The sequence below is a fragment of the Aulonocara sp. 'chitande type north' Nkhata Bay genome, linkage group LG6 (genome assembly GCF_057382095.1).
Source record: "Aulonocara sp. 'chitande type north' Nkhata Bay isolate Kocher_YH1m ecotype deep benthic linkage group LG6, A_spYH_male_GT1.1, whole genome shotgun sequence".
Lineage (NCBI taxonomy): Eukaryota > Metazoa > Chordata > Actinopteri > Cichliformes > Cichlidae > Aulonocara > Aulonocara sp. 'chitande type north' Nkhata Bay.
Window position 1 is genome coordinate 22,517,546 of NC_141349.1, and position 140,628 is coordinate 22,658,173.

The 140,628-nt window shown below is 39.5% G+C and overlaps 10 protein-coding genes, 5 long non-coding RNA genes and 2 other non-coding genes across 21 annotated transcripts; 11 read left to right on the plus strand and 6 right to left on the minus strand.

Annotated features, from left to right (window-relative positions):
* Window positions 1-1,645: 1,645 nt before the first annotated feature.
* Window positions 1,646-25,163, minus strand: acer2 (alkaline ceramidase 2). Its single transcript, XM_086295676.1, has 6 exons — window positions 24,790-25,163; window positions 24,254-24,368; window positions 20,674-20,815; window positions 19,474-19,611; window positions 5,028-5,165; window positions 1,646-3,852 (listed from the first exon to the last, which is right to left on the minus strand). The coding sequence occupies exons 1-6, from the start codon at window positions 24,901-24,903 to the stop codon at window positions 3,669-3,671; spliced, it is 831 nt and encodes a 276-aa protein (XP_086151802.1). The 5' UTR covers window positions 24,904-25,163; the 3' UTR covers window positions 1,646-3,668.
* A 2,136-nt stretch (window positions 25,164-27,299) lies between these two features.
* rps6 (ribosomal protein S6) lies at window positions 27,300-31,776 on the plus strand. Its single transcript, XM_086295677.1, has 6 exons — window positions 27,300-27,432; window positions 28,039-28,170; window positions 28,532-28,742; window positions 29,756-29,902; window positions 31,044-31,201; window positions 31,648-31,776. Exons 1-6 carry the CDS (start codon window positions 27,427-27,429, stop codon window positions 31,741-31,743), a joined length of 750 nt encoding a protein of 249 aa, XP_086151803.1. The 5' UTR covers window positions 27,300-27,426; the 3' UTR covers window positions 31,744-31,776.
* Window positions 31,777-36,310: 4,534 nt separating this feature from the next.
* On the minus strand, window positions 36,311-38,904 carry LOC147327777 (perilipin-2-like). The gene is made up of 6 exons (XM_086295684.1): window positions 38,744-38,904; window positions 38,372-38,576; window positions 37,505-37,587; window positions 37,184-37,397; window positions 36,964-37,097; window positions 36,311-36,688 (listed from the first exon to the last, which is right to left on the minus strand). The coding sequence occupies exons 1-6, from the start codon at window positions 38,762-38,764 to the stop codon at window positions 36,425-36,427; spliced, it is 921 nt and encodes a 306-aa protein (XP_086151810.1). The 5' UTR covers window positions 38,765-38,904; the 3' UTR covers window positions 36,311-36,424.
* Window positions 38,905-39,180: 276 nt separating this feature from the next.
* Window positions 39,181-39,262, minus strand: trnas-cga (transfer RNA serine (anticodon CGA)). The gene has a single exon. It is a non-coding gene; the product is annotated as a tRNA-Ser (tRNA).
* A 945-nt stretch (window positions 39,263-40,207) lies between these two features.
* Window positions 40,208-50,559, plus strand: LOC147327779 (WD40 repeat-containing protein SMU1-like). Its single transcript, XM_086295678.1, has 12 exons — window positions 40,208-40,301; window positions 41,374-41,584; window positions 41,663-41,815; window positions 41,896-42,012; window positions 43,073-43,195; window positions 44,487-44,606; window positions 44,733-44,849; window positions 44,990-45,117; window positions 46,367-46,493; window positions 46,639-46,800; window positions 47,588-47,737; window positions 49,461-50,559. Exons 1-12 carry the CDS (start codon window positions 40,276-40,278, stop codon window positions 49,557-49,559), a joined length of 1,533 nt encoding a protein of 510 aa, XP_086151804.1. The 5' UTR covers window positions 40,208-40,275; the 3' UTR covers window positions 49,560-50,559.
* Window positions 50,560-51,727: 1,168 nt separating this feature from the next.
* dnaja1 (DnaJ heat shock protein family (Hsp40) member A1) lies at window positions 51,728-59,594 on the minus strand. The gene is made up of 9 exons (XM_086295679.1): window positions 59,441-59,594; window positions 58,057-58,203; window positions 57,776-57,965; window positions 56,395-56,499; window positions 56,060-56,287; window positions 55,849-55,963; window positions 55,523-55,638; window positions 54,842-54,942; window positions 51,728-54,604 (listed from the first exon to the last, which is right to left on the minus strand). Exons 2-9 carry the CDS (start codon window positions 58,186-58,188, stop codon window positions 54,371-54,373), a joined length of 1,221 nt encoding a protein of 406 aa, XP_086151805.1. The 5' UTR covers window positions 58,189-58,203; window positions 59,441-59,594; the 3' UTR covers window positions 51,728-54,370.
* aptx (aprataxin) lies at window positions 59,532-63,851 on the plus strand. 3 transcript variants are annotated; one of them, XM_086295681.1, is made up of 7 exons: window positions 59,532-59,773; window positions 60,805-60,851; window positions 61,090-61,251; window positions 61,343-61,402; window positions 61,495-61,721; window positions 63,150-63,253; window positions 63,362-63,851. In XM_086295681.1, the coding sequence occupies exons 1-7, from the start codon at window positions 59,644-59,646 to the stop codon at window positions 63,508-63,510; spliced, it is 879 nt and encodes a 292-aa protein (XP_086151807.1). In that variant the 5' UTR covers window positions 59,532-59,643; the 3' UTR covers window positions 63,511-63,851. The 3 variants fall into 3 exon arrangements, with proteins under 3 accessions (XP_086151807.1, XP_086151809.1, XP_086151806.1); XM_086295680.1 differs by having other exon boundaries at window positions 59,533-59,773; window positions 60,973-61,251; XM_086295683.1 differs by lacking the exon at window positions 60,805-60,851.
* A 1,399-nt stretch (window positions 63,852-65,250) lies between these two features.
* Window positions 65,251-65,324, minus strand: trnai-aau (transfer RNA isoleucine (anticodon AAU)). The gene has a single exon. It is a non-coding gene; the product is annotated as a tRNA-Ile (tRNA).
* Window positions 65,325-74,969: 9,645 nt separating this feature from the next.
* On the minus strand, window positions 74,970-78,069 carry scpp1 (secretory calcium-binding phosphoprotein 1). The gene is made up of 9 exons (XM_086297583.1): window positions 77,817-78,069; window positions 77,501-77,555; window positions 77,071-77,118; window positions 76,446-76,499; window positions 76,304-76,330; window positions 76,096-76,194; window positions 75,865-75,897; window positions 75,721-75,780; window positions 74,970-75,621 (listed from the first exon to the last, which is right to left on the minus strand). Exons 2-9 carry the CDS (start codon window positions 77,552-77,554, stop codon window positions 75,187-75,189), a joined length of 810 nt encoding a protein of 269 aa, XP_086153709.1. The 5' UTR covers window position 77,555; window positions 77,817-78,069; the 3' UTR covers window positions 74,970-75,186.
* Window positions 78,070-81,200: 3,131 nt separating this feature from the next.
* On the plus strand, window positions 81,201-88,687 carry LOC147327784 (uncharacterized). The gene is made up of 11 exons (XM_086295685.1): window positions 81,201-81,347; window positions 82,411-82,466; window positions 82,580-82,645; window positions 82,748-83,785; window positions 84,474-84,582; window positions 85,287-85,408; window positions 85,890-86,010; window positions 86,113-86,249; window positions 86,337-86,485; window positions 87,711-87,859; window positions 88,119-88,687. The coding sequence occupies exons 1-11, from the start codon at window positions 81,227-81,229 to the stop codon at window positions 88,145-88,147; spliced, it is 2,097 nt and encodes a 698-aa protein (XP_086151811.1). The 5' UTR covers window positions 81,201-81,226; the 3' UTR covers window positions 88,148-88,687.
* Window positions 88,688-91,492: 2,805 nt separating this feature from the next.
* On the plus strand, window positions 91,493-92,898 carry scpp9 (secretory calcium-binding phosphoprotein 9). Of its 2 annotated transcripts, none has more exons than XM_086297584.1 (8): window positions 91,493-91,600; window positions 91,684-91,698; window positions 91,788-91,970; window positions 92,064-92,147; window positions 92,229-92,294; window positions 92,368-92,433; window positions 92,520-92,570; window positions 92,680-92,898. In XM_086297584.1, exons 1-8 carry the CDS (start codon window positions 91,556-91,558, stop codon window positions 92,737-92,739), a joined length of 570 nt encoding a protein of 189 aa, XP_086153710.1. In that variant the 5' UTR covers window positions 91,493-91,555; the 3' UTR covers window positions 92,740-92,898. The 2 variants fall into 2 exon arrangements, with proteins under 2 accessions (XP_086153710.1, XP_086153711.1); XM_086297585.1 differs by having other exon boundaries at window positions 91,791-91,970.
* Window positions 92,899-94,278: 1,380 nt separating this feature from the next.
* On the plus strand, window positions 94,279-97,139 carry odam (odontogenic, ameloblast associated). 2 transcript variants are annotated; one of them, XM_086297587.1, is made up of 10 exons: window positions 94,279-94,319; window positions 94,422-94,487; window positions 94,575-94,610; window positions 94,698-94,745; window positions 94,896-95,144; window positions 95,274-95,330; window positions 95,422-95,544; window positions 96,613-96,645; window positions 96,758-96,841; window positions 96,984-97,139. In XM_086297587.1, the coding sequence occupies exons 2-10, from the start codon at window positions 94,428-94,430 to the stop codon at window positions 97,017-97,019; spliced, it is 726 nt and encodes a 241-aa protein (XP_086153713.1). In that variant the 5' UTR covers window positions 94,279-94,319; window positions 94,422-94,427; the 3' UTR covers window positions 97,020-97,139. The 2 variants fall into 2 exon arrangements, with proteins under 2 accessions (XP_086153713.1, XP_086153714.1); XM_086297588.1 differs by lacking the exon at window positions 94,279-94,319 and having other exon boundaries at window positions 94,414-94,487; window positions 96,616-96,645.
* Window positions 97,140-101,716: 4,577 nt separating this feature from the next.
* LOC147327787 (uncharacterized) lies at window positions 101,717-103,059 on the plus strand. Its single transcript, XR_015130039.1, has 4 exons — window positions 101,717-102,301; window positions 102,426-102,499; window positions 102,620-102,679; window positions 102,858-103,059. It is a non-coding gene; the product is annotated as an uncharacterized LOC147327787 (long non-coding RNA).
* Window positions 103,060-111,639: 8,580 nt separating this feature from the next.
* Window positions 111,640-113,104, plus strand: LOC147327788 (uncharacterized). The gene is made up of 3 exons (XR_015130040.1): window positions 111,640-112,345; window positions 112,624-112,674; window positions 112,748-113,104. It is a non-coding gene; the product is annotated as an uncharacterized LOC147327788 (long non-coding RNA).
* An 11,738-nt stretch (window positions 113,105-124,842) lies between these two features.
* Window positions 124,843-125,609, plus strand: LOC147327789 (uncharacterized). Its single transcript, XR_015130041.1, has 4 exons — window positions 124,843-124,887; window positions 124,999-125,071; window positions 125,235-125,282; window positions 125,419-125,609. It is a non-coding gene; the product is annotated as an uncharacterized LOC147327789 (long non-coding RNA).
* A 4,079-nt stretch (window positions 125,610-129,688) lies between these two features.
* Window positions 129,689-130,456, plus strand: LOC147327790 (uncharacterized). The gene is made up of 4 exons (XR_015130042.1): window positions 129,689-129,733; window positions 129,845-129,917; window positions 130,081-130,128; window positions 130,265-130,456. It is a non-coding gene; the product is annotated as an uncharacterized LOC147327790 (long non-coding RNA).
* A 5,273-nt stretch (window positions 130,457-135,729) lies between these two features.
* LOC147327791 (uncharacterized) lies at window positions 135,730-136,492 on the plus strand. The gene is made up of 4 exons (XR_015130043.1): window positions 135,730-135,774; window positions 135,886-135,958; window positions 136,122-136,169; window positions 136,306-136,492. It is a non-coding gene; the product is annotated as an uncharacterized LOC147327791 (long non-coding RNA).
* Window positions 136,493-140,628: the final 4,136 nt, after the last annotated feature.

A 140,628-nucleotide genomic window follows, 5' to 3' on the forward strand; every position in this document is an offset into this window, starting at 1 on the left:
TTACTTGAATGTTTTTATTGAATATTTAAGATTTCATGTTTTTAACACATTACCTCACATTGTCTTTTCCAAAGACTTGTTTAGTCCCGATGAAGAAAGAATTCCAGAGAACACCGAAATAAAGCAGGCTGGATCTCATGTTTCACTCTTGTGTTTAAATGTCAGCAAAGAAAAACAAAATAAAGTTCCAGTTTAATGAGACACAAACTGCCTAGACGCGATGCTTCTTTATTGTTTATTTTCAAAACGCACTTAAATTTTCTACTTTCTTAGGCTTAATCTTTATAAGGTGGATGTGGTGTTTACGCCTTTTGGAGGGTGTAACTGTCCCTGCTTTATATTTTATTTACAGTGTTCTTTTGAACTTGTAATTTTGCTGTTTTAAACATCGGTACCTTCTTAGAAATTACATTTAACTTTACAGTAGATCAGTGTGGCATACTGTTAAAATACATTTGGCCTTTATTATAATGTACATGTGGATTAGGGCAAATATACATGTGAAAAAATAAGCATCCTCATGATTCAGTAGCTTGTACAACCACCTGCAGCAGCAATAAATGTGACTTCAGTCTCTCACAGCATTGTGGAGGAATTGTGTCCCACTCTTCTTTACAGCGTTGCTTCAGTTCATGGAAATTTGCAGGCATCGACTTGTGCAGCACTCACTTAAGGTCCCACCTCACTGTTACAGTCAGCCTGAGGTCTGAGCTTTGACTGGACCTTGATTCTTTTCCTTTTCAGCTATTCTGTTATAGATTTGCTGCTGCGCTCAGGATCATTGTGCTGTTGTGTGGCACAATTTGGACCAAGCTTTAACTAGCTAGCCTCCTCTATCCAAAGGAGAAGTCTTGCACTTTTCTTAGATGAAACTTGCAAACCTGCAAGTCTAATCTCTAGATGTATGCTCGATCATCCAGGTAAGGAAATCCCAGAAAGCTGTTCATCTGAACATTATGTTTTCAGCTGGAGAAATGTCTCATCACTCATCCAAGTGAATTCTTCAGTCTGAAGAAAACTTGAAGTCACCTGGATGAGTGACAAAATGTTTCTTTCACAGAGAAAGGGATAGAATGAACAGAATCGGCATTCTTGAATTTGCAAACCTAAACCATTCTACCGTATTATAGAGAAGAGGCAACCCTTTCAAACAATGCCAGACCCCCACCCCTTTTTACTATCATTTAACATGCTAAATGAGGCCTGCTTTTATAGAGGCGCTCGCAATTGTTAATTTATTTAATCAAGTGGATTTGATTAGCAGCACCTGGCTAATGTTGTTGAACAAGTAAGAATGCTGTTAGTTGTTCACATGACTTTATATTGCCATGCATATTATTGGATTTGTCATTTTAAAAAGAAAATCTGTTCACATGTACTACTTTTGGTATGAAATTGAAGAAATATTTGATTAATTCAATGACAATTTTATTATTTATTTTATTCACTTATATTGAAAAGTGACAGTTCTATAGATTTATTTAATTAGATGTGGGAAAATTTCGCCCCCTAGTGACTAAAATTGTGTTCTGCATCACTGTAAGTCAGCCTGCTGAAAACCTACAAGAGTGGCAAAAGTGTACAGTGAAACAAGCACTTCTGATGAAGTATTTATTCCAAGATAAACACGGAATAGACACAAACAGTCATTTGGGGGATTTATTGAGTTTTATTGCATAAAATAATATATTAATTATCTAATCTATTACACATATTCATTTACAAAAAAAGGATCATTAATGAAAATAAATATTTCTGTGCAGTTTATTTGCACTGTCAAAGCAGGCAGAGAAATGCTGAGATCTATATACATGTAGGTTAATAAAAACACATTAAGTCACAGCCAAGACAACCTTCATGATGCAGACAGAAAGAGGCTGCTGCTTTCAAAGTCCTTGATCTGATACTAATTCACTGACTTACTTCCCAAGTATCATCACTCAACAAACCCACCATCATCGTTTCCCTGTATAATTTGCAGCACAGTTTTATGTACTCATTGCATTGTTAACATTTTCCATTCCACCCAAAAGGCTTCTCATGAAGATACATTAAAAATGTTTATCAACAAAGTTAGTAATAATGCTATATCAAAATTATTCACCTTCACCTTTGGCTGCACTTCACGTAGAAAAATATAAACGGTTTATAATAAGAAAATACATCATGTTGTTACAAAACTATTGCTTCAGAATATCACCAAAATACTTGTTTTCTTTGTAAAACATGATTCATTTGACCTTTCATGATTGCACAAGTTATTTTGGTTGTTTGAGTTCCCAGAGTCCTCTGTGGGAGGACAGGGGTAAAATGATATTAGTTAAAAGGCTAGAGGCAGATTTCAGGAGCATGTCCAACAAAGTAAAAAAGAAAAAAATGCTTTGGAGAGCTTTGTGTTTCAGGGATTTGGTCTGCAGCATTCAAAATACATCCCTTTTGTATCCTGTATGCATTTTTTTTCCTTTTTTGCCAAATAAAAAGAAAATTAAAGTTTTAGCTTTTGGACGGAGAAATTAACAAATCATACCTCATACCTCATACTACAACTGCTAGCAGATACCGGATGGTTTGGCATCTTCTTTCCAAACATTTTCTAAAATTGCAAAGCACAATCACCTTCATTCTTCTTTGGAATCCATTATTTAGTGTTTAAGGCCAAACAAAGTTTGAAATAATAATAGCCCTGAAGGTCAGTTGAGAAGTCTGGGTTGAAAGCAAAAACATTCGGGATTAGAGGCTAAACACAAGCAAGCTAATTGTTTGATTAAATAAATGTAGATATTATATCTTAAAATGCTACGTTCACGTCACATTCAGATTTTTGGGTTTCTACATTGGGTGCCAATATTAAAAAGGTACCTGGTCATTCACTAATATATGAATGGTATTATTTTCTTGAGAGTATTATTGCCTATTTAATTAGGAAATATATACAGGTATATATTAAACACTTTCCTCATTTACTATTCTAAAAAAAAAGAAAAATTACAGTAGCATCCTTAAAGTAAAACTGAACAGATCTGTAGCAGAAATGACCCATGTGTTTCTGATGTTGTTCAGCAAAAAGCCTGAAAGCACGGGCGGGCAGACGTACAGCACAAAGGCTTTGCATAAATGACCTTTGTGTAACGCTTTAGTAACATTTTATGAACCAATAAAGCTTGCTGTTGATTTGCTGAGTGTATTAGCAACGTGACGCTTTAATGCGTGACGCATTAATCACAGTTAATAAATTCAGTGCTTTATTGTTTCTAAACATGGTTTCATGACTGCACTCATGAGGTGCTATGTTTTTCACTCTTGTAAAGGCAACATAACTCTTTACAGTGAGGTTTTCTCAGTTCCCAGAAAATGTAGAAAATCTTCTCTTTAAAGAAGTATGAAATGTAAAATACTAACACTTAAACTCTTAAGAGATTTTAAATACGTCTTATGCAAAGCCTGAGATACGTTTGTAACACTGTAAAGGTTTCTTGGCTTTGATATTTAAGAGTAGTTGTGTATCGTCTAAAACAACCTGTTGTTCTTTGACCGAGTTGCATAAACATGAGCCAAATACAAAATCCTTTCAAGACGTGCATCACGTATATCCTCAAGTCACAAGAGCACCAGTTGATGCAAGATGAGTCACAGATGCTGTGTCTCGGTGTGAACGCATCAGCGTTGCTTTAAGTCACCTTTATAGTAGACTTATGGACGCAGAGTAGGGAGACATATGGCACACCAATGAAGGCCCATTTCTCACTGGGCCAGAACATGATGACGGGACCTCGCTCCGGTGCCTCGGTAGCAACATCAAAGTAGGCGAAGCAAACGCAACCCAAATAGGAAGCCAGACAGATGAGGATGTGCCTGTAAGAGCAAAATGATCACGAATAAGCCTAACCTCTGAAATGATTTACAGGCACAGCTGTAAAAGTTTAACAGTGTCTTGTTTTCCCTGAAACAAATCTGGGGAAACCTGCAGTCAGCTCAGACTGAAGAAGTCACTTGAATGAGTGACAAAAGGTTTCTCCCACTGAAAACGCTACATCCAGATGAACAGAATCAACTTTTTGGGATTTTTCCAACTACTTCTGCAGCCATGTGAAAAAAGAACGTTTTCGCAGGACTCTATGCAGTTTGAAAAATAAAACATTAAAATAAGCAAACTTGTATGGCTTTCATAGGAATTCAGAGGGTAAGTAACAGTCAGGTTCTGGTAAACAATTGCACTTGATTAACTAATTACCAGTAAGTGTGAACACTTCTATAAAACCAGAAGTTTTGACAGTTTGCTGGTCTAAAACATTCAGGTATTGGTTCTCACAATGACAGCCAATTCACCTGAGACCATGCAGAGAAATTGCAAAATAACAACAGCTACATCTCAGAACCGCATTTAGCATATCACATGTTAAAGTTCAAGACATTATAATAATAATTATAATAATAATAATAACGTATACTTTATTGATCCCCGTGGGGAAATTCCTCTCTGCATTTAACCCATTCACTCTGTGAAGCAGAAAGTCCCGTATCTCAAAAAAGTCCATGACAGCATGCTGTGGCATGATCTTAAGAGAGCTGTGCATAAATACCCACAAACCTCAATTAAATAAAGGCACACTGTAAAGAACGCTAGGCCAAAGTTCCCCCACAATGATGTGAGAGGCTGATAAAGTCATACGGAAAACAAGTTATTCAAGTTAATGCTGAAAGGTGGTTTTTACAAATTTATATTTCACGTGACTTAATTTCTCAAATTCCTCTTTTCTGTTTGATTTACCTTCAGTCTATTGAAGCTACTGCCTAGTTCCCCTGCCTGTTCCTCCTCATATAAAACACATAAATCACCTGAAATGAAAACTGGTTGACATTTTTTATTCATTTGTTTTAAGAAAAAAAGTATACAGTGCAACTGTAACTGTCTTGTAACACTTATTTTGCCTTTTAGTCTCACAGGATAAAATACACATTGTGAATAAATGATACCATTAACACCTTATACAGCACTGAGTTTGACTTTGAGTCGACTTTGAGCTTACCAAGCACAGTGTAGGTAGGGAAAGTTGACAGATGACCACACTTCGCAGAATATCCTGTCACTGATCCAGCAAAGCAGAGCCAGCGCCCACCAGATCCCTGAGATCAGGCCCAGCTTGAACACACGTGGGTTTTCACACCTGCGATGACACAGTGAAGAACAATGTGAGCCGTGAAAATACAAATGCAGCCAACTTGATGATTTATTCAGCATATAAATAGAAACAGTTCAATTTTGTTAAAATAGCAATACATTTCCTAGAATTACAGATTATATTGATTTTCTCAAAACAATCTGAAATATTTACTAAATAAATGCAATTAATCATATATGTAAAGTACATTGCTGCTAAACCCACGTTGGCCACTTGTGGGCAGCATATATATTCATCATTTATTCCTCTTCCTCTTTCACATCCAGACTATACAGACAAACATTAACATTTATTTTACCACATTTATTTTGAGGCACACGTTTGCATTTTTGTCTTAAAATAACTCCATTATCTAATATCTAGCTCTTCAGCTGCCAACTCTCCCAATGACATTCACTTACATAATCATTTAATCCACTGTAATATAAAAATACTACAAAATCATAGTGGAAATTTTCTCAGTTTTAGCAAACTAACATTAAAATACTGATCCTCATGTTTACATTTCTTTTTATCAATAAAATACTTCTGAAAATCTTATTTCTTGCCTAAAGAATCTTAAACCTCTGGGCCTCCTCACGCGGTCGCTTCCAGGATGTACTGGCCTTTTTGCCCAATTTTGGTGCTCTAAAAGCAGGAGGATTTTAATGGCAATGATGATTGCTCCAGCTAGATTTATCTGCAAATATCCTCATGGATACCCCTCTGACCTAGAGAGATGTGCTAATCCAGAGTGCCACTGCCAAACTATTCTTAGTCTTGCCCTCCTTAGGCACACCAGTCAGAGCCAGGCCAAACAGAGTGCAGAGACAAAGAGGGGGACACAGAAGCCTGACTGTGACTAAACGGCAGTTTGTCACCTGCCCTTAGGTCAGTGCATTTAATGGATTGGATTTATATAGTGCTTTTCAAGGCACCCAAAGCGCTTTACAATGCCACTATTCATTCACTCTCACATTCACACACTGGTGGAGGCAGCTACAGTTGTAGCCACAGCTGCCCTGGGGCAGACTGACAGAAGCGAGGCTGCCATATCGCGCCATCGGCCCTTCTGGCCAACACCAGTAGGCAAGTAGGGTAAAGTGTCTTGCCCAAGGACACAACGACCAGGACAGAGAGCCCAGGGATCGAACCGGCGACCTTCTGGTTACAGATGCGATTCCCAACCCCCTGAGCCACGGTCGCCCATTTGATGAAGTCAAACCATTTAAGAAGCCTCTACCTTTGAGTCACCATTGTTTCAAGGTGACACGAATCCATGGATGACACAGAACCTTTCCAGCTCAGCAACATAACCGGATTGAGCTAAACGGCAAACATCACTCTCACGCAGAGGCTCAGGAATCTTTGTAAGCAGACTTTACACTGACAGTGAAAGCAGAGATTAGATTAATTAGCAGTCAGTTGCGATCACACTGACTGATAAAGGTGGTCTGGTCTCAGGGAATGTGGGAGTCATTCAAGCGAAAAAGCTCTGAAAGCTCTGACACCATGAATGTAACATTTGTCACTGACCTTCAGAGCCCCAAAACCATGTGGAGAACACTTATTTTTATTTAAACAAAAAGACACTTTTCCTATTTAATTAATTTACACTGTAATCATAAGCCTGTGGAAATGTGGAATTTGGCCAGTAAGGAATACTAAGGTTGCCAGCATTGGACAAAAGTACTAGACCACACCTCTTAACCTTTGAATTCAGGCATTTCATTCAGTCCCACTGTCATAGGTGTATAAAATCAAGCACCTGGCCATTCAATCTGCCTTTACACTTTGTAAAGATTGGTGAAAGAATGGGTTATTCTAAATAACTCACTGTATTTCAGCATGAAACTGTAATAGGATGCCACCACTGGATTAAGTCAACTCAGTTACGGAGCACGGCTGACGAGTGCTAGGGGGCATAGAGCACAAAAGTCGCAAACGCTCTGCTGACTCATTAAGTGCAGAGCTCCAGACTTTTTCTGGCATTAACATCAGCCCAAAAACTGTGTGCTGGGAGCTCCATGGCCGAGCAATTCCTGTAGATGTAACACGTCGGTGGACCCGTACATTTATCTGCATACTGTATGTTCAGAAGTGGATGACTCCCTGGAAGCAGTGAGAAATGGTGCTACATTTTTATTTTTCTACATCTTTTATTTAAAAATAATAACAGCTACAGAAATTGCAAAATTTACCCATCACACCAGAATTAAAGATTTCTTATTTTAAAGTAAGTGCGCTGGTGACCTGAACTGGTAAACAGCCTCTATTACATAACTTGCCCAGAAAGAGGCAGGAAAAAAGGGTGTCACAGCTATGAACCGCCAACAGGAAGTACAAAAATAGATGGCCAGTGATGCATCTTCCCACTGGGAAGTGGGTCATTAAATTGTCATCAATACTGTAAAAACTGATTGTTCCAGTTAATCACAGAACACAAAAAGAGTGGCTATACGTCTTTATATTACAATTTAAGTGTCAAAGTGCTTAAAAAATATTAACTAATCGATAACTGTGAAGATGTGACGACAAGATATGTGAAAGCAAGAAAAGAAAGCTTAATTTGGGGCTTATGCATTAAAAATGCACAGGCCTCAAAACAGTAAGTCAATGAAACAGACTAGAAAAACACCTGAGAGCACTGCTGGCAAAGGTAGAAAAAAACCTTCTGATTCATTAAATCAAAACTGGGGGAAAATGATTATTTCTCTTCAGCTGCATGAATTTGTTCATAAAATGACCATAGAACAGGGGTTTCTATTCGTATATCTGCACGATTCGGTTCCCTATGGAAAAGAATTACCAAAGGAATATAAGAAATTTTATTCTGAGACTTTGTAATGATGAAAAATGAGCTACAGGAAGATCAGTAACCGATTAAAACTTAGAAGAAGCACAGATGGGCTAGTAATCAGGAAGTACAGGGGGAGACACAACACTGCTATTAGAGCCACTGTGACGTCCTAATGGAAATTATGCTGCACATAGTGCTTCAGTTGAATAACAAGCCTCTGAAAGACAGACAGGCGTGCCCTTCAGACTTGGCAGATTAGAGATTATGACATGCAGTGCAAAAAAACCCAACAACAACCTCTGTGGATAGCATCATTTAAAAAGCAAACAAACAAACAAACTTACTTTCTGTCTAGCAAGATAAAAAACAAAAACACAAGAAGAAATTTACTGAACAATGGGGGAAAGTGCTTTCAAATGACATACATTATTAACACATTCCCTTGACAAATTAAATAACTGAAAATAAAATGTTTATTTCTAATACTTAGTTGAAAACCCTTTGCTGGCAATGACAGCCTGAAGTCTTGAAATCATGGACATCGCCAGATGTTGGTTCCCTCCGTTTTAATGCTCTGGCAGGCCTTTACTGCAGCAACTTGCTGCTTGTTGCTGTTTGTTTGTGGCCCTTTCTGTCCAAAATTTAATCTGCAACAAGTGAAATGCATGCTCGACTGTGTTAAGATCAGGTGACTGACTTGGATCTTCAAAAATATTCCACTTCTTTGCTTGAATAAACTCCTGGGTTTCTTTGGCTATATGTTTTAGGTCATGGTCCATCTGTATGGACCAACCAATTTGACTGGATTTAGCTGGATTTGAGCAGACAGCTTGTCTCTTAACACCCCAGAATTCATTTGGCTGCTTCTGTCCTGTGTCACATCATCAATAAACACTAGAGTCCCAGTGCAGCTGGCAGCCATGCACCCCAATGCCATCACACTGCCTCCGCTGTGTTTTACAGATGATGTGGTATGCTTTGGATCATGAGCTGTTCCACGCCTTCTCCATAATTTTTTCTTGTCATCATTCTCACCACTCTATTCTGATCTTGGTTTCATCTGTCCGAAGAATGTTTTTTCAGAACTGTGCTGGCTTTTTAGATGATTTTTAGCAATGTCCAATCTGGCCTTTCTGGGGGAGATGAGTGGCTTGCACCTTGCAGTGAACCCTCTGTATTTACTTTCACACAGTCCTCTTGGATATCAAAAGGCCAATCTCCCGAAGAGTATTGTACACCTGGTTGGCTGTTGTGAAGGAGTTTCTCTTCACCATGGGAATGATTCTGTGATCATTCACCAATGTTCTACTATTGTAGCAATTTCTGAGATGGGGTTTTTTTCTGTTTTCGCAGCGTAAGGATGGCTTGTTTCACCTCCATGGAGAGCTCCTTTGAAAACAAGGCCAAGTAGCTCTCCAGTTTCTACTGTCTGGTCACAGCAAAATCTTCTAAATACAAGAACTACACCTCAAATCAACTGCCCACACCTCCCAATGAAATTGAGTCAATTGTCCAATTACATTTGGCCCCTTTAAAAAAAAAAAAAAAAAAAAAAAAAGGGGTGGCACATGTTGAGGAGCTGAAACTCTTAAACCCTACATCCAATCTGAATGTGGATACCCTCAAATGAAAGCTGTGAGTCTACACATTATGTCCATGCCCATTATATAACTTTACTTAGAATATGCTTCAGTAAACAAGTAAAAAAAATGTGGCATTTTAATCATAAACATGGAGCAATAAAGCAGCAGCAAAGAGCAGCTATGAGAATCATCTCTAAGAAATCCCCAATAAACACTTTTTTAGTAGAAAAAAGAAAAGAAAGAGTAAATATTGAACTACTTACTTCATCATATGGACAGAACTATGCTCACTTCTGTTGTAAACCTTATACATCAAGTCAGTTGGCCTGAAATATTTTACATAAATTACTCTTATCGAGCAAACGCCCTTTCCTGCCAGCAAATATATGTTGACAAAAACGTCACTGTTACGTCCCTCTGCAGCTTTTAATCGTCTCAGTGTTTTCAGCTGGTGCTAATTGGCCACACCTAGTCAGGTGTGGATAAAAGCATACCTGAGGCAAGCTTTCCAGGAGTGCACTAGTCTTTGCCTTGGTGGCACCAGCCATTTTAGCCAACCTGGTTTTCCATTTTAGGATGAAACCTCTTCTCACCCACACTCTGTTATTCATCTCCTTTTTTTTATGTTGCGGCTTTTGAGCCGGGTCGTAACATAAGTGGGGGCTCGTCCGGGATCCCTCATAGGGGGTCTTTGTTCCTGGGAGTGGGGGTCAAAAAAAAAAAAAAAAAAAAGAGAAATTGAGTTGGCTAAAGATTAAGCACTATGTCAGCTGCGTTTTGTTTGCAGCACTTTATAGCTGCCCCGTCTCTGGGGATTATTAATAGCTGTCGCAAGAATGATTTGCTGCAAATTGTGGATCACTTTCAGCTGCAGGTTTCAAAAACTCTCCGTAAGAGTGAAATAAAAGCCTTAGTGGTGGACAAGTTGGTGGGAGCTGGTGTGCTTCAAGCGCCTGTTTTGCCTGTAGTCTCTGGTGTGCCAAGCCAAGCTGCCGTAGTTGAAGAGGGCCAAAATGGTTCCAGTGGGGATGGTGAGGGGGATGAGCGGGGAAAAACGCCGCGCACGCTTCCTCGCTATGATCCACTCTCTTCTGGGAGTTCCGAAGGGAGAGAAGGAGCTCGGCTGAAGGTGCGGCTGGCACGTCTCCAGATGGAGGCTGAGGAGAAGGCTCAGAACCGGCGGGTTCAGCTTGAAATAAGGAGGCTGGAAATAGAGGCGGACAAGGCCGTTAGGCTCCGACAGCTTGAGCTGGAGTCACAGTCTTAAGCCTCATCTGTCTCTGCTGTTCATTCCGGTCCCACCTCCACGTCCACTTCTGCTTTTAAAATTGATAAGTGCATTTCTTTAGTGCCCACTTTTAGAGAAACTGAGGTGGATACATACTTTGCAGCATTTGAACGAATCGCTGGCGCGCTGCAGTGGCCTAGTGAGATTTGGCCTCTTTTGCTACAGTGCAAACTGTCCGGCAAAGCTCAAGAGGTGGTGGCTGCTCTTTCTTTAAAGGACAGTTTAGATTACTCGTGTGTTAAAGCAGCTGTCTTGAAGGCCTATGAGCTAGTTCCAGAGGCCTATAGGCAGAGGTTTCGCCAGCAAAAGAGATTGCTGTCGCAGACTTATGTGGAGTTTGCAAGAGAAAAGGGGGTTCTCTTTGATAAGTGGTGGCACGTCCGGGATATTTGGACATTTTAGTGGAGACTGAATGTCAGTTTGTTTTGCTTTTAAGTGGGTGAGTGATGGTGGTCACTGTAATTGTGCAAACTCCCTTTAGTAAGTGTGTTTCAGCTGGGTGGCTGTGCTGCCCTTCCATCGAAGCACTTGTTTGTTGTTTTGCTTTATTGTTTTAGTTTATTGTGTTTGGTGGCTATCCTGGGTGGGGGTACGCTTCAGGGTTTGGTGGGAGACTGTACCCCGGTCTGCTGCCTATCCTTGAGTTTGCGTTTAAAGGTGCCTCGAGCCCGGTACACCACTGAAGACTAGACAGGTAAAGTTTTATTGTTTTTTAGCATTTTAGGATGGGAGTTGCACATAGTAAATCAGTGGCACCAAACTTGGTAGGAGGTTTGAGACCATTCTTGATTATGGTCTGTAGCTGAGGCAGGTAGGCTGTTTTTAAGTTGGCATTGTGTGCACACCCTGTGTGTGCATATGTCAGTGTGGATGGATGCTAATGAGATCCTTGTGAGGTGAGTGTTTTGTGCTGTGACCTTTAGTGTTGTGGGGAATATGGCTATTTTGTTGGATCACTTGTGAGTGTTGTTGGCCAGGTGATGGCAATAACACTGTGGGGTGCTGAGCCACCCTTGATGTGATCATTGTGTGGCCATAGCTCTCCATTTTGTGGTTGGTCACTAGTGTGCTTGATTTACTGAACTTTTTGGATTAAAGTAACTTGTTGTGGTATAGGGCCACTTGTATGTGACTGTTTGTGTGGTGGAGACAACAGATCACTTGGTTGTGATTATTTGTTGCTACTTTTGGTTTTGTGTTGTAGCAGATCAGGTAATCATTTTGGGTTTGTGACTGTTGTGCTCCTTTGTGTTGGTCACATGTTACTTTTTGTCTGTTCAGTGTGGCAACTTCAAATCCTCATGCCCATCCATGCTTAGAGATGCCAACTATAACGTGAACACTGCTTCTGTTAGCTTTAACTTTTATTCCAGGTTTGTGGGTCAAGGAACTGAAGGCTTCAGAGGGGCTTTTAATAAATTTAAGGGTCCTAGAGGAACCCTTTTAAGGGAGGAGGTGTTACGTCCCTCTGCAGCTTTTAATCGTCTCAGTGTTTTCAGCTGGTGCTAATTGGCCACACCTAGTCAGGTGTGGATAAAAGCATACCTGAGGCAAGCTTTCCAGGAGTGCACTAGTCTTTGCCTTGGTGGCACCAGCCATTTTAGCCAACCTGGTTTTCCATTTTAGGATGAAACCTCTTCTCACCCACACTCTGTTATTCATCTCCTTTTTTTTATGTTGCGGCTTTTGAGCCGGGTCGTAACAGTCACCACATAGCCGGATATCTGGAAAACTGCTCCCATCAGCCAGGAGATTATAGAAGGATGTGAGATAAGATACATGACATTAGATTAGTGCTTCTGCTTTGAGAGAAAGTGCTGGGGAATCTGAGGAGTATAATTGTGGGAGGCAAAGATAAGGGTGGAGCCCTGATGTGACTCTCCTCGCACTCGACTGTACAAAACAGAGGTCTGTAGCATACGTGACACAAAGCTGGACACTAATTAAATTTATCACTCAAGTTTCAGCGACTCCCATTCCTGTGGATCGTTTCAAAGCTGATGAACAACTTTTTTTTTTTTCCTAAATATGGACCAAAATTACTTGGCTGAACCTTGTTGACTCTTTGCCACAAATAAAATAGGTCTTTCTTGTTAATGAGACGTTCAGTCTCAATGGGACTAAAGGTTAAATAAATAAAGATAAAACCTCTCTAGTACAGGGCGGAACCTCTGCTTGAAAGAAAACGGTTAGTAGAAAGGTATACCTAATAAAGTGGTCATAAATAACACTGAAGCTTCAATATGTGGAGTCAAAACACCAGTGGGTGACTTCACGGTGCCTACATCCATCTTGTAACAGAAACAGGATGCTTTTATTTCCTCCCCCAAGCATGTTACTATTTAACCTTATTATCTGTGATATGTTCCATGAGCTGTTTCACATACATCAAATTCATAATAAGATCTTAAAACTTACTATAATACTAACAATGTTCTCCATCACGCTCAGTGTACATTGCATACGTAACTTTGCAGTCACTAAAAATTGTGTCCATGATGGAATTTTCTTCTACACCCCACTTTAAAAAAATGCTGCAGGCTAGTTATAATAGTATTAAAGTATCCAGTTTTGTAATTTTATATACTTCCTCTGCATGCTCACAGTTGACTCACAGAACATGTTGTTCTTGCTGGCCTGAAAGTTGACTTGGATTGAAACCAACAACTAAGTTTTCTGTCCTTTCTGAGGGCAAAAGTCCATCAGTCGGGGCAACAGGAACTCTCTCACACTTGGAACAACAAAAACAAGCAGTTTCAATGGATGACTGGCACTGGCAGTAATGTGAAGAATTACTAACAGGTTGAACAATAGATGAATTTTGGGGACTGATGGTGTTGAGTAAGGGTTATGGGAAACGGAAGCAACGGAACATACGTCCACGTTACTGTGACGGCTAGGAAGCATTAAGGACACAAACACGCAGAAAAACAGAGTGAAAGGCTTGTTGTGCTTTCAGGAACTTTCTTCCACATAATAAGTTTGGAACAGACACACCAGACAGTACAAAAAGGTGAAAGGTGGCATGTTAACAATGCACCGACTTCACTATTTGATTTCTGTTATTTAAACAGTTCAAGACTTAAAGAGGTGATAAAGCACATTGTTGATAAGTCAGGTTATCATACTTCCCATGCATCAACTCTGGAACATTTCCCTGCCTATAGGCATGACTGAAACAAAGCCAGAGACTTCATAGAGGACTGCTGGTTTACATTATTTGGGGCTGATAAAAATTAATTTTTTGTGATTTATGCTACATCCTTTGATGCTGCAGTCGCTTCTTATTTACCGCCAATGTTATTTCCAGTTGGGCACATACCAGGCGTTTCCGCCAAACAAACCTCTGCCAATAGCCTGATCTACAGCCATCCTGTGAGTCACTATCCGATTGTTCAGTGATGACGCGACGAATCCTACTTCCGGGCCTAAAGTAGTCTGCGTTTAATATGGCTTTTGTGTTGTTAACATGTTTAATGTTATGTATTTTCTTCTATTTGATCTCAAAAAGCTCCTAAAACAGTCAGTGATCACTGTTGACCTCCCTCGGCTTTTATTACCACTAATCATTTATTTAAGCTCAGTTTTTAAAACCGTAGGATGTAACTACAGCCCAGCCCATGCAGCAGTATATGAATGACTAACCTCGTATTGTGGATGGATTATCTCAGTTGTTCTCCTGGCTGAAGTTTGGTCCTTTTACAGCATCCTGCCATGCGATTACATTTGTTCCTGACCACCGAGAACACTCATGTTAACTTTTATCGAGTGGGAAAAAAGTTAGCTTGTTTATATTATGCTAACATAGCTGTGTTGCTAGCGGTCACGTAGCACATCATTATATACCAGCTAGCCCAACTTCAGTAACCCTACAAACGTCACTGCTGTTTAGCTCCTCCCCTTTGTGAGTGTGGACGCTTCATCTCTTTGCTCTTGAATGCTTTGCTTCTTATATTGATTTTTATGCTGATTTTTTCCCTTTTTTCCGTGTGAGCTTACCTGCGATAACTTCTGGACACTTGTAGATCATTAGCACTAGAGTGTTCTTAACAGAAACAGCAACATTTTATGGTTACCTTGTCCTCAGCGCTCCGTGTGTCTGTGGCCTAGACACAGCTGAAGCCTGATTACAGCGTCTGGGCACCGAGCAGCCTCAATAGCCTGGAAAGGTGCTAACCGCTAGGCTAACTAGCAACAAGATGCCTTCCCTCTCCACAGATGACTACCACAGCCTCCTGCAGAAGATTGCAGTACTGGAGACAAAAATTCATCGCTTAGAAGTAAACGTGGAGGTAAATGGACTGTGTGGAAATGAAAAACAGCCATAATGCTCGGGTCTTATTTTCTACAGTTGACAGGCTAACAAACCCTCCTGTGTCAGTGGCAGCTGAACTTCATTCGACCATGGCCTGCAATGACTTTGCCAAATTCTTCACTGAAAAAATCCAAAAAATTAGACAAGCAATTGGTACATCAACAGCAGATCCAGGATATGTACTGTGTCCACCAAAAAACTGTTTAAACACCATGAAACAGTTTCAACCTATTAACAGCAAAGACCTGGAGGACATCTTAGGTAAACTGAACTCCTCCTCCTGCTGTTTAGATGTCCTGCCAACAAGTTTTTTCAAAAAGGTCTCAAAGACTTTAGAGTCAGACCTGTTACAGATCGTCAACTTTTCTTTATTATCAGGTGTGTTTCCAGAATCACTAAAAACTGCTGTAATCAAACCTATACTGAAAAAGGACAATCTTGACAAGACACAAATGAACAACTACAGGCCGATCTCAAATCTCCCGTTTTTAAGTAAGATCATTGAAAAAGCAGTTTCCCAACAGCTCAGTTACTTCTTAAAACAGAATAATTGCTACGATGCCTTCCAGTCAGGTTTTAGACAGAACCACAGCACTGAAACCGCTCTGACCAAAGTGTTTAATGACATATGTCTGAATACAGACAGTGGAAAAATGTCAGTCCTAGTTTTACTGGATCTCAGTGCAGCATTTGATACAGTTGACCACAACATATTACTCAAACGACTGGAGAACTGGACAGGTCTTTCAGGAACTGTACTAAACTGTTTCAAAACATACGTAGAAAACAGGAAATACTTTGTATCAATAGGTAACTTCACATCTGAGCAGACAAGTATCACATGTGGAGTTCCCCAAGGTTCCATCTTGGGACCCCTTCTGTTTAACATCTACATGCTCCCACTGGCACAGATTATAAACAACAACAAAATAAACTATCACAGCTATGCAGATGACACACAAATATATATCACAATGTCACCAGGAGACCGAGGCCCTGTACAGGCTCTTGGTAAATGCATTGAGGAAATCAATGACTGGTTGTGCCACAATTTTCTCCAGCTAAACAAAAACAAAACTGAGGTAATAGTCTTTGGCGCCAAAGAAAAACGATTACAGGTCACCAGAGAACTTCAATCTATACATCTAAAAACCACAAACCAGGCGAGAAATTTGGGTGTAGTGATGGATGCAGACCTAAACTTAGAAAAACACATTAAGACAATAACAAAGTCAGCTTACTATCACCTCAAGAATATATCAAGGATAAAAGATCTGATGTCTCAACAGGACCTGGAAAAACTAGTCCATGCATTCATCTTTAGTAGGCTTGATTACTGTAACAGCATCTTTACAGGTCTACCTAAAAAAATCAGTCAGACAACTACAGCTCATTCAGAACTCTGCTGCTCGAGTCCTCACTAAGACCAAAAAAGTGGACCACATCAGTCCAGCTCTGAGGTCCTTACACTGGCTGCCTGTCCGTCAGAGGATAGACTTTAAAGTTCTGATGCTGGCCTATAAAGCTCTGAATGGTTTAGGACCAAAATACATCAATGACCTCCTGACCCAGTATGAACCATCCAGATCCCTCAGGTCATCTGGATCCGGTCTTTTATCAGTTCCCAGAGTCAGAACCAGACACGGAGAAGCTGCATTCAGCTTTTATGCTCCTTATATCTGGAACAAACTCCCAGAAAGCCTCAGATCAGCTGAAACACTCAGTTTATTTAAATCCAGGTTGAAGACTCACCTGTTCTCAGCTGCATTTGAATAAAGCACCAAATCCACACTTTAAGCTTAAATTTCAAAACTTACATTTAACTACTGATTTTATCTACTGTTCTGATTTTATCTGTTTTGATTTTATATACTGTTTTGTTTGTTTGTTTGTTAATTAGTTAGTTAGTTTATTTGCTTGTTTTAATCTGTTTTAAATCATGCTTTTTATTTGTTCTTGTTTCTAATGTCTCTGTAAAGCACTTTGAATCACCTTGTTGTTGAATTGTGCTATACAAATAAACTTGCCTTGCCTTAGTTTTCCGTCTTCATTTATGTTGGAAGTGATAGCAGAGCTGAACGTTTTAATTTGTTTCCAAAACTCCGCAGTCAGGACATGCTATATTGTATTTAGATAGAAGCTAGCGAGCTAACTCCCTGCTAACTTCTAACTCCGTTAAATGTCATAAATTCCGTTTTCATGGATGCCTGGATGCTAAACTCAATTGTTACACCTGGTAGAGCAGAACGCTGATCATTTTATTAAAGATGAAAGACTTTAGACAGTTTTTCAACTCTCAGTAATGCCACAGTGATCGTTTGATATATGGACCTGCAGCGGAGTTTAGGTCCAGACACTGCTAGTGACGTCAGACTGAACAACCGGATAGAAGACGACAACATTTAGGTGGGTGCTAAGTAACGTGATTGCATAAAACCAAAACATATAAAACAATCCAAAGTTTCAGCACTGCTGGACTTTCTCACTTTTAAGTGAGACTCAGTTATGTTGGGGAACGAGAACTAAATCATTGACTTCACATGGTTTGCGTTGACTTTCACGGAAAAAAAAGAGTCTTCATCACCACAGAAAGCTGCTTTAGAGCCGAGCCACTCATATTTTTGTTAGAATAAAACTGTAACTTTCACTAACAAAGCAGGCTGTCAGAGGGAGGGGGACAATAGCTGCCTAGTACAAGACGCATACAGCGCATGCCACAGGCAGTTACGTTTTCCAGCAACGCAGAGCAGGTTTCAGCTTTTAACACACATATTTTAGAAATCCCCATAAATTCCTAACAGAAAAGTTAGCCTGTATAGTGAAATTCTATCAACTTTCCTGCAGCTGAAGTAGTGTACACTCGAAACCACCCAAACAGAACAGTTATCAGAATACTTTAATAATTCTTAAGGAAATTATGTTGGTTACAAGAAGAATAAAAGAATAAAAACAATAAGAATAAACCAAAATACCTATTAAGCTGGAAGACAATCAGAGTGAGTATATTTCAGGAGGTTTTGAGATTCAGGCTACGTCCACACTAGCCCGGATAGAATTGAAAACGGCGTTTTCATCTGAAAACACTCCGCGTCCACACTAGCGTTTTCAGTCATTTTCACAGAGTTGCGTGCCTACATTGAAACGGCTGAAAACGCTTACGTTCCAGTACTGCGGATGCGTGAAGCGCAACAAGATTCGACCTGCCTCTGTCTGCTACTTATTTACTTTCCGGCTCTTTGAAACGTCGCGGCAAAATGTTGAGGAAAAGCACCGAGTTTTTTAAATGGACTAACAATGAGGTGGAGTTGTTGCTGCGAGTAACACAAAAGCATAAAGTTGCAACTGCGAGTGAGAGTTAAAAAATTTGAAGAATAGTTATCTGGAGCATGTACAGACTGATATTAATCTTTAATAGGGCTTGAGAGCAAACAAAACAACAATGCCCTACACTATCTTAGTTTAATTGGTCACACGACTGCATCACATGACTAACATGCTCATCATTTTAGAAAGTCTCCATTTTGGCTGTCCACACTGCGACGCGAAAGCACCGTTTTCAAATGTTTTCCCATGAGCCAAAACGCTGTCTCAGTGTGGACAGGAGGCCAAAACGGAGAGAAAACTAAACGCATTAGTGTGGACGTAGCCTGAGACAGGATTTCAAAGTGGAGAGAGAGAGAGCAAAGCTTTCCACTTCCAGGGGTTTGTTTTTGTGATACTATCCCCACTGAGCAAATGTGGCCCTTAGTGACATTTTAAGCCTTTTGGCAGTGATCTTTTGTGTGTGAGTGCATGTTTTTAAGTGTTTTTCAACTGGACATGACTAGTAAGGGTTAGATTTGATTGAGAATAAGACTATGACATTGCACACATAACTAGGCCCTTAGAGATACTCTGCTTTATCATGAGAGACACTCAGGAAGGCACCATAATTTGCTAAATAACCATCAAGCTGTGTTAAAGGAGACTTCAAACTAGTGGCTGAGACCACAAACCCATTAGGAACATGTGGTCATAAGTTGTGTGAGCAGTAAGATCATTTTCTCACAGACTTCTGCACAATCACACATCTTTTTATAAATCACCCAACAGATTCACCACCTGCTTCCTGTAAGGGGTTTATAAAAATAAACTTTTACTTTACTTACTTTAGGTTTAAAAATTTCTGCATCGTCTTCCCTCTTTTGATGCTCAGAGCATGTCCACATTTGATACATAGTCCATGTAGTTTACTCAGTGTGCCACTTCTGGCTCAGACCTACTCGGCTACTTACACTCATCTATGCTGTTTAAACAAACACACACACAGTCATACTCTTCCGTCTTACCTTTTCAGCTCAGTAATGAGCAGCACGGTACATGGGATTCCCAGAGTCATCAGTGACAGCGAGTTGACAACAGGTTTCACAAAGGCCAGCCCCGTGGTGATCCCTGATAAGATGCCGATGACCACTTTGAATCTCGACCTAGATGGATTAATGAACAAAACAGACAGATATTGCTGCAATACTCCATGAACATGATTGTAAGATACAGAGGGAGTGTTTGGATGACTCAGATGTGCTCCAGAAATTATTATGACCCACTTAAGGTGCACATAACAAACACGCTCAGCTCTAATCAAAAGGCTGGGCAAAACAAGTAGCAGCCTGAAGTGAGAGCAAGCAACTGTGACAGCTTGGTGACAATGCAAGGAGAAGTAAAGACATGTGATGCAGCTTTTACTGGTGTCAGCTATCTTAGAAAGGACTATTATTAAACAGGAGTGTCACAGCAGCTGAGATATCATGTGACAACAGTGAGCTAAATGTACTAAATGCATATGCTACATATTTGACCATGTGGGAAAAAAAATGTTTGCCCTGCCTTGCACGGGACAAACCTACACTGTATCTGCTTTAGTGTTTATTCTTAATTATTGCCACTACCATCAGATGCCACCAGCTGTGAGTAATTCCAGTCAGAGCTAAACACTTTTAGCTGCTTGAATGATAATTAAGAGTTAAGAGCATGAAGGATAGGCCTCAGGCCTGATTACTGGTAGAGCTTCTGAATTAAGAAATCACTTAAACAGAACCTGTCTGACAAAATGAAGTACTGGTAGGCTAAACAAGCTCAAAAGCAGCAGGACAATAATCTAAAACACACCAGCAAGTTCACCTCTGAATGTCTCAAACAACCCCAAAATGAAGGTTTTGGAGTGGCCTAGACAAGGGCTGCACCTTAAATCTGATTGAGTTGCTTTGACATGACCTTAAACCATGCTCGAAAATCCTCCAGTGTGACTGAATTAAAACAATTCTGCAAAGACGAGAGGGCCAAAATTCCTCCAAAGTGATGTAAAAGACTGTAACTTTGTTTGATGATGGGAAACATTTTATTGTGCCAAATATTGCAGAAAAAGAAAACCCAATTAGGAAAGGAGTAAATAGTTTTTCACAGGACTACATATCTACACATGCACATAGTTTAAGCTCTTTTTTTACAATAATAATAATAAATAATAATAATTGTTGTTATCAACATACCGATCCCTCCTGAATATCCTGGGTAAATACCTCTTTGGAAACCACATGGCTATGGCACACATGAGCACCCATAATATGGCTAGCTCGTCCAGCATTTGGCCAAGAAAGCTGAGGGTGGCATGAAAATAAGTCGATCCAATACCTTGGAGAAAGGAAGAGACACAGAAGGACAGTGATAGATGTTTAAGTTTTGTATTCAAAGGGCAGGATAAATGAGACAGTCTGTGTTTTGTTACGTGCTCCCTCTCTCTTTTATAACATCAGAACATAACTGAGAATAGCAAACGTAGAGTTAAAATATTCCCCCTCTAAAACGACGTGTTCAAAACAATAACCGAAAAACGGAGCACAGTTGGAACGCCACAATCATCACACATCGAACAGGACCGGCTGTTATCTACGATGGGAACTTTGAAAGCTGTTTTCAAGCTGCTAAACATGTGGGTTTCAAGTTATTGTGCAAATGTTTGCCAAATGTTTTATGAGGAAAGGCAGTCATTGTGTAACAGTGAATGTAAAGGCCTCTTTTGTTGGCCTTTAATTTGCAAAGTTATTTAGAAATGAAGCCTTGAAATGCTGCAGAGACATGCAGCAGTCACTTTCCCCTCCTTGTTTATCACGGTAGAACAGACTTTTTATTATCAGGTGCAACATTTCAGCAGACTTCTTATCAAATGTTGCTCCCACTCAGTTGTTACTAATCGTGAAAACCTGCCATGGTTCTCAACCTAGGCATGAGAATGAGCCATTCAACAAAAGACTTAAAGAAGCATTCATGTAAATGAATCAGCAGCTACTTCAATCAGTCAAGCAAAGAAAAAAATGGCTAACTGAGGAGTGTTAGTTGGATATAACAGATATTTGCATAAAGATGAAATGATTAAAAAAAGCAAAAATAGCTCTTTTTTTTTTAAGACTGGTCCTTTTTTCCATTAAAACTAAAAGTAGAATCCAGGTTCTTTGTGACTTGACAGGATATGAATATGTTGCCTTCAGCTCAGTGAGGGGTAGGGCTGTGCGATATGACCAAAATCTCATATCCCGATATAAGAATTCTATCGTCCGATAACGATATAAATCACAAAAATGTAACATTTTCTGTCAATTCTGTGAATCTCTGGCAGCTCGTCTTGCCGGAAGTGTTTCTAGCTGCGCGTCATGTAGCTGGAGTCGAGTGTTTTAACCGATGTATGAAACTATACATTTTTAGACACAAGTTATGAAGGCCGCCGTTTTCTTTGTGAGTATTTATTACACGGCGTGCTGCGGGGAAACGCCTGTTCTAACGTTTGAGTCTAAGGTCTATTTATTAGAACCTGGCGGCTCTTTTTTAATACTCATCTGTAAATAATCTGCTCTTTCACGTGATTCAGTTTATTTTGAAAAGTCTCAACAGGATCTTGAGCTTTATTGTGAAAGGTTTATGTGGAACATAAACAAGCGGACACACGATGGTGTTACCGTCGTTGTTGCTAACCACAACGCATAAAAACAGGCGCTTGTCCGTCAGTAGTGTGGTTATATAAAATATAAGAGAAAGAGAGAACTTTAAGAAATTAATATAGCCACTACAGTGACCATCAGAACAATGAAAAAATATTGCCGTAAACAGTTTATTTTGCAACACCACGAAACAAACGATAGCGTAAAATGAATCGAACAGCCCTAGTGAGGAGTGTAATTTCTTAATTCAAAGCCTTAATTTACACGTTCTTATTTTTGATCTGCTGACAGGTCAAAATATGGATGCAAAGTAGCCAAACTATATTTGCACACACTGCTGAGGCTAAGGTGAAATAAAAAGGAGCTGGATGTTGTTTTTGAACTAGAAACTATAGGCTTGCTTTTCTATTCGAGTCAAAGTTCATCATAACTGCTGAAACAGAGGAAACGGCATGAAACCATGTGACCCGTTGCTGGCACTGGCTTTGTTTTAAAAAGCCTCCAGAATCAAAGAAAAGAAAATGGATGCAGTCCAAGATACACAGATAAGGATTTATGGTATGGCAACATGTATGGACCAAGAATGTTCAACTGTCTAAGAGGCTCCAACAAAGCCAGGAGACTGCGTTTATTTCCCTTTACATTGGACCACACATGGGCCACAGAGGAAAACACCCAGCTCGAGTTCTTTAAATCTGACAGTTATGCAAATCTTTTTCAACTACTTTTTTTTTCCGGACACCCACCAAGGTCACCTCCTTGGAACAGAGGTGGGGTTGCTCTCGGGTTATCTTTGCTGACAGGGCAATCTGAGCGTTTGCAAAACAGCATCGATGGGGAAAGGCTCTCTATTGAACTGTGTAGATGAAGAAGCACCATTAAAGGCCTAAATATTGAATGGGACATAATGAATTCAAAATCAATCTAAAGATGGTGATAGAGGCCACAGCTGAGAAACTGTGCACCCCAACAGTGCCACTGCAGTACAAGTGTATACAGATCACTCCTTTGGTCTAAAACCTGGAAACTAGTTCAAATTAAATGTCCATCGTAACTGCCTAGAGACCAAGTCGACATACTTTAACCTTCTGGTTTGTACTAGTTAACAGTGCAAACCCCTCAGATACTTTGCTTACTCTCATAAAAAATAAAGGAAAAAAATAATATTTTTTTGCTGTGAATAAAGTCCTACAGGAATACACAATTCTTTTTGAAATTGGTTTGTGTAAGGACTATTTACTCAGTCCCTTTACTTACACATTCATTTGACCCGTTTTGACAGCAGTAAAAATACCTCAAATGGCCTTATTTACCTTCAAATTTGATAACTTTTGGCATCTGCACAATGATAGTAACGATGATCAACTCAGTTCAAATATATTTAGATGAATATGGCTGTTACATTTTTGTGTCTTGGGTAAAACTTGACATGAGTGTGAGATATTGGATATTTTTTTCCATAAACAAATGTTGTAAAACCTAAACAAAAATTAATAAACAAAAATAACAAAACACTGTCTGCTCTCTAATACACAAAGTAAGGATCAGGCATACATTTATAAATGCCAAATACTATATGTATACTATGAAGAAGGTGAATATGAAGAGTATGTTAGGGTTAACAACTTAGCACTTAATCTAATGCAATCTGATGTAGCAGCCCAGCTATAAAGGCCTCCTTTATGAATCCTATAATGATCCTTTTCTTTTTACAGTCATAGCAGTGTTAGTGGCACTTATGTACTCAACTGAATTATGCTGATGTGCTTTTCTAGTGAGTCTCCTTATGTATGCAAAAAGTGCAGTGCACTACCTCTATCAACAAACCCACATATAAAGCCAAAAAATGGCAACGATCAAACAAGGAGCCCTGCAACAGATGGTCAGGCCCCCACGCAGATCCTTGATCTCAACATCTCAGAGTTTGAGATTAAGGAAGAGACAGACTAAACAACAGAAAACTGGCAAATCTTCCCAAGATGCCTGACAACTGGTGATCTGTATGACATCCACTATTTTATTTATTTATTTGAAGCCTCCCTATCTGACGCTTGCTTTATGTACCACGTGTATAGATGAGAAATGAAAAATAAATAAATAAAAATGAAGGGTTAAGAGAGGTCAGCAGCCAACTTACCGACCACAACTAGCAGTATCCATATGAGGTAAATCCCACTGTTGAAATGTTTTGCATATTGGCGGAACAGGCACATTAGTATCGGCGGCAAAACAAAAAACAAAATGTTGCTGATCTGAAATGATAAACAACAGAAAAGTCTTTGTCACTGATCCCGCAGCAAAGAGCCAGCAATGCCCGTCAAAAGTTGATCAGTGTGCGGGCCTCGGTGGCTGTGCAGAAACTGGCATGCAAAACCTGTAAATTGCTACTAACAATACATATCATGATGCTGAAGCTGAAAAGCAGCCAGAATGCTCAGCTAAGCAGTCGTTAACCTGGGAAGTAAATGGTAAATGGCCTGTATTTGTATACCGCAAAGAAGCCATTAAACTACAAAAGAAAGAAAGGAAAGGGGAGTAAAACAAAACAAGCAGTGCAACGGAGACAACAGCAAGAAGAGGAAATGCAGAAAGGCTTTGACTGTAAACAAAACTGTAATGTGCAAAATAGCGAGAAAAACAACAACAACAACAAGCCCCATTCTCAGAACCGACCGTGTTGTAAAACTCAGCGATGCTGGGGTAAATAAGGTAATTGCCTTCACACCAGTCCACCTCGGAGCTACCAGCCTGCAACTGGTCCCAAAACATCACATTAACGTTACTCATGTCTGAACTAGTTCTGTCGGATGGACAGCGCCGAGCAGACAGCACATAAAACAACCGAGGGGGGGAAAGTCGCTATCCGTCGGCTCGCTGGCTGCACGCTAGATCCTAACGTCCGAGTCGTGGCACGTATCGGCCACTCGAGCCTGTGACACACTGGGGAAATCGTTATGGAGCTGCATTTTGAGAACGTCCTTCGTCCACAAAGCCTCCTGCTCGTCGTGACGCTCTGCTTCGTCCACTGACAGCTGCTCAGTCCGCGACTCAAAGAGTGCTCAGGCTGCAAGAGAAGTCACTCCTGCCTGCTTCCTTCTTCGGTCAAACGTAGGTCAGGAAGGAAGAGTTTACTTATTTTTGTCACGGTAATTTAAAAAAAAAGAGTAGTGGGGGGAGATACTTAAAGTTTGTATGTTCAAGTCAGCAGTAGTCAAAGAATACTTTTTCCTTTCTTTCTTTCTTTCTTTCTTTCTTTCTTTCTTTCTTTCTTTCTTTCTTTCTTTCTTTCTTTTGTTTTTGCTGTCTCTAAAACAGAATTACAGTTAAGATCTCCAAATTTCGATTTTCTCGAGAATACTGAATGACAATAATACATTTCTACCCTTTTCCCTTCCATAAACAAATCGAGCTTTCCTTTTTTTCCTATTTTTTTTAATTTTGACTTATTTCTATCTGTTTTGTTTTTTATTAGCAACAAGCTTCCATACCAAACTGAACCAAATCCACAGCTTTATTGTTCTTTAAAAATAGACCAAAGTAAGAAAAACAAAATAAAAAATACAATAAAATAACTAGTGTTTTCATGATATGCTATATTTTCTATATCTGTATGTTTTTTGTGTAAATTTTATGTAATGTGCCTGGAAATTAGACGTTTTGCTAAAATGTAATGTTTACATGTTGTATTTTCATCTACTAGTGTCCATTCATATGCGCTGTCCCTGTTAAATAAATAAAAATAACAGAATACTAACAAAAATGACATAAATATTACTTTATACATTTGGTGTGAAAGGTGGGTGATGTCTTTGTAAGACTTTAAAACTGATCTAAATACAGTTACAAATCCAAAATGTACACACATAATTTACTCAGTCAAGCTATCAAAAGCTATGACTGAGTAAATTAGCAGGCCCTGTCCAACCTCTGTGCAATATGTTTGACACTCCTGGTCTATTCTGTCTGCTCAATTTTGTGTGGGACAGCCCTATTATTGTGCACACTCATTAATAAATAGCTGGAAAAGAAACATGTGTAGTTGTAGCAGTAACCAGTGTGTTAAGTGGATGCGTTGTACAGGGAGATAGCCACAGGCAGGAAAGATTTCCTATGTCGTTCAGTGGTGCTTTTCGGTAATCTCAGTCTCTCACTGAACGAGCTCCTGTGACTGACCAGCATGTCATGGAGTGGGTGGGAGGTGTTATCCAACATTGTCTTTATCTTGGACAGCATCCGCTTCTCCGACACCACCTTGAGGGAGTCCAGCTCCATCCCCACAACAGTACTGGCCTTACGAATTAGTTTATTGAGTCTGTTGGCATCTGCTACCCTCAGCCTGCTCCCCCAGCATGCAACAGCATAGAGGATCGCACTGGCCACAACAGACTCATAGAAAATCCTCAGCATTTTCTGGCAGATGTTGAAGGACCTCAGTCGCCTCAAAAAATAGAGACGACTCTGGCCCTTCCTGTAAAGTGCTGTGGTGTTTTTAGCCCAGTCCAGTTTATTGTCAATGTGTACTCCAAGGTATTTATAGTCCTCCACAATGTCAACACTGACCCCCTGGATTGAGTGTTGACATTGTGGAGGACTATCTTGACTTGCCTTTAGATTGCACTTCTTTTAAAAAAAAAAAAAAAAAAAACACCTTTGCTGTATTAATTGATAATATCAAGTTTTCAGTAAAGGGTAATAAAGGCCTGTCATCGCACAATAAAAATGAGTAACTTTGTTCAGAAGCTGCATGAACAGCTAACATAGCTTAATGCCTATTTTTATCAGTATTTTTCTAAGGGTGTTGTACAAGTGAGCAGTTAATTATGGTAGCCTTTATCAAACTGGCTACGTGTTTTTCAAAGAGATACAGTGTGTTTATTTTGAAGCTGATTAGGCCAGTATTCAAAGAATGTATCTCTCACCAGACTGGGATGGGAATGATCTTAATATCTCAGCTCCTTATGCACTCTCTAGCACCCTCTGGCCGACGCATGCTCCGTGGCTCAATAATAATCCCCAATGCAGATTGTTTTAAATCCACAACACCTCCACTGTAACTAGGATTAATACATATTCTATTCTTTGTCATTTATGTGTTATATATATATATATATATATATATATATATATATTATACTTTATAGTATAACATATAAATTCTTGTATAACATAAGTTAATAGTATGACATTTTAATAACCCTAAATTTTTCAGCGAACCAGTTATCGCGATAGCATTTCAGGTCTATGTGAGACCACGAGGCGGATATCCGGTCTCTTTTTCGTGGCGGACCGTCGGAGGGTCGGTTTGGCAAAATGAAGGTAACGTAATCCTTTAACTGTGTTTCTCGTCGTGTTGTTGCTTTCTGTTAAATATTACGATATGGTGAAAGCTGACCATGTAAACTTTAATGCGGGCTGATTTAAAGCAGGAATGGTGGCTCGGCCGCTCAGGATGAGCTTTGATTATGAAAATGGGAGCTAGCTGACGAGTTTGTCGGAGAACGCTGTGGAAACATGGCCGCACTCTGAGCGAAATGTGGGTGCAGTTTAAGTCTCGTTTTACTCAAATGAAACGTAGTTATACCTTTGAGTCCTCTCCCCTGCACTGTGATAATGTTACCAACTGAGCCGGCTGTGTCAAATAGTTAAAGCCGGAGTTTTCTGAGCTTTGAGCCGGCAGAGAAGCTAACAGGCCCCCGAGCCACCTTCTAACTACCCCCTGATTCAAACATTACCTCACGTCAGACAGGCTCACGATGTTGGTAACCGCTGCTTCTAGTCAGCAATGTTTTTGTTTGTTTTGTTTTTAGCGACATTAAAATAATTAAAAGCTTTAGCAGCTCAGTTCGCAACATGCAGATGCACCTTGACTCGCTGTTACCTGTGTGCACATCCAGTAACGTGGTAACTGCTCCTCTTTTTCAGCTGAACATCTCATTTCCCGCTACTGGCTGCCAGAAGCTGCTTGAAGTTGATGATGAGCGAAAGCTGCGTACCTTCTATGAGAAGCGAATGGCCACTGAGGTGTCTGCTGACCCTCTGGGAGATGAGTGGAAGGTGAGTTTTTGTGTGACGTTTGGTAAATACGTGGCGTGGCACACCAGCAGACCCTTTCTGACTGACCCGTAGTCGTTAAGGGGGGACGGCGTGTTGCCAGAGGAACAGTGGAGCTGCTTTCAGATGCAACCAGCCCATATAACCATGGCTGATTGAAACAGCTGTGCTCCCTCAATTTTTAATGAAGATAACTTGGATTATATGTGAGTGATTATGTGGAAAGAAAAGCAAGATATGACCCTGCCAAAAGTGTAGTTTGCTTGTGTAGTCAATGAGAATTTGACCTTAATCATCCTGGCAGATTTGCAATGAAATGAAATTCCTAGAAAGGATGTGAAGCAACATATCTATGCTTTTGCAGGGCTATGTAGTGCGCATCAGCGGAGGAAACGACAAGCAGGGTTTCCCCATGAAGCAAGGTGTGCTGACCACCGGCCGTGTGCGCCTGCTCCTCAGCAAGGGCCACTCCTGCTACCGTACCCGCAGGACTGGTGAACGCAAGCGCAAGTCTGTGCGTGGCTGCATTGTTGATGCCAACCTCAGCGTTCTCAACTTGGTCATCATCAAGAAAGGTAACATGCTTAGTGTGCGCGCATTATATGTCACATAATTTTGATTATCTCTTTGGAGTCACGTGTAAATGATGCATGATGGCACGCCAGCAGACCCTTTTGGATTTTCCTGTATTCATTAAGGGGGGACAGTGTGTGTTGCCAGAGTAACTGTGAAGCTGCTCACCAGATGCGACCAGTCCTAGTAACAGTGGATGGTTGAACTGCAATGCTCTCCCATTGTTTTAACTGCTGCCATAATAATATGGTAAAAATGAAACTTGTATTTTTAAAGCTTGGAAAGAAAGCGACTTGACTTAAAGAGGGTTCTTAAAATGCAGAATTACAAGTGTCTTGGATGAGGTGAAGCATAAAGAACTCCTGTCACTTCCTTTCCAAGCTTCTTAGACTACCATGACCTTGATGACTGAGAACATATACAGATATAGTATTTTAAGCTTTATCTATTTGAGTCTCTTTAACTGTCATAAGTTAACTTTTGGTTTGGTGTGATGCTCAGAAGACAAGACAAAACTAAACAAATGCATAAACTTCAAGTGATCATTTTAAAGTAATTCAATTTAAGTGGGTTGTTTTTTTTCACCAATGCTACATTAAGCTTCATTAAATTTGGCCAGGAGGGTTTTCCATAATCTGACTGACAAGGTTTGCTGTCTCTGTTCTTCTGTATTGGTGGACAAATCATTTGTCATTTATTTCGATAAAACCTCATATCTTCCTGTAACTGCTAAGACACCCAAATTCTGGTACATGGTAGGAAAATCTGACGTGTTTACTTTGAGCATTTTATGCCTCAACACTGCCCAAATTGTTGTGGCTTTTCTCTCGTTCTGTTAAAACTAAGCTTCACTGCTTTTCAAGTATTAGTTTGTTAAACGGTGAACTGGATAGTAAGTTCAGCCATTTGACACTCGTAGTATTTAGGACTGTTACAATCCTGTTCTGTTGGTGCTAGAAATACTTTTAAGAATTCTTCAGACTTGATTGACCATCCTCGTCTTTGTTACTCACAGGTGAGAAGGACATTCCCGGGCTGACCGACAGCACTGTCCCTCGCCGCCTTGGTCCCAAGAGGGCCAGCAAGATCCGCAAGCTCTTCAACTTGTCCAAGGAGGATGATGTTAGGCAGTATGTTGTGAGGAGACCCCTGACTAAAGAAGGTAAGACACTTTTTTCATTTTGAGAAATGTCTCCCTCCATGTGGAAAGAAAATTATGATGTAAAGCGCTGTCAGAAGCATGCCAGAGCAGCAGGTGGCACTATAATGCTGACTGTGTATGTAAATATTGACCAGTCTAATGATAATGATAGTATGGAGCACATCTTGAATGTTAAAGGTTTTCCAGAAAATTGCAACGGCACGTCTATTTTGGCGATTACTGTAGCATTCAGAATAAACTAAAAGTGGGCTTAAGGTCCCACATAAATGTCTTTTGACTAAAATTTATGGAGGTGGGGTTTAACTAGGGTGGTCAGTACAATGTCTTGTTTTCTTGTAGAGTTGGTTTAACTCTGGACAAACTCGACAGTTGTGCAGTAGGAGGTCCTTTTTAATTCCTTCCTTTTTTTGAAGTTTAAGAGCGGGAATAGTTATAAAAACAGATCTTTGATGCTCATCTGCCAGTGAGGGCATCTGTAGACTTTTTTTAGGACTCCATTATGTAAACACAACCTTGGTGAGATGAAGAAGATAGACATGTTGTATGTAATAAGCGTGAGGCAGATTAAAACTGAGTTGTGGAAGTTTCTGTATGGATTCTGACCGGTGTATGTAAAGAAGTAATAAACATTAATTTCCTTGTGTAAGCATTTGTTTGTTCTGGAGTTTGTGTGATGTCTGTGCTTGTAAGATTGTGTTTGTGGTAAAGCCATTTCAACTCATCACTAAAAAGAGAGTGCCGTTAAATATAGTCTTCTTGATGAGCACATGGTTATTCAAATTTAGGGTGAAAGAGCTGAGATCAGGAACAAGATGAAAAATGAATTTTATGATAATAAACTTGATTCAGCAGAAGTGGAGACTGCAGGTAAGTCCCAGGTGTGCTGTTTGTGTGAATTGTGTTCTGCCTAGTAATGAATCATCAGCAAGGCTTTGATTAATGCAGGGTGCCAGCATGCAGACAGATCAAAGTTACTGTTTTTTGTACAGTTGGAAAGTAAGGAATGTGCTTCCTTTGAGGTAGTACAGTACGAGTTGTGTGTACAGACATAGAAATTAGGTACATTAAGCTTCTTTCTCATTACCACACTTGACCTTGAACTGTGTCAGCACTGACTCTTTCAATCCTCTCGCTTTGGTAGGTAAGAAGCCCAGAACTAAGGCTCCCAAGATCCAGAGACTGGTGACTCCTCGTGTGCTGCAGCACAAGCGCCGCCGCATTGCACTGAAGAGACAGCGCACCCAGAAGAACAAGGAGGAGGCCTCAGAGTACGCAAAGCTGCTGGCCAAGAGGATGAAGGTATGCGTTAATCTAGGCCTTTATTATCCTTAACCAGCATCAAAGATCACACTACTCTGCTTTTGTCGTGTAGCTGAACACAAAATAATGTTCTAGTGGTTTAGATCAATGAATATAATGTGACAAATAATTTCTGGCAGGTGTGATATTTCCACTAGTGTTGGAGTGGCTGTATTACATCAGCTACATTGTGCCTTAACAACATATTGTAATAAATTTCCTTAAATACACTTTAAGTTATGATTGAATCTTTATTCACTTGAAATTTAAAGTATAGGATTGTGTTTTTTATCGTTATCATTTTGAGTTGCCTTACATGATATAGCTGTAATGGCATTCAGCAGATTATGGTTTGCCTCTGAAAAACATTCGAGCATGTGATGGTGAAATGTTAAAAAGACATAAAGTAGGACATGTGGAAATTGACACACATTTGTTGTAAACAGGAGGCCAAGGAGAAGCGCCAGGAACAGATTGCCAAGAGGCGCCGTCTTTCCTCTCTGAGGGCATCCACATCCAAGTCAGAGTCCAGCCAGAAGTAAAATGGAATCAAATAAAGTCATGTTTTGCTGAAACGGTGTTGTGCAGTTGTCACTTATTTTCTCTTCCAGATATCTGCCTATGAAGTGACGCATTAGACTATTTTTGTCAGTCCCTTGCGTACCTACATGCATGCAGATGCAACAAGAAATTTAAGTTAGTGGTGGATAATCTGGCCTGAAGAGTTTTAACTCTTGAGTTAGACTATATGGAAGTCAAATGTATAAATACCTGTTTTGTTTTTTAGTCAAGGAAACTACACAGAAGTACTAACAAAAGTATATGAAAGTACGAAACAATTTAAATGGAACAATTTAGAAAAGTAGACACTGGAGCTCAAACACTGTGGTTATTTGTGTTACTGCCCTCACTGGAGATCAAACAACTATCAAGGCCTTGATTTAGCAGTGTGACAACTATGGGGAGAAGAGTTTACCATGCTTAAAGTTTGATGAATGAACTGTGTGGAAATTAGAAATTGGTCAACACTGAGTCTACAGTCGTGCATGATACAGCCTCAGTTTAGTGGTTGCTATTATACTGTACTGCAAAAGTATTATTTGGTGTGAGTGAATTGTCCACACCCCAAGCCAGTTGGTAGTAATGCACCATCATTGCTTGACAACTCCCGAAACAAAAAAGGAGGTAATCAATGAGAGGAAATTGCTCTCAACTTCAAGAGGAAGAGCTTGAGAAATTTAAGTCCTAGGATCTGGTGTGGAAACCCACTCCCTAACAACACGAGGCCTGACGAGACTAACAGTTCTGAATGTGGTGGCTTTGGGCCTTGGATTGCAGGACAGAAATGTCTTCTGCCTCTAGTCTGCTTTGGAGGTAAACCAAATCTTGTGTACCCTATTTTCAGTGTGAGTGTGGTGGTTTTCTGCTAGTCACTATTAGAACTTAATACTTCATCGCACAGAGGCCATTTCGTGACCCACTTTAAGTTGAAGTTAAGCAGGTACCTAAGTGACCTGATTTTGGTCATTAGGTGTTTTAAAAAGTATTACTACCATTTGTCTTTTTCTGGTAGTAAATTTACTCCTGACCCCACTGGTCTTGAACATGCCCTCCCAGAGTTTGAGCATACTCTCCAAAAAGTGTTACCAAGGCCACTTTTGCGTCTCCAAAACTCAGTGATGGAAATTTCAGGCTGTCTTCTTCCGTTCCATCAGAGATGATATAGTCCAGAGCATCCTGACAGAAATCAGAGGGAAATATCCTCAAGAAATTCTACTTAACAACATTGCAAACTTTGCACCAGTGCTGCTCAAGACAGTTTCCGATGTAGCAAAGAACCACATATATAAGATCTTCAAGTCTGCCAATGTCAGATGTTCTTCCAAATGAAGAACCTTCATCATTGTTTGATCCTCGCAATGAAGAACCTACTTCTGAATGTCTGCAAATCTCTAATATTTTTCTCAGATATTCAAGATACTGAACATCTTGAAAAGTTACATAAGAAAAACTGTCTAATAATAAAAACAATTAGAACTAGAACACATCTGAATGAATATTGAAAGCTCATATTCTGTAAATCAGGGGAAGAATTGTGTATCTTAAATATTTAAACTTAAGAATCTCAAATGAATAAACAATATTTTCAGAATATCTGCAGTGTGTGTGTCAGTGCTGAACCCTCATTGACTGTGGGTAAAGTTTACACTGATGCAGGCTCACTGTGGTGGAGGGCTTCATACTAGTGATGGTGAGATGAAGCCTCATGATGAACTGAAGCTTTCCATCCAATTGGTCGACTCATGGTTCGAAGCATTGTGATGATTCATTTGCTCTACTGCGCCATCAAGTGGACAATTCAAGTGAAGCGGGCTCTTTGATTATAATGATGTGTAAACCTTATGTACATCTGGATAATGACACAAACTAGTGTTTGGTGCTTCACTTTTTAATAAACTAAAAGACAGAAATCAGATTATAGGATGTGTAGTGTTGTTTATTTATATTTTGGTGTTTATCATTTGTGATATTTATTACTGTGTGCATACTTTATTAGGAGAGACAAAATTTAAAAAAAAAACAAAACAAAAAAAAAACATCTCTTCCTTGCTGGTTCCATCGAAGAAGAAATGCACAAGTAACTATGTAGCACGTACGTAATCCAATTCCACAACACGGTGTGATGGGGAATCAGCTGTTTTCCTGCCCATGTTATTTCGAATCTGGCGCGAACCGGTGAACCAGTCCCTGAATCAGTCACGTGGTACGGACTGCCCGCGAGGCCTCGAACGTCACTGCCTACGTAATCAAAGCAAGCCTCGATACGCGCTTCAGAAAAACGCCCCCGCGATTACCCGACGCACGATTCGAAGCTTCGACACACAGGACACATCACTACTTCATACCCTACCCCCACTAGAGACTGCCTGCAAACAGGGTAAAGGTGTGTAGGGGCTGGATTGAAATTAGGCTGTCTGCAACGCTGTCTTGTGTTTTAACAAGCTGGATCAAAATAAGTAATGTTACTGCCGGTAATGTTTTGTTTCATGCTGGGTAGAAAAAGTTTAACCTCTTCAATAATTAAACTGGGTCATGTGCTAAATTGTCACTTACGACATGATGTAGACCAGGGGTGCCCAATCCCGGTCCTCGAGAGCTACCGTCCTGCAGCTTTTAGATGCATCCTTGTTCCCACACACCCGAATCAAATGAATGGCTTGTTATCAGGCCTTTGCCAAACATGATGGCATGCTGAAGAGGTAATCAAACCATTTGATTCAGCTGTGTTGGAGTAGGGATGCATCTAAAAGCTGCAGGATAGTAGCTCTCGAGGACTGGGATTGGGCAGCCCTGATGTAGACTTTATTAATCTCTCACTGGGGAAATTCCAGTTATGATTTTTTTTTCTCTGTGCACATAAAGTTCAGTGGGACTGATAATACATACATACAGTCTGGATGAAGGACAGTAATGCTGAAGGAGCTGCTCCCAGCCTCTATGGCAGGGGTGTGCAATTCCAGGCCTCGAGGGCCGGTGTCCTGCAGGTTTTAGATCTCACCTTGGGTCAACACACCTGAATCACATGATTAGTTCGTTACCAGGCCTCTGGAGAACTTCAGGACATGTTGAGGAGCTAATTTAGCCATTTAAATCAGCTGTGTTGGTTCAAGGACATCTAAAACCTGCAGGATACTGGCTCTTGAGGCCTGGAGTTGCCCACCCCTGCTCTACAGTTTCATGCAGTGGGTGAGCGGTACTGTCCATAATGGACATGTGCTTGGCTAACATCCCCCTCTCACTAAACTCTTCTATGGGTGTAGGGGGAGAGCTGGCCTTCTTCACCTTCTATTAAAACTGCTTTTTGTCTCTCTCTGTGTTACCACCTTTACAGTGGACACAAACAAAAGATTGCTCACGCCATCACTGTGACATGTAAGGTTCTCCACACCCCAAAGGACCTGAGCCTGGCACGACTCATCACAGGCTACTTCCTGCCTCTCCAGTCTCCATGGCGAGTAAAGAAGCAGCCATGTAGCCCTTCTCTTTTGACAGGAAAGCAGTATTATCAGACACGCAGACCAGATAAAAAGTAAATGTGTAGCAGAGAGGGACAGAAAAAAAAACAAAAAACAATCAGCCAAATGCTGAGAGGTGTCAGTAAACAACAACTGTATCATTATTGTTGCTCACAATCACTTTTAGTGTGTAGTTTATTTTACATCTCTTTAATGAGTATAGGCATAGACAACAGATTTAATGTCTATGCCTGGCTTAGTACATTTGCACATGCTGCGATGGTGTGTTCTGCACACAATTCATATTCCTTACCAACTGTCCCACATTTTCACTGGCTCTGCAGGAGACACTCTTTTCTGGAGTCTGGTTTTATTCAGTGTATGTGAAGGAAAGCTTTTCAATATAGTCAAATGAGGTTAGTATGTCTCCATCAGTAAAAGTTACACCCTGTCAAAACATTTCAGATTTTGGTGATCATCAAAACTACAAAGAAAATGAAACTTCAGTATGTTTTGAGAAAGGGGGGAGGGTCGCCAGCTATTTGTTTTTAAAAAAAAAAAAAAAAAAAAAAATTGCACAAGAGAAAATGAAGTGACACAGCAAGTGTCATAACTTGCTTTTTAAAAAAAGGAAAAAAAGAAGAAAAAAAAAAAAAAAAAGCTGGAATTGTCAGATATGGGCTAAATCAAGTGTGCCAGTCTATGGATGCATCCCTACTGAAACCCAAAGACTGCTACCAGACAGAACAGCAGCAGAAATAACAGACTACATGAGTATATAAGGACTATTGCGTGCAGCCATAATAACAAACTTCAGCTTCCTTTTACTATTATTGTCTTTACTCAGCAAGAAAGTTGGAAAGATTAGAAATATATCCGACTGCCTCCCAAATTGGTAGTCAGCTGGTTTGTATGAACAGGGCTTTGGGAGGATGTCCTCCAGTTAATTATGGTCTCAGTCTGTGCCAATTAAGGTGCCTTAGTTTATAAGCACATTAAATGCCAAGAACAGAGTCATTTATAAGCTTAGCTGGAGAAGCTGCCACAGTGATTGTTTGCAGAGCAGCTATCCAACTGAAAGGACAAGATCAAAGTCTATGAATCTTCAGATATTTATTTTAGACCAGTAAGATGACAAATTCAGCTCACATATATCAAAAAGTTACAGTAAATGACATCAATGACGCATGCATTACTTAATGTTACATTAGCTGTCAAATCCAGACCTCTTGGTAGCCCTCCCCTTCTGGGCTACACCCCTTTGAGGCATGGAGGTACGAAGATAACCTCTGCCTTGATTAGATTGCTTCTTCTGGGTTGGCAAGGAGTTTAAGTTGTACATCTGAATGACGAAGAAAAACCCAGAGAACGCCTGATTCTGCAGGTACTGAGGCAGCCGTTGGACACTCAGCCAGCTGGTCTGCAAGTTCTGAACCAGAGCTGAAGGCCCAGGTGAACTCCTCATTACCTCCTGAGTAAGAAACAAATTTCAACAAGTTCAATTAGATTTTATTTGTACAGAGCCACATCACAATAACAGTCGCCTCAAGGCACTTTATATTGTAAGGTAGAGGCCCTACAATAATAGAGAGAAAACCCTAACAATCAGACAACCCCCTACGAGCAAGCACTTTGGAGACATTGGGAAGTAAAAACATACATGCAGAGTGGGAGGTACAGATACTTGGGTTAATGTTTTATATGCATTTTCTGTGCTAAACACATCAAGAACAGCTCACAGCACACCTGAACAGCTTGAATCTTGGACCCAGCTTCATGGTAAAGCCTTCTACACATTTTAGCAGTGAGTGAGCACAGTCGCTCAGGGTAATGGCCCCTGAGCATGACCACTTCAAAACCTTGCATCAAGCGAGCTTCTTCTAGAGATACAAAGAAAAGAAAGGCATCTAAATTGAACCAAATGGCAAAAATCACATAGAAAGCTAATAAATGAATTTTAGGTTACCTTCTTGTGTTGGGGGAAGCATTTGGTCCACCAGAGCCTCTGACAAGCTCAGAGCTGTGTCCAGTCCCACAGTTGTCATACCAACGACCGTCTTCAGAGGTGATCGGTTAATGCCATCATTCATCCTCCTCATCACCCAGTCAATGGTTTGATTGGCTGCAATGCTCATCCCAGCCTGAATCTCATTCATTTTGGTTTTGGCAGGGATAACAATCTGAGCAAAGAACATTAAATCGCAACATAAAATATTTTATTTATTAATCCAGACTTTATAGACCTGTTGTGAGTTATAAGGACTTAAACGAGGAAAGGAAATGTTACCTGTTCTGTGGATGACACAATTACAGAGAATGAAGCCTCCAGCCAGTCGAGACTCTTGCAGGCAACATCATTTGCATAGGAAACTGAAACATACCCATGAACAGTGTTGGTGTTTATCCAGAAAGCAACTTTGACCTGATGGTCAATGAAAAATGTCATTTCAGTCTCATCTCTAATGTAATGCATTGTATCCTGATGCTGCAATCTGTCAGGTTAACTTGTTCAACTGCTTGTAAACAAATACCTAATTAATCAATCTTTATTGATTGATTTGTTTTGCTGCCCAACATGGCAGCAAAACAAATTCAAGCATGTAGGGATGTCAGTACGATCTGCTGAAGTTCAAACCCAGCACAAGAGATGATTGAAATTACTTTGAACATGGCATGATGGTAGTGCCTGGCGGGCTGGTCTGAGTATTTCAGAAACTGCTGAACTACTGGGATTTTTTCCCCACACAACAGTGAATAGAAAAAAGAAAACTCTGGATGAAAATGCCTTGTTAATGCCACAGGAAGAGGACAGTAACACAAATAACCGCTTGTTACAATCAAAATATGCAAACGATCATCTGAAATACACTACCTTGGACCTTGAAGCAGCTGGGCCACAGCAGTACTTAATAAAGTGGCAGTGAGTGCTGGTTAAAATTTCTCCAACTCCAATCCCGACTTTAGACAGCTCGTTGTGCGAGAAAATCCGAATAAAACTTTTAAAATGTTCACAAAAACCCTTTGCATTGCAGAAGGATCTGGGTGTTTACACCATTTTCTGTACAGATTAAGGTAGTTGAAAGATGGAGAAAACCAGATGCTCTAATGTCATTTCCTACATCTTTATGGAAGAGCCCTAACAGTAGCTACTTACTCTGGGGCTCCAGTTTAACAATGACAGGTGACGCTCTGTAACAGGCTGCTCTGCCGACAGCTGTCACGCTGCTCTCCAGCACTTCACACGCAGACTTCAGGCCGGGATGCCTGGATTTTGTGCCCGTGTACAAGACCGATAGTCTGGCACAAGCCGAACGAACGACGGGCAGATTCGCCAGCCTGGCAGCTGCACTGGGTGCTTTCTGCAAAAGAGACAGAAGAGCGTTGGAAAGCCAAGTTGGTGTGAAAGCCATGGTGAAAGAAGTGTTTTCATTTCTTTCGCGTTTAAATGCCAAATGAGCATAAAAAACACTTGGAGTTTCGGTAAAAGTATAGGACTAAGGGACTTAGGGTGTTTGATTGTACTCACCTGGTTGGTGTTTACAGTCATCCTTTGTACACTTTGAGAAAACACGAACAAAAACAATTTAAAATGTAAATCTTTTTCGGAAACTTCACATATTCAGTGTAAAGGCTAAAATGAAATAAAGCAACCAGAGCGAAAACCTCCGCTCAAATAGCTTGGGAGAGTCAATTAGTGGCCCACCTGTTCTTAACTCTCCTTGTAATCTCGCGTGATTTCATAGCAAGAATAAGGTCACAAACTAAACGTCTGCTCACGATAGCCATACTGGCGTAAGCTCCACAATTGTGAGAATCACCCGCAGGACTTTTAATTAATGTTGTTACAGAGAATACAGATAATAATAATACAGACGCTTTTTTTAAATGCCGCTTCTTTTTCATTGATCTCCGACATTAAAGGTTGACTTTGCAATACTTCACCTGTCCGGTGGAGGACCCGAACGCTGTGAGCAGGATTTGAACCTGCGCGGGGAAACCCCATTGGATTTCGAGTCCAACGCCTTAACCACTCGGCCATCACAGCTATGTGTCAGCAAAAACGTCAACCAATTAAACAGGAAGAAGAAGAATACCACATGGGGCAGACAACAGGAGTCAGCAGTAGCCGCATGTTCATACCTAACTCTAAATATTAGCCAACAATCATATTATGGGATTCATTTATTGCTTTAATCACCTCAGGCCTGCTGTCAAAATAAGAGAGTGAAATAAAGGCCTAAATACTTACAATATTACGTAAATGTGAGAAGAATTAGGTATTTTTCTTTACTTGTGAGCTGCCACAGATTGCTTGTTTGATAATCGAGCTCTGGGAGGTTATTAGTTTTCCCAATGCGCCGCTGAATTAATGAGGGTAAAAACACCCAATTATGGATTAACGAGGCTTTCCGACGAGTTTGTTTCGCAGATCTGTGCAATGTGTGCCTATATGCCGAAAAGCAGGCTGTAAAAAACTAAACGTTTAAACAAAGAAAATGTCGCGGTTGATTTACACCCACTGCCAGGGAAAAGCTTTATAACCGTAGCGCCTAATTATAGGGAAGGCAAGTTAATCATTGGTACTGGTACTGTAAAGATGCTCGTATGCGCACTCAGGTCTGTGCGCGCATACCGATGAGTTGAGGACAAAAAGGCGGTTTCCGTTAGAGGACGGCCAGAGTGATGAAGAGTGATGTTTTGGCCCCCACAGAGGAGCACGCTCTGAGCCACGAGGTTCTGTCTGTAGCGCTGCTGCTGCTGTGGCTGCGGCAGACGCGTCTCCTGCACGCGACGTGCTCCGAAACCGTTTTTTTTTCAGTCCCCCCCAACTCCTAGGGAGGGAGTGGGGGGGGGGGGGGGTATCACAGGGTTTGGGAATGGTGCCTACCCTAACGCAAAAATAAATAATAATAAAATAAAATACTGGGAGACACAGGAGAGGCACGTGGAGTGGGTGGTCCTCAGCACACAGCTTTCACGTGGCTTATAGGGGAGAGCTGAGCCGTCACAACAGTCAGTCCGGTGCTGCAGCAGCAGAGAGACAACATCAGCATCAGTATGGCTGTGGAGATGGAGCCCGCGGAGTAAGTGCGCTCTCTGTTTGCCTTTGTTTGTGTGCACAAAAAAGTGATCGGACTCTGCCACCTGTTTGACTTTAAGAGAAAATAATAAGGTTTATCTGCTGTCATGCGCTCCATCGCTTATTAGGTGACATATCTTTGCGTCGGTGTGTGGGATCGTTGCATATTCCCCTTTTAAAATAAGCCGCGTAAACGGAGCCTTTACAGTTTGTGTTCGAAACTGCGCTGTTTTTGCTGTCCTGTCTGCTGTGAAACCTCCTGTGTTATTGATACCCAGTTTAATGCGACCAGTATGGTTAATTTGACACGTGAGGCTGCTCAAATGGTTGTAGTCGTGCTGTGTGCGTGTGTGTGTGTGAGGCGTGTGTGTGTGTGAGGGGGGTTCGGACTGTTTTGCAGTCAGGGGCTCCTTCCTCCACATGTGCCTGTTGATCTAAGACGATCTCCGCCCCCCTGGTAAAGGCGTGGGTGTGCTTTTTGTTGTTGTTGTTGTTGTTGGTGGTGGTGGTTAGTCATTCCTGTGGGGAGTGCAGGAATAGACAACTGCAGGAATGTCACATTTTTGTGTTGCTTAAAGTGGAGTTAATTTAGTACGAAAGCACTGGCTCGTAGAATCAGTGGGTGAGGTTCGTTTAATCTGCAGGTGCCACTGGTGCACGTGAAACCATAAAAATGAACGTCCAGCAGAGAGGAAGATAAAAGGGGCACCTTGACTGTCAATTGTATAAATTTAAATTTGTAATATACTGGCATATTTATAATTAGAGTTATTTGTAGTTAGTATATTTGTTTTGTAGCTTTGTTGTATATTGTATTAATTAATTTAGTTTACTTAGTTACTGTTCTTACTGTCTTGGAGCAACTGTGACCACATAGTTTCCTCTGGGATTGATCAAATATCCTGATTCTGATTGTGGATAGGACAGCTTTATGCCCAGCAGGTGGCTCTAAAGTGGAACAAAAGTCCACATGAGACAGGCCTTTTGTGCTGCGACCTTTTCCTTTTAAGGCTGTGCCCACGTGTGGCACCATCCCAAATCAGATATTGTTGAACATTTCCCCTTTGTCTCCGTAGTGTGATCCGTCTGATAATGCAGTACCTCAAAGAGAACAACCTCTACCGGACGCTGACCACATTACAGGAGGAAACCACCGTCTCCCTCAACACAGTGGAAAGCATCGAAAGCTTTATTGCAGATATAAACAAGGGTCACTGGGACTCTGTCCTGCTGGCTATTGAATCTCTCAAGTTGCCTGACAACATACTTATTGACCTTTATGAGCAGGTAAGTCTTTGGATGTTCAGCTAATGCTTTCCTTGGCTTCATTTGGTTATTTGTAATTGATCACGTTCTCTTCAACAGGTTGTTATGGAGCTCATTGAAATGAGGGAGGTGGGCGCAGCTCGCTCACTCCTCAGGCAAACCGACCCGATGATCATGCTGAAGCAGACCCAGCCAGAAAGGTACAGCCACCTGGAGAACCTGCTAACCTGTTCCTACTTTGACCCTCGTGAGGTAAGAAAGCAAAGTGCTCGGACAGCTGCGTCAGAGAGCGCTTCATAGGTATAGCTAACATCCTTTCAATCCCACTGCAGGCGTACCCAAAAGGAAGCAGCAAGGAGAAGCGGCGCAGAGCCATAGCTGAGGCTCTGGTGAGGGAGGTCAGTGTGGTGCCCCCCTCCCGCCTCATAGGACTCCTGGAACAAGTTGGTGTAAGTGCACTGATCGATATCCTTCTGAAAAACCCGCTCTAATTACAGGGCAAGTAACACTTCTTAATCGATGGAGACAACACTGTGCGATAGTTTGTCAAAGATACCAAACAAATACCTCAGTTTTATGTATTTTTTTATACAACAGCACCACTTTAATTAGGGTTTCCTGAGGGCAACAAACACTTTTCTGCAGTCCTTCCAACTTTCTGAGTGTCTTACTTGGACACAGAATTTCACTTTAAACAGACAGTTTTGGTTAAATCCCAGTAAAACATAACAGTCACTGGGCTGTTTGCTTTCCAGGTGAAATAGATCTCACACACACTTTTGTGTCTTTTGATCAGGACCTTTAACAGAGTTCTTTCTGTGTGAAATACTGAAAAATGTATTAACGTTTTTATACCTCCAAATTCTGCACATTTAGTCAAAAAGTAATGTAAATTTGAAACCATTTTTTGAGAGATTTAAAGTTTAAAGGATGCAGGTAAGCTACAAAAACAACAACAAAAGAACAGTACACCAATCATAAAACAAGAGCAAGACCCTCATTTGTATTTATATTTAACATTTTTTTCTTTTACATTTTCTTTAGCAATTTCATCCCTGACATGTTAACAAGCTCAGTTATATTCTTTAATTTGAGTGATTGACGTGGCAACATAGTGAGTTTCTCAAGACTGAATTTCTACATTCTCAGAGACATACTGTACTGTACATCCTCCTGTGCAAGATGCTATTTTTGTTAGTGAGCTGTTACACAAGTGCTGCCAGCTACAGCAAAGTTCTGAATAGCCTTCATTCACTTTAAGTTATAACTTGTCTAATCCAGGAGGCTAATAACAGTCATGTTAAAAATAAGGGAAAAAACAAGAAAGAAACTGGACTTGGACAATATTTCAAAGTGGGAAACTTGTGTTCTTGCTGCCAGAAGTTGCATTACATTATTGTACACAGCATGAAAATAAAAAAAATAATTTGGTAGTTCTTAGTATTCTTGATTTTATTGAGATTTTCACTGTTTTATTTTTTCTGCTGACTCTTTTTCACTGTCTTGCAGTCTATGAAACTACAGCAGTATACAGATCACCTCTCCCCTGATATGACCATTGATACATCTGCCTGCAAAGAGAAATATGTGGAGAAAGAGACCTTTCCAAACCAGCTGTACCGCCACATCAAGGTCTGTAATGGCACTTGGAAAATGATTTTGTTTTCTAGCAGAGCACTCAAGTGACCAAATTTATTTTAACAACTAAATGATCCATTGGGGTGATTTATCACACTGTTACATTTTATACAGGAGAACTTTTTTATGGCTCTTTTTGTGTTTATCATCCTTTCTGTGCAGATACTCTAACATGTTATACTATAATTAGTGACAATTTTCAGTATTTTCTAGGCAAAAATCATGGAAGTTGATTAGGGCCACTGGAAAAAAAAAACGTGAGGTCATGGCTTTTTTTTAATTCTGGGGGGAGGGGGGAATCATAATTTGGACTTTTTTCTCAGAATTCTGAAACCCCCTCTGCACCCAAATTCTGACTTTTTTAAAATCAAAATACAGACTTTCTTCTGATAATTTCAAATTGTTCTCAAAAGCTGAATTCTTTTTTCAGAATACTGACTGATTTTGCCAGAAATGTGACTTTTTTCAGAATTCTAAAAGACACCAAAACTCATTACTCCTAATCATCCATTCCAAAGGAATTTTGGCATCACAGCTTCACCAGATCTTTATGCTTGGTTGGTTTAGAGGGGATGTACTGCATGAAAGTGCACCTGCCTCTGCACGCAGCTGTTTATCCACACAAAGATCACCTCCAGCAATATATTATCTGGGCAACAAGCCTACAGACATTGTCCAAATATCCCTGAAACCTACTTGTCTATTTGGCTGTTGTTAAACAACGTGTACTAACTGAATTGGATCTTTCACTGCAAAACATTACAATATACTGATTAAAAATGGAGAATTCAAATAAAATTAACACCTATAATAAAAAAAACAGCTTCACAACAAGTGGTTGGAGAAGTAGGCAGAAAAATGAATAACAGGACACATTTGTATGATTGTATGATTGAATATATCAAATTATTGTCCATCATTTGAAGGTTAAAGAAGAGGTTGTTATTTCCTTGGTTATTATCCCAATACATACACACAAAAACACTGCAAACTAATTACTTTGTGCACCTGAAGGCACTTCATCTAGTCTCTAGCTGTGCTCTCATCACTTCTATCCAGATGGAGCAGCCTGAGTTGCTCATCCATGCTTATTCTCTGCCCAAGGTCATTAAGTGAGAATAGTCAGCCCACACAACAGCAGGCTATTGAAAAACTTTACGTCTCCCTGGAGTCTCCTAATATTAATTAGTGCCTTATTTCCTTGTCTGAGTGTGAATCTCAGGCTGCAAATCAAACAGGAAAGCACGTGTGCTGCAAGCATTAATAAGCTTTTCTGTGTGTGCAGTTTGGGCGGCGGTCACACGTGGAATGTGCCCGTTTCTCACCCGATGGAAAGTATTTAATTACGGGGTCAGTAGATGGCTTTATTGAGGTCTGGAACTTCAACAGTGGAAAAATTAGCAAGGTGAATATATTTCAAATCAGGAAACTAAAAATACTAAGATTTATTTTTAAACACATCACCTCCTACATACTGTGTAATACCACATTTTCCTAATTTTGTGTTTTCATTGCTGAATGAATGAACCAGGATTTAAAATATCAGGCCCAAGACAGCTTCATGATGATGGATGATGCTGTGCTGTGCATGTGCTTCAGTCAGGATACAGATCTACTGGCTACTGGAGCTCAGAATGGCAAAATAAAGGTTGGATGGGTTCATATTTGTGTGTGTACTTTCCAGATAAAATAAACGATCAATAACTGTATCCATACGATTTATGAATATATTGCTGACGTAATCTATCTTTTGATTTTTCTTTTGAAATGTGTGTGTTGTTGGGGAAGGTGTGGAAGATCCAGAGCGGCTTGTGTATGCGTAGGTTTGAGCATGCTCACAACAAAGGCGTGGCCTGTCTGGGCTTTTCCAAAGACGGCAACCAGATCCTCAGTGCCTCCTTCGACCACACCATCAGGTGGGATTCGATGTTGTCATGGTTTCTGTGTAGTGAACACGCTGCAGACTGCAGCTATTCCTCTTGCACAACATAATGTAGAGAATTTGTGTGTGTGTGTGTTTATATTTTATTACATTATTAACATAACTTACATGTAACATTGTTAAAATTATAAGTTTAAATTTGCAGGGTTAACACTGACTGTATTCACATAAGTAATATATTCACATTTAAAAATATATTTGTGGTTGATGTAAAGCCCTCCACACAAATAGCTTAAAATTGTACTAATTTAAAAATGAAATGAAAAAGAAAATCTGCTCTCATTAACAAAAAAACATTTAGAGACATATCAAAAGCAAAGAGGAAACCATTTAAATTGAGAGCCTTGTGGCAAGAGTTGCCTCGTCTACTGTGGGAGGCAAGCGAGAGATCTGACTGCCCTCAGACATGATTCACAAAAGTTTTGAAGGTGCACACATGGGCGTCGCTTCAGCAGGAGGAAAGCAGCGGTCTATTTCTACATCCCACAGCTGATTAGCAAAAAACTGAAAAGTAGATTTGGCAGTTTAAATCCTTTAATGCTTTCTAAACTGTCTGCTAGAGCACATTTTGGAAATTGTGCCTACAGTGACTCTGCATTTTTCCACTTTAGCTGCAAAATCTGTGTTTGGAAATCATACTTTTCCACCCAAAAGCCATAAAAAACATGCTCAACTAAAAGTGCAAGATGCCAGTTGTTCACATACATTGTGCACCTGTAAATACGCAGTGCCTACAAAGCACAAAGATGTCTTCCTTTCGCTCCCACCCTCATGCACGCACTGAATCCTCATCACCGTTGTGGAGCTGAATGTTATTTCTGACTCCTGGGGGTGTGGGCTGAGCCTCTCCGCAGTGTTGGAAGCACATGTGCTGTGTGGGTGTAGCCGAGGAACCATGTGCTCAGGCACAAAGCTGCAACGTGTTCCTCTGCTTGAAATTCCACACGCAGGGTGGATTGTTTACAAATGATATATCGTCCTGCAGGACAGGAAGCGAATCAGTAGGCATTATGGGTTTTGTCACGGTTTAAGTAAATCTGCACCCAGCCACACAGAGGAGCTAAAAATAGCACATCAGCAGCTCAGTGGCACATTTCATCCGCTGTCGAGTAAAATCCCCTCTTTGAGGTGAAGAGGGGATTGTTAAAATGACTCAGCAATGCCCTTTTAATTCATTTCAGTGTCCTTTATCTCAATCAATTCCTCAACAATGTCATCTCCAGAGTCCATGAGCTGAAGTCAGGCAAGACGCTAAAGGAGTTAAATGGCCATTCATCATTTGTAAACGATGTGTTCTTCACTCAAGATGGATTTCACATCATCAGCGCCTCATCAGATGGCACTGTGAAGGTACAATTTGCATTAACAGCGTGGCGCCACATCAGAAGACTCTAGAAAGTCATTCAGATCTGTTCTGATTGGTGTCATTACACACGACAGCTGAGAAAGTGCTGAGCTACTCTAAAATCTGAGATTTTTCTCCTGTATTGTTCAGATTTGGAATACAAAATCCTGTGAGTGCATCCACACTTTTAAATGTCTGTCGAGGACACTGGATGTCCCCGTCAACAACGTGATCCCTCTCCCCCAGAATCCAGAGCACTTTGTGGTTTGTAACCACTCCAACGCTGTGGTCGTCATGAGCATGCGTGGCCAGGTGAGAGCAACTTACTCTTCTCATAGAACCTCATTTAAATCTAAAGAACGAGACTTTGCTATGCTATTATTAATGCAATTACAGCTGCATTACACAGTGTTATTATTACTGTTTCATCTACTAATTAATTTTCAATTAGTCATCAGAAAATTGTAAAAAAAAAATTGTATGACTAAAGGTGATGACTTATCAATAGTTGTTTGACTTACAGTACAAAAATGCTGCTCCTCTGTGGAGATGTCATAAACCTACATTTTCTCTAATGGCCAGTGTGGGGTGACTTATTCGGTCTCAGTAAACACTTTCCTAATCCGTTTATGATCTTCGTTAGCAGTTTTAAGTTTGCTTCAAATACATCTCATTTTGTAATTTGTGGTACTTTTAGCTGTAAAATATACTATAAAACAGCAGATGATGGCTTACACACTCAATTGAAGACTTCAGAAAAGTAGTTTGCAAAAAGTGAATAACATGGCTAGTGGACAAATCCACTAGTCTATGACAGGAAATGCAAGAAAAACTCTCTAGTCTTTGTCAAAATGTAACAAAACCTGCATATTAGCTCCTTAAAATGAATGAGCAAATCTGAATTGAAGGTAAAGTTGAAGGTGATTGTTTTGTTCCCCCAGAAACAATCACCCCCAAATGGTTCTTTGAACTGAAAAGACAATGCATTTTCAAAGTTACTTACAATGTATTGTTTATCTCAACCTTTTATTGGTGTTTTAGATTCACACTTGAATATATTTGTGGAAGCTTAACATCTCTCTCTCTCTCATCTCCTCAGACTGTGAAGACCTTCAGTTCAGACAGAAAAAGAGCAGACTTTGTGTGTTGCACCCTGTCACCCCGCGGGGAGTGGATTTACTGTGTGGGGGAGGACTTAGTGCTCTACTGCTTCAGCTATACAACAGGAAGGCTGGAGAAAACGCTGACTGTAAGTGCTGCTGCTAATATTCACTTATTATTAAAACTGTTTTGCATCTATTAAAATTTGGGCTGCTAGTGTTTTCGTCTACACTCTAATAAGCTTCCATGTTAGGTTACAAAAAAGTAGATTTGGCAGCTTGAAACTTTTATTTACTTACTGTCCAAAACATGCTGTGTAGAAAATAAGCTTTACTGCATACTGTCAGCTAGGGCTGGGCCATATCATACCTTTCACGGTAATACCGGTATATTGTTGGGCAACGATAAGAAAATGAAATATCGCCATAGAATATGGGTAAAACGCGCATGCGCAGTGCCTTTGTTTTCATACGCACATGGCGGAAAAAGCATGGCGGCGACGGAGAATGAGAAGGTCGAAATTGGAACATTGAATGAAAAGGATGAATCAGAATTGGTTTGTAAAAATGCTGCAACTTCAGTGGTGTGGAACTGGTTTAGTTTTCGGCCGTCAGATACACAACAAAGCACTATTTTTGGTAGAGCATGCTAGCGGGCCGTCGTTATTACCGTGTTTTTTGGAAAATACGGCACACTTAAAATCAATCCTTTGATTTTTCTGAAAATCGTCAGCGCCCCTTATGATCCCGTGTGCCTTATGTATGAATTCTGGTTGTGTTTACTGACCTCGAAACGATTTTATGTCATACACGACGCTCGAAAATCTGTCAAATGTTTCAGTACCACTTTGCTAAGCTACGAACCCGCACCGCTTGATGGATTGTCGGAGCATTACGGCTATCGTAGGCAGGAGCCTCGCGGGGTGATACGTACTGTGCTTCAACATAATATTACCGTATTGTGTGTGTATAACCTCTTTTTAAGTTTTGTGGATATTATACATGGTTATGCTGAGGACATGCCGGCCAATTTCCACTGGAAATGCCTTTTGGTTAAACTGTCAGCAAGGAATTTGCATTTGCACTGTTACGTTTTTATATAACTTTAATGCACATAAAAAACAGCTGCTTGTTTAAGTGAAAATACATTGATGGTGGCTCAGTTATATCGTTATCGCAAATTTTCAAATGTATATCGTGATAAATATTTTTGGTCATATCGCCCTGCTCTACTGTCAGCTGTTGGTCTCAACCAGTTATCACTGTTATTTCAGTGTTTCTACTGTGACCTCCTAAAACAGTTTATCACCGTAAATTATAGCTGCATATCTTTGCCAATGCATCTTGTTGCAAGTTGTTAACAAATATTTTTTGCCTTTCTTGAGGTGTTACAAGCATTCAGCTCTGTTGCATATTACTTACTCTTCTTACTGCACATTTAGAGAAATGGATTTTCACAACTAGTCTAAGGTGAATGCTGGCCAGATGTAATAAATCACCATGCTGGCTAAACTTTAAAGGTGTTCCTAGGCAATCCACTAGAGGAAAAAACCCATTACACATCCATATCAATCACAGTCTAAACACACAATCTTACCTTAATACACAAAATCTCTGTTAGTTTCCAACCAGGCCTGGCACACTGATGTCTAGAAATCACCTAGTAATGTGTAAAATTGCCCATCTGTAGCATCAAAGTGACATTATATTACTGTAAATGATTTCCACGATCTTCGCAGCATTTTTTTTTAAGTGTTGTTATTGTTTAGCTATGTCACTGCTGCTGAGTAACAATAACAGGGTAAGGGGTGGGTGGGAGCAACTGATGGGTGATGGAGAATGTGTACTGATCTGTCTTCCCTGCACTCACAGGTTCACGAGAAAGACGTAATTGGCATCACTCACCACCCACATGAGAATCTGATTGCCACGTACAGTGAAGACGGTCTGCTGAGGCTATGGAAGCCTTAAAGTGTCACCTGCATTATATTGTGGAGGACCTACACAGCTGTTGACATGGTGTATTAAAATCTATTTGTGCCATGAAAATGCTTTGAAAAAACAATCAATGAATATGAAAAACCACCTTTAAATTATAAATAAATTTACCAATCAAAGTTTTACCCCCCACTTTAAAGGATTCTGTATGTTGGTTTCTTTTTTTTTTTAAATTCCTTGTGGAAAATTTAAGGTAAGAATGCCAATATTTATGTTTTCTTTAAGTCAGCAAATTCTCAACAAAAAAATAATCTAAAGTAGCTGCACTTTAAACATGTTTTTTCCTTCCATATTTTGATTTTGAGTAATTTATTTGTAATTCATTAGCATTTGCAACGCTGTTTAGGTCCTCCATACCTTACACCTTCTTCCTCATGAATCCAACTTCACCAGTTTGAATCCCCATTTTCATCTCTTCTGTCTTTATTAGACATGAAAATGCATGATGGTGAACTGTTGTGAAAATAGTTATAATAGAGATCGCCTCTTGTTTGGGCATAAACAAACAATATCAGGTATATGATTGATTTGCTTTGGTTTATAATAATGTTTTTTTATTCTTAATTTTTAGATTTTATCCAAATAACGATTCTGATGTCATGATTTATTTGTTCTCTGCGTTCCCTGCATGCTACCTCAGTGCACTACAGTAATTTTTGTAGTCCTTTAAAATATGCATGATGACTGATAACCCTGTACAGAGCTCCAGTGACACATTCTGTATCCTGTGCGTAAACAACAAATGTATTTTACACATTTATTGTCCTGTGTCTGATGTTCCTGTGCATAGATAAGGTACATGTACCTGCAACAGACTTCCTCTAGCGGTAACTGTTCGTACTACCTGGTACTGTCGTCATTTATCACTGCGAGATATTGTTTAGCAACTGAATTATTTATTTTTGGTATATTCATTATGCTGTACATAACATCTCCAACCACATGACAAATGATAATAAAATTAAAAACCTGGTGTTTGTGTTATTTCATAATAATACGCTTTAGTGCTAGATTTGTTCCCAACGTGGCAATTTATCCAAGTACTGTATGTGCAACATTTTTTTTTTTTTAAAAGGACAGTCAATTTGAATCTTTTGCTGCTCGGCACTAACAAGTTTCCAGATGTGGAAGAATTAATAAAACTGGAAGTAACAGGATTGGTTATCGAACCCAACGGGTTTGTAAGTTGTATTACAAAGTATGAACTATTATATCTTCCTAAGCCACTTTTTGTTGCCATGTTCTTGTAGTCAAAAGTTTTGTGAAACGGATGAAAAAAATATTTTCAAAGTCCAAAAGAATATCATCCATTTTTTTCCCCCGTTTAATTATATATATATAGTAAAAAGAGAGTACATTCTCTTTCAGTTCTAATGTTTTGCATATCAAAACATAATAACAATCATTCTAACATTAACTACAAATGATGAACAACATAATGGTACAGGACCTTGCAGTCAATGAGTCAACCATAAACTCCTCTGTATATCTAGATTCAAATGTGAGGCAGCTCAAACTTGCCTCAGATTACTTCATGCAACAGGACAATGATCCTAAACACAGCAGCAAATCTACAACAGAAGGGATAAAAACCTGATTGAGACTGCTGTGCATAAACAAATGACTCAAAGCTGCAACATGTGGTTGTACAAACTACTGAATCATGGCGTATACCTCATCTTTCACACACCATTTTTGTGTTTTGTCTTAGTTTTTGTTAAATATTTTGGAATTTTAAGGTTGTATTTACCTAATTTCAGAACCCGTTAAGGACCAGGAGATTAAAAAAAAACAAACAAAAAACCCTCATATGTAAAATCTTCAAATGGGGAGAAAAAAAAAAAGGGCATGCTATCGCAACTGTACCCGATATGTGGTCACTGTAGATTAAAACACAGCAAATATTCAATTTTAGAAGAAACAAACAAACCTATTTTTATATTAATTCCCATCCAACTGAATAATGACTAGAGTGTGAGATGTACAGAGAAAGAGGGGAAAAAAATACTTTGAGCCAGTGGTTTAGATTGTAACAGGGTGTCTGAATTTTAATATCTGGGTATAAAAATCCAGTTTAATGAAAAACAGCAGAGACAGATTTTCTAAAAGATATCAAGCACTGTTACACAGAAACTTAGAAAGACCATTAAATCACATTTATTTAGAAAACATGAACACAAACAAGTAGACCACTGGTCCAAACATGCATCAAGTTAATTTAAAACCTTGGCAACATTTACTTGAATTACTCTTTGCATTGAAATCCCCTTACATTATGAGCGCTCAAATTCACATCTGCATTCAAGAACTACTTACATTATTTAAGGAGACCCTTGCTTCTGTGAGCATGACCGTTTTACAACATCCAAGGCAAACACCATTGAGATAAAAGAAAGAAAAATAAAACTGCATTATCAAGTAACTTCAAGTTAAGTTATGAAAAGGCTTTCAAACAGGCAGACACTTTAATGAGGTATAAAGTTTGCAGGTTTATCTATTTTAAAAGCCCACCCATAAACTCCCATTACTCATTTTGGCTTTTACAAGGTTCACAAGGAATATGGAAAAATATTAATATCTGGTTTCATTTGTCATTTAAACTCTAGATTTTGGAGTCTGATCTCATTGTCTTCCAATGATTTTAAACTCACAACAAAACTAAACAGGCAGACATTAGAAACCTTTTCGAGTACAATGTTGCCACAACCATGCCATTGTTTCCAAAGAAAAATCATACCTATTCAAAATAGCCCTGCTTATGCTTTGTTTTATAAAATGAAAACGGGTCCAGTGATAGGGAAAAAATGTCAGGGAACACACATGGGTAAGAAAGAGAAGGACAAAAAGGAAGTTATTCTCTTCTTTCCACAGAAAGAAATGTCTCTAAAATGTCTCAGCCATAGGCAAAGCACACAAAATGTTCTGTTACTGTCACAATGATTGAATGTAGGAGTCTTCATGCACTCCCAGCTCCTGAGAAACTTGAGACTTAATCCACAGACAGCTTTTTCTGACCAATCAGAGCAGGCTGGACCTTTCAGGATGAGCATTTCAGGAAGAGGATGAACTGTGGCATAGCGGCAATATGGAGCGGGGCACGGAAGAATACGTTGTGTTTAGTTTTTTTAATATTAGCATGTAAACCTATTCTAATTAAAAAAAAAAAAAAAAGAATTATGAAATGTAAATGAGTATAACAAGAATCATAAATAGCCTTTCAAAATATAAGGTGATTGCACATACCTTTGCACACTCTCACACTTACACTATACTAGACGTGCGCGGCATCGTCACAGACAACTGACTGCAGCTCAGGAAAAAACTAAACAAAACGCTAAACTCAAACATTAGTTGGAAATTAAGTGGCTTGAACTTCCCGTTTCCCTGTTTTAATCATGACTACACTGATTTCAAACCTGTCACATGTTTTTTCATAAAAAGTCTGAAAAAATAGCCCTTGAAAGGGTACAACAGCTTTAATGTTTTAAATCAAGTTTCCAAGCACCTCCACCACCATCTGGTCCTCGTGGGCCCCTTTCAGACAAACACGCCTGAGCTGTATAAATCAGCACTCTGATCGCTTTTTCATTAACTCTTTCCCCCATAAAGACGACATCTGATGACCTCACATGTTCCCTTAACGAGTTTTGACATCTCACTGTATATCAATTAAGATGTGGTTTTACAACCATTAAAATAGTTTCCTGTTTTTCTGAAGTGTCGCTGTGATTCTGTACTGTAACCAGAAATGTGACCACTCTTCACAAAAGAACTCCAAGGGTTACTCCTAGTAGGCTTTAAAGGGTAAAGAGTTAAAGTTACAACAGCAAATGCACTAGGTCAGAAAATATGTGTATTTGGCTGACTGCATGCAGTCACAACAGAGAGACACCCACACTATTACAAGCGTGCACGTCTCTGTTGTAGCTCTGTGGGCCGATCAGCTCACTATAGAACGCAAAACACCAGCTCAGTTTCTAAACTGCTCAGAGAGAAAAATTTCTTCTGTGATAAAGTTTTCTAGCCTCTGTGAAAAGGGTTGGGGATGATGTCCTTGCTCTTAATGACAATTGTCATTAGACTTTGCTAGAGTCAATACTGACAATGCACGTCCCGGTAAATACAAAGACTTTTACAAATAAAGCTGATATTGTGCACATACCGTGGATCTCTGTCACAGTCACAGGGATGTCTGAATGAAGGCATGAGGAACACTGACTGAAAGACAGAATGCTGTTACTTTAAGAGACTGACAGATTCAGCGCCGTTACAAGTTTCATGTCTGAAAGAGCTACAGACACCAAAAATGGATGAGACTACAAAAAGTGGTTTTCAACGCCTGATTTAGATTTCTCTCTCTCTCTCTATATATATAGGTTATTTACCTATTATTGTCATCAGTTTTAGTGTAACTGCACAAAAAGCAGGCCGTCATGCTTTTCCCTGAAGCCTGTTATACCAGCCCTCATCTTTAATCACAGTGTGAATGACAGAAGAAGAAGGAAAAAAAAAAAAAAAAAAGAAAAAAAAAAAGAAAAAAAAAAAGGGGGTCCTAGATGAAAAGGAATTCCACTGAACTGCATCTAAGTTCAAATCCTGCAATTTTAACATTCACAGGGCATTGGGAAACAGTTTTATGAACCAACTTCAAACAAACTAAAGAGACGAATTGATTTTTAAGGAAAATAAAGTTAAAAGTGCACAGGTAACCAAAAAAAAAAAAAGGTGCTTTGCATTGGAGATGAGGATCTAAGCTTCTGGAATAGACAAAGGCCAGCTGTTGCTTAAGACGTCTGGCACTGAACACCACCAGTGGTGGCGTAGTCGTCTTCGTCCATGTAGTAGCACTCATTTCTGTATCTTCTCCTGTTCTCAAAGTCACAGTCCTCCAGGTCAGCATAGATGTAGAGGTCATCGTCCATACTGTCTGGCTGCTCTGCATCCATCTTTTCTGGGAGATAGCGCTCCAGCTCCTTCAGCTTATGTTCGGGGAGGAAATTAGCTTTTGGGAACACCACCTAATGAAACATCCGTAAATAGATTCAGTTGCAGCTCCACAGTAGACCATACACGCATATTATAATGCAGAAAAATGCTAACACTTTATGTTATTTTAATGGTGTCAATGTTTGCAAATATGGGCCTCATCAGCTGCTTTGCTTACTTATGCGTAATTTAGTCATAAAAATATAAAAGACAAAGGCATTAAAAAAAACAAAACAAAAAACCCCAATAAATGCCAAAGAGATTCTTACCGAGAAGTGAATAATGAGACGCCCCTTCTCAAACGGCCTGCGATACGTGGGCATCCCTTCATTCAGGACACACTTAGTGTCGCCAGGCCTGATCAACTCCCCTGTAATTTAAAAAACAAATATATACAACATCAAAATAAATTAACTGAGTAAGAATGAGTTTGTAGTTTATTTTAACTACTGTACGGTAGAGGTCCAGTGGTCTTGACAAGGTGGCCTAGTTTCACTGTGAAGTACAAGCCACACCAAATGTGGCTTGCTTGGCTGACAATAACATTAGGCCCATTAAGTCAATCTAAACAAAAAAAAATAAAATCATCACTGTTTATTCATATTTTTCAAAAAAAATGATTTTAACTGTTCTGGAAAAGGAGGACATCACAATGACACAACACATCTAAAACACGGTTCACATCTCACAGAGAAATCTTTCAAACATCAATCACCTGGAATTATTTTAAAAAGCGCTATGACAGTTTCTAAATTCAATATGTGTTATTCATTGGATGCATTTTTCAATAATACATTCATATCCTCTAAAGCAGAACAATAAAAAAAACAAAAAACAAAAATGGACCTGAGCCTGCTGATGCTACCTCATTATACATAAGAATATTTTCATACACCAATCTGGTTGCCAATTAAAGTAACTCCGAAAAAGCATTTCCCACTTTGATTTACCTGGATGTGATGTGATGAGGAGAGTTCTGTTGTCCAGTGTCTGAATGGGGTTCTTGAAACCACATAAAGCCTCAACCAGCTGCAACTCCATGGACATGATGAGGTCCTCTCCTTTCCTAGTTAGACAAAAATGAAGACCAAAAAAAACAAACAAAAAGAAAAGCAAAAAGAAAGTCAAACGTCAGCCTACAGCATGGACATGGAAATTAATTTTATTTTTATTGCACAAAAGGATGAGAGGGTGATGGTAAAGCACCAACCTTGGTTTATCATCCTAGTTAACATTCAAAACAACAAAAAGACACTTAAGAGCAGCTTCTTTTTACCTGGTGAATTGTGCATGGTCTCGCTGATCTAAAACAATGATGATGTCGCCTGGCTCGAGTCCCGGCTCCTGGTCTCCCTCTCCATGTAAAACAATTTTCTGGCCATCTCTCATTCCTGTGTAAATGTCACCGGGTAACATATGTACAGGTTTACCGTTTTCCTTGTTTGCACACAAACAGACGCAAAAAAAAAGTTTTACATTTCTCTCACCTTTGTCAATGTGGACCTCCAAGATCTTCTTCTGTCGTAGGATCTTCCGGCCTCCGCATGCTTTGCAGCGGTCCTTTTGGCTGATTCTTTTTCCTTGTCCTTGGCAGCTGTGGCACACTGTGGACATCTGCTGTACCATACCTGGAAGTAACTGGTGTACGCGGACTTGCATCCCTGTGCCATGACAAGACATGCACACCTGTACCGCTCCTTTACGACCTCCACGACCTGCCAAATGAATAATGCAGGAGAAACAGTTTGGTTAGATAACTTGCACCAGACTGATGTGACGCACATCTCACTAACATCTAAGCAACTTTTTAAGAGAAACATACCTTCACATCTGTCACAAATGGTATTCTTTGGGACAGCAAGTTTTCTTGTTGCTCCATTATAAAGCTCTTCTAGCGTCACTGTAATCTGATGAACAATATTCTTCCCTGGGGGGCAACAATATTGCACAGTTAGTTATATCACAGATTTCAGCAGTAACACTTAAGCCTGAGAGGTCTCCCAGAGAAACCACTAAGACAAGCTTTCAATAATTCAATCATTTTGCTGTACATTTGAAATGCAGTAATAAGTAGAAAAAAAAAAACCCAAACTCAAACATTCAAACTCTCTACGTTCGAAGAGTGAGACATTTTTTCAGAAAGCATTTCTCACACTGTCTCTTTGTAATTCTAAAGCAAATTCTAAAGCCATCTAGCGCAAAACAGAGCATAAATCAGGCATGCTTTAGGGGCACGTGTACCCGTGAGTAACAAGTCTCTTACGGTATGAGCATGAACTTTCAAGCCTTTAAAGACTGTTCTACTTTATTTCAGCTAAAACTATGAGTACAGAGATAATCTTTGTTTGCTTGGCATTCTCTGGCTCTGCCAATTACACAAGTCTGCAAAAAAACAAAAAAGATTTTTCAGCTGCATGTGATATTTTTGGTAAATGTTATTGTTTTTAGAGTGCTGAATCCAAAAATGATCTCCATTTCCCTCCATCACGTACAGATTTTTTGCAAAACATGAGGAGTTTACATAAAAAAAGCACAACAGTGATAAAAAAAACAAACAATTAACAATGTTTTATTACAATTAACCAAACATATTTTTTTAAGATTCCCTACCTTTCGCCATGAAGAAAATAACCCTCCACTTACCTCACTCAATTCCTCGTATTTTCTATTTGTATTTCTCTTGAGTCTCACTCTTAGTAATATTAAATGAATGTAAGAAATCATTATTAGATACGCTTTTTTGACTCAAGTATAGGATACCAGATTTCAGTTTAAAAAGGGAAATTGTATGCTTAATTACACTAAAAAACACGAGTTTTGCAAGAAAACATGACGAGATTGAATTTTAAAAATATTTTCCCCGGTTTCAGTGAGTAAAAATCTATAAGAAACAGTCAAAGAATCCCGTGCAGTTTTTAGGTTGCAGACCTGTGTTATCTGTATCATGACTGACCTCTAGTGTAAAATAGTGTACTTGTAAAAAAAAAACAAAAAACTCTACATGACGATTAGGGGTGGGGGTGTATTAAAGATCATACAGCACCAAGCCACAGTATGATTTAACAGATTCAAACTCTTTGTGTCTGAGTCTTTAGAACCAGTTTTCTTTCATATCGCATTGCATCAGAGAACATATTTAACACAGGCAAACTAAATGGCTTTACATATTATTTCACAGCTATATCCTCTCAACATTTGCCTACCTTTTCGCTCTCTATGCATCCGGCTGCCTCCACCAAAAAACAAGTCAAAGATATCCATGGGTGATGCAAAGCCCCCACCACCTCCACCGCCAGTTCCTCCTTCTTTTATAGCCTTTTCACCTCCCCGGTCATAAATCTCTCTCTTCTTCGGATCTGACAAAATCTCATAGGCCTGTGAGATCTGCTTGAACTTGAAGAAAAGAAAAAAGAGAAGACAGACCGTGTCAGAAGACGTGTGCCTCACCTGTTGATGTTAATGACAGTAAGAAAATACTACACACCTTCTCTCCTTCTGTGGGATTTTTATCGGGGTGATATTTCAAAGCCAGTTTGCGATAGGCCTTTTTCAGCTCATCTGGAGTTGCGCTGGGTGGCACACCCAAAGTGTCGTAAAAACCTGTTTCTTTGACCATGTTTGCCTTGAGAAACTGAAATAAATAAATCAAATATTCATAAATAAAATAAAGTTCATAAATGTTCAGCTTCTTGTGAATCTGAGCTCAGATCTTGTGACCATAGAGGACATTGCATGTGATCTGCATGGACACTGTCACCCTAAACTATCAACCTGGAAATACTTTGTGATTAGATGGGAGGTGATGACTGAAACATAAAGTTTGTGGGCCACAATCAGCCCAGCAAAGACTTCAACCTAGCCCTCCGGAGAGCTAGTTAATTTTGGACTTCTAATTGTATTTTCATACGTTCATGGCCATTTATAGTACGTCAGAGTAGTAAGTAACAAACTAAATGACAAAAACGTTCCTGTTTTTTCACCATCTAATACAGTTTCTGTTAACAAAATAATTGCCAGACACTCAATGACTTACCTTTTCTGTTAATTTGACACATTTCTTTAAGCCTAAAGAGACCTGCTGACAGATTCATTTCACTACAGCAGCATTTTTATTATTTTACTTTCACCAATCTGGCCCACTCAAGCTCAAACTGGAGTTCACAATGTGAATCGAGTCTGGCATCCCTACTCTAAAGGGTGAAGTAGATCCAAACCAGCAACTTATTCCTCATTATCATAACAGAGTCGCTAAATCCCTTCACGGGGGGTGGGTGGGGATTCAAAGAATTAGCTACCAGTTACCAGCACCACACAAATACAGCCTCAATCCAGCCCTTTTAAAAACAGATAACTAGCAAGTCCTACACAAGACCTTTTCCGTTGTAAAAAGGAGCGAAGACCAGTAGTGCCTTCGCTTTCTGTCCGGCGTTGAGTAATTTGTTTACTCAACGCTGCCATATTTGTTTTAGAAGCGATAGTAAAACTTGGCGACTCAACTATTTGTAATCTTTTATTAGTGGGAATAAAAGATCACAGTATATTTGAACAAGATGTTTGTATCCAGTTGGTTTCAGAGGTGTTTATGAATCAATAAAAACAACTCAATACTGTTGTCGAACGCTCCTTTTGGTACTTTTCAGACATGTCCAGTTACTTAGGTTTTACATAATCCAGTGGTTAAATGTATGCTGTTACATGAGGGGCACAAACTGGGGCTGCTCGGGCCCTACGAGGCTATTTGAGCTACTTAGCCCGGCTAAGGAAAAAAAAGATTAGCTTTGTTGTTTTCTCAACTTAAACACCGACCAAAAAATACACATGACACTTGTGATAAACACCGTGTGAACAGATAATTACTGTTTTCCAACCTTATATGAAGACAATGATGTCGCCTCACAACCTCCGTTCACAGCAACTCTTCTAGAAGGTTCTTCTAACCCGCCTCTATCGTAAATGAAAGTCGCGTCCGGTGACGTTTATTTCCTGCGACGGAGCCCCCAGTCACCCAAACAAGCGTGAACTGTTGGAAACAGAAACCCTGGTTGCGAGGCCGAAGGCAAACGATGATAAAATGCCACTCTGTTGGCTTATTAGCGAGGAGGGGAATCATAAACCCATCCAGCTCCCTCATTTACAGACTGTTGTGTTGGGGCGAGGGCCAGAAACAACCATCAAAGACAAAAAATGCTCTCGGCAGCAAGGTAACAGCATCTCAGTCTGAAACACTAGCAGTGTTAACAATTAGATCAACTATTGAAGTATTTTTTTTTTATCAAAATAAAAAAGAAAGATTAAAAAAAGAGATGTATTGTATGACCGCTAAGGTTATGGCCACGTCAACACAGCCTGAGCTCTCTTAGGCAGGTGTTCTTGTAATCTGTTTAAGCGATCTTCAAGAAGCCTGGAGTTCTCCAGGCTTCTTGAATGACATTCAAATCGCTTCTTTAGATGTTGGCCGCCTTTTGTTTCGTTCTCAATCAAGGTGATCACAGACTGCTTTAACAAGGATGATAGCTGATGCTGAAAAATTTAGCTGTTGCCAATCAGGTGCTTTCCAGATGCAAGGTGAATCAAAATGTGATGGTACTTCTCTGCATTCATAATTCCATCAATTTTGATAAGATCTCAGCAACACTGGCTGAAACGCAGACCGAGCCTCCACTGTGTTTTACATATGCCTGTAGACATTTACTGTTGTGTTTCTCCTGACCTCCTTCTTACATATTAGTAACACATTGAACCAAAATGTTTAAATTTGGATTTGACACGCCATAATACCCGTCGCCCTTGATTTTTCATTCCAGTTCTCAACCTGAACTGAAACCCTTTCTCCCCATTTCCCTTCTTTCTTTCACGACTGTCACCTCTCCAGTGAGACCATTTCTGATGAGGCTTTGATTAATAGTTGATGGATCAACTGAAGGGCCGAATGCATTTCTGTAATATTGAGGTTAAGCACTTATTAAGCGTCTTACTGAGCACACAAAGCCAAAACCATACATTAAACTATACACTACAAACAGTGTATCTGCCTCACATCCATGGGTATATTAGAATCACCACTAACATGTATATCTTTGGACTGTGGGAGGAAGCTGGAGGACCCATAGGAAGCCCAAACCCATTTACAACATTTTTAATTGACTTTCTAAACTATTATAAATTTCCCAAAGATTTTATCATTAATATGTGGAAAGTGTGACTTTTGCAAATGTTATCCTTTTCCAACCAGTGGAGCTGAAAGCAGAATGCAACAAAGGTTATGTCAAAGTTAAACAGGTAAGATACTTACACATTCATAATTTGAATATCTATAAAGAGGTTAAACTTTTTCCCATCTTCCACTTTTTACTATATAATCTTACAATCTGTCTTTTATATCCCCATTTTTATTCCAAAGCTGGGCTTAAACCCCACCTCTGTAGACTCCGTGGTGGTTGGTAAAGACAGTGAGGTCAAAATAAAGCCTGGACAGCGCCTTCATATTGTCAATCAGCTTTACCCCTACACTGTACAGTTCAAAGAGGATCCCACTGGCAGCCAAAGTGGAACAAAAAGGCAGCGAGAGTCCACTTCAGAGGACCGAGAGAGCCAGAGGGACGCTCAGAGTATGAAAGCAGACAAACAAACAGAAAGGATCTCAGTGTCAGTCAGTCACGCTGATTCCCCAAAAACAAATGTAAGAAAAAAAATGTTTCGATTGTTTTCATGTTTTGAGTTTGAAGGAATACATTATCCAGAAGAAACATGTCCCCTAATATCGGTTGCAGGAAAATGCTGGACACTGGAGTCAAGGCCTTAAGACATCAATGCAAGACCCCAAGATGCAGGTAGCCGTTCTATAAAAGAGACTCACGATGTGATGTTGACTGGAGAACTGGATTTTGTCTCTAATATCCAATTTTTAACTTTTTTAAACTAGGTGTACAAGGATGATAAAGTGGTCGTTATTAAAGATAAATACCCCAAAGCTCGCCACCACTGGCTTGTGCTCCCGTGGCAGTCAATTCCCAGCCTGAAGGCTTTGCGCACTGAGCACTGTGATCTGGTGAAACACATGCAGAAAGTTGCTGACCAAATGATTCAACAGCGCCCAGATTGTAGTTCGGTGCAGTTCCGCACGGGATACCACGCCATCCCAAGCATGAGGTAAAAATTTAGACTATATGAAATGATTTTGTGAACTTGGGAGAGTAACTAAACTAAACTAAAAATATGGAGGTAATATGCTTAGACTTAGTCCTTTTACTACAATTTGACTGATGAGGCTTTAGTGGATGTGTTTATTGAGACTGCTATAACAAACAATTAAAAACAACAAAAAACAGTTTTAAATTAGAATAAGAATAGTGATAATAATGATAATAATTGTTGGTTTTATAGAGAATTTTTCAGAATCTACCTTAAAAAGTGCTTCAGAGATCAGCAAAATAAAACAAAGACTGAATGAAATAAAGAAGTACAGGGCAGAATAAACTAAAAATTAAGACCAATAAATTGTAGAGAGAAATTCAGGAAATGAAAGACAGTTCGAAGTCAATTAAAAATCAAAGTAAGCATTTTTGTTTGTTTGTTTACCAGGTAGACACTCCAGTTAATGTGGTACTCAAGGTTAAAGAAGCTCTGAAGTTAATGACTTTTAAGAGGTTAGGGTTAAGGATTTTCATTCTGACTCAAAAGCTTGTGAAATCAATCACGTGGTCGTTAAAAGCTAAAAAACAAAAGCGTCAACAGAATACATTTGGAAGCAATTTTGAAAGGGAATCCTAACTTTCTGGGAATAAATGTTAATTAAAAAAAAACTGTGCAGACTTCTCTATGCTTAAAATAAGTACATTTCATGTTTACGCTTAGTTTAAATGAACCTTAATTGCTCATCATTTCCGCATTGAACCTTTACTTTTATTTGTCTGTTTTTTATGTTTTCATTTACAAAGGCTCTGATTTTTCAAATTTGCGTTTTTAATGTTTCATCCTGTTCTTCTGATCTGGCTTTAATTTTTCATATGAACATGTAAAACATCTTTAAAACCATTAAAGAGAAATGTGATGCAGATGTATTATTGTATTTGAAAAATGAATCTAATAAATTGTGGTGTGGTCCCAACGTCTGACACATAAACAACAATCATTACCTTAAAATAACTACTACATACTGTGTGAGTGTCTAGATCAGGGGTCCCCAATCCCAGTCCACGAGGGCCGGTGTCCCTGCAGGTTTTAGATGTGTCCTTGATCCATCACAGCTGATTTAAATGGATAAATTACCTCCTCAACATGTCTTGAAGTTCTCCAGAGGCCTGGTAATGAGCTAATCATGTGATTCAGGTGTGTTGACCCAGGGTGAGACCTAAAACCTGCAGGGACACCGGCCCTCGTGGACTGAGATTGGGGACCCCAGGTCTAGATTCTTCCCACATTATTTTGGAATAAAAGTGCCACGAAACTTGAAGCTAGAAGCTGTTTTGGACATCTGCTGCCATCTTGTGGCTAAGATCTGAAATGTAAACGCTTAAGACTTTACTTTCTAATCTTAAACAGGTTTTTAATGTGGCTTTGAAATTTTCTCTCTTTCAGCCATGTTCACCTCCACGTGATCAGCCAAGACTTTGACTCACCTTGTTTAAAGAACAAAAAGCATTGGAACTCATTTACAACAGATTACTTCATTGAGTCTAAGGGTAAGAACAGTTCTAGTTTATTTTTAACACCTGCTTAGAAATAATTTGGCTTTAGAGCAAATCATTTATACTGTGGACTCAAAATACTTTGTGTTTTTCTTCCTGCAGATGTCATTCAGATGCTTGAAACTGATGGAAAAGTCACTGTGAAAGAAGGCACCAGTGAGTTGTTGAAGCTACCTCTCCGCTGCCACGTGTGTCGCAAAGAGCTTCCCACTATACCGGCACTGAAGGAACACCTGAAGTCTCATTTCTGAGATAACAATGTGACTGTAACTTATGCTCATGCTCTGGGTTTTCATTGATCACATATCTCATGTTAACTTTTTTTTATAGTATAGATTCATTCTTTTGTACAATGTTAAGTTCCTGTAGCTTCCATAATTATTGGCCTGATTACAAATTCCAAAGGTCTTCAATGTTTGTTGCTTTTTCAGCTTTTTAGGGTTTTCCAGTTTAATAGGAAATTGAGTGTCAAGCTACAAAACGTTCAAGGTAAATGCCATCAGTGTAATGCAAGGTCATGGATTTCATTTAGTGTTAATACCATTTCAAACATGTTAAAATATTTTGCAATAAATATTTTCTAAGAACTAAATACTGCCTATATCTTTTCAATTAAAGTTGCCTCTTTTAAGTCCTGCAGTGCATCAAGTTTAGACTGATTTTTAATGCAGATTTACAGAAAACAAAGGAAGCTGTCGATGTATTGTACTGGGAATGCATTAACTCGCTTTCAGAGCTGGCACAGCTGGCACAGAAATCAACATTTGTTTCAAAAAGTATAAAAGAAACCTTTCGAACTTACAGGTTTTTATATAAGGAAAAATAGCTTGCTGGAAAAAAACTGTACTGCTTTGATGTGTTGAAATAGTAGCAGACAGTCAAATAACACATTGGTACTTGGGAGAACTTTTTGTACTTTTTCTTTGCTGCTATTACAGTACTCCTTTAGCAAATAACAGTTAAAGCTTGCTCAGCCACCTACTGCTAATACCTACGTCTCAGTATTTTGATTCTCATTCTAATTATGTGATTGAGAAATCTGTTTAAACCATTACCAGAGCACAGCCTCTTTACACCCACACACTCGCAGTATCTCTAGTCACACCAATCATTTGCATATCCTCCTTCACTACATTCAAGAACCTCTTCTGTGGCCTTCCTTCGTGTTCTCCTGCCTTGAAGCTCCATATTCAACATGCTTTGTACAATACATCTCCCTCCTCTGCACATGTCCAAACCATCTGATCCTTGATTCTCTGGACTGTTCGACCTGAGCTGTCCCTCTGATGATCATTTCTAATCCCACCCATCCTGGTCCGATGATCTCAGCATCTTCAGCTCCACCTCTTGTCTTTTCCCCCCCAAACCACACATAATAGCAGGTCTCACTACCATCTTATAAAATTTGTAATTAAACTGTCTGCCAGAAAACCCAAAAGCGCTTTTTGCCTCACAGTTTGTCATAAATCTCAGTAAATTATGGAAAATCAGGTGTACTATGATATTGAATCAGACAGTTATGTTGACATGGTCATTAAACAGATTATTGGTGACCTTCTCGGTGGAGAGAACATATTTAGACCATAAATATGGGTGAATTGTCTCCTGGACATTGGCAGACATATTTTGCTGGTGGACAATGTGAATCAACTGGAAATTTCCTTTAGTCTCCACTATGCTTTGTGACTGATTCTGTGCAGTATATCAACTTTTATATTGTATTTGTTTTTCCTGGCGTTTTTCCAGATTGTTGTATACGGTTTCGCCCTTTTCCTCAAGAAAGATTATAAAAACGTAATTTGCATTAGTACACAATACAACATGAAGATTTGGTACCATCTAGTGGGGACTTTTCATATAAGCCGCGACAGTTTTCGAGATTTGTCTATTGACGAACTACTTCTCCACACGATATTCAGTATTTTTAGGGTAATATCGTCATCAACCAGTACAACAGAAATGTAAAAATAAATTAAACAAAAAGGCTCGACTGGCCCGTACGGGGATCGAACCCGCGACCTTGGCGTTATTAGCACCACGCTCTAACCAACTGAGCTAACCGGCCACGTCTGCGAATGAGAAAGTACCATTTATATAGAGAGTCATACATATCACACGTCGTAGTTTCACATTCGACTACAAGGCAGGTATTATGTGCTAGTATTTAATTTAAGAAGTATCAGTAATAAACAGCAATACTCTGCGACAATGCTGTCTTTGCTAGTGATCCGATACCAATAACAATAGCCTACTTTTAACCTATAAAGGGAGTTTATGTAGGGGAGAACAGTACCTCGTGATTTAGACTGTGAGATTAGCCTAACCAGCATCCATTAGCCAAATTTGGAACATATTTTAATGACCTCTAAATGGCTGTAACAATCCTGTGGTTTAAATGTGTTATAGACCATTAATTAAAGAGACGTGATAGTAAACACAAAAAGTTGTTTTCATACTATCAATATTTGGATCAATTCCCCCCCTCTAATATGCAGGACAGCATTTTGCTTAAAAATGTATTATTGTAGAGGTGCACTCAGCTTAAAATTTTTATTCTTTGTTTATTCAGCTGTCCTGCCACTATTTTTCAGTAGCTAATTGTAATTTTTAGAGATGGACCGATCTGATATTACCTATCGGTATCTGTCCGATACTGACTTAAATTACTGGATCGGATATCAGAGAGAAATCAAAAATGTAATCCCATCCGAAGTATCACAAAACGCGCTACTTGGCGTAACCCAGCTCGGCGCATCGGAGCAGTATGCCCTGTCAGCGTCAGTTGGAGCATTTGGAGCTGCTACATGCTTCCTAACAGCAGCATTTCATCTCTGCGAAAACTATCCCAGAGAAGTAAAGCAAGTATGTAAGTTCATCCCTGAATGTTTGCATAGTATTTCCACGTTAAGCTTAACAACTGATATATTGAGCCACAGCTGGACTGGTCATTTGAGTTCCAGTTTGAGGTGAAAAGGAAGCGATTTGTCCCTTACCTCAGCTAGAATTAAAAAATAGACACAAAGCTGGAGTTATTCTGTCTTTGCAGCGCAGTTGCATCTACTTCTCTCATTCACTCCCCCTTCCTCTCCTGTTATTACTTCAAACATGAAACTGATCAATGATCAGCTGATCGGCTTTTCTGCAGCAAGTCCCATCTTGTTTGTTTTTTATCGCCCACTTTGCGCTAGAAAGAGGAGACCAGCGGATAAACAACAACAGCACGTTGTTTATCCGCTGCCTGATAAGCTGTTGTTAGAATGTATTTAATATTACTTTCTAGTATCAGCTGAGGTTTGCTGGAGCCATGGCTGTAAAAGCTGCTGGTCATGATATCCGTTTGCGGTGAGAGGGAAACATGAAGATGAAACCACGAGATGTCCTTACTGAATCATCAGAGCTGAGCAGGTGATGGAGAAACAGGTTTACCTTTGAGGTTACATGAATGAGTTGAAGGGAAGTTATGAACTGTTTCTGAGAGACAAATAACACCAGGATCCTTTTTTTTTTTTTTTTTTTTCTTGTCTGTCCCGTTTGGCTCTTTTGCCATCAGAATTGTTGTCTAAAGGCAAAGAAAGATGCCCAACGGATTTACTTTACCAAATTGACCATCCCAGCCTTGCCATAATGGTCCATTTGATTCACCTTTTATTGTTTATTTTATTTTCACTTACTGAATATGGGACAGACTTGACTGGGGGAAAGAAGGGGAGAAAGAAAGAGGGAAAGAGAAACAGCTGAGAAGAGGGACGGGGGAGAAGGGCAAAAGACAAAAACCAACAGAACGGGCAGAAAAAGAAAAAAAAAGAAGAAAAAAAGAAAAAAAAAGCATCTATCGATCACCTGGGTCACCTGCTGAGAAAGAAAAAAGAAAACAAGCAGAAGAGAACAAGAGTAATAGAATAAGCAACATCACAATGATATATGGGAATATGACAGTAAATACTAAATATTAAACATTATTGTGCAGCACATAAGATCAACAGAACACAGTGTGCTTTGAGGTAGGAGCCAAAAAGGGTGTAGTTTGTCGGTGTGATCACCCGTGTGTACATCTGTGAGCATGGACGCGTTTGTTTTTTGTTTTTTAAAAGGTTCCTTCATGTAATGATCTGCTAGAGGGTGTGGGGGGGCCACAGCCCCGTCCTCCAGGGCATGAAGCAGGTATGGAGGAGATCAAAACTCCAGACATCCAGAGGCCCCCAGAACACAAGAGACCAAGGAAGACCAACAGAGGGGCAGCCGCGCCACTGTCCCAGAAAGAGCTGAGGAGAGTCCCAGATGAGGGCTCACTCAGCAGCCGCGGAGCAGAAGCCAGGGGGAGTTGCAGTGACGCGCCCGTGAGCTCCGCCGGCAGCCAGCCGTGCCTGAGTGACCGAGCCCCAGGCCGAGAGGCCGGGGGCACCCCACCTCCGAAGTGGCCTGAGCAAGCCCCAGGCTCCAGGCCCCGATAAGCGGCCGCCAAGGAGTGAGCCGGTGTGTACCTGGACGCCCATCCCCGGACACAAAGAACCTCCAACGCACCGATGTCTGAGGGAGTCCGACACTGGCAGGGGAAGTGGTGGTAGGGGGAGATAGGCCTCCATACCTTGGAGGGCCTAAGATGTCCCCAGAGAGGTGGCGCCTGACACCCAACCTGACATATAGACACAGACATACAGGCACACACATATACAAACATCCATTCCCACCCTCATGCTCTCATATACACTTACTCCACACTCAACCAACGTGGAGACAGACATAAAGAGACGCTGTACACACGATCACACTCCCCAAGCGTACTCTAAGCCCCGGGTCTAGGTACCCTTGCCCCTGGAGGGGGGGAACTGCCCCCAGACCCAGGTGGTGTTACCCTTTTCCCTGCGGTGGGGGGAGGCAGACCGCCCCGACTCCGCAGCAGCAGGGAGGCCCCACACTCCAGACCGCACTCCTCCTCCTAGCCCCCCCGCTCCAGCAGGTCGCAGAGAATGGGGGTGAGAGAAGACTCCAAACCTCCCTCCACCCGCTCATTGTAGTGTTGATGCATGTGTGTTCTAAGGTGCATTTAAAACCCAGGAGGGCATGGAGCTACCTGCCAGAGAGCAGCAGGTAAGCGCATGGTCCCTCCTGCTGGCCCTCAATGTCTACGTGTATTTAACATTGAGAGGTGGGCAACGACGCCAGGGGTGGGGTGTACACCCTGATGGTACTTTGGATTCCGTGTATCGTGCCCACCCCCAAGATCCTATATGTATGTGTAATGAGAGTGTGAGTAATGTGAATGTCTAAGTTGTGGGATAAAATTGAGGTAGAGGCAGCCAGAAGGGGACCGGGGGGGGGGGGGGGGGGGTGGCCTCCTCTGCACCCTGGTGACACACCCCTACTCCAAGGTCCTGCATGTGTGGGTGGTTGTGGTGGAGCGGGAAGAGGGAGGCAGCTGGAGATGGGGAGGGAAGGAAGGGAGGGGCAAGTGACCCCTCCCTGGGGCCAGCTCCCCCGCTGACCCCAGTAGGCACCCCCATACTCCGCGACCCACCAGGGAAAGGGGGCCCAGGCCCATCCAGACCGGGGCCCAGTGCAGCAGCGTCTCCCGGCCCCACAGAGCCCAGGACAGTCCACACAACCCCACCACAGAGAAAACTGCACCCACCCCACCATCCACTCATCTTCCAGACTACATAAGACAGTAAACGCCCAGGCTGAGATCTTCCTCCACCTCTCCTGTATCTCCCCCTCCTGTAGAGAGAGCCCCTGAGGAGAGGAAAGCTCCTGCAAGATGTGACAATCTTCCCCACCAGTTGAAGAGCCCCCCAGGTGGCTCGATGCACCGGCGGCACCCTGCTCCAGGGCTGGGCCCCCATGCACCCACCCGCCCACAACCCCGGCAACACACCAACCAGGACCCAAGCCCCCGAGGCCCGGCCCGGGCCCCAGCCCAGAGACGGAGCGCCCCCAGAACCTCACGCCCATCCCGGACCCACCCAGGGGCAGCCAGGCTACCAGGTCAGTAACCCACGTCCGTCAGCACAGACCCTCCCCTAGTCCCGCTGCACGCAGCCGCGAGGAAACAGTCACCTGAGAGCCAACAGAGCCCCTAACCGGACATGACCGCTACCCCGGGTTGAGCCCCCCAAGGAAAATGCCTCCGGGGAACCCCCCGACGCCCTAAGCCTGTCCCTACCCCCACACCAATCACAACAGTGAAGGCGGGACCAAACTATGACCCCCCACCCCCACTAGGTGATGGAGCTGATCAAAGGAGCCCAGAGCAATTGATCTGATGTGGTGGCAGAGGCTGTATCAAGACTAATGTAATCTAATAGATAATTTCTATATTGATTAGAATTAAGATTATTTTTATTTTTCCAGTTCATGAGGACTGTTGAAACATGTGAAAAGCCGCGGCAGGGAATTAAAGGGAACGGACTTCAGCGTGAACGACCAGTTCCCCAAAGAGATCTTGGAACGACGCAGGGTCCTCTTCCCAATCCGACGCAGCTTCATCCAGAAAGGCTCCCGCGCTGTCATCGCTGTGGACCGGCTGTACGTGGACGGACAGCTCCACCGCGACCCCAACATCACTCCGTGGCTGTATTAACCTCACACCAGATAAGAATCAGCCACACCATTTCCCTATCCACTCACACTAACTTGCATTAACATCTGTTTAACTTACCAGCATCAAATCGCATCTTAAAGTGTGATTTCATAGCAGAATTAACACCGTCACTCTCCGTCAGTGATTTAATTGGAATGTTTACGTTTTGTTTTGTTTTTTTTCTTCTCGTTTTTTTTCCCTCTCTTTCCCCCCCTCTTGGTTTTATGCTGCTCACCCCTGTCCTTGGTTTCTTTCTTTATTCCTTTCACTGCCTCGATCACCTGCTTCGACACTCATCCACAAACATCCTTTATTTCGACACATACGCACCATGCGCTCAACGGCAGCACATTTACATCAGTCAGACAGCGCACACAGTCGTTTAGGATACACACACTTAAGCCAAGCCTACTCATATTAGTAACTATGCATACACAAAGTCAGACTCAGGGAGCATCTCGCCACACATTTTTTCTCTCTCTCCTTCTCTTTATTTATGAACAAGTGACGTATTCTCTCCACCTGGCTAAGCGACGCACACAGCATACATCCCTAGTTATACACAAACATCTATGGGTACACTGAGGTTCATTACATGGAATATAAATGGAGCTGGCTCCAGAGTAAAGAGGTTAAAAATATTTAACCAACTCAAAAAACTACAGGCAGATGTTGTCCTTTTACAAGAGACCCACAGACCTCTTAGAGGTTTGAATGAACTTAAAACACCTGAGTTTCCTAATGTGTTCTCAGCTTGTTATAATTCTAGACAAAGGGGAGTAGCAATTTTAATACATAAAAATATTAATTTCACAGTACTCGATACAGTTATAGATCCAGAGGGCAGATTCTTAATCATTAAACTATCTATACTTGATAAAAAGCTATGTATTGCAAGTGTATATGGTCCAAATGTTGATGATCCCTCATTCTTTCACGGTTTTTTCAGTGCACTCTCTGAACACTTAGATGGCACACTTGTTCTTGGAGGCGACCTCAACCTTGGACTAAATGAAGACATGGATAGGCTCAATACAGCGGGAACTCAGCGTAATTGGCAGTCCACAAATATAATCAAACAGTATATGAGCGACTTTGGTCTTTGCGATGCATGGCGCTCCCTTCACCCCACCAGTAAGGAATATACTTTTTTCTCACATGTCCATCACTCCTACTCTCGTCTGGATTATTTTTTGGTCAGCAGCTCACTGCTGAACGACATTTCAGACACTGAGATTCACCCTATAGCTGTCAGCGATCATGGTCCTGTATCTTTAACACTAATGCACAAGAATAATACTATGCCAAGAAAAAACTGGAGATTTAATATATCACTACTTAAAGATGAAGACTTTATTAAATATTTTAAAAAAGAGTGGACTTCATATTTGGACTATAATGACACTCCCGAAACATCAGCTTCTGTTCTATGGGAAGCAGGGAAAGCTGTGATGAGAGGTAAAATAATTTCTTTCTCATCACATAAAAAGAAAAAAGAAAACAAAAATATTCAGGAATTAGAAAAAAACATCAAATCACTAGAAGAAGCCTACGCGTCCCACCAAGATCAGGAAACATTGAACAAAATACGCAAAACAAAACTAGAATTAAATGAGATAATTGATAAAAAAACTAAATTCTTAGTACAAAGACTACGCCTACAAAATTATGAACATGGTAATAAATCCGGTCAATTTCTAGCAAACCAGCTAAAAATAAATAAATAAAAAACAACTATATGTGCTGTTCAAGATTCATCTGGGAACACAATATATGAACCGATACAAATAAACAACATTTTCAGGGATTTCTATAAAACGTTGTATTCACCACAAATAAACCCATCTAAAAAAGAAATTGATCAGTTTTTGGACAACATAACTCTTCCAAAATTATTGGACACTCGAGCAATGGCACTGGATTCACCACTGACACCAGGTGAACTCCAGGAAGCCCTGATAAGTATGCACAATAATAAGGCTCCAGGTCCAGATGGCTTTCCTGCAGAATTCTACAAAGAATTCTGGTCGATTCTAGCACCAGTTTTCTACAGAACGTTGTTGGAAATTAAAGAAAAGGGCAGACTTCCATCAAATATGAATTCTGCAAACATTAATCTCCTGCTAAAACCAGGCAAAGACCCTGTATATCCCTCAAGCTATCGTCCAATATCCCTTATAAATGTAGACCTTAAAATAATCTGCAAAGCTCTCTCAAAGAGACTGGAGAAAATAACCCCCCTCTTAATTCATCCTGACCAAACTGGTTTCATAAAAGGTAGGCACTCATCAACAAATACACGTAGTTTACTTAATTTGATAGACTACTCATACAGTAAAAACCTAGAAACTACAATATTCTCTTTAGATGCAGAAAAAGCATTCGACAGAGTTAACTGGAAATTTCTATTTGCAACTTTACACAAATTTGGTTTTGGATCCTCTTTCATAAACTGGTTAAAAATATTATATAATTCCCCAACAGCTTGTGTTAGAACAAATGACTAGACATCCTCCAGCTTCTGTCTCTTGAGGGGCACCAGGCAGGGATGCCCACTCTCCCCTTCACTGTTTGCAATTTTTATTGAACCACTAGCAGCAGCAATTAGACAGAATTCAGTAATTAAGGGCATAAAATGCAAGAACGTGGAACATAAAATCAGCCTTTATGCGGATGATGTGTTACTCTTTCTCCAAAATTCACAAACCAATATCTCTGGGGTGATTGAATTGATAAACTCTTTTGCAAGAATATCAGATTACTCAATTAACTGGTCAAAATCTACAGTTCTACCAATTAATTGCTCCCTCCATAATTCCTCTTCTACACCACTGCAATCGGGAAATATAAAATATTTAGGTATTAATGTTTCTCCCAAGCTTGCAGATCTAACTAAATTAAACCATATCCCACTTTTAAAGAAGGTAGAAGATGATCTGGCTAGATGGAAATGTCTACCCATATCACTCATGGGAAGGGTTGCCGCTATAAAAATGATGGTCTTACCAAAAATAAATTATTTATTCTCAATGATCCCAACTAAACCGCCACAAGATTGGTTCAGATCTCTAGATTCATGTATGTCCAAATTCCTTTGGAAAAATAAACCCCCACGAATAAGCTTAAAAACACTACAAAAGACCAAGGATAAAGGAGGACTAGAACTGCCTAACTTTCAGCACTACTTCTTAGCCAACAGGCTTCAGTTTATCTCAGGATGGCTAAAACACACCCTCTTAGATGAACCTTGGCTAGATGTAGAACAAGCACTTTGCAATAATCTAGAGATCTCAGACCTACCATTTATCAGCTCAAACATCCAACGACATGAATGCTTTAAAAGCATCAACATCAGCTCTTCTCTGACAGCATGGTGGGAGTTTCTAAAATTGACAGCGTCTTCATTAATCCCATGCAAACGTACACCTATCTGGAACAACCCTGACATATTACAAAACAATAATATGATAAACTTTTCAGATTGGAGTGGTAAAGGAATCAAATATTTAGAACATATACTAGAAGGAACAGAATTTATTTCATTTGACAGACTAGTTACACAATATGGGATCAACAAGAAAAGATTTTTAGAATATCAACAAATTAAATCCATAGTAAAAAAGAAATTTAAACCGGGTCAAGTTGAACTACAAACACCACCAAGTGTGGTTCAATTTCTTACTCTTAAAACCCCCAAATTACTATCCAAAATATACAGAATGCTTTCTAAAACAGATGAATCAATATCACTTCCTATTGCAAAATGGGAAGCGGATTTATCAGTTAACTTAGACCTAAACTTCTGGTCTCAGATTTGCTTAAAAACCTTTCATCTAATTAGAAATCCCAGTCTTCAATTAATTCAATACAAAATATTACATAGAGTGCACTATACAGGTCATCGGATGTTCAAGATGGGCTTTACGTCTACCAACAACTGCTCACACTGCCAAACCAATTCACCGGACAATTATATCCACGCTCTTTGGTTCTGTCCACCAGTTCAGAAGTTTTGGCGTGAGATATGTGAAGACTTATCGAAGTGTCTGAAATGTAACATTCCAACTTCCCCCTTAGTGTGTTTGTTGGGCAGCTTAGATAATGTCACTTCAGAAAAGAATATCGCCCATATGGTTTTCACTGCCCTATGCATGACCAGGATCCTTTTCTAAGTAGCTGACAGCTGGTAACTGTGCAGGGGCGGATCTAGCAAAGTTTTGTCGGGGCCAGGTAGGGCATTAACAGGGAAAGGGGGGCACAAAGAAATATTTTTCTTTGTTATGTCATTTAAAAACTTTGAATAAATAATTATCTGAATCTTACAACAAAACTGGCCATCTGATTAAATGTATAGAAATCCATTATTGTATATAGTAACTAATAAGTCTAATATACACCCTAGTAAGCTATAGTATTTTTTCCTTTGGGAAGGTACCATCTGTGCAGTCTGCAATTCTGTTGAAGAAAGATGTTGAATCTATTTAATTATTGTAGAAAAATAATTGATTTCTGTGCATTTGTTTTACACTTGCATTAAATTAAAGTTGATTACATCGATTAAGGGCGGGGGGTGGGGGGTGGTTCCCTAATGTTTTTGCTGGGAGTTGGCAACCCTATTAGTTAGGTAGGTAAGTACTTTAAAATACCAGAATAGGGAGGATGGTGTAGGTTAAAATTTATTAGATTGATCTGTGTTGCTGAACTATAAAATGTTTTGGGTGGAGTGTATTCTTTGCATACAGGTATAACAGAATAGCTTCAGTCTCATTTTTTAAAACTTGAGTATGAACTTATACAAAATGCAGCAAGATATTTATAAAAAACAATTTTATTGATTACAAAATATGCTATATCGGATTCATATTGGTATCGGCAGATATCCAAATTTATGATATCGGAATCGGTATCGGACATTAAAAAGTGGTATCGTGCCATCTCTAGTAATTTTAAAAGCTACATAATGTGCATGCAAAATATGAATTTGCAAGGCAGTTATTATATGTATTTTACTATAATTTTCTAAATATTTTAAAAAGTAGAGAGTACAGTTTTATGTATTGGCCTGTTATAAAATTGCATGATGGATAAATCCTTGATTAAAATGGTATGCCAACACACCACAAGCCCCAAATCCATGATTATATTATTTATTTATTATTATAAAAACAAAGTAAACACTTGGGATAATATCACCTCGATAATTTTCACACAAAAATCAGCTGCATGTAGCATTATGTCATTATAAACATAAAGCAATCTATAAAACAAAATCTATCATCCTGAAGTGTTCAGGCTAGTCATAGTGCTAGAGTTCATAGAGGGAAATGAGAAGCTGCACAAGAGCATGTCATCATCTTCGCAGCATTAACTCCCTGTCATCCTCATCTGGCACCATCAGATTATCCACTGAGAAATGAGCATCATCTCCTACACTCTGGAAGAAACGCTCCTCACTTTCGCAGCTCTGAGTGCCATTCACACAGTCCCTGGCTTTCAGTTGTTTCAGCTCGGTGCTGTCGCTGGCATTGCTGTCCTCTGTACTCATGCTGGTGTCACTGCTGTCGCTGCTGTCTTTGGTCTCGTTGCTCTCGTTGCTCTCACTGCTCTCGCTGCTGGAGCTGTCTTTGCTTTCATTGCTGTCATTGGTGGCAGTTGTGGTTTCTATGCTGTCACTGGTGCTGTCACTGCTGTCTGTGGGGTTCACCAGCAGGTTTGTGTCGGGCAGCTCATTGCTGTCCTCTGCGCTAAGGGCTTTCACTGTATTTGTAAACACTCGCACCCAGCTCTAAAGCGGTGAATAAAGAGAGCACTGTGTTAACTAACTGTAACCTCTACTTAAGCAGGTTAAATGAAATAATTTGATAATGTAAAAGATTTATCGCACCTTTCTGACATTCTCTTCACTGCCCATACTATCATCTTTGGTGTCAAGCATGGAGTCCATCTGTGGAACAGAGGTGAAGAAACAGTGTAATTCTGTACTACACATAATACACTAAGTAAAAGAAGTTGTTTTACTTCATCTTACCTCATCCGACTGACTGTCACTCTCTTCTGAAGTCTGTTTGTGGAAATGAAACCCATTTAAGGATGCAAATATCAGATTTATTCCAGGTTTATTAATTTGTATCATCTGATATCCAAGGTTACACCCAGAAATCCTAACAATTTGCTAATGCTTTAAAGATTATGAAATGGAAATAGCAACCTTGTTGAAGGATAACAGTAAAATATTACACGGATTGCTAATAGGACCCACCGTGTCCTCTGATGTGTCCTCTGAAGTGTCCTCTGAAGTGTCCTCTGATGTGTCCTCCAATGTGTTGTCTGTGGATTCTAATGATTCTGACTCTGAGCTCTGTATAAAAAAAAAAAACAGAGACATTTTCAGTAAACAGAAAAATGATTTTGATCTGTGTGTTAGGATGAAGGTTTTCTGAAGACATTTCAGAACCAAAATAACTCACCTGATTTGAGGTGTTTTCCTCTGTGCTCTGCAACACAGACAGGAACAAAGAGTCATGTGGATGAAACTCAGCAATCAAATGTGATGGAAAGAGTCAGGAAAAATAACCATTTACTCATTACTGAAATAAATGTACACATTACCTGAAGCTCTGAGGTGTCATTTTCAGACGATTGTGAAACAGACACACTTTCAGTCTGGGTAAACAAAACAAAGTAAGCACAGAGAAAAATGTATTTTAATTATATGCTTTAACTGCCGCATCAACAATCATCATTCATTTAGATTTCATTCTTGTCAACCCTTGCTTGGGCAAGCTATTACTGCCGGAATGGAAGCAGACATAAAGTATAGTAAACAATAGTTTCTGAAATGGGAATCATCTTGAGGTCTAGAGAGACTTCCAGTACCCACGCCCATTGTTAGCTTTTCCTGCTGACTGTCTTCAAGGAATTCAGCTTTACTGCAGGCAGACTATATAGTTTAGTAGTTTATGTATAGTTCCTGAAATATACTCAAACGTACAGAAGCTCAAATATATGAAAAGAAAATCATTGCCAAATTTAAACTTGCTAATTTAAACATCTATAAATAAAAACAAAACTTGAAATTTTAAATTATTAAGTTAAACTTTGAATTATTATGGAATTATTTGCTTTCTTTTTTCTCTCTCTTTCCTAGTACCAGAAACAAGGTCTAATACAACTGTGATTTAGCATTTGGGAAAAAATATTAAAAAATGATTTGTGTTTTGAAAATGCTACTTACTGAGTTTGATGCAACCTCGCTTGATACTGAAACAACAGTGTGTAAAATCTGTCAGAATGAAAATGGAACAGATGGTTATTTAATGGACACTTTATTATTATTATTATTATTATTATTATTATTACTATTATTATTATTATTATTTCTAAAAATACATATGGTTATGACATGCTTTAGTTCCATGTCACCTGTTATTTTACTAATAGCAAGTAATATTATGCTTATTTGTACCTAGTATTTTTTTTTTTTTTGTTGTAACTGTGTCCTTGAACCCAGTAATACTTTCAAATAAACAAAAATACACAGCATGGAAGATGGGAGAATATTTCGTCTATCTGAAAGTTATGTAAAAAAAAAATTACGGTGAAAAAATCTTTCAAAATTGAGACCTTTTTAATAATTGATTTTTGTTTTCTGCTTTCATACTTACCGGGTTGGAAAAGACTGCTCCAATCAGGCAAAATGTAATGATGGGAACCTTCATTCTGTTAAAAAAAAAAAAAAAAAAGTATGTAATTATTATTCTCATTAAGTTCAGTTCAGTGTAAGAGTAACTACTATGGTGCATTAGCAAAAGAAACTCCCCCCAAAATAGGGTCACATCCATTTGCTCTTGGGTTTAAACTTCTAGATGTTAAGTTACTACAAACCAAACTGACAATTCAAAACTTTCAAAGTTGTGATCACTAAAGTAAGAGTTGTGATCAAAAGTAATAATAATAATACTACATAATCATTTACTCTACCTCAGTTTCAGAGATAATAAAAAAAGATGCAGCTGGTGCTCCTCGTTTAGTCTATAAGGCAGCAAACAGGAGAATCCAGAGTCTGTCCTGAACCTCGAATGGAAGCTTGCAGTTGAAGTAAAATCACGATGTGTGGATATGCTGGAGGGAACTCCCAGGACTACTGTATATAAGTATTCTCATTTAAGGTGATTGCATCACTTCCTTCCGGATGTGTCTTTTTTGTCGTCATGCGAAGGTGTATTTGTTCCGGAGAGGGAGTTCAGAAAACACACAGTGGCGTGATGATGATTGTACACACACACACACACATAGATACTGTGTGCTCTTTTATCCAGTCACAAAATTTCCTACACCCCCTCTCACGTCTTTAGTGAAATATAATTTAGCTCGCTAAACTATAGGGTTTGTGGCCTGTTGAAAAAATAAACTCACCCACTCAGAGAGGAAAAGAGGGCTAGACAGTTTCATGCTTGTTTCCGGTGAAACTTTTTTTTCTTTTCCTTTTCCCCTCCTTCCCTTTCTATTTGGAATTTTGTTTTTGTCAGATGATGGATTACATGGAACAGGTTACAAGTAGTACAAGTGCGAGGGCTATAAAGTTTTCAATATAAGGTTGGTTTAAATTGAGAAAATTAAACACTGCCTTTTATAAAAACTTCACATAAATGGATTAACTTCAGATACACACACACGCCCACACATATACACGCACACTGTGACAAAGTACAATATTAATTCAGTCTATTAAAACAAAAACAAACCATATTTTGCCTTCACTGCTAAACGATGTTATTGGAAATTGTGTTTTTGGAACATTAAGCATGTACAGTATGTACAAGTAAAGGCTTCTATATATATTTCCATCCTGTGGTATATAATCGCTTCCTGGATATACTTATATGGCCAGGCCCAAAATAAGCTTACAGAATTCCTTGTTTAACCTCACTTTGGATTTCAGCTAAGCAAAAGAAACCTGTAATTAGACTGAATGTTCACCAGTCCAGCGCTCTCCACCAAAACCACAGGGTAGGAGTGGAGGAGGAGATGATTGATGCTTGTTGTGATACGCAGACAGTCAACAGTGTCTGCACGTTCACCTTAACGTTACTTAAGGTTTAATAATGTAATTATCTTTGTCAGACAGGCGTTGGATGCATCTGTGGTATTAATATTCTTAATGAAACTAGGCATTTGTCAGACTGGTGCATCACCAGTGTGATCCTTGAGACTGCGTGCAGTGTAATCATTTTCTTCTATTTTTTTTTTGCCTAAATATGTTTGAATTAGTTGCTAATTAAGGGAAAACAATACAAGTTAGTGATGAATAGTGAAATATGATTTTACTAAAAACAACACCATGATTGATGCCACATCGTGTATTTTTTTTACTCTGCATTGTATAAAATAAGATAGCATATTTCCATCAATGCCTTGTGGAATTGACTGATTGATTTACAACATTGTGTAATATAAATCAAAGCTTGTACTTCCCAGCTTTGATGAACAGTGTTACAAAGCAGTGTATTTTTTCAATCAAGAGGCTTGTGTTTAAAGCTGGTGTGTTGATTCTTTGAATATCAATCAATTAAGGTAAAACGGCAGTTTTTGAGCGATTTTGTCATGTCCTTGCTACTCTCATCATTTACCCTCATTATACTGCAGTTTCTTAGCCGCTTTAAGAGTACAGACTTTAGTTTTTGTGACATCTAGTGGCCAAAAGTATGTATTGTTTCTGTCCTAAAACAATGTGGTCATTTTGGTTTGGACTGGGTTCATTCTGCCATAAACAACCTGCCCATAGTACTTTTTCAAATTTTCACAAACAACAGTAACCAGAAATTATGTTCATTATGAGGCTTATCCATCCATTATCAGGGGTACATTTTTTGTTACACTTATACTTGTTTGTTAAATAATCCAATTGTTTCCACAGCATACCCAAAAGTGTGCAAAATCCATTCAATAGAAAGCACAATGAATGCTCCAATAATTGCTGAAATATTCAACTGAAAGTAAACATTTGATTTGATTTACATCTATATAAATAAAATTGAATTCATTATTTTTATAGCGGTGTAATACACAAAAATGTGTCAACGAAGAAATACTACACATCTGAACAAGCGTGTTTGTTTATTGCAGGGGTGGGGGATTCTAGGCCTCAAGGGCCGGTGTCCTGCAGGTTTTAGATATCACCCTGGGTCAAGACACCTGAATCAAATGATTAATTTATTACCAGGCCTCTGGAGAACTTTAAGACATGCTGAGGAGGTCATTTAGCCGTTTAAATCAGCTGTGTTGGATCAAGGACACATCTAAAACCTGCAGGTCATCGGCCCTCAAGGCCTGGAGTTCCCCACCCCTGGTTAATTGAGTCTATTCACCAGGGATTTGAGGTTTTCTGTCTAACTGATATGGAAATCTGAAGTTTGAGTTTGATAATGAGTTTTCTGTTGGCTGATGTCATCAAGGATGAATACAGCTGACAAACAAAGAAACATTACTGACAGGACACATATGAATATGAAGCCCTTCTCTCAGGATCAGCATCATGCCAAGCCCTGTACTGGTGCTGCTTTTCAGTAGATGATAAAATCACTGCAAAAACAGAGTCTGTACAATTCTAAAAAGCTTTAAAGTCAATATTTGGTTTGACCCTCTTTATTCCTCAAAAGAGCCTAAACTCTCTTAGACAACCTTTCTTGTCATTTCTTTAAGCAGTCTTTGGGAATAGTACTCCAGGCTTCATGAAGAACATTCAAAGCTCTTTATTTGATGTTGGCTGCCTTTTGTTCTGTTCTCTGTCAGGATGAGCTCACACTGCTTCAGTAATGTTGAGGTCTGGGTTCTGGGGAGAACAATCCATATGTCCAGTGTTCTACAGCATGTTTTTCTATACAGATATGCTTTTACTGCAGTAGTGCTTTTGGGATCATTTGCTGACAAATGAACCAGATTGTACTGGATGGTAGATCAAAAATCTGACAGCACTTTTCTGTGCTTGTAAATAAATAAATTTTTACAAGATCCCCAACACCACTGGCTGAAATGCTGCCCAAACCATAACAGAGTAGTGTTTAACAGATGGCTGTCGACTCTGTTGCCCACTCTCCTGAACTCCTCTATACATGCATGCAAATTATCTTCAGTAACAAAAATGAAACCTGTCAAAATCTGTTATGAACCCTGGAGCGTTCTTTTTTAAACTTATTTTCATTTTTTGGGAAACAGACACGCTATTTTTTTTTTTTTGAAGTATATCGCCCAACAGAAGCTCAGTGTGGGAGTGGGATCCCTTTGTCCGCCTCTCTCTTTATCTCTGTTTCCCAAAGGCCCTCCCAAAGTTAGCAGTGGCATCCTAAACCCTGGAAAAAAAAACTGTATGTGTGTGTGTGTGTGTGTGTTGAATGCTTAGTTTGTGTGGACAGACTGTGCACTGTCTTGAATACAAAAGGACATCTTCACAGGTTCAGCACAGGCACGCTGCTGTTTTTGCGGGATACTTTTTCTTGCGACTGCCAGCCTCAGGTAAAATCCTAATTTCTGTGACACACAGAGTTTCATTTCTCATTTATTTTACCTTTATTTATACAGTTAGTTCTACTGAGGCTCAATGTCTTCTTTACAAGACAGACCCGTTTCAGACACACATATTGAAATTACAGCAATAAAAGAACCAATAAAATAGCTGGAATTAATAGTGCTTTGCAACTCCATTTATATATAGCAAAACAGTAATGTGCGTTTGACATTCATCTTGTTCACTAACTAGTTACTGCATTTAAACTATTGCTTGCTGTATGTGCGACTGCTGGCTTGATTACTTAGGGCCACAGCTTTATGCTGGTGAGCTATTGATGGCGATGCTTTGATACTTTTGCAGAAAGTGGTAGCACTATTTAATATGTGCTCCATATTTGGAAGTACTAATTTGGTGCATATAATTTAGAGAAATATCATATCTAAATGTTTTTATAATGTCTATTAATTTTTATTAAAGATGGAGCAATCATGTAATAGAGTAGTTATAATAGTGTCTTTGGTAACTTTTAAATTATTCAAAGTATAAAGACTAATTTATCGCTTTGGTGTGTACACCTTCTCCCCAGCATTACTTTCACATCTCAGAACTGTGCTGAGAGCTATTTTACCAGACAGACCCATTAATATCTTTGTCGTTGGGCTCCAGACACACAAAAAGTTTGTGGACTTAGTCAAATTTTTCCAGTCTGGTAGCTTCTGGTGTTTACTTTAGCTCCGAATGTGACTTTTGAGAGCGAGGTGCATATCAGAGGCCTGTAACCTTGGCGATAGTGGAGGCTGGGCCCACAGCTCTGCTCGTCATGAATGTGCTGGCAGCATACAGATGCATTCAGTTGTTTCCACTTTGAAAGATGTGCCAAGTTCACATCTTTGTTGTGAAAAAGCCAGAGTAGAATGTATTGATAGCTTATGAACAGCTTTTTAGCCTTTAGTGTAATATTTTTCTGAAATATTCAATTCTGTAGTGGTTTCAAAATCTAAAAACTTACATGTTATCCATTTTTAGACAATTTATCCAAGGTTTAAATGATTCACTTTGATCTTACAGGTATGAAGGCCTGCTTAGTATTCCTTTGCTTACTGGCAGCAACATTTGCTCTGTCTGTGAGTAGTAAAGATATTCTTCTTCATAAATCAATGAGTAAAAATGATCAAAGACAATATGATAATGTGTTCACCATACAATAAATATTACAGATGTTTCTTATTATCTTCAGGTGAAAAGTAAACCTCATGGAAAACATCATGGGTTGCATAAGAGTTTGCACACAACCAAAGAAAAGGTAGAGTAACATCTTCTTCATCTAGAGTTTTAAATTCTAATACTAAATGTATCGTGTCATTTTATACAGTCGATAAATATTTTTCCTTTTCTCCTGCTTCAGGATGCTATCACAGTGGAAGCCAATAAGCCAAAGATCTTACCCACTCTAGTCACATTTGAGGCCAGCAGCCAGGAGCAGGAAGACGAGGAACTGAGTTCCGAAGACAACGCTAACAAGGAAGATGGAGAGAGGGCTGAAAAGCGAGAGAAAAGCACTGCAGTTCTGTTGAGTGAAGAAGAACTGGTAGACCTCCTGACGAAAGAGGCTGAAGAGGAAGATGAAGCTGAAGTAAGAGAGCTGGAGGAGGAAGAAGTAGAAGCTGACAAAGCCAAGGTTGAGTCTAGCGAGGTGGTTGAGGTCGCTGAGGATCAGGAGAAGTTGGATGAGAATTCAGAGACAAAGAAACATTTGCTGGATGAGGAAGAAGTGAAAGAAGACAGTGTGGAGGATGTGATAGAGGAGAAGGTGCAGAAGATGACTCATTCAGAAAGGAAGGAAGAGCCTACTGAAGCACTGCTAGAGGAAGATGGCAGCACAGAATCAGTGATTCCAGTCAATCTGGACTATGCTGCTGATAGTAGCCTCCTACAACCTCTACAGACTGCGTCAGCTAACGACAAAACCCACTCTGATGACACCAAGCCTACTTCAAAAACAGACATCAGAGAGAAAGAAACCAGTGGGAAAGAAATGGCCAATATCGCTGATGACTATGAACCTGGCATGCAAAACACAGAGGCAGCACACAGCGAGGAGGTGTCTGATCAGACACAGGACAAAGATTCCTCAGACCAAGACGTAAGCGCCAAGAAAGAACCTGAAGCAAATGTGGATCATCCAGAACCAAAGGGCGATGCAGAGCTTGAATTGAGAGCCACTCTATCTGGAAAGGAGGAAGAGAAGAGTAAGAATGTGGGTGCAAGTCACACTAAGGCAAAAACGAGGAAGCAAAAGAAAAACCAAAGGTCAAGGAAGCACTCTCCGGACAGGGAGGAAACACAACCCGGACAAGAAGAGGGCCGACAGGATCCTGAGTCTGAGAGCAGCAGCACTGACAATACAGACCAAAAGACAAAGAGGAGAAGGGCAGGAAAATGGGTAATGCTTATATTACCTATATTTTCTTTCTTTACAGTAGATTATCATTATTATTATTTTGGCCGTTCAGGCATCATTGGATAAAGATAGAAAGACAGGAAAGCAGGGAAAGAGAAAGAGAGGAAGACAAGTTTAGACTCAAACCCTCTTGGTGGCATTTTAAAATCAGCCCACAGTGAAAATGTTTTAAGAACTGATAGTTAAAATTAATCATTGAGTTTAAGCTGGAGTAATTTCCTTGGTAAGGAGGTAACAGAGGACATAATCTGCCCTGCACACTGCATCTACAAATCACCTGTGTATATCTTGAAGTGGTTAAAGGAGATACATCTCCCTGTCAGTGGGCTTTTTTTCATTTGTGAAACTGACCCAGCTAATTAGCCTGCTAGACATCAGTGCAGTGCAAGTAAAAAAAAGATTTCACTTGCAAGTTTAAGGCTTTTAAAGCTCTCTGCAAGTTTACGGCTAACCTTTGACAGCATTGGCAACATTTAGCAGCACTAATCAGCCCAAAGTTTACAAAAAAGCTGATATTGCAGTTTTCATTGGGGCAACTTGACCTTTGTTTTTTCTCTTTCTATAGTACCTTCACGTTATTACTAATATTATTAGTACTAGAAGGAGGAAAAGGAGAAGGATTTTATACATGCATGAGTCTGCCTTTACACGTCTTTTTGTACTTTCCCAGGGTCCTTTAGTTGGTGTGAATCCGGTGCAGATAAGAGCCGCAGCCGAACTGTACCCAAGGTCCAGGCCCTCTCTTGGCGGAGACATACAACTCCCAGAAACCCCTACTGGTTATTTTTTTTCTGTTGATTGTTTCTGTTGAAGGCTTCCTCCTTAGCCTTCTGTGACATGATTACTGGTATTTCTAGGTCCATTAATAAAGCCAGATACTTTCTGTAAGTTGACAGTTATGTAAGCAAAAGATGATATGATATTTTATCTTTATCATGATAAGATAAAGATAAAAGGAATTATCAACATCTCTAATTTAACACAAGACTAGAAATAAATGTAAATAATACAGGCTGGTGAAAGGCTCCACTTCAAGGAAGTTTAACATTGTTTTAAATTTAACGTTATCGTTCATATAACGTGTTATTCTTACAGTATAGAACTGCTGAGTGTCTGGTCAGCAGCAGCATTCACTATATACTGACTAATACACCATCCGAATAGTCTCACATGGGGAATCTGCTGACTGAATCATTTTGCTTAAACTTCCGCATGAATAGTGCCTCTCTGCTTCACAGTCACTACCAAAACACAGCTCTGCAGGCTTAAAAGTGAATAAGAGAGATCAAGTCGAATTTAATCGCTATACCAACTCTATACTAAAGGAATGTAGAGGATGATGTGAGCTTATTGTAGCGTACTGGGCTCTATTGCAAGAAAAACTTTAAAACAAGCTAGGAAAATAAGTAATTTATCTCACTGTTTCTAGAAATCAGGTGAAATATGGGTCAGAGATCCAACCGGTGTTTGTGTTTTCTTAAAGATCCATGTGAAAACTTCCGCTGCAAACGTGGAAAAACATGCAAACTTGATGCGGACAATAAGCCAGGGTGTGTGTGTCAAGAACCGTCAGAGTGCCCTCCCAGTGTGAATGAGTTTGACTATGTAAGTATGTTGATGCCTATAAAAGAAATGTCACACTTACATATTGTTATTCATTTATGCTCATACGTTTTATGTGATGCTCTGTGGTTGTGACACACTTGTCTGCAGCAGCCTTGTGAAGCTTTCATATTGTTTATTGAGGAGAAAAAGGAAAAAGTACAGATGTCATTGTGGGCATTTTGACTTAATTGAAAGACAAAGCAGAGAACACTTTTGTTTTAATATTAGCTCTAACTACCCTGCCTGTTATGGTGAGCCAGCAGGTATTCTTTTCATATTATTTGACCCAGATTGCTTTTTGTGAGAAGGTCAAGGGTCTGATAGTAGGCTGAAGGTGAGCTGTAAGCCACAAATATGGAATTTTATCTTTGTATTGTGTCTTCCTTTCCTCACAAGTCCTGCCTGCATAAACTCTTCGAGGACAGTGGCTAAAAGTTGATCTTCTCTCTTCATTTATTTAAACACTTTTGTTTTTGTTTAGGTTTGTGGGACAGACAACAAAACGTATGACACATCATGTGAACTCTTTGCTACTAAATGCAACTTAGAGGGCACTAAGAAAGGACACAGACTTCACCTAGACTACACTGGGCCATGCAAATGTGAGACTGTATTTAAACACTGTACAAACTGTATAATTTAGTATGGTGAAGAAAGAACTAATTAAAACATCTGATGCTTTTTTTCTGTCCTCTCTGTCTCAGTGATACCTCCATGTGTGGACAATGAGCGGGTGCAGTTTCCTCTACGAATGAGAGATTGGCTCAAAAACGTGCTGCTCCAGCTCTACGAACATGACTCCATAACTCCTGGCTTCCTCACTCCTAAACAGCGTTTCAGAGTAAGGCTTACTACTCCAACAGCTCTTTACAACTACTGTGTTTAAGTGACTGAAACCAGCCAAAGTGTGGTCTCCTGTATTCTTCAGGTGAAGAAAATCTTTGAGAGTGAGAGGCGCCTTCATGCAGGCAATCACTCTGTTGAGCTTCTCGCACAGGACTTTGAGAAGAACTATAACATGTACATCTACCCAGTACACTGGCAGTTTGCTCAGCTGGACCAGCACCCATCTGATAGGTACATTTTTATACACTGGTTTTGCATATAGTATCTTCTTTAAAAAAAAGCTAGCTAGTTAGGGGAGTTATTGGTTATAGAACAATATGGAAAGATATATATGTCACAGATGACTGACAGACTGTAAAAAACACATCCTTAATCACAAAGTGATAAGAAGACGCTTCTTTTGGCTGCTCCCTTTTCACACGGGGTCCCCACAGATAGCACCACTTGATTTGGCAGCTTTTTCCACCAGATACCCTTCCTGTTTCAACACCAAAGGGTATTTGCGCCTCTTCATGGTCTCTAACCAGAGACCTTGAACATGTCAGGTGAATGTGTAAACCCCTACTCCAGGGGTCGGCAACCCTGGGAAGGGTTAACTGATGGCACGACCATAGCTGGACTGGCCAGCGTTTGTTTTCATTCAAAGGCTTTATGGCTTTTCCTATAATACCTGGTGGGCCGGTCTCTAGTCAAAATGCCCGGGCTGTTTTTTTGTCCCAGTCCAGCCCTGGGCACGACACGCAGTGAATTAATCTGAGAAGGTGCATTAAAAAATTAATGGCCGGGCCAGTGGTGCACATCACAAATTAGCTTGCATAGACACATTAGTTGTACTGCTTCTTAATGACGGTATCTTAGCTAACAACCCCAACTACCAGATTCAACTTGTAATTGGCTAAAAATCACTTAGCCTACTGATGAGAGGGACGTTGCTAGCGGTTAGTTTTTTCAAGCGATGTTGAAATTTCCACATTCCGAAAATTCAAATGCTTCAGGAGCTGCAGCAACTGTTAATATAGAGCGTTATTAAATTTATTGCTAATGCAATTATATGGCACATTGACTTCTGAGGAAAAATTGAATAGGCAAAAATAACTGTAACAAGTAAGCAAAAGCAAATCAAAAGTATTCATATAGCACCTGTCTTGATAAGAATAGCAAAGTGCTTCACAAGAACAATCAACAAACAAAAACCCAACTATTAAAACACATTTTAAAAGCAAGCTTATAAAAATATGTTGTGAGCTGCTCTTTAAAGGTTTCATGCACAGATCTCAAATGTAGTGGTGTCCTTTAGTTTTCAGTCCAGAACAAGGACCAACAAACGATTTTTGGTCTAAAGGCTTCAATGACCTGTAACAACAATAACAATAACTAGTATGTTAGGAAAACACGTAGTCATCCTGCGCACTCTGTTTACTCACAGTGATCAAAAACATTTCTTTTTCCTCTACAGGTTTTTGTCCCACTCAGAGCTGGCCCCTCTCAGGGTCCCCCTGGTGCCAATGGAGCACTGCACCTCTCGCTTCTTTCAGGAGTGCGATGCTGACAAAGACAAACTGGTATCATTTAAGGAGTGGATCACCTGTTTTGATATCAGGAATGGTGAGAGGTTCATCGTTTCTTATATTTGTGAGAAACCTTCCCATAAATGATGTAGTACGTTCATGGTCAAGGCCTATATAATTGCATAGATAGTAGAGGTTTCAGAAATGTGATGCTCCAATCTGAATATATCGTCCAAGATTTAAGATGAAAACCCAGCATCTTGCTCTAAAATATGTTCAGAATTTGATGTTTTCTGGTACTGTTAGTTGATCATTTAAATGCAAACTCTAACTCTTTGTAACTTGTCTCTCTGCAGAGGACATGGATGCCAACCTGCTTTTCTGAGTGTTGTAGCTTGAACATCTGGCTGTTGAAGTTCTGTCTATTCAAAATGATACAGTACACGCTCTGACAAGTACAGATGAAACAAACCCATGTTACCTCCCGCTATAAACAAAGCTTTGTGTAAGGCTAAGCATGGACATTTAAATCACTGATCTGTAATTTAGACTGAGCTGCTAGAACCGTCTATTAGAAGAAAGAAGTAGTTATTTTTTTGCTGGCTGTGTTCAAAATCTTTACTACAATGCATTCCAAACTGGGGCAAAGTTATTGCAGCTTGATGGTAGAAAAAACATTGTGCAGTACACAGTGCCAGGTAGTACCACAATTAGTAGCAGACAATTGCAGATTCCTGTTTGATACTAGCAAATGTAAAATAGCACCTGTATTGGCTAACTTAGTAGCAAATGTGTACATGTTTGTCCTCATATATTATGTTTCCTTACACTGCTAACTAAAGGCAATAAACAGCAAAGAAATTCACAATTTCAGAATATTTCAGTAAACTCTGTTGCTTATTGATGTTTGTGCTGAAATAAAGTCTCCTACAAAAAGACTCTGGTAAATATCATTTCATGTTCTGATATCTTTTCTTCATTCCTTTTCTTTTTTGCGTGTGTTTGTGTTACTTCATGAGATGAATAGCTCTTCAACAATGGTTTTTAAGAATGCAAGTCACTGGTAGATGATTTTGGTTTGCCGCTTGATCCTAAATAATGGCCTGCTGTAAGGCGACAAAGCAAAAAATAACCTGCTGCTTGGTCATGATGATTACGGCATCTCGTTTTTATGAGATAAAGCATTCTGATTGGACCTTTTCTGGTGATCGCCGAGTCTGACGCCTTCTATATAAGTAAAGAAAGAAGCGGCGCTTCACCTGCTGATCATCTGCTGCTTGCACTGAGCTAAAACATGTACTGCATGCTGTGGGTTATCTTTCAGAGCCTGGCCCTCGTGGTGGAGAGTGGTGTGTCTTCAGGGAGTGCTGAGGCACTTGCCAATAGGGGAGTGAAGAACAATGGAGGACCAGGAGCTGCCAACGGTGCAAACGCTGGGGCTCAAAATGGGGTTCCACTGACTGGTCAGCCCTTTGTGGCACAAGTAGTCCAAGTTGGTAATACTTTGTTTATCCAGCCACTTGGGAACCCTGTAGGTCAGGCTCCACCACAACAACTAATTCCAGTTGCAGTTCTCCCACAAGGTGGAGCTTTTCTCATGGGCCAGGCAGGAGGAGCCACCATGAATCTGCAAGGGCCAGGGACGCAGCAAGCTGGAGGTGGGCTGTTTGCAGTGCTGCCACAGAGAAATGTCGGCGGAGGGCCTCAGAGTGTCGTGTTGACCCCTGGCCAAGTGCAGCTGATGTCAGCAGTCGGGCAAAATAACCCACAACCCTTGGGCGGTGTTGTTGGTGCTGCAAAGCCGAGCGGCAAGCTGAGGTTTCGACGGTCAGTCGCAGCTCGCCTCAGGAGGACGCAGTCTCCGGTGATGAAGACTACGCCAGCTGAAGATGAGGAAGAATGCTCTGGGGTAGATACTGAGGAGAAGCAAGTGGAATGAGATGAAGCATTTTTCACAGATTCATTGCTAAACACTGATTGTGGTTCTCCTTAATACCTGTTGACACTTTACTGTTGTAGATCACTGTAACTAATGACCAATAAATGATTGAACTCCTATTGCACAAAACAAATCTGTCAAGTCTGTCTTGAACAAAACACTGAATAAATTCAGCAGGGTCATGGGTGTGCCTCCATCTGATGGCTGTTATTTTCATATAAGAGGCTGATAAAAATACACACAGCCTTCTGTTTACAATACACAGCTTCAAGCTACTTCCAGATGGTCTCTCTTGAACATTTGAAAACTATAAATCCGTCACATCAGCATGAAATTCCTGGCACAGCTTGTTTTCTTTTGGAAAAAAAAAAGCAGTACCTAAAATAATATAAATCAGATGAACAACTGCATTTGCATTAGAGAGAACCTTTTGTCCTTTAAAACTGAAAACAGAAAAAAATAGTTTCTTAATTGTAACTGCATGACAGTGTGTAATTAGCTCCAGACCAAACTTCCACAGAGGGTGTTTACCTGGTCTGCTGTCAGCTGCAGTCAGCAAAAGGAAAAACATTCCCAGACGGCTTTGGTATATGACAGAGTAACCATCCAACCAAACAGTAATGTATGTGATGGCTCTGAACATGTGCTCGTGAAACAAGCTATAGGCTTTCTGTTTTCATTTTCTTGTTAAATTTCAGAATTTTATTAATGATTAACTGATTTCCCGAGGGTCACTGTGAGTGAGTGTGTACATTGGTTGAGAGTGTGGCGTGTGGGTGGGCAAATAAAAAGTTTGTCACTGTTATAAAGTCATCACAAATTACAGTAAGGCACCCAGCCATGTCTGAGGCACTTATGTTAACTTTTAATTATAAAACAGCAGCAGGCAACATGCCATTTATACCTCTAGACATGAATCAAATCACAAGATGCCATTTATGCCCGGGTGTTTTCACAAACATCTTCTCATAAACAGTCTGCATGCAGCTTGACACAGTAAAGGTGAAATGTTCGATTAAATTTAACACTATAACGTATTCTTTTAGATACATGTGGTTCTGATACCTCTACATCATCAGCGTGATTTAAAAAACACAATCCCTAAACCCAAATTTGTACTTCTTTTTGTTTAAAACACATCAACTGTGACCAACAAATTGCACAAAAATGCTGGACGCAGCAAAAAATGATACAAATTAAAACTCATACATGCAAATTGATATTTTATTTCTTTCAAAATAAAAAGAAGGTTCAATAAACACTCTAGTTTAAGAAACAATTAGAATTTTCTGGCAATTATGCTGTTGTTCAGGCTTAATGGGTAAAGCCTGAACACAAACACACACATGCACATATTTTTTACAGTGTGATCTACAAAAGCTCTTGATGACTATGATGTCAGTTGTTTGCCTCTTGTAACCACAACCCACAACATTGACGAGGTCCATGCTGGGTTTAAGTCAGCTTCCAGAAGCCTCTAGAAACCCTTCCCGCGACAATGAATCACTGCGTTATTTTTTTGTGGTCACTCAGCTCTATCAAGAACAATGTCAGTGTGTCAACTGGCTGAAGTTTCTTTGAAAACAGGGACTTTGCTGCATTACATTTCTTTAAATCTTGTATTGTAGAGAAACCATAGATGCCATATTGCAACTTCCCATGACACGCAGGTGACAAATATAGCATGTGAATAAGGCAGTGTTCTCCTCTCTAATTGGCTCATAATAATCTCTTTGACTGATAAAAGGCGTCTTTGAAACAGAGAGTTACTGTCAGCTTTCTGGGCACATAACAGTTGAAGCCAGAGCAAAAACGTACAAGGTCTGTGTGTTTTTACACGATTCAAGGTGCAAAATGAAGCTTTTTCTCTTCGCAGCATTTGTAGCAACCCTCAGCTATGTGAGTAGTCAATCTATCTATCCATCTATCCATATGTGTATATATCTATACTAATGTGTATATCTCATCTAAATTTATTTCAGGTCAATGCAGGCAAGGTAAGTTACAGTCAGACTACGGATGTATGCATACTTTGCACAATAATCGAGATTAGGCCACAGGCAATAAGTCTTTTTCCTGCTCCAAGCAGACTGCAAGGCTGCTGGCAGCTATGAATGCAGGGATGTTGAATGGAGGACTCTTAAATGGAGGACTCTTAAATGGAGGACTCTTAAATGGAGCAAACCCCGGGATGCTGGTTGGTGGTCTGAATCCACCCATTGTTGCTGGCGGTGGAGCAGGCGTTATAGGGCAGCCCCAGTTTGCTCAGGTCGGTCCACTGGATTTAAGTTTGAGCGACAATGTGACTTTTCACCAATATTTTGCAGTGAATCTAAGTAACACTTATTTTTCCTTCTCACAGTTTGTTCCTCGAGTTCCTGCTTTTGTCGTTCCAGCTCAGGTCGGCAATGTGTACCCTTTCCCTGCTGTCCCTGCAGTCAATGCGGTTAGTGAGGCACTTACTGTTGTGGTGTTAACAACACAACTTGTTGCAGGTTTAAGAGCATCATCTGTCTTGCTTCTCTAGTACCAGGTTCCTTTCATGGGAGTACCCCAAATGGCACCAATGAATGCTCCTCAGCAACCTGCGATGGTAATCAACCTTTACCTTCAGTGTGTCAGTGGTTATTGTTTGCAGAAATGTAACATTTCCTGTTTTTGTTTAGGGGAACCCTGCTGGTGCTGCTCCACAGCAGCTTCCAGTTCAGCCTGATCCTCTCGGAAGATTCAGGGTAGGAAACAATGAATCTTTTGTCTCAAAGGCTGTGCAATATGAATGAAAACTACACTGGATAAATGTTGCTCTGTGACTCCACAGCGCCAGATTATAAAAGCGGAAAACACCGTGAAGAGTACTGTGGACACTCAGGTGAGACTGCGCAAAATAAACCATAAAAAGTTTTTTAAAAAGTTACTCACAGTTTGTAAAAACCATATTCTGCTAGAAAAATTACTATTTTTTTCTCTTATTTTCTCAGATTCCTTCTTCCGCTCCTTCTGCATCACCAACAGCAGCACCCTGCAACAAGGATATTTAAGCTGACACCATTACTCTAACATTAGCTTTGAATTGAATCTACAAGAAATATTGAATATTATAACAATAAAAGTAAACTACTGTGATTATTCATAAATTGATTACTTTTGTTAAAGTGGTTTGTTACAGTGTCTTCACTTTCTAATAAAATTAATCATACTCTAAATAAAATTTGTCTTGTATGAGTTTTATGCCATAGACCATCAGTGGATCTGTGCTGCCATCTAAAGGACATATATGTTTCATAAAACTACAACTCTAGATAGATAGTGAAGCGGACATCCATAAAATGTTATCAAAAATAATATAAAATAAGATTTTTTAAAAAGATCAAAAAAACAAAAATGACTACCAACCCACTTGCCACTAATTCCATTGATAAAGATAATACAGATATACTGAAGACAAGGAGAATGAGTGAACACACATGATACAGCAAACATGATGCAGTTCTGAAGTTCTTTCAAACAGCTCCTCCTACAGCTTTTCAGCTTTACAAACATACAGAGACAGTTATGTCTCTGCACTATCAGCAAATTCCCAGAACTTAGAACACAAGATGTGCTGGTGTGGCATAAAAAAAGTGTTAGTTACTGGCATTATGTACAGGTGCGCATAAAACTGATGATGGTTCAGTTCAAGCAAGCTGCTTCACTTTCAGGATTGTGCAAGTTTGTTCACAGTCACACTGGTGTGACCAAATGAATAAAACGGAGCCATTTGAACCATGCAAATGGATTGGATTGCAATTATGTCGCACTTTAATATAATTCTTTACAAAACAAGTGATATTCACACCCACTTTTATTCTGTGCACACAGAAATGGGTCCATGACGGGAAATTTGGGGTTCTGAATCTTTCCCAAGGACACTTTAACATGTGAGATTGCACCAGGCATATTTGAAGACTTCTTTAACTGTAATAAAATATTAGTGAGCACAATGTATAAATAAATAGGCTAGTATAATGGCTGGTGTAAGCGAAAGCTGGTGAACATAACACTGAGTACACTCAACCATTAGTATAAATGATTCACCAATTAGATGCCAACATCAGACTGAGTGGGATGTGACAAATGTTTGAATATATGCTCAAACTTTCTGCTTTTCTTTTTTTTCTCATGACATGCAAAAGTTCCTTTTGGAATTATAATAATTATGCAATGCAATGTTACATTTTACACAAGCTTTTCTTACTTTAAGAGATCACAGAACCAAAGTGAAGAATGTACACAGTACACCTGGACGCTACAGTGATGACCTCAACATGCAGCTCTGGTGATTTTGTAATTTCTGTATTTGCATAAAGTTTTAAACTGAGATTATTTGGACTCTTTTTAACAACTTGAAACAGAACGTGTCATGGTATTTAGAGACATGACTTACACCTAATTACACACTTACCTGCTCTGTGTTGTAAGTGTCTGAGTCTGTTGCCATGAGAAATGTCTGTCACACTGACCGCATATTGTTTGGATGGGTCGGTGCTGGACTATATCAGCTCAGATGGGAGGAATTTAAACGTGATGCAGAGAAGGTCGGGAGGCAGACGCAGAAAGAGGACACAGAACCATTGGAAAGGTAAGATGAGCTTTTGGTGCTCATTGCTTCTATGGACATATTCTTTGTGAAATGTATGTGGTTGTATAATGCTCAGCAAACTTTTGTCTGTACACACTGCAGGACATCATGAAGCTGCACACGGCTCTACTGCTGATTTGTCTGTTTAGGACTAGCTTTGCTCTGCCAGTAAGTTATAGCTTTATAGTGTATCTACATAAAGTGCTGTGTTAAACATCACATTTAATGTTTTGACAACTGTTCCTTTGACAATAGGTCCAGATTGGAATTATTGCGAGCAATAGCAATGAGGTAATGAGCTTCTAAAGCCTTTCTATGTGTTGGGCAGCTAAAGAAACAACATTAGTCATAATAATTCTGCTCTTCTTGTATATTCAGATCCTGAGACTGAATGCATTAGCTCTTGCAGCTATGGGACAAGCACAGGTATGCATCGTGCTTATGAGATGCCAATTACCATGCAGCTCTTTGTTGCCTTGACTAACTCTGTGCCTTCTTCAGTAAAATGTTAAAATATCTGCATTAAAAAACAAACAAAAACATTGACGTTGACATGAGCAGACACTCTTTCTGCAGGGCTCTTCAATATTGCCCCAGTTTGTGCTGCAGCAGCAGCAGCCTGAGGTGCTGCTTACCCCACAGGTGGTGAACTTAAACCCTCAAGTGGCAGGCCCTTTTGGTCCACAGGGACCCCAACTACTGGTCCCCAACCAGGGCAACCAGTTTACATCCATGTTTTTCCCCAATGGTCAACAAGAGCAGCTTGGACCTCAACCGGACCCCAACAATCCTAACATTCCTCAGCAGGCACAAAACCCTATGCAGGTAGAATATGGCAGGCTAAAAACACATTTCTGTTTTTATCATTGATTTGTGATGTGATTGGATGTGCTGAAATTTATTTTCAGTCTAAAAATGAGGAATTAACCATTCCTTTTAAACTTTTATTTTCAGTTGTTTCCACAGTTTCAGTATCCATCTTACAGATTTCCTCAGTTTCATAGGCCTCAGGTATGAAATCAAACATCCTGCCCTCTTTGCAAGAGTTAATACATTTATTTACATGCTCAGTGGAGATTTAAATTGTTTCTGTCGTCCACAGGGTTTCCCTTACTTTGTACCAGCTTATGGCTATCCCCAGCAGAGGAATAATGCAAGGCTGCAGCCCAACAACGGTCAGCAGAACCTGGAAAGAACGACACAGAGACCACAGCTCCCTCTGCAGGTCAGACATGATAAATACAAGCTGGAGTACAGAAAGGCACACACTTTTTGTAAAATGATCAAAAACAAACTGAAGGAATCCCATTTTTAAGAAAAATTACATTTTGAGGAATAATATTTTAATAATAATAATTTAATTATTTAATAATAATAATATTTTATTAAAACCAGGAGAAGTTATGTGGTCACAGTTGCTCCATGGCAGTAAGGACAGTAGCGAAAAGGTTAAAGTACCAACAGCATTAAATAATACAATATCTATCTATCTATCTATCTATCTATCTATCTATCTATCTATCTATCTATCTATCTATCTATCTATCTATCTATCTATCTATCTATCTATCTATCTATCTATCTATCTATCTATCTATCTATCTATTTCTCTGGAAAAGGACATGCAGATATTAAGCGTGTACAACGATTGCAGTGTCTACTTGTACTTAAAACATTCTAATGTTTCTACTCTTACTATAAGCATCTTAGGGAAAACTGGACCAACATTTTTACCTGATATAAGACCAAACACATCTTTTCACTCTACTGACTTTGCACAGATGTATTCAGCAAAAACAGCCGCTAGTAAAACAAACCAAAATGATGGAAAATGCTGCTCCAAGCATCTGTACTACTTTGAAGTTTAAGACCTACAGACAATGATGAGTCAAAGGCAAGGCTTGATGATAATAACATAGCTGCAGATGAATCATGACTGTGTGGGTACATCAGCTGTTATGCAATGACTGCTGTCTGGCATACTGACCACACTGTCAGTCTGTCTTAGCAGATAACTGCTGAATTCTTGCCAGTGCAGTGGCACATCAGCACTTCAGTGCTGGGTGACAACTCACACATGTAATTATTTATCAGTGCAACTTATGTAAGTTTATTTTGTTTCATGGCAGAGCTCATTTCCTGCTACTTTTATGAAAATGATGCATATAATTCATGGACAGTTTAATGGGTATTTAAAAAAAATAATGCTGCTACTTAATTACTGCTTATGGCATGTTCTGCTATGACTTTTGAAGCTTGTAATCTAATGTTTATGCTTATCATCTAATTTCAGCAGGCTTCCAAGCCAAAGCCACGGACAGAAGACGTGAGTGTTCTCTGCTATTTATTTCACCTAAATTAAACATTAGAATCAAAAAAAGAAAAAGAAAAAGACATTTTGTTTAACTGCTTCATGTTTGTACTTTGCTCTGTGACAGACATGGCCACTGGGGTCAAAGAAAGAGTCTGCCACAATTCCTCCTGATCCTCGTGGTGATGCATCTGGCCCTGGGGTTGATGAGGTATGATTTTTATACAAGTACAGACCCTTTAAAGGCTTCACATGCACAGGAATTAATGCATGTTGCATATTCATAGAGTCCTTCATTAATGTCATTTAGGAAATTTGATTTTCAGTAATATACCTTTTTCTAATTTCTCTAGGGCCAGGTTAACTTCCCATTCCTGTTTGAGCCTTAGATGTCACAGCCGTAAGATCATTAGGCAACAAATGAGATACTCTGTATTTGGCCACAGCCTGACTGAAACTTGCAGAAATTCTACTGTTTTTTTCCCCAGTGCTTTCATACCATGTTAAATAAAGACGTTTGTCAGATAAATTTGTGTCAGAAAGTTCATTGTTGTACACAGAAATAAAAGCTTGAATTGCAGGAATAATTTTCTGAATATATCACAAATAACAAAGATTTTAAAAAAGTTAACAATCAAACTTTTTTGTAAGGAAAATGCAAAACAAGCAACATAGTTAATATTAGTCAGTAAATTCTGAGTCAGGTTCTGTTCTAAGGTCTAAGGTCTAAGATAGCAAAATTGTTTGATAAGATGCACATTGTAACAGAAAGCCTTGGTGAATGGCAGCATGAGAACAAGAGAACTAATTCAGTGAGATGCCATCTATCCATTTTCACCATGGCTTATCCAACTAGGACCATTATGGGGTGTCGAGAAAGGTGGGATCGCAAGACAGTGAAGTGCTGTGGTTTACCTTTCATTACATCTGAGAAAGGACTTATCAACTAGCCTTTTAGGTACAAAATGACTAAAGAGTGCGATCACAGAGTTTATCTATGTGCTTTTGCAAAATGTAAATAGTCTATATTCTTGATCAAATATATAAAAATGTAAGTCTGATTAATGTGATTAATGAGAAATGCAGTTTGAGTAGTGAAATGTTTCTAACACCTGACTTTCTGGCCTTTTACTGTTTTTTTCTGTGTGTGTGTTTCTGGGCTGGGATTGTTTGAACCAGTGGGGAATCCAAACATGGCACACAGCCCAGATCTTGTCTGAGGCTATTAGTGTTCGGTCAAAATGACTTAGGAAACATTCAGAGAATGTCTGATTTTGACACGTATAATTGAATAAAATAAGCTAGAGGTAGAGGAAAAAAACAAAAACTAAGGCAAAGACAAACAGAGGCAAAGAATAAATGATAACCTAAAATGGGAACAGTTAGAACTAGACATGAACATGAACATAAATCTGAACAGGAGCATGCAAAAACAAAGACGTGAGGAAACCATAACAGGAGCATGAAAAACCTGAGACCTGAAGTGACATAAAATCTATAGCCATGAGACGAGATAAACAAATGACCCAACACTGAACAAAAGGAAACAGAGGACCTAAATACACAAAAAGGTAATGAGGAAAGTGGAACACCTGGGGAACACAGTTGACACAAATGAACATGACGGCACAGGGGAAGCAAAACTAAATACACTGAACATGGAAACATGAGACTGCTTAAAATAAACCAAGAAACATAATGAGATGAAGACTGTGACAACATGAGCTTGACAATAGGACATGAAAAAAAACACAGACATGAAACTCACGACAGACTGGGGAGATGGAAAGGAATGGAACATAAGGAGGATGAGGCATGGGCATAACTAAAAGTCAGGACAAAACAGACTTACATGGGAAACTGGAAATTACAACTATACAAGGAAGCATGGTGATAACATTAACTAGACTAAAGCCTCACTAAGACATACAGCTACAGCTAATGCTATTGTGATTAATAAACACAGAGGTTTGAAGAGAAAAAGTGAGGAAAAGTACTCTTTTAAATTAGTTAAAAAGGTATCATGTTATAAATGGATGTTCCTGTCAGATTGAGACAATTGAAGTAAAATGTTATAAAATGAATGAAACATCAAGGGAAATGAATTCATATATGACTGAACATTCATATGTGATGGAATTACTAATAAGTTGTATTAAAGTACAAAAGGCAGGGTAGACATCCTGAGGATAGAGGCAGTTAGAACTGGGTGAGTCCCCTCACCCATCGTCCTCATCCAAGCTCTGCACTACTGGGTAATACTCATATTATCAAAGACTGGACTTTTTCAACAAAGAGCCGATCCAGACTTCCTGTATTCATTGCTGGTTCCACAGATTGACAGATGTAGCCTTTCTGTGGGCTATGTGAGGTCTTTTTTCACCATACTGTTGATGAATCAGACACTAGAAGTATTTTCTACTTCTCTTAATAAGACTATCAAGCTATCAGGTAGCTGTGAAGACCTTACATTGGATTTAGGGTTCCTGGTGCCTGTTCTCTGTATGTCCTAGAAAATATGCACAATAAACTGGATGAACCAGGATCAGTTTATCCTGGTAATGCTGATTTATTTATTTTCTGAAGCCAGGAGGACGGATGAAAGGGGAGGGGGCAAAGTTTCCCCATAGAGGAGTATGAGTATTTTTACTAAGAAGACTCTCATTAAAGATGACGCCACAAAAACAACCAAAAGTTAAATTAGTTTTTTTTAAATAATGCATTTCTTTGACAGCACTGCACCAACAATTAAAATGTAACAGCCCAATATAACATTAATATGTTTTAGAAAAAATTAAAGTGAAGGACAATATACATTATTAGGTATTGCTTCCTAGTAATGAATTGGACCTACCTTTGTCTTCACAACTGCTTTAAATCTTTACGGTGCAGATTCCACACAGTGCTGGAAATATTCCTGAGAGTATTTAGTCCACACTGCCATGATAGCATCACAAAATTACCGCACATTTGGTTGCACATCAGTGATGTGAATCTTCCATTCCACCACATCTCGAAGTTGCTCTATAGGATAGAGATGACCCTTTTTTATGACTAGAGATGTTGTTAAACATTTCTAACCAGGAAGTCACATATACAGAGACACACACACATACACACGCACACACATACACATTCACTCACATGCTCGCAACTTTTACAACACACCATATGGGTTTTACAATGGGGTGTTTCTGTAGCTGTTGTCACTGAATAAAAGGCTGCTAGGGGACGCTGGGCTGAGCTCAGGTGCGGAGCTTGAAGTTCTGGATCCTGACCGGACCGGCTTCTCTTGGAAGTTAAAATGGACTAAGCTCTGAGTGTCTTGCTTCATTCATGGGGATAAGTCTCTGAGTCAGCGAGGCCTGCGAGTGCAGACCGAACAGGGGGACACTCCCACAGGGCTTAAATCTGGGGCTCTCCACCATTTGACCCTAAAACTAAAGAAGCTTCTTGGATTAGAGGTAAAACGTCTTCAAGCAACTTAAAGAAGTCCAGACACTTTTCGTTCCAAGCTCCTTGGACTACGATGTCCTGGATGACTGAGAACCTTCACTGACTCAAAAATCGACATCGATGTGCCTTATGTATGAATTCTGGTTGTGCTTACTGACCTTGCTACAAAGTCGCACAACTTGGTGGATTGTTGGAGCATTACGGCTACCGTAGTCAGGAGCCTCGCAGAGTAATCTGGGTCCAAAACTCTGCCTTCTTCAGGTCCCAAAGTCAAACGAGCACTGCAGCTCCACTGAGAGTTAAAAACTGTCTAAATTATTTCATCTTTAATATCATGATCAGCATTGTTGCTTAACCAGGTGTAACAATTAAGTTTAACATCCAGGTGTCCACGAAAACAGAATTTATTAAATTAACGGAGCTAGAAGTTAGCAGAAAGTTAGCTTGCTAGTTTCCACCCAAACATAATATAGCATGTTCTGACTGAGAGATTTCTGAAAAAATTCAAACGTACTGCTCTGCTATCACTTCCAACATAAATGAAGAGAGAAAACTAAACAGCAGTGATGTTTGTGGGGTTACTAAGTTGGACTAGCTGGTACTGGTTTTATTTTGTTGTATTTAGCTGCAACACCTTAAAGGCCAGTTCATGAAAGTCTTGTTGGACATAAACCAGTCCATGGTGCAAAAAAGGTTGTGGACCGCTGCTGTAAATGGACCAAACTTCAGTCAGGAGAACAACTGAGATAATCCATCCACAATACGGGGTTAGTCATTAATATACTACAACAACATGGGAATAGAGCAGCTGTGAGAGAATTCAACAGTAATGAATCAATGGTACAGAAATGGAGAAAGCAAGAAGAATGAGTTGAGTAAAGTTTGACTTATCTGACTGTTTTGTTTCGCTTAATGCGCCTTATAATCCGGTACGCCTTATGTATAAAACAGACCCATTCATTGACAGCACGCCTTATAAGCCGGTGTGCCTTATGGTCTGAAAAATACGGTAAGTGAAATCAACTAATATAATGAATACAATTTAACATACTGTTGCAATCTTCAGCATATCCAATGCAACATTAATTATCTAATATATTCTTTAATATTGAGCACAAGCAAAAGCTTAATAAAGACATGAGAACAAGTAAAGTAAAATACAAAAATATTTTTTAAGCCAATCTGGTGATATCATGTGTTGATACTTGTATCAGACAAATTAAGAAACACATATTTCCTAATGATTCCAACAGCCCCTCTTGCAGTAAAACAATAATTGCTATTTTGGACTTAATGCCTTACCATTGTCTTCTCTGTGGTTTTAGTTATGACTACAGTTTGACAAGGTGTTTGCTAATACCTAAGTAGGTTTACTGTTTAAACTTGATTGACTAGCTTGATTCATAACGGCAATTAATTTCCTGAAATCCTGTAATCTTTCCATTATGTTCATATTTCAGTCTAAGAAAATGCATTATTCTGATGCAGGTGAATATAAAATAAGTGCAACATATTCACATGATAATTTTAATGATGATATTTAAAAAACAACAACAAGAATAACTTAGTAAAAAGTACCAGTCATAATGAATGACCTTTAATATATTACACCTTTTCACATTTTCACATCATGTTCTCAACAAATAAAGACAAAAAGTATTGTCTCTTAAGCAATAACTATCATATTTCAGTTTAATTTCATAATTTCCTTAGGGATTAAAGTTTTCTGATTGTTTACTATCGCAATTGTTTTTTTTTTCATTTACATACTGAACAAGAAGAGAAGATTTTAATTCACAGCATACCTTTTTAAACATGCTTGAGTCCATACTGTACCGCTCTAATTTCAAACAACCTCTGAATACAGTTTGGCAGTAGATTACTCTGTGCTTTTCTTCATTTTCAGTGCAATATTTGAGCACAAACTTGAACAATTTCAGGGTGTGTTGTGACTGACTGACAGTTTGGTTCCTAATAATCTGATCCAGTTATAATTCATATGGCATAGTGTTTTGTTTTTTTTTCTTTTTGTTTACCCTGTCTGGGTGCTGACAAGATTATTATGTGGTTTCTGGCTCTAATCATTAGTTACACCTTGGGACATTTCTTAACAAAGGTGCTCTGGTAGCTGTATATAAGAAGAGCTCAACTTTCCGAATATCACTACAACAACTTCCTTCACTCTGAGACTGACTGCTGCAGCAGTGGACTAGACGTAATTACATGAGTCTTTGTTGTCAAATTTTTCTTTGCCAGGATAGGATTAACTGTGGAATTGTAATTGTTTAATTAACTTATTTGATTTGATTAAATCTTTATTACCATTTTTATTTCAACAGGTACGATCACTGAAACCATGCTGAAGGTAGCATTTGTGCTTGGATGCCTCCTGAGCCTCACTTTGACTCAACCTGTAAGTCTGACATTATCACATATTTTTACGTATTTATTTGCACTTATGCATTCAGATACCATTAATAATACTGTAATACAATAAAATGAAGGCAGTATTGAACTTGATCATTGTCTACAGATGGGTATGGCGCGCAAAAGACTTGTGCGCTCAAGCTCTGAATCTTACTCTGGGTCAGGGGTGAGTGCTTTTCTTATTTTTTTTACAAAATGGCAAATGATTTTTGATGCACAAGTCAGAGTACTGTGATTTGAATTACATTGTGGATTATTGCCTCCTAAATATCTAAGTTTTTAGTTTTACAGATGTAACGTTTCTCTGCATTTGATAATAAATATTTTTATTTGTGGTTTTTCAGGAAGCCAATCAACTGCCACAGTTAAACAATCAACAGCTGCAGCTACTCATACAATTACTACTTGTCAGCCTAGCAACAACCACTACAACAGCTGCACCCACCCCTCGTCCGGCTGTAACTGGTTAAAAACTATTGAATGAAAGTTAGCATGCAGTGCAACTGTCAATTTGTGATATTTTAATGAGAAAACATAGCAGTGTCTACCAAATAAAATTTATGAATAGAAAATGTGTGTTTTTCTGTTTGTAAGAAATGTAAGTCCCTCAGCTAACCATTATATTCCCCTTTCAATAAAGAGTTTACATCACATGTGATGTGAGCAGCTATTTAGGTGTTTACTAATGAACACTGTTGATCTAAAATAGAGTTTAAATTATGGTACATCAACGATATTACATAATAAACTTTCTTAAGTTTTCTAAAATTGGGTAGACTGTGCTTCCCTAATATTTAGAAGCTGCTGCCGAGGTTGGTAGCATTAACTTGAAAGTTATATTCCTGGTGGGTTTTTTTCAGTAGGAACATTCATAGTCAAACAGTTTAGCAACGGCGGGTCAAGGGGCAAGTTAGGACATAAAAGTGATAGCCTGTCAGTATGCCTCGTTATTTAAGACCGTTTATATACTGGAAAGAGTTTAAGATTAAGATTTCAGATTCAGATAACATTTTAAATCACCTACATGTGGAGTGGTGGAAATTTACTCACTCCAAAAGTAGCTACCATCCACATCGAAAGGAGATGGCTAAGGCTACATCCACACTAATGCATTCTTTTTGTTGTTGTTTTTTTTTTTTTTTGCTTGTCCCGTTTGGCTCTTTTGCCATCAGAATTATTGTCTAAAGGCAAAGAAAGATGCCCAACGGATTTACTTTACCAAATGGACCATCCCAGCCTTGACGTAATGGTCTATTTCAGACCTTCCCAAAGTGTGGGGCCCGCCCCCTAGGGGGCAAAACGCTTGGACACTGCTAGCACGGGCGCCTACAGAAACGCAAACAGGAGATGAAGCATAGCTGAATATGTTTCCAAACCAACTTCATTCTAAACCAAAGACTAGAAAATATGGTGAAGCATATCTTCCCTTTGGCTTCACCTGCACAAGTGCCGAAGTAGGTCTCCCTGCAGAATTGCTTTTCCCTTCGTCGGGAGCACGCACTGGGCTGTTTAAATCACGGACAAACAGGATCCCACATTCGTGATTTTTAGTTCACAAACACTTCTTGTAATGACTAACTACTCCTGACATTTTGGAGATATACATACTATAGGGGAGACCGGGGATAGTTGTAACGTGGGTCAGTTGTAACACTTTCAATTTCTCCAATCAGGGCTAAGTTTCAAATGATGTGACTCATCCTGTGCATGCCCAATTCAGTTCTGCTATCACATGTGAAAAATCAGCACATTTCGTCAAACACAGACAATTTAACACGAAAAAAGTAATTTGTATGCCAAAAAGTAAGTTTTTCTACTTTATTTCAATTTCTAATAGCATTATCTGCTTTGCAGTTAAACTCATCAAACTTAAATTATGTTATTTGTATGTCTATGGGGATATATTCTGTGTAGGTCTTTAGTGCTAATGTTTTAGCCGTTGGCTGTAATGTTAGCTAGTTCATGGCTATAGGAGTCTGGGTCAGTTGTAACAGCAACAGTCTGGGTTAGTTGTAACAATAATGCAGATGTTACAACTTACCACACTATTACTTTAACCCATATTAAACAAGTTGGGGCAACGACATCAGCAGAGAGAGGTTCACTGGTCGCTTTTGTATATGCGGTTAATGCCGTTGGCAACACAATTCCTCCACTGTTTGTGTTCCCACACATACATTATGCAGACCTCTGTGTCAGAGATGGACCAGTAGGAAGTACTGGTAGTGGAAATAAGTCAGGATGGGTGCAAGAAACAGATTTCCTCATCTTTCTGAAGCACTTTGCAAACCACACCAAGGTAAACCATGATAAAAAGTAATGGAATTGCGATGCTGGTGAACAACTACATTTTTTCAGCTTCATTGTTATGTTCAAAATTGGTGCAAGAGTTGTAGGTTATAATGCCCACTGAGCCAATGAGGCCAAACTCCAGGAAGACCAACCAAAATTAATGAAATATTCAGTTGCAGAAAATTCCATAATTTGTCTTTTTTGGGGGGTTGGAATATGTTCAAAAGTTAGATTTCTGCATTCTGTCACACACACACAGAGCTACATAAATGGATGTAAGTGCATTCATGTGTTGAATAAACAAAGATTACATGTTAATATTTTGTTAGTACCCTTATTTCATTGTATTACATTTTACCCCAGGATATGTTACAACTAACCCAGACTATGGGGTTAATTGTAACATTTCACTCTTTGTGTTTGAGACCATACCATGCAATGGGTAATTGTGCTGCAGAGAAAATAGCTGCACTATTTAATAGCAGAGACATGTAAATACTTTGCATTACATTTTGAATCCACTACCTTAAAAGAGCTCCAATTTACAGACAGAAATGTCAAAAATGTTACAACTATCCCCGGTCTCCCTTACTATACTTTATACAATAAAGTTACAGTGGGATCCAAATAATATCAGGCTGATCCTGCCACGATTCGTTCCCTCGGTTCAAATCACGGACAAACAGCATCCCACAGCTGTTTATGTTTTTAAACCTATTTTGCACAGAGAGGCATTTTTTGAAAAATGTATTGATAGCAATGTTGAATATTATTATACAGGGAAAAAAAACAACTACACGTAAAATAATCACATCGTGACGCCTCTGCCTTTGTAAATGGAGGGACAGTAACTGCGTGTGCTCGTGCACGCGGGGGGGCGCGAACATTTTTCTTGTAAAACAAAGGGGGGCCCAGCAAAAAATGTTTGGGAACTACTGGTCTATTTGATTCACCTTTTATTGTTTATTTTATTTTCACTTGCTAAATATGGGACAGACTTGACTGGGGAAAAGAAAGGGGAGAAAGAAAGAGGGAAAGAAAAACAGCAGGGAAGAGGGACGGGGATAAAGGGCAAAAAACAAAAACCAACAAAATAAGCAGACAAAAAAATACATATAGCAATCACCTGGATCACCTGTTGAGAAAGAAAAAAGAAAAAAAGCGGAAGAAAAAAAAAGAGCAATATAATAAACAACATCACAATGATATATGGGAATATAACAGTAAATACTAAATATTAAACATTATTGTGCAGCACGTAAAATCGACAGCGCACAGTGTGCTTTGAGGTAGGAGCCAAAAAGGGTGTAGTTTGTGTGTGTGAGCAGTGGCGTGTCCAGCGGGGTGGCCTGGGGGGGCACAGGCCACCCCCCCAACCAGACTGGCCACCCCAGGTGCCACCCCAAAGGCAAAACAATAAAATTCAATCAAATATCAAATGTCCGATTATGTTTTCACGGTGAAGCTGAGATATCCGAGTGTAAGTGAATGCAGCATCGGCTTCTGCGCTATGTGCATCACGTTAGCAAAGGTAGGAGAGCCAAGCACGAAAGACGGCACTGCAGGAAACAATTTTTCGGTGAAAGAAAATGAGGACAGAATCAATGTCCCGGTAAGTAATATTAAGTTTGTTGAGTTTAGTAAACTTCGGTGAAATTAGAATACCAAGGAAAAAATAACACTTAAAGAATTATTGCAGCCGTCGAATATTTCAGACAGTAGGCTACTGAGGGCAGCTAACATAAGAGTTATGCGTTATAAGATATAATCTAAGTCGTAACATTGCTGTATGGAGCTGCAGATTTGGTTGCAGGTTAACATAGCTGGACTGGCCATCGGGCATACCGGGGATATGCCCGGTGACTTATTTTTATTTTTTTTTTGTAATGGCATGAACAATAAGAGGTGGTGGATTGGCCAGATGCAGGTCGATGTGTAAAAATAACTCAGTTGTTTGGTGGTGGCTATGGCGGAGCTTCCACAGAGGCCAGCAGGTGGATGAGGGAAGGGGAGGCAGGAGGAGAGACCCGAGGCAGCCGCCAGTCCGAGTGTCAGGTGAACTGAACTCCAGGTAAGAAGTCATGACCTGCAGTCTATCTGGGTCAGATATAAACCAAGTTTAGGTGGAGTTTATTTTCGTTGTGCTGACTTTTTACCGTCAGTTACAATAACTCGTACTGCGTTCTAGCCAGCTTGACGGAGTTTATATACAGCTGGGTGGGTGCTATGATGTTACTGATAGTGAACTTTATTTTATTCATAAGGTTAGTAGAGTTGCCAACGGCTCCTTAAAAAAATGGAATGGTCCCTCATTCAGAGAAAATATTACACGTTTCGTATTGAGCTGAGAAGAGACGCAGTTTGTCCCGGACTTTCGCTATAATGAAAAAAAGACACAAAGGAGTTATTCTGTCGTTATGCTGCACAGCTGCCTCTTCTTCTCTCATTCTCTCCCCCTGCCTCCCCTGTTGCTACTTCAATCATTAAACTGATCAATGATCAGCTGATCGGCTTTTCTCTCTTGTTTATTTATCGCCCACTTTGCGCCAGAAAGAGGAAACCAGCGGATGTTGCTCTAAACAACAGCAGCACGTTTAAGCTTGATCAGCTGTTGTTAGAATTTATTTAATATTAATTTCTAGTATCAGCTGATGTTTGCTGGAGCCACAGCTGTAAAGCTGCTGGTCATGATATCGGTTTGGTTATGTGATGAGAGGGAAACATGAAGATGAAACCAGGAGATGTCCTTACTGAATCATCAGAGCTGAACAGGTGATGGAGAAACAGGTTTACCTTTTAGGTGACATGAATGAGTTGAAGGGAAGTTATGAACTGTTTCTGAGAGACAAATAACACCAGGATCCTTTTTTATGTAGCTGACAGCTGGTAACTCTAAATCTTACAACCAAAGTTTTTATCTGACGTAAAATGTATAGAAATCATACATATACCAACAAGACTGTACATCACTGTCACAACAGCATTTGTTTTCATTCAAAGGCTTTATGGCTTTAATACCTGGTGGGCCGGTCTGTAGTCAAAATGCCCGATTTTCTGTCCCGGTCCAGCCCTGCAGGTTAATACTGGCAGTGTCACCATGCCAGCTGACTGTATTTCATCATCAGCCAGTGTTGTTCTTTATCAATATTACCAAAGTTGACCATAAGCCAGCATAGAAAGTATTTACTTGCTTTCAGGTTTTATTCAAATGTTAGTCTTTTCATTTGTTTCTCCACTTTTTTCCTGTTTCAAAATCAAACACCAGTTTGTGAGAAGATTATCTTCTTTTTTTAACAGGCAGATAAAGTTTTACATTGGAATTGGCTAATTTGTCAATTGTTTGTTACAAATGTCGATATTTTAATATTAAAAATGTTTTTGCCCAAAACATATGTGCACTATATGTCAGTAAAAATACTATGCAAATATTGCTGTCCTTGAATGCTGAGTAAACACTGACAAAGCACTGATTGTATCTCTTGTACTTTATCAACGCAGTATCTAAAAACTTTGCACCGTAGTGGTTAAAATCTCATTCTAATAAGAGTTAAAAGCGCATTCAGTTATTAGGTTTACAGGATTATTGAATTATGGTTAACAGTTGGTAGAATTTATTTTTAAACATTATCTGCCAATTACATCTGCCACCTCTCTCCAAATCTGTGCCCCTACCTGGCCCCCCCAACAAAAATTTTCTAGACACGCCACTGTGTGTGAGCACCCATGTGTACACCTGTGAGCATGAGCGCACTTGTATTTAAAAGGTTCCTTCATGTAATGATCTGCTAGAGGGTGTGGGGAGCCACAGCCCCGTCCTCCAGGGCATGAAGCAGGTATGGAGGAGATCAAAACTCCAGACATCCAGAGGTCCCCAGAACACAAGAGACCAATGAAGACCAACAGAGGGGCAGCCGCGCCACTATCCCAGAAAGAGCTGAGGAGAGCCCCAGATGAGGGCTCACTCAGCAGAAACGGCTGTGCCAGAGTGGACCCCACATTCCAGACCCCAATTGGACGGCCAACTCCTCCTCCCAGACCCCCCGCTCCAACAGGCCGCAGAGAACAGGGGTGTGTGAAGACTCCAAACCTCCCTCCGCCCGCTCATATGTAGTGTTGATGCATGTGTGTTCTAAGGTGCATTTAAAACCCAGGAGGGCATGGAGCTACCTGCCAGAGAGCAGGTAAGCCCCTCCTGCTAGCCCTCAATGTCTACGTGTATTTAAAATTGAGAGGTGGGCAACGACGCCAGGGGTGAGGTGTACACCTTGATGGTCTTTTGGATTCCGTGTAGCGTGCCCACCCACAAGATCCTATATGTATGTGTTATGAGAGTGTGAGTAATGTGAATGTCTAAGTTGTGGGATAAAATTGAGGCACAGGCAGAAGGGGACAGAGGGGGGGATGCCATCTGACACACCTTTACCCCAAGGTAAAGGTGTGTCAGATGTTATTCTCATTATATATGCTCCCCCTAGGCTTAATCTTTGAAAAATATAACATTTCTTATCACCTCTATGCCGATGATGTACAAATTTATTTCAATTAGATGATGACGACATTGCTCCTTCGTTGCACTGCTTCCTCAAGTGCATGAGAGAAGTCAGAGAATGGCTTTCAGACAATTCCCTCATCCTGAATTAAAAGAAAACGGAGATTGTGGTGTTTGGCAACCATATCCCTAGGGGCCTATCAGCTGATACCTTTGGTTCCTTTGCCACTTCTTTCTCTGACTCAGTTAGTGACCTAGGTGTCCTGCTGGACAACTCTTTCAAATTTAACAAACAAGTGTCTTCAGTAATCAAATCTAGCTTTTACCAACTTATTGCTAAGGCTACGCACTATGTTCCTCATAAAGATCTTGTAAAGCTCATTCATGCTTTTGTGACTTCTAGATTTGATTACTGTAATTCCCTCTACTTTGGTCTTCACTCCGCTCTCCTTCACAGACTTCAGCTTGTCCAGAATGCTGCGGCTCGCCTCCTGACTGGCACTAGAAAGCATGCCTCTATCACCCCAGTTCTTATTGAGTTGCATTGGTTACCCATAAAATATCGGATTGAATTTAAAATATTGTTGCTCACCTTTAAAATTATAAATAATTTAGCCCCTCGTTATCTTGTCGATCTTCTTAGTCTATATGTCGCTGGGCGAGCCCTCAGGTCTTCAGCCCAATTATTCCTGGCTCAGCCTAGATCTAGACTTAAATGTAGGGGTGACCATGCTTTTGCCCTGGTTGCACTGAATCTGTGGAACAACCTTCCTATCGCTATCCATGCGTCAGACTCCGTTTTATCTTTTAAATCCCATTTAAAAACTCATTTATTCAACATAGCTTTTCCATCTAGTTAGTGTCCCTATTTTATATTTGGTTCAATTTCTTATTTATGTACTTTTATGTTCTGTAATTTCTTGTTTATGTACTTTATCTTTCAGCTATATCTGTTCTTAGTGACTTTGTTCTTATATTCCCTTTTATTGCTGTATAATTAGTGCCCTTAACCAGATGACATATGTGGTACTTTGTTAATAGTCTTTTATTTATTGTCTTAATTTTCCTGTTTTTATTGTAAAGCACTTTGGTGTACCGCTGGTCTTTTAAACGTGCTATACAAATAAAGTTGTATTGTATTGTATTGTATAGGCCCTGCATGCGTGGGTGATTGTGGTGCAGCGGGAAGAGGGAGGCAGCTGGAGATGGGGAGGGAAGGAAGGGAGTGGCAAGTGACCCCTCCCTGGGGCAAGCTCCCCCGCTGACCCAAGTGGCCGCCCCTAAACTCCGCAACCCGCCAGGGAAAGGGGGCCCAGGCCCATCCGGACCAGGGCTCAGTCCAGCAGCGCCGCCTGGCCCCACACACTAATACGTTTTCATTTAAAAACGCATTGTTTTCTCTCCATTTTGGCCTCCCGTCCACACTGAAACGGGATTTTCCCTGAAGGAAAATGCAGCGTTTTCAAAACGCTCTCGAAAATGCATACATTTGAAGACTGTGCTTATTCGTCATAGTGTGGACAGCGAAAACGGAGACTTTCGAAAATAATGACGCATGTTAGTCATGTGATGCAGTCATGTGACCAATTAAACAAAGATAGCGGAGGGCATTATACAGCAGTTGTTTTGTTTGCTCTCAATTTTGACAGCCCTATTAACGATTAATATCAGTTTGCACATGCTTCAGTTAGCTTTTCTTCAAATTCTTTAATTCTCACTAGCTTTTGCAACTTTGTACTTTTGTGTTACTTGCAGCAACAACTCCACCTCATTGTTAGTCCATTTAAAAAACTTGGTGCTTTTCCTCGACATTTTGCCGCAATGTTTCAAAGAGCCGGAAAGTAAATAAACGGCAGACAGAAATAAGGCAGGACGAATCTTCTTGTGTTTCACGCATGCGCAGTACTGGAACGTAAGCATTTTCAGCCGTTTCAATGTGGACGCACAACTCTGTGAAAACGACTGAAAACGCTAGTGTGGACGCGGAGCGTTTTCAGACCAAAATGCCGTTTTCAAATCTATCCGGGCTAGTGTGGACGTAGCCCAAGGCTGTCGCCTCCTGAGTAAGGTGTTGCGGCAGGTCATGTCCTGCTGGTTGGAGTGTTAATTTTTACACAGTCAGAAAACATAGAAAGAAGAAATCCTCCTCCTCCACATTTTAAGGTGTGACTGATGATTAGAGACAGAAAGATATCTACTGTGATGAAATCTACTCCCCACTGCTGTGTAATCCATTATTGTAAATTTAAATGCTATTAGCAAACACAGATCTTGAGTGTGATTAAAGTGTTGTGTAGTTTCTTTAACATTTTGAGAGGCCATTTGAGTCTAATAACTGATTAAATACTGAGTTTAGGATGTCATTTTTAGTATCTACGTGCATGTTCAAATCACCCATAATAATTATCTTTTCTGAGCTGAGCACTAAATCAGATAAAAAGTCTGAGAATTCAGTCCGAATCTCTGTGGAAGGCCCAGGTAGACGATAGATAACAACAAATAAAACTATTTTTGAGATAGATAGAGAGATAGATAGATCTAATAATGTCCTGTTACATGACTTTACTGTACAAGGTACAGTGCAGTAGCTTAAGCCCATAATAGCAACTCATTTCCTAAGAGAAAAGTCAGACAGAAATGCAAACTTCAGTGGGTGTATACCTTTTAAATGCCTAGGCCACTAAGTCTTTTGATTTTTAATCATAGCCAACTTTTTCATCAGTTTACCTGTCTGACAACACGAGAAGGTGGAGACGTGCATTAAAGTAGTAATATAAAATGTTTTCTGATTGTGTAAAAATTAATAAAGAAAAACCTTAGACAAATCAATTAAACTCTGTTATTTCTGTTGTTTGTGATGAAACTAGTGCAACAGTTTCATGTCCAAGTGGGATTTCTGTCTCTAATCATCAGCCACACCTTCAAATGGGGAGGAGGATTTCTTAACAAAGCTGATCCAGTAACTGTATATAAGAAGCACTCAACATCCAGAGCATCACTAAAACAACCTCGTTCACTGTGAGACAGTCTGCTGCAGCTGTACAGATTCAGGTAATTAAAACTTTATTCGCAATATTTTCTGTGTCAGGATTGTCGAAGAGTGTTTTCATTTTGCGTCTTTATTATCCTCATTATCTTTTTCAACATTTACAATCATTGAAACAATGATGAAGGTATTTCTGCTTGTATGCCTCCTGAGCCTCACTCTGCCTCAGGCTGTAAGTATTATCATTAGGCATGATTCAATAACACTATAAGGGAAAATATATGCAGATACTATAAGAGTATAAATATGTACAAGTAATACCCTGCTTTTGAATCTTCTACAGATGGACAAGGCACACGAATGCCTGGCCTGCTCTGGCTTCAGTTCAAATGAGGTGAGTGTTTTCTTTATCCTCCACGTTTAAATCACACAGGAGCGTCACTTTCTCTAAAACATTTTCTTTACAGGTGAACAGCAATTTTATTGATTTCCTGCAGCTCTAGCTTGCCCTTCTACAACCACTTGCTACAACTACTATAACAGCTGCACCCACTACAACTACAATAGTTGCAGCCACTACATAAAAGGACACCAAAGATCAAAGAGTGGTTTTAAGCCTTTGCATTTGCGTCGAATTTCTGACATAGGCACCATGTTGTGTTTGCCTGTTATGTTTTTGTTTTTTGTTTAAAAAAATTTTAACCATGACTTCTTAATGAGTCTTTATGGTCACTATTGTCTTTAGCTGTCAAATAAAATTCATATGTGAAAATCATGTAGATTCAGATTTCGTTTTTTGTCTTTTTGTTTTTTCTCTCTCTACAACCTCTGTGTTATTCTAAGTCAAAATTTACACATATTTGGACAATGACACAATTTATATTCCCCCTATGAGCGACAACAGTGAATTTTAAATCAAACAATCAAATGTGATTGAAATGCAGACTTTCAGCTTTAATTCAAGGAGTTAAACAAATATAGTCCATTAGCACTGAGTGAAAGATTTTAGATTATAATTGGTGTGATGTGTCACACCCAGAAAGATCTGGATCAAATCTTGACCTAAATTTTCCTCCTTCAGATCATTTAAAAAGCTTTCAAAGTGAAATGTGTGTTTGTATGTATATATAAGATGAGTTCTCACTCTGGCTCATCACGACCACAAGCTTTATAAGTGGCTCTGTTTGTTTGAAATATTAAGGTGCTAAAACTAGGGTTGAGTAACTCTTTTTATGATGCTTTGTTGTGATACTCAGAAATCTAAACATCTCACAATTTTTAATATCTCCTTTACCATTAGCTCTGGCCTCTGACAGTGGACTCATCTTTGTGCTTGTCCTGCTAGACCTCAGGACAAGCACAACAGTTCACTGCTGTCGACCATAATATCTTATTCATTTTTGACCAGAATAAGCCATTTAATGGAAATATTAAACACATATGTAGGACTGCTTTCTTCCATTTGCACAATATGTCTATAATTAGAAATATCCTCTCTCAGAGTGAAACTGAAATACTAGTTCATGCATTTATTACTTTTGCGCTGGACTACTGTAATTTGTTATTATCAGGATGTCCTAAAAAAAACTCCCTGAAAAGTCTTCAGTTAATCCAAAATGCTGTAGCAAGGGTACTTACAGGAACTAGAAAGAGAGCGCATATTTTTCTTATATTGGCTTCTCTTTATTAGTGCCCTTCTAAATTCAAAATCTTGCTCATCTCATACAAAGTGTTATATAATTAAGTGCCATCTTATCTTATAGAATTGTATCACCTAATTAGAGGACTTCGCTGTTAGACTGCAGGCTTACTTATGGTAAGCTAGCATGTTTTAAAGTAGAATTGGAGGCTGAGCCTTCAGTCTTTCCTGTCTTCCTCCCCTTACCCCAACCGGTTTTGGCAAATGGACGACCCTCCCTGAGTGTGGATTTGCTGGAGGTTTCTTCCTGTAAAAAGGGATTTTTTCCCCCACTGTCGCCATAGTGCTTGCTCAAAGGAGATCATATGATTGCTGGGATTTTCTACTTTTTCTTTGTAGCGTCTGAACCTTATGGTCTAAAGCACCATCCCACATAGCAAAACTGGTATGGCCCGGATCTGGCCCACACAATGTGCTTACACATGACCCACATACCGCAAAGAATTACGGCCCTTTGGTATCCCAGATCTGGTTTGCCAGAGGTGGCCCACACATGGGCCAGCACAAAGCCAGTTGCAAACACACTGATGGTCCTGTGCTGGCCCATGTGTGGATTACCTCTGGTAAACCTGATCTGGGCCACCAAAGGGCCATCATTCTTTGCAGTATTTGGGCCATGTATAAGTTGTGTGCAGCCACGGGAGTTGCAGACACACTGCTGGCCCTGTGCTGGCCCAGAACAGTTTCAGCTCTGGCCCCAGATGTCAGCATAATGTGTAGCTTAATCAAGCCATATAATAACAACATGTGCCACAACATGCAAAAGTAACATGACAAAACTCTGCCCAGACAGTGAATGGACTGATTCTTATTCAGCACTTTTCTACTCTCCCAGATTACTCAAGGTGCCTTATATAACATGCCCCATTCACAAATCACACTCTTTCTCTAAACTGAGTGCTTCCTAACTACATTCATACTCTTGACATGCAGACTGGGGGAGGCAGGGATTGAACCACTCATCTTCCAATCAGTAGGTGATCTGCCCTACTGCCTGAGCTACAGCCTCCCAGTGGCAACAATGAGTAAACTGTCACTAAGTTTTGGATAAAGTGTACACTCACAAACCTGTTAAACCTGCATTTGAAACGTTGGCTACCCTAGCAGTATAGTATTGCAACATGGTATTTGGGTATTCTAACTAAAATAGGAAAATAGGAACATAAATAGTGCCATCATTGCCAGACCTGGCCCACATCTGGATGACATACCACTTACCATGCCAGAAGTCAGCCAGCAGTGCCAGCTTGACACCAGATCTGGGCCAGACCTGTCTGCTATGTGTAATGAGGCAACTGTTATTGTGATTTGGAACTGAATTCAGTTAAATTGAAATTGAAAAAGAACCTGACTTTCAAATACAGTACATCTGATCTTTTTTGGAGGTTTTATTTTTTATTTTTATTTTTTTTAATCTTTATTTATAAAGTTTTGCACATGTAATTTAACATATCAGGCCCAATACAGCAAGTATCAACCGATATAAAGACATATATCAAAACAGGTTGGGCCATTGAGATTCGGATGATAACAATAAAACAGAAAAAAAAAAAAAAAAGGAAGAAAAACAAAAACAACAACCCACGCACAGAAAAAAAAAAAAAAATCAACTCCCTCCCAAAACCATAACAGAAGGGAACCTTGTGGTACAAATGTTTAGTCTATTGTAAGTGTTTTCAACGAGTTAAAGTAAGTGATAAAAGGCTGCCACATCTGTGACAACTTATTAACATTCCCTCTGAGTCTAAATTTTATTTTCTCCATTTTTAAAAAGAACATAACATCTTCCAGCCAACGTGATCGGGCTGGAGGGTGAGAAGCTTTCCAAGACAGCAAAATTCGACGCCGTGCCAGCAGTGAAGTGAAAGCGATAATATCCAGTTGTTTACGACTAAGGTTCAGGGTGGCGTCCTCAGAAACACCAAAAATGGCAACTAGTGGACATGGTTTGAGAGTGACACTCAAAACATGAGAGAGCACTTCAGAGTAAAAAGTCCAGTATAATTGAAGTGACGGGCAGGCAAAAAACATATGAGTTAAATCACAGGGGGAGGTGTTGCATCTGTTGCACAGGTCCGGAATGCTGGGGTATATTTTAGATAATCTAGATGTTGAGAAGTGTAATCTGTATACCGTCTTAAACTGAATAAGGGAGAGTCTTGCACATGAGGCTGAAGAATGAATTCTGTCAATGACTTTATCCCAGTAACCTTCAACAAACTGAAGACCCAGTTCCTGTTCCCAACTCAAGGCAATTTTCTTGGTTGAGTAATTGCCCGGTGACATAATTAAAGTATAGATTTGTGATATTAGAGCCTTACTGTGAGGCTTCAACTGGAATAAGTCTTCCCACCAAGGCTTGAAAGGCTGACTTGGAAACTCTGACCAGATAGAAGATGCACAGTGTCTTGTTTGAAAGTAGCGGAACAAATGATACGAGGGCAAATCGTACAAAGAGCAAAGTTCACTAAAGCTGAGAAAAATGTTATCTTTGAAGAAGTCATGAAAACATTTGATACCTTTTCTTGCCCATATACTGAAGGAGGAGTCCACCAGGGATGGGGGGAAGAGGTGGTTGTTGCAGACTGGGGTCAGAGCAGAAGCAGAGATAGAATTGAAGTGACGCCGGAATTGATACCATATTTTTAGAGAGCCAATTAGAACAGGGTTGTCTGTGAATCGTAACAGGGAAACCGGAAGGGATGAAAATAATAGTGCTGGGAGTGAGGAAGAGAAACATGATTGAGCCTCAAGGCAACACCAAGTAGCTTGAGGATCATTCAGCCAATAGGTATACTTCTGAATGTTGGCTGCCCAATAATAAAACATCAAGTTGGGCAAAGAATGACCCCCACTGAGCTTACCCTGTTGTAGTGAGGTCATACTAATCCTGGGGGTCTTATTTGCCCATATAAATGATGAAATCATTCGATTCACAGATTTGAAAAAGGACTTAGGTAGAAACAATGGGATACACTGAAAAAGGTAGAGGAATTTAGGTAGAATATTCATTTTTATAATATTAATCCTGCCAAGAAGTGACACAGGAAGATTTGCCCACCTTTGAAAAGCCAACCTGACATAGGTCAGCAAAGGGTTAAGATTAGCTGTTTGCAAAGCTTTAAATGAACTGGTAATATGCACTCCTAGATATCTAAAACCTGAGAAAGCTAAATGGAAATTAAAATCTGTCTGTCTAAGCTCCTTTGCAACTGGGTTTATAGGAAAACATTCACTTTTTTGTATATTAATCTTGTACCCAGAGAAAGAGCCAAAACTCACAAGTATTTCCATTATAGAGGGTAAATAAATTGTTGGATTTGTAACATATAGTAATAAGTCATCTGCATACAGAGCAACCCTATATTCCGTACCACCACGAATAACCCCTTGAAACAGAGGCGAGGTTCTGAGAGTCACAGAAAGAGGCTTTATTGCTAAAGTAAAAAGTAAAGGTGAGAGTGGGCAGCCTTGACGTGTACCACGTGATAGAGTAAAATACTCAGAATTCACATTATTAGTACAAACAGATGGCAGTGGCGTAGTATATAAAAGATGAATCCAAGATATAAAACTGTCACCAAAACCAAATTTCCTCAAGACTGCAAAAAGATACTCCCATTCCACTCGATCAAATGCTTTTTCAGCATCCAATGAAATCACCACCTCAGGGACGGTACTATGATTTCTGGAATATATTATATTAAGAAGGGACCATATATTAAAAAAGGAATGTCTTCCTTTAATAAAGCCTGTCTGTTCGTCTGATATAATAGAAGGGAGAACTCTTTCCAAACGGGTTGCTAGCAGTTTGGATAAGATTTTAAAGTCTACATTAAGAAGGCTTATTGGTCGATAAGAGCCACAACAGGTAGGATCCTTTCCTTCTTTATGCAGTAATGAGACAGAAGCCTGTCTTAGTGTCTGAGGGAGAGAGCCGCATTTCAGAGACTCCTCAAAAACCGACAGCAGCAGAGGGGCCAGTTTTAAGTGGACCCATCAGGACCAGGGGACTTTCCAGACTGTAAGGATGTGATTGATGATATAACCTCATCCAAAGTGAGTGGTGCATCTATTTCTTCTGCTGTTGAGGTTGTAATTGTAGGGGTATCCAATTTGTTAAGAAACTGGTTCATATCTATAGAATTAGAGGGGAACTCTGATGTATACAGAGAACTATAAAATGACTTCAAAATTGAGTTGATTTCCGTTGGATCAGAAGTCAAAGTTCCCGATTCATTTCTAATTTGCAATATTTGGCGAGATGCCGATTGGTGACGTAGCTGGTGGGCTAACAGACGAGAGGCTTTATCACCATGTTCATAATAGTTGCCACGGGACCGTAATAACAATTGCTCTGCATCATGGGTCGACAGGAGACTGAACTCCGATTGCAGGTTAAGACGCTGCTTATATATTTCAGGTGAGGGAGTTTGAGCGTGTTGCCGATCTAGAGCTTGAATTTTGGCAGAAAGTTCATTTTGCTTAGCTTTCTTAGATTTAGATAGGTGAGATAAATAGGAAATTATTTGGCCCCTGAGGTATGCTTTAAGAGTTTCCCATAGTAGAGAGTTTGAGATGTCCTCAGACTCATTCGTAGTTAAGAAGTTATCAATTGCAGATAAGATATAGTCACAGAAAGCTGAATCAGACAAAAGAAGAGAGTTCAACCTCCATGGGTGCTGAGGTCTATAGCCAGGAGACAAAGCCATATCCAGGATTAATGGAGCATGATCAGATATAACAATCGGAAGATATTCAGAGTTGCAAACTTTAGAAGCCATGGAGCCATTTATAAAAAAATTATCGATCCGAGAATATGTGTGATGAACATTTGAAAAAAAGGAATATTCTCTGGCTTGGGGATTAAAAAACCTCCAAGGATCAATGTATCCATTTTGGGTCATAAAGTGTGAGAAAGCCCTGGACATAGCAGATGATGCTTTAGAGCCAGTGGCAGATTTGTCTAAAGCTGGGTCAATAACGCAGTTTAAATCACCTCCAAATATCAGGAGGTGTGTATCTAAGTCAGGAATCATCCTCAGAAGATTATTAGCAAACAGAGTGTTGTCAAAGTTTGGGGCATAGACGTTCACTAAAACAACTGGGTTATTCACGAGGGTCCCTACAACAATTAGATATCGCCCATTTTTGTCAGCAATCAATTTAGTGATTTCATTCCTAATTAAAATTGCCACTCCTCTGGCTCGAATATCAAAGTTTGAGTGAAACATATGACCTATCCATGGAGGTTTAAGTCTTTTATGATCTTTGGCTCGCAAATGAGTCTCCTGGAGAAAAGCTACATCTGCACTGAGATGTTTTACGTGGCTGAGAACCCGAGATCTCTTTACCGGACCGTTCAAGCCTTTCACATTCCAAGACAAGAATCTAATAGTACTATTGTTAGTGCTATAACTAGCCATATATATGTTTTACTGAAATCTGGTGACAATAACAAGTTGACCGTACATGGGAGGGGACAAGAGAAAAAAAAACAAAAAAAAAAAACAACAACAACAAAAAAACCCAAAACACAACACACAACACAAACCCACATACAACCAAAGCAAACAAAAACAGGAACAATAACTCGAGGCCATAGTTCCCCCCACCCCGCCCCAACCACCCACTAGGTCCCCTTTCTGAACTAAGGTGACCGCAGTATATTCCCAACAGCTTCAACCTCCTAGCCCAAACTCCTGCTACATAGAAACTCCATATAACCTTAACTTTGAAGTACTAAGTGTATATCCCAATATAAGTCGAACCTTCTAGGGATCAGTGAACATTAATTCAAAATATTACAAAAGAAACATAAGAACCAAGTGTTAGAATGGTGACAACTAGTATACCCTGAAGTAACAGAAACATGTAGTGCTTGCCTGCCTTCTCTGCAATCGTCCGATTGCCTGCAAGTCAACAAGGATTCAAGTCACTTTACTCGCAGCTGTCAGTCACTGTGGCCTTTGAGCTTCAGCCTCGTTCCTCAAGCCCTGCACGAACTTATCGGCTTCCGAAGCAGACGTAAACCACTGTTTCTCCCCTGCGGGCAGAACGATGCGCAGTTTAGCCGGGAAGAGGAGCGCAGGTTTAAATCCCCGCTTATAAAGTTCAGACATCGCGTCTTTATACTCAGCTCGGTTCTTCACCACCTCCGGGCTGTAGTCTTCATATAGCCGGATCCTGTGGCCGTTGTAGCTGAGCTCGCCTTTCTTACGAGCTTCCCGGATTATAAGATCTTTTATTTGGTACCGGTGAAATCGCAGAATGACCGGCCGTGGTTTCGTCGATTTCGGAACTGGACTCCGGTGCGCCCTGTCCAGCTCGGGCGGCGAGGGAAGCATCTGCGTTCCAAAAACATCGACGAGGAGTTGAGAAAAGAAAGCTGTCGGGCGTGGGCCTTCAATGTCCTCAGGTAGTCCTACAAGTCGTATATTCTGCCTCCTGCTGCGACCTTCCAAGTCTGCCACCTTGGATTTTAGCCAGTTGTTGTCTTTGCGAAGCATAGAGCATTCGGACTCTAATTGGTCCAGACGTTGGTCAAATTCAGTGTATGTCGATTCCAAAGAATCAATGCGTTGACCGTGGTCCTGCACTGCAGACTGCACAGTGTCTAACTTAGAGGACAAGTCCTGAAAGGATGACTTGAAGTCCGCTAGCAATGCAGCTCTATGCTCCTCGAGCATTAAGCTAATCTCGGCTGCAGTTACAGGCGCCGCAAGTGTCGAGGTTTCTCGGTCTTGTTTGCCCCTTGACTTAGACATTCTTTAAATCTTCGGTAACCGACAAAAGCAAAAGGCATCCAAAACTGGGAAGCAAAATCTCAAAAAAAAGTAGGTTCGTTAGGTAAATGCTGAGCCGTGTAGCGGAGCGGACCTAAAGCACGTCTACCCAGTAAACGCCATTACCCGGAGGTTTTATTTTTTTTGTGTGTGTTTTTTTGTAACCGTTCTCTGGGAATCAACTCATTTGTGCAAAAATACAAATTTTTGCCTGTCAAACTATGTTCTTTTTTGTGGTTGTTCGTAGATTCAACTAAAGAAATAGTAACAAATTAACTGTATCTGTGCTAGACTGCTAGTAACAAAGTGCCTACAGATACAATGTAATCATTAGTTCTTTGCACATTCGTTGGTAATGAGTAGACACAGCACTGGTTTGTCCATTTATTGAGGTGCAATGGCCAAGTCAGTCACCCAACACAAACCCACACAGCAGATACTGGAGACAAAACTGAAGAAAAAGAGACCCACAAAGAAGCAGCACCTGAAGACTTTTCCTAAAGGCCTAAAAAAAAATCTGAAGAGAACCAGTATTTTTGATGCTTATGGTTTGTGTTATTTCCATCAAAGTATAAAAAATAATGTTTGTATATAAAATGATGTCAATTCATCCAGCTATTTTTGAGCTGCTGGGTCTACAGATAAAAGGTATCGGTATTTGTAGTTCTTACACAGTCAATGCAGTATTTTTCTAAAGACACTTGAACTAAAGCTGAAAGTCTGCAATTCAACATTATCTTGATGGTTTGTTTGAAAATTCACTGTGATTGTGTACAGAGAAAAAATGAAAAAATATGTGTACAAAAACTTGTGGGCTTAAAAATAGAAAGGTGTATGTAAAAATTAAATACAAAAAATTTGAGTCAGATTTTCAGTGATGAACTTTATTTGGCAGTGACTTAACACAATAGTGAGCAGAAAGATTTAATAAAAAAATCAAGATTCAATTTGGAAAAGAGGAAATCTAATGCAAAACAAGCAACATTGTGCTGGCTTCATAAAAGCAATGCTGGCTTAAAACCACTCATTGAAATTTAGTTTCCTTTACGATTTCAGGGAGTTATAGTGGGTGCAGCTGTTATAGTAGCTGTAGCAAGTGCTTGTAGGAGGGCAGAGAGAAGCTGCTGCAGGGAGATATTGTTGTTGTTGGTGATCTGTAGAGAGAAAAACCCCCCCAAAGCTTTTACAGTTCATCTGTGATTTGAATGTGGGGGCGAAAGAAAGCACTCGCCTCATAGTGTCCGTGTGCCCTCACCATCATCCAAAGTGTGGTATTACTTGTATTTGCATATTAAAATAATATCTGCTAATATATCACTTATGATAATACTTGCAGGTTTAACCAGAGTCCTGCACAGGAAGCATCCAAGCAGAAGTACTTTCAGTATTGTTTCAGTTAATGTACCTGTTGAAAAAAGATTAAAGACAATAAGATATGCTAAAATGACAAATTCACTCAAGCAAAAAAAAAAAAATGTCTTTCACAATCCTTACTCAAGAAATGCTAAGAGTAAAGATTTAATCACCTTAAGTTGTAAGGCCGCAGCAGATTGTCTCAAGGAGGTTGTTGTAGTGGTGTTCTGGATGTTCAGCTTTTCTTATATACAGTTACTGGATCAGCTTTGTTAAGAATACATCCTCCTCCACATTTCAAGGTGTGGCTGATGACTAGCCCTGTAAAGCCAAGTGTAACATATTTGATCTTTTTTTTTTTTTACTTTTGTGACTTTTTGTTGCCAGATGTAGCAAATATGATACAAATTTAAATACCTGTATGTGAAAATTTAAATTGAATATCTTTTTGAAAACATTTCATCAGAAGGGTTCAACAAACACTCAAAATTTAAAAAAAATTTTCTGGCATTTATTTCACAGTTCAAGCTGATATAATTATGTTGGACTCATTTCATCACAAGTTTCAGAAATAACACAGTTTAATAGATTTGTCCAATACTGAAATGTTAACATTAATCTGAATATAACCAGAAAACATTGCACATTACCACCGTAATGTAGGTCTCCACCCTGTAGTGTTTGCAAACTGGTAAACAGATGGAAATCCTCGCTATGATTACAAATCAGGAGCTTTACCAGCTTAGGCAGTTTACAGACAACACCCAGTGTAGCATCAGGGATTGTTGGGAAATGAGTCGCTGTTATAGGTTTGAGTTTATTTGATAGATGGTCCACATAAAACTTAAAAGGTATTCAATTTGGGTGACCGTGTTTCAGGGGGTGGGGAAGCTCATCTTGTAACCGGATGGTTGCCGGTTCGATCCCCAGCTCTGTCTGTCTTGGCTGTTGTGTCCTTGGGCAAGACACTTCACCTACTGGTGATGGCCAGAGGGGCTGATAGCGTGATATGGCAGCCTCGCTTCTGTCAGTCTGCCCCAGAGCAGCTGTGGCTACAACTGTAGCTTGCCTCCATCACTGTGTGAATGAATAGTGGAATTGTAAAGTGCTTTGAGGGTCTTGAAAAGGGCTATATAAATGCAGTCCATTATTATTATTAATTAAAGAACAGGAAAGGTGGGTCCTTGCTTGTGTTTTTGAAATGAGAGCTATACCACACCAAAAAAAAAAGCTGACTAAACAACAAAACCAGCCAGGTCATAAGCTAAAATTTTGCTAGGATTAGGTTCGAGTGCCCTATCACACTACATATATCACACTTTCCCGGTGATAAACAGTTTCATCACATTCTCACATTGTATGAGAGCTTATTTGTCAAGAGGCTGAGTCCAACACTGTTACATCAACTTCAGAGAAAGTTTCACTAATGCTGGCTAACATCAGTTAACAGCTAAAATCAGCAGCAGTTACAAAGACAAAAGTTCAGGATATCTTCAACAACCCACCGCAGTGTCGCTGCCATCACACAGAAGTGAGCTTCATAAAGTTGTATCGGACTTATTGCGTCTAACTTTTGGTAAAATCTTCTTTGGACTGATGAGACAAAAGTTGACCTTTTTGAGAGGTTTGAGGCATTAGGCCAGTCCCTTTGGTGCAAAACTAAAACAGTGACAGTGGTAAAACTGTGACAGTGGTAGTGACTTCTTTTCTCTCTACCATAAAATCCTGAAGGAGAAAGTTATCAGTTCATGTCCTCAAACTCCAGTAATTTGATTAAAGAATGCCCAAGGCAAGACAGGAGAGTAGGACAACTACTTTTTTTCAAGTGAAAGTCCTTAGTGATTGCTTAGGTGTTACGAGCATTGGAACAGCTGAGAAGCATTTTCTCTAAACACTGCGCTCTCCTACTCTAAACGCCACATCAAGATGGACAGATTCAGTTTTTCAACTTCCTTACCAGGATGATTGAGCATGCATCAAGATACTTTACAAAGCTTGTTAGACACTGTGAAACACATCATGAGGATCCCTGGATGTTAGAAGATAAATAGAAATGGTCATGCTCACTTGCATTTTTAAAAATTCTTTTAATTGAAACTGCAGTGGTAATACACAAAGATTTATTATATAGATATAAAGATAGAGAGGACATAGTGACCATTCTTCATATATTTTTATGTGTAGACAATTGTACGTAATTGTACGTAAGGAACATTCACAAAAACATTTTAGTTTTGTATGTGAATACATACCATGCAAATCTCATATCACTGTGGTTCAGAAACAAGATTAGCTCTTGCATACACAACAGACCACAAATCCCCAGTATTATTCTATAAAATACAACATTTCTTCACATTCAAGACCTCTAGGACAAAAGAAAATATCACTGAATGCTGACTGGAAGACTGGTACTTAACCCTTTAGTTTTAAGTATCTCAGACCAAAATTGATATCAAGTAAGGACAATGTACACCACAGTTTCACAATTGAATGTTAGACAAAACCAACCATGGCATATAATTTCTGACAGAAATCATACCTACTAAGAATTAGGTGTAATTCAGGTGTGTCCTTAAATATTGCCTAATTGTGTTTCCTCTTATATTAAGATGAGGATGTTTACTAAGAATTATAATTTCCCAACAGTTACGCAAATGAGATTAAATCATCTCTTGCAACTGTGTATAAAAAGCTCCACTGTCAGTACAGCATTACCACAATCATCCACATCTCTGAGACAGTCTGCTGAAGTTGTGAAGACCTGACGGTAACATTTCTCATCAATCCTTTATTGCTTCTGTGTTTTCAATGTAATGTTGGTGGAATGGTGATTTGGCTGATGGTTTTGACCACATCTCATCAAAATTATTGTTAACAGGTGAATCACTGAAACCATGATCAAGGTTGTGTTTCTGCTTGGATGCCTGCTGAGCCTTGCTCTGGCAAATCCTGTAAGTGTAATATGACTGAAGACTAAATTAATGTTTTAATATATAATGTATAACTATATCTTGTACTGTGTGTGGAATCGTGTCACCAGAGACTGTATCAGTGTTCCTGTACTGTTATATCCAAACAACACATTTGCATGTATTTTTTGTTTTTTTTAAACAGATTGACTCAGCACACGAGCGTGATGCACGTTCTTCATCTAGGGAGGGGGTGAGTGTCATGTTTGTCTTTCTATGTTTGAACATTAGACACACTGGACTCTCCAATATTATCATATCCAAAGAAAGCCATTCAACAGAGAATGCATTATCCCATGTAATAATATTTATTACTTATTTTCTTGCAGACTACTGGGACTAACACAAGTTATCTTACCCTGATAACAGCTCTTCTACAGAATCCAACACTTCGGCAGAATCCAACGCTCCTTGCAGCGATTCTTGCCGCTATACGATAAGCTGCTCCTTCACCAACAGCTATTACTGTTACAAAGAATGAATTGAAAATGAACCAACAATGAATAAAAACCCATGTTGAACGGCATCATTGTTTTTCATAATTTATTCACACAGATTATTGAAAATCTCCACTTATTTTTGAATGACTTGGTCTTATAGAGTTTTAAAAAGCTTGCACGATTCATAGGTCAGTGTTGTGGCTTAACAGAAAAACAAAAATCTTTTGAAATTCTGACTTATTTTCAGAAAGCAGACCATTTTCAATGCAAAATGTCTTACTCTCTACTCTTGCTCAGCTGATTAATGCGCCACGGTGCAAAAACACATTGAAAAAGGGGTGGCTGGAGCTTAGGAGGTAGCACAGATCATCTACTGATTAGGAAGGTTAGTGGTTGAATCCCTGGCTTCCCCAGTCTGCATGCACAATACTTGTCTCAAGTTAGTAACCCCAAGTTACTCTGATGCATCCATTGGAGTATGAACGTGTGTGAATGTTAGCTAGGAAAGTTAATATGGGTGAATGTGGCATGTTGTATAAAGCAGGGAGAGTAGAAATGCACTATATAAGAATCAGTCCACTTACCAAAGCAATACAGCAGCTATTAAAGACAAAACTGAAGATAAAGAGAACCAAAGAGAAGCAGCAACCGAAGGCTCTGTAGTAAATGCCAAGAAGAACATCTGAAGGGAGGAGACACAGTATTTGTGATGTTCATGGTGTATAGACTTAAGTATTTCAGCCAAAGCATAAAAAAAATGATGTTTGTATATAAAATGATGTCAGGTTATCCAATTAGTACTGAGCTGCTCAAAATTGGGCACTAAAGATAAAAATGTTTGTAATACTTAAACAGTTGATGTCATATTTTTGTAAAGACCCACCCACATTAAAGGTGAACGTCTGCAATTCTGCAATAGTATCTCAATTGTTTGATTTAAAATTCCCTGTGATTGTGTACAGAGAAAAAATGGCAGAATCTGTGTACAAAAACTTGTGCCTAACCATACAATACAATGGTGTTTGTGAAAAACAAACAAACAAAAAAAATACATTTTGAGTTTAACTGATTTTCACTGATGAACTTTATTTGGCAGCTACTAAACGCAACAGTGATCAGAAAGTCAAAAGTCAAGATTCAATTTAGAAAAGAGAAAAAGTAAAGCAAAACAAGCAACATTGTCCTGGCGTCATAAATGCAATGCTGGCTTAAAACCACTCTTTGGTTTTTTAGTTTCCTTTATGATTTCAGGGAGTTATAATGGATGCAGCTGTTGTAGTAGTTGTAGCAAGTGCTTGTAGGAAGGCAGAGAGAAGCTGCTGCAGGGAGATGTTGTTTGTTGGTCATCTCTAGAGAGAAAAATATCCATTTTACAGAACATTTTACAGAAAGTGATGTTCAATAAGATGAATAGATAAGTTGAGAAAAAGTTAAGATACAATAAGATGAACTAAAACGACAGATTCATCCAAGCAAATAAAAATTATCCTTCACAATCCGTGCACAAAAAATACTGAGAGTAAAAATGTTATTTGTACAGCTGCAGCAGACTGTCTCTGTCACAGCTGCAGAGGCAGATGTGTGGGATTTTAGAAGAATGGGGACCCAAATGCAGACATGGATGCGGGAGAATGTTTTGAACAGAAAGCGAGCCTTTATTTATGGATGATCAATACTGCAAACAGGTGGAACAGAGAAAACTAACAAAACCTAAACTAGGGAAAACTAACCATAAACATATAACCTGAGGATTGACCAGAACCAGGGGATGAGGAACCAGGAAACACAGGAAAGCTGATGGAGAGAACGCTGAGGCAATACAGGGACGTCATGCAGAGGTAACACAGGAGGGAGACATGGCTCAACCTAATGAACATGACGAGACAGGGAGGAAGGAAAACTGAATACAATGACATAAGACACGGACCTTCAAAGTAAAACAGGAAACATAGCGACTGAACACAAGATAGTAAACTTAACAAAGAGACCGGGGAGACAGAGAACATAGGAACGTGAAACGTGGGATGGGAGGGCACCGAGTAGACAACACAGGACACAGGGAAGCCAAATACCAAAACCTAAGAACTAGAACTCAAGAAATACTACTGAACTAGGGAGCTAGAAATACTAGGACAGAAACCAAAACACTAACAGTGAAAACCATGAATAACAAATAATCAAGAAACACAAATTAAAGAGATACAGAACACTGGGTCACCAACTCAGGACTGTGACAGTCTCAGAGAGAAGGAGGTTGTTGTAGTGAGATTCTGAATGTTCAGTGCAGGAAGCATCCAAACAGAAATGCCTTCAGCATGGTTTCAGTTATTATACCTGTTGATAAAAAACAAACAAACAAAGACATTAAAGACAATAAGATAGCAAAATGACAAATACATCAATTAAAAAACAAAACAATTATCTTTCACAATCCTTACACAAGAAATGCTGAGAGTAAAGATTTAATTACCTTAAGTTGTAAGGCTGCAGCAGACTGTCTCAGAGAGAAGGAGGTTGTTGTAGTGGTGTTCGGGATGTTCTGGATGAAATAATACAGGTCAACAGATTTGTCCAATACTTCAATGTAAACATTAATCTTTATATCTGTCACGGTCCTGGGTCATTTGACCCAGCATTTTCAGTTTGTTGTATTTTGGTATTTATCTGTGATATTATTTATGTTCTGATTGTTTAGTTATCGTGTTTTGAATATTATAATTCTATGTTTCAGTTTATTCTTAGGGTTTGTGTTTTGTGCCTTCGTGTTTAGTGTAGCTTTAGTTCAGTGTCACGCCGTCGTCTTTCTGAACTGTTTCCTGTTTTACTTTGAAGGTCCATGTCTTACGTCATTGTATTTAGTTTTGCTTCCCCCTCGTCTCATCACGCTCATCAGGTCCAGCTGTGTTTCCCACATGTGTGTAATCGCCCTGTGTTCTTCAGTGTGTATTTAAGTTGTGTCTACTTGTGTGCTGTTTGCTGGTCCGTCTGTGTATCTACTGTGTGTTTGCCCTGCTGTCAACCTTCATGTGCCTTCGCCCACCTTCCTCCATGTTCTGCTCTGCTGTTTTGTAGTTTAGTTTCTCCCAGTGTAGTTTATCTTTAGTTCCGTTTTGCCATTTTCTCCTTGTGTTTTATGCTGCAATAAACCTCGTTCGCATCTCAGCGAATGCCTGCTCTTGGGTCCTCATTTATGCCTCCACACGGCTCACCCCGTTTTCCGTGACAATATCAGTGTTTGCCAGCCACTGGAGAAATGATTAGGTGTGCCCTGGAAGATCATCTGGTTCCACCTGATTAGTACTCTAAGCAATGGGCATGAGTAACAGGCAGAACAATTACTTTCTCTTCCACTAGAGGGCAGTAATTAAATAGGTTGCCAACTCCCAGTAAAACAGAAGGACAGGAAGAAGAAATTACATAATAGTCATGCTGTGAGACCACGCAGGGCGTAATAGCAATAGATGAATAGTTGAAAAGAAAAAGTAGTCAATCTGATCTGGGTTCTGGAGAAAATTCTGACCAAGATGAAGGCCATAACATGACTAGTGGTCAGAACGAGGCAAAAAAGGTATACTGGGGACCAGTGTTGGTCAAGTTACTTGAAAAAAGTAATCAGTAACTAATTACTGATTACTTCCCCAAAAAAGTAATCCCGTTACTTTACTGATTACTTATTTTCAAAAGTAATTAATTACTTAGTTACTTAGTTCCTTTCTAAAAACACGATTTACAACCTGAAGAGGCGATAAAGCGATAGATCTTTCAGCCCAATTCTACTTTTTCTGCATAATCCATCATACAAAATGTAATCAAATGGAAAAGTCTCTTTTTTTTACTTGTTTTATTAGTTTTAATCTTTAAACTTTATGCATCAAGCAAAAATTTAATTATATGCAACAGTCTCTGACTTGAATAAATTAGTTTAACATTTAAACCTATTTTCTGCACATTCCAGCACATAAAATAAAATATTTTTTGTGTTTACAAAAGGGTTTAATCAGGTGTGTCCTTAAATATTGCCTAATTGTGTTTCCTCTTATATTAAGATGAGGATGTTTACTAAGAATTATAATTTCCCAACAGTTACGCAAATGAGATTAAATCATCTCTTGCAACTGTGTATAAAAAGCTCCACTGTCAGTACAGCATTACCACAATCATCCACATCTCTGAGACAGTCTGCTGAAGTTGTGAAGACCTGACGGTAACATTTCTCATCAATCCTTTATTGCTTCTGTGTTTTCAATGTAATGTTGGTGGAATGGTGATTTGGCTGATGGTTTTGACCACATCTCATCAAAATTATTGTTAACAGGTGAATCACTGAAACCATGATCAAGGTTGTGTTTCTGCTTGGATGCCTGCTGAGCCTTGCTCTGGCAAATCCTGTAAGTGTAATATGACTGAAGACTAAATTAATGTTTTAATATAAAATGTATAACTATATCTTGTACTGTGTGTGGAATCGTGTCACCAGAGACTGTATCAGTGTTCCTGTACTGTTATATCCAAACAACACATTTGCATGTATTTTTTGTTTTTTTTAAACAGATTGACTCAGCACACGAGCGTGATGCACGTTCTTCATCTAGGGAGGGGGTGAGTGTCATGTTTGTCTTTCTATGTTTGAACATTAGACACACTGGACTCTCCAATATTATCATATCCAAAGAAAGCCATTCAACAGAGAATGCATTATCCCATGTAATAATATTTATTACTTATTTTCTTGCAGACTACTGGGACTAACACAAGTTATCTTACCCTGATAACAGCTCTTCTACAGAATCCAACACTTCTGCAGAATCCAACGCTCCTTGCAGCGATTCTTGCCGCTATACGATAAGCTGCTCCTTCACCAACAGCTATTACTGTTACAAAGAATGAATTGAAAATGAACCAACAATGAATAAAAACCCATGTTGAACGGCATCATTGTTTTTCATAATTTATTCACACAGATTATTGAAAATCTCCACTTATTTTTGAATGACTTGGTCTTATAGAGAGTTTAAAAAAGCTTGCACGATTCATAGGTCAGTGTTGTGGCTTAACAGAAAAACAAAAATCTTTTGAAATTCTGACTTATTTTCAGAAAGCAGACCATTTTCAATGCAAAATGTCTTACTCTCTATTCTTGCTCAGCTGATTAATGCGCCACGGTGCAAAAACACATTGAAAAAGGGGTGGCTGGAGCTTAGGAGGTAGCACAGATCATCTACTGATTAGGAAGGTTAGTGGTTGAATCCCTGGCTTCCCCAGTCTGCATGCACAATACTTGTCTCAAGTTAGTAACCCCAAGTTACTCTGATGCATCCATTGGAGTATGAACGTGTGTGAATGTTAGCTAGGAAAGTTAATATGGGTGAATGTGGCATGTTGTATAAAGCAGGGAGAGTAGAAATGCACTATATAAGAATCAGTCCACTTACCAAAGCAATACAGCAGCTATTAAAGACAAAACTGAAGATAAAGAGAACCAAAGAGAAGCAGCAACCGAAGGCTCTGTAGTAAATGCCAAGAAGAACATCTGAAGGGAGGAGACACAGTATTTGTGATGTTCATGGTGTATAGACTTAAGTATTTCAGTCAAAGCATAAAAAAAATGATGTTTGTATATAAAATGATGTCAGGTTATCCAATTAGTACTGAGCTGCTCAAAATTGGGCACTAAAGATAAAAATGTTTGTAATACTTAAACAGTTGATGTCATATTTTTGTAAAGACCCACCCACATTAAAGGTGAACGTCTGCAATTCTGCAATAGTATCTCAATTGTTTGATTTAAAATTCCCTGTGATTGTGTACAGAGAAAAAATGGCAGAATCTGTGTACAAAAACTTGTGCCTAACCATACAATACAATGGTGTTTGTGAAAAACAAACAAACAAAAAAAATACATTTTGAGTTTAACTGATTTTCACTGATGAACTTTATTTGGCAGCTACTAAACGCAACAGTGATCAGAAAGTCAAAAGTCAAGATTCAATTTAGAAAAGAGAAAAAGTAAAGCAAAACAAGCAACATTGTCCTGGCGTCATAAATGCAATGCTGGCTTAAAACCACTCTTTGGTTTTTTAGTTTCCTTTATGATTTCAGGGAGTTATAATGGATGCAGCTGTTGTAGTAGTTGTAGCAAGTGCTTGTAGGAAGGCAGAGAGAAGCTGCTGCAGGGAGATGTTGTTTGTTGGTCATCTCTAGAGAGAAAAATATCCATTTTACAGAACATTTTACAGAAAGTGATGTTCAATAAGATGAATAGATAAGTTGAGAAAAAGTTAAGATACAATAAGATGAACTAAAACGACAGATTCATCCAAGCAAATAAAAATTATCCTTCACAATCCGTGCACAAAAAATACTGAGAGTAAAAATGTTATTTGTACAGCTGCAGCAGACTGTCTCTGTCACAGCTGCAGAGGCAGATGTGTGGGATTTTAGAAGAATGGGGACCCAAATGCAGACATGGATGCGGGAGAATGTTTTGAACAGAAAGCGAGCCTTTATTTATGGATGATCAATACTGCAAACAGGTGGAACAGAGAAAACTAACAAAACCTAAACTAGGGAAAACTAACCATAAACATATAACCTGAGGATTGACCAGAACCAGGGGATGAGGAACCAGGAAACACAGGAAAGCTGATGGAGAGAACGCTGAGGCAATACAGGGACGTCATGCAGAGGTAACACAGGAGGGAGACATGGCTCAACCTAATGAACATGACGAGACAGGGAGGAAGGAAAACTGAATACAATGACATAAGACACGGACCTTCAAAGTAAAACAGGAAACATAGCGACTGAACACAAGATAGTAAACTTAACAAAGAGACCGGGGAGACAGAGAACATAGGAACGTGAAACGTGGGATGGGAGGGCACCGAGTAGACAACACAGGACACAGGGAAGCCAAATACCAAAACCTAAGAACTAGAACTCAAGAAATACTACTGAACTAGGGAGCTAGAAATACTAGGACAGAAACCAAAACACTAACAGTGAAAACCATGAATAACAAATAATCAAGAAACACAAATTAAAGAGATACAGAACACTGGGTCACCAACTCAGGACTGTGACAGTCTCAGAGAGAAGGAGGTTGTTGTAGTGAGATTCTGAATGTTCAGTGCAGGAAGCATCCAAACAGAAATGCCTTCAGCATGGTTTCAGTTATTATACCTGTTGATAAAAAACAAACAAACAAAGACATTAAAGACAATAAGATAGCAAAATGACAAATACATCAATTAAAAAACAAAACAATTATCTTTCACAATCCTTACACAAGAAATGCTGAGAGTAAAGATTTAATTACCTTAAGTTGTAAGGCTGCAGCAGACTGTCTCAGAGAGAAGGAGGTTGTTGTAGTGGTGTTCGGGATGTTCTGGATGAAATAATACAGGTCAACAGATTTGTCCAATACTTCAATGTAAACATTAATCTTTATATCTGTCACGGTCCTGGGTCATTTGACCCAGCATTTTCAGTTTGTTGTATTTTGGTATTTATCTGTGATATTATTTATGTTCTGATTGTTTAGTTATCGTGTTTTGAATATTATAATTCTATGTTTCAGTTTATTCTTAGGGTTTGTGTTTTGTGCCTTCGTGTTTAGTGTAGCTTTAGTTCAGTGTCACGCCGTCGTCTTTCTGAACTGTTTCCTGTTTTACTTTGAAGGTCCATGTCTTACGTCATTGTATTTAGTTTTGCTTCCCCCTCGTCTCATCACGCTCATCAGGTCCAGCTGTGTTTCCCACATGTGTGTAATCGCCCTGTGTTCTTCAGTGTGTATTTAAGTTGTGTCTACTTGTGTGCTGTTTGCTGGTCCGTCTGTGTATCTACTGTGTGTTTGCCCTGCTGTCAACCTTCATGTGCCTTCGCCCACCTTCCTCCATGTTCTGCTCTGCTGTTTTGTAGTTTAGTTTCTCCCAGTGTAGTTTATCTTTAGTTCCGTTTTGCCATTTTCTCCTTGTGTTTTATGTTGCAATAAACCTCGTTCGCATCTCAGCGAATGCCTGCTCTTGGGTCCTCATTTATGCCTCCACACGGCTCACCCCGTTTTCCGTGACAATATCAGTGTTTGCCAGCCACTGGAGAAATGATTAGGTGTGCCCTGGAAGATCATCTGGTTCCACCTGATTAGTACTCTAAGCAATGGGCATGAGTAACAGGCAGAACAATTACTTTCTCTTCCACTAGAGGGCAGTAATTAAATAGGTTGCCAACTCCCAGTAAAACAGAAGGACAGGAAGAAGAAATTACATAATCGTCATGCTGTGAGACCACGCAGGGCGTAATAGCAATAGATGAATAGTTGAAAAGAAAAAGTAGTCAATCTGATCTGGGTTCTGGAGAAAATTCTGACCAAGATGAAGGCCATAACATGACTAGTGGTCAGAACGAGGCAAAAAAGGTATACTGGGGACCAGTGTTGGTCAAGTTACTTGAAAAAAGTAATCAGTAACTAATTACTGATTACTTCCCCAAAAAAGTAATCCCGTTACTTTACTGATTACTTATTTTCAAAAGTAATTAATTACTTAGTTACTTAGTTCCTTTTTAAAAAGACGATTTACAACCTGAAGAGGCGATAAAGCGATAGATCTTTCAGCCCAATTCTACTTTTTCTGCATAATCCATCATACAAAATGTAATCAAATGGAAAAGTCTCTTTTTTTTACTTGTTTTATTAGTTTTAATCTTTAAACTTTATGCATCAAGCAAAAATTTAATTATATGCAACATTCTCTGACTTGAATAAATTAGTTTAACATTTAAACCTATTTTCTGCACATTCCAGCACATAAAATAAAATATTTTTTGTGTTTACACTCAGTCTTTCAAATAGATGCAAGTAAAACACAGCAGAAAATAAATAAAGTCAAAGACTCAGCGGTCCTTTTGCTCTATTTTCACCTGTAAAGCAGGAGTGGCATAGGCAGAGGTTTACCCTGGTGCAGGTGTGCTGCGGTCAGTTGAAGAATCCGCGAGTTTCTCTGTGAATTTCCCATTACATCGTTGCGCACTCGGTGCTTGCTTGGAAGTTTAGGGGGTTTTTTCGCTGTAAAAAGAAGTTTTCTTCCCACGCACAACGGACGCTAATGTTTTTGTCACTTTTTATGGAATCAAACTCAAAGTAAGGTCAGTACTTCCACGTTTTAAACGCTGCATGCTCATACTCTCTCCCACAATCGATATATGATCCATTGTTGATCTGCACACAGCTGTTGTCACTAAAGGCGCACTGGCTTACGTCACTATCGTGAGACATTCTCGCAAAAAATCACGGTTTTAGTAACGCAGTAACGCAGCGTTCCTACGGGAAAGTAACGGTAATCTAATTACCGTTTTTGCAATAGTAATCCCTTACTTTACTCGTTACTTGAAAAAAGTAATCAGATTACAGTAACGCGTTACTGCCCATCTCTGCTGGGGACACACTGAATCATTTCCACCACGGATTCTCAAGGGAAAATTATCAATATGCTTTTTGCAACATTTTGTTTGGTTGTGTGCTGTGTGATTTTTCTAATGTGAAATATTGGCCATGGCTCCAAAAGTTTGAGAAACACTTCTTCATATAACTAGAAAGTAATGCATATTACCACTGTAGGTGTCCACCCTATAGTGTCTACAAACTGGTAAACAGATGGAAATACCTCGCTATTATTACAAATCAGGAGTTTTCGCAGCTTAAGCAGTTGACAAACAACACCCAGTTTTTTCTTAATGACTTGCTGTTATAGAACAAAGGTACATTAACTTTATTTAATAGATAAGAAGACAAAAATCAATTAAAGAACATCAAGAGCAGGTCCTGGTTTATGGAAACCGCTCGCTATTGTTCTCTCTCTCTCTCTCTCTCTCTCTCTCTCTCTCTCTCTCTCTCTCTCTCCGACTGTCGTCACCTCCAACGTTTTCAGGGGTTTCTAAACAACCAAATATCACATGTTGCCATATAATCTTTTGATTGGTTGACAGGATAAAAGTCAGCAGCTTGTTGCTATTTAATTGTGCTGTAGCAAAAGGGTTTAATCAGGTGTGTCCTTAAATATTGCCTAATTGTGTTTCCTCTTATATTAAGATGAGGATGTTTACTAAGAATTATAATTTCCCAACAGTTACGCAAATGAGATTAAATCATCTCTTGCAACTGTGTATAAAAAGCTCCACTGTCAGTACAGCATTACCACAATCATCCACATCTCTGAGACAGTCTGCTGAAGTTGTGAAGACCTGACGGTAACATTTCTCATCAATCCTTTATTGCTTCTGTGTTTTCAATGTAATGTTGGTGGAATGGTGATTTGGCTGATGGTTTTGACCACATCTCATCAAAATTATTGTTAACAGGTGAATCACTGAAACCATGATCAAGGTTGTGTTTCTGCTTGGATGCCTGCTGAGCCTTGCTCTGGCAAATCCTGTAAGTGTAATATGACTGAAGACTAAATTAATGTTTTAATATAAAATGTATAACTATATCTTGTACTGTGTGTGGAATCGTGTCACCAGAGACTGTATCAGTGTTCCTGTACTGTTATATCCAAACAACACATTTGCATGTATTTTTTGTTTTTTTTAAACAGATTGACTCAGCACACGAGCGTGATGCACGTTCTTCATCTAGGGAGGGGGTGAGTGTCATGTTTGTCTTTCTATGTTTGAACATTAGACACACTGGACTCTCCAATATTATCATATCCAAAGAAAGCCATTCAACAGAGAATGCATTATCCCATGTAATAATATTTATTACTTATTTTCTTGCAGACTACTGGGACTAACACAAGTTATCTTACCCTGATAACAGCTCTTCTACAGAATCCAACACTTCTGCAGAATCCAACGCTCCTTGCAGCGATTCTTGCCGCTATACGATAAGCTGCTCCTTCACCAACAGCTATTACTGTTACAAAGAATGAATTGAAAATGAACCAACAATGAATAAAAACCCATGTTGAACAGCATCATTGTTTTTCATAATTTATTCACACAGATTATTGAAAATCTCCACTTATTTTTGAATGACTTGGTCTTATAGAGAGTTTAAAAAAGCTTGCACGATTCATAGGTCAGTGTTGTGGCTTAACAGAAAAACAAAAATCTTTTGAAATTCTGACTTATTTTCAGAAAGCAGACCATTTTCAATGCAAAATGTCTTACTCTCTACTCTTGCTCAGCTGATTAATGCGCCACGGTGCAAAAACACATTGAAAAAGGGGTGGCTGGAGCTTAGGAGGTAGCACAGATCATCTACTGATTAGGAAGGTTAGTGGTTGAATCCCTGGCTTCCCCAGTCTGCATGCACAATACTTGTCTCAAGTTAGTAACCCCAAGTTACTCTGATGCATCCATTGGAGTATGAACGTGTGTGAATGTTAGCTAGGAAAGTTAATATGGGTGAATGTGGCATGTTGTATAAAGCAGGGAGAGTAGAAATGCACTATATAAGAATCAGTCCACTTACCAAAGCAATACAGCAGCTATTAAAGACAAAACTGAAGATAAAGAGAACCAAAGAGAAGCAGCAACCGAAGGCTCTGTAGTAAATGCCAAGAAGAACATCTGAAGGGAGGAGACACAGTATTTGTGATGTTCATGGTGTATAGACTTAAGTATTTCAGCCAAAGCATAAAAAAAATGATGTTTGTATATAAAATGATGTCAGGTTATCCAATTAGTACTGAGCTGCTCAAAATTGGGCACTAAAGATAAAAATGTTTGTAATACTTAAACAGTTGATGTCATATTTTTGTAAAGACCCACCCACATTAAAGGTGAACGTCTGCAATTCTGCAATAGTATCTCAATTGTTTGATTTAAAATTCCCTGTGATTGTGTACAGAGAAAAAATGGCAGAATCTGTGTACAAAAACTTGTGCCTAACCATACAATACAATGGTGTTTGTGAAAAACAAACAAAAATCCCCCAACACATTTTGAGTCTAACTGATTTTCACTGATGAACTTTATTTGGCAGCTACTAAACACAACAGTGATCAGAAAGTCAAAAGTCAAGTCAAGTCTATTATTACAAATCAGGAGATTTAGCGGCTTAAGCAGTTAGCAGACAACACCCAGTCTGACATCCTTTATTTAGGGCCTGAGCACTGACAGTGTGAAGGCCCTATTGCATGGCTATTCAACTAAGATGTTAGTTGGGCCAGATTTTCAAACCGAGGAATTTATCTGGGCCAGATATTTTTTTGCAGCCAGTAAGCAGCAGATCATGATCAATTTCAAACCCACACAACTGTATTTAAAAACAAGTACTTTTTTAAAAATTCCTTTTTCCTCTGTAAATCTGGTGACCTCTCACAAATGCACACCAAAAGGTCCATTAAAAAAAAGGGAGCTACAACTAAATTAATTTTTTGCACATTTGAAATAATAATTTAAAAAAACCACATTTTGATAATTCCCTTTCAAATTAAAATAAATGTTTTGCTGACCACTCACTTTTCCTGCCACGGATGGAGCCCCATCCGTCACAAGCAGTGGCGTGTCTAGAAAATTTTTGATGGGGGGGCCAGGTAGGGGCACAGATTTGGAGAAGGGTGGCAGATTTAATTGGCAGATAATGTTTAAAAAAAAAATTCTACCAACCCTTAACCATAATTCAATAATCCTATAAACCTAATAACCAAATGCACTTTTAACTCTTATTAGAATGAGATTTTAACCACTACGGTGCAAAGTTTTTAGATACTGCGTTGATAAAGTACAAGAGATACAATCAGTGCTTTGTCAGTGTTTACTCAGCATTCAAGGACATCAATATTTGCATAGTATTTTTACTGACATATAGTGCACATATGTTTTGGGCAAAAACATTTTTGAAAATTAAAATACGAACATTTGTAACAAACAATTGACAAATTAGCCAATGCCAATGCAAAACTTTATCTGCCTGTTAAAAAAAGAAGATAATCTTCTCACAAACTGGTGTTTGATTTTGAAACAGGAAAAAAGTGGGGAAACAACTGAAAAGACTAACATTTGAATGAAACCTGAAAGCAAGTAAATACTTTCTATGCTGCCTTATCGTAAACTTTGGTAATATTGATAAAGAACAACACTGGCTGATGATAAAATACAGTCAGCTGGCATGGTGACACTGCCAGTATTAACCTGCAGGGCTGGACTGGGGCAAAAAAATTGGGCATTTTTACTACAGACCGACCCACCAGGTATTAAAGCCATAAAGACTTTGACTGAAAACAAACCCTGTTGTGACAGTGATGTACAGTCTTGTTGGTATATGTATGATTTCTATACATTTTACGTCAGATAAAAACTTTGGTTGTAAGATTTAGATAATTATTTAATAAAAACTAGGTATTTTAAATGAGAATAAGAAAGAAAAGTATTTCTTTGTGCCCACCTTTCCCTGTTAATGCCCTACCTGGCCCCCTGGCAAAACTTTGCTAGACCCGCCCCTGCACAGTTACCAGCTGTCAGCTACATAAAAAAGGATCCTGGTGTTATTTATCTCTCAGAAACAGTTCATAACTTCCCTTCAACTCATTCATGTCACCTAAAAGGTAAACCTGTTTCTCCATCACCTGTTCAGCTCTGATGGTTCAGTAAGGACATCTCCTGGTTTCATCTTCATGTTTCCCTCTCACCACATATCTAAACAGACATCATGACCAGCAGCTTTACAGCTGTGGCTCCAGCAAACATCAGCTGATACTAGAAATTAATATTAAATAAATTCTAACAACAGCCGATCAAGCTTAAACGTGCTGCTGTTGTTTAGCGCAATATCTGCTGGTTTCCTCTTTCTGGCGCAAAGTGGGCGATAAACAAGAGAGAAAAGCCGATCAGCTGATCATTGATCAGTTTCATGATTGAAGTAGCAACAGGAGAGGGAGGGGGAGAGAATGAGAGAAGAGGCAGCTGTGCAGCATAAAGACAGAATAAATCCAGCTTTGTGCCTTTTTTCCATTCTAGCTAAAGTCCGGGACAAACTGCGTCTCTTCTCAGCTCAATACGAAACGTGTAATATTTTCTCTGAATGAGGGACCATTCCATTTTTTTAAGGAGCCGTTGGCAACTCTACTAACCTTATGAATAAAATAAAGTTCACTATCAGTAACATCATAGCACCCACCCAGCTGTATAAAAACTCCGTCAAACTGGCTAGAACGCAGTATGAGTTATTGCAACTGACAGTAAAAAGTCAGCAACATGAAAATAAACTCCACCTAAACTTGGTTTATATCTGACCCAGATAGACTGCAGGTCATAACTTCTTACCTGAAGTTCAGTTCACCTGACACTCGGACTGGTGGCTGCTTCGGGTCTCTCCTCCTGCCTCCCCTTCCCTCATCCACCTGTTGCCTCTGTGGAAGCTCCGTCATAGCCACCACCAAACAACGGAGTTATTTCTACACATCGACCTGCATCTGGCCAATCCACCACCTCTCATTGTTCATGCCGTTACAAAAAAAATAAAAAATAAGTCACTGGGGATATGCCCGGTATGCCCGATGGCCAGTCCAGCTATGTTAACCTGCAACCAAATCTGCAGCTCCATACAGCAATGTTACGACTTAGATTATATCTTATAACTCATAACTCTTATGTTAGCTGCCCTCAGTAGCATACTGTCTGAAATATTCCACAGCTGCAATAATTCTTTAAGTGTTATTTTTTTCCTTGGTATTCTAATTTCACCGAAGTTTACTAAACTCAACAAACTTGATATTACTTACCGGGACATTTATTCTGTCCTCATTTTCTTTCACCGAAAAATTGTTTCCTGCAGTGCCGTCTTTCGCGCTTGGCTCTCCTACCTTTGCTAACGTGATGCGCATAGCGCAGAAGCGATGCTGCATTCACTTACACTCGGATATCTGAGCGTCACCGTGAAAACATAATCGGACATTTGATATTTGATTGAATTTTATTGTTTTGCCTTTGGGGTGGCACCTGGGGTGGCCAGTCTGGTTTGGGGGGTGGCCTGTGCCCCCCCAGGCCACCCCGCTGGACACGCCATTGGTCACAAGTACACAGACATGCTTCATATCCAGACCATTTTCCTCAAAAAGAGCTGAAATCTTCTTAACCCTGATGCACCCGCCAGGG

What these genes read in the sequence shown, in the direction of transcription:
- rps6 (XM_086295677.1), top strand. An exon ending in CTCTGGGAGATGAGTGGAAG is followed by an intron (nt 28,171 to 28,531) that starts GTGAGTTTTTGT and finishes ATGCTTTTGCAG; the next exon opens with GGCTATGTAGTGCGCATCAG. An exon ending in TGCTGGCCAAGAGGATGAAG is followed by an intron (nt 31,202 to 31,647) that starts GTATGCGTTAAT and finishes TGTTGTAAACAG; the next exon opens with GAGGCCAAGGAGAAGCGCCA.
- odam (XM_086297587.1), top strand. Translation starts at nt 94,428, where the DNA reads ATGAAGCTGCACACGGCTCTACTGCTGATTTGTCTGTTTAGGACTAGC. An exon ending in CTCAGTTTCATAGGCCTCAG is followed by an intron (nt 95,331 to 95,421) that starts GTATGAAATCAA and finishes TGTCGTCCACAG; the next exon opens with GGTTTCCCTTACTTTGTACC. An exon ending in CAAAGCCACGGACAGAAGAC is followed by an intron (nt 96,646 to 96,757) that starts GTGAGTGTTCTC and finishes GCTCTGTGACAG; the next exon opens with ACATGGCCACTGGGGTCAAA.
- LOC147327784 (XM_086295685.1), top strand. Translation starts at nt 81,227, where the DNA reads ATGCTTAGTTTGTGTGGACAGACTGTGCACTGTCTTGAATACAAAAGG. An exon ending in CAGCAACATTTGCTCTGTCT is followed by an intron (nt 82,467 to 82,579) that starts GTGAGTAGTAAA and finishes TATTATCTTCAG; the next exon opens with GTGAAAAGTAAACCTCATGG. An exon ending in GTGTGAATGAGTTTGACTAT is followed by an intron (nt 85,409 to 85,889) that starts GTAAGTATGTTG and finishes GTTTTTGTTTAG; the next exon opens with GTTTGTGGGACAGACAACAA.
- scpp9 (XM_086297584.1), top strand. Translation starts at nt 91,556, where the DNA reads ATGAAGCTTTTTCTCTTCGCAGCATTTGTAGCAACCCTCAGCTAT. An exon ending in GGCAGCCCCAGTTTGCTCAG is followed by an intron (nt 91,971 to 92,063) that starts GTCGGTCCACTG and finishes TCCTTCTCACAG; the next exon opens with TTTGTTCCTCGAGTTCCTGC. An exon ending in ATCCTCTCGGAAGATTCAGG is followed by an intron (nt 92,434 to 92,519) that starts GTAGGAAACAAT and finishes GTGACTCCACAG; the next exon opens with CGCCAGATTATAAAAGCGGA.
- dnaja1 (XM_086295679.1), bottom strand. Translation starts at nt 58,188, where the DNA reads ATGGTCAAAGAAACAGGTTTTTACGACACTTTGGGTGTGCCACCCAGC. An exon ending in ATCCCACAGAAGGAGAGAAG is followed by an intron (nt 57,966 to 58,056) that starts GTGTGTAGTATT and finishes CTTTTCTTCAAG; the next exon opens with TTCAAGCAGATCTCACAGGC. An exon ending in CCTCATCACATCACATCCAG is followed by an intron (nt 54,943 to 55,522) that starts GTAAATCAAAGT and finishes TTTAAATTACAG; the next exon opens with GGGAGTTGATCAGGCCTGGC.
- LOC147327779 (XM_086295678.1), top strand. Translation starts at nt 40,276, where the DNA reads ATGGCTGTGGAGATGGAGCCCGCGGA. An exon ending in TTATTGACCTTTATGAGCAG is followed by an intron (nt 41,585 to 41,662) that starts GTAAGTCTTTGG and finishes TCTCTTCAACAG; the next exon opens with GTTGTTATGGAGCTCATTGA. An exon ending in CCTACTTTGACCCTCGTGAG is followed by an intron (nt 41,816 to 41,895) that starts GTAAGAAAGCAA and finishes ATCCCACTGCAG; the next exon opens with GCGTACCCAAAAGGAAGCAG.
- aptx (XM_086295680.1), top strand. Translation starts at nt 59,644, where the DNA reads ATGCCACTCTGTTGGCTTATTAGCGAGGAGGGGAATCATAAACCCATC. An exon ending in AAAATGCTCTCGGCAGCAAG is followed by an intron (nt 59,774 to 60,804) that starts GTAACAGCATCT and finishes TTTTCCAACCAG; the next exon opens with TGGAGCTGAAAGCAGAATGC. An exon ending in TTACTTCATTGAGTCTAAGG is followed by an intron (nt 63,254 to 63,361) that starts GTAAGAACAGTT and finishes TTCTTCCTGCAG; the next exon opens with ATGTCATTCAGATGCTTGAA.
- scpp1 (XM_086297583.1), bottom strand. Translation starts at nt 77,554, where the DNA reads ATGAAGGTTCCCATCATTACATTTTGCCTGATTGGAGCAGTCTTTTCC. An exon ending in GCGAGGTTGCATCAAACTCA is followed by an intron (nt 76,500 to 77,070) that starts GTAAGTAGCATT and finishes TTGTTTACCCAG; the next exon opens with ACTGAAAGTGTGTCTGTTTC. An exon ending in ATGACACCTCAGAGCTTCAG is followed by an intron (nt 76,331 to 76,445) that starts GTAATGTGTACA and finishes TCTGTGTTGCAG; the next exon opens with AGCACAGAGGAAAACACCTC.
- LOC147327777 (XM_086295684.1), bottom strand. Translation starts at nt 38,764, where the DNA reads ATGACTGTAAACACCAACCAG. An exon ending in TGACTGTAAACACCAACCAG is followed by an intron (nt 38,577 to 38,743) that starts GTGAGTACAATC and finishes TCTCTTTTGCAG; the next exon opens with AAAGCACCCAGTGCAGCTGC. An exon ending in TTGTGTCATCCACAGAACAG is followed by an intron (nt 37,398 to 37,504) that starts GTAACATTTCCT and finishes TTCTTTGCTCAG; the next exon opens with ATTGTTATCCCTGCCAAAAC.
- acer2 (XM_086295676.1), bottom strand. Translation starts at nt 24,903, where the DNA reads ATGAGTAACGTTAATGTGATGTTTTGGGACCAGTTGCAGGCTGGTAGC. An exon ending in GATACTGCTAGTTGTGGTCG is followed by an intron (nt 20,816 to 24,253) that starts GTAAGTTGGCTG and finishes CCTTTCTCCAAG; the next exon opens with GTATTGGATCGACTTATTTT. An exon ending in CCCTACCTACACTGTGCTTG is followed by an intron (nt 3,853 to 5,027) that starts GTAAGCTCAAAG and finishes TTGCTCTTACAG; the next exon opens with GCACATCCTCATCTGTCTGG.